We start from the raw sequence: 144,179 nt of genomic DNA on the forward strand, positions 1-144,179 counted from the left end.
CTAGACGATGCGGATATTTATAGCCGGTCGGCGCGGCTCTCGATCTTTAACGACGGGGCTCGTCGACCTTCCGCTCGGACGTTTATAGACGCCGGCTCGTCTCTCGATCTTTAACGTCGGAGCTCGACGGCGCGGATATTTATAGCCGGTCGGCGCGACTCTCGATCTTTAACGACGGGGCTCGTCGACCTTCCGCTCGGACGTTTATAGACGCCGGCTCATCTCTCGATCTTTAACGTCGGAGCTCGACGACGCGGATATTTATAGCCGGTCGGTGCGGCTCTACGGTTTAACGTCTGGGCTAGACGGCGCGGATATTTATAGCCGGTCGGCGCGACTCTCGATCTTTAACGATGGAGCTCGTCGGCGCGGATATTTATAGCCGGTCGGCGCGGCTCTCGATCTTTAACGACGGAGCTCGTCGGGCCTTTAAGCCTAATTTGGACAACGTTTACTTGGCCGAACGGCACAGGGTCTTCGGAATTGAGCCTGTAGTCCCTCCGAGCGGCTCGGGGCCTTCGTCGTCGGGCGCTAGGCTCGGATAATTACCTCCGCGAAGGCACGGGGCCTTGGATACTATACCTCCACCGGCTGGCTTCGTCGTCACGGCCTGGCTCGATAATTACCTCGACGGCGACGGGGCCTTCAGATACTATACTCCGGTGACTCGGGCTTCCCATCGAGCCTTTGGCTCGGATAACCCGGCCGAGCGGCACGGGGTTTTCCATCGAGCCTTTGGCTCGGCTAATCCACCGAGCGGCACGGGTTTTCCATCGAGCTCGGGGCTCGGTTAATATGATCCTGGCCGAGCGGCACAGGCTTCCGTCGAGCCTTTGGCTCGGTTTATTCACTCCCGGCGCGGGGTTTTCCTATCGAGCCTTGGGCTCGACTAACATACCCGCCCGAGCGGCACGGGGTTTTCCCATCGAGCTCGGGGCTCGGTTAATATGATCCTGGCCGAGCGGCACAGGCTTCCCGTCGAGCCTTTGGCTCGGTTTATTTACTCCCGGCCGAGCGGCACGGGGTTTTCCTATCGAGCCTTGGGCTCGACTAACATACTCCCGGCCGAGCGGCACGGGCTTCCCATCGAGCTCGGGGCTCGGTTAATATGATCCTGGCCGAGCGGCACAGGCTTCCCATCGAGCCTTTGGCTCGGTTTATTTACTCCCGGCCGAGCGGCACGGGGTTTTCCTATCGAGCCTCGGGCTCGACTAACATACTCCCGGCCGAGCGGCACGGGGTTTTCCTATCGAGCCTCGGGCTCGACTAACATACTCCCGGCCGAGCGGCACGGGCTTCCCATCGAGCTCGGGGCTCGGTTAATATGATCCTGGCCGAGCGGCACAGGCTTCCCATCGAGCCTTTGGCTCGGCTAATACACTCCCGGCCGAGCGGCACGAGAGTTTTTACTCAAGAAACTATAAATTTATGAGCAACAGAAATAATTGAAGAAATGACCTGCCGACCAGCAGGGGATCTGACCCAATTTCTTGACTCCCGAATACCCGTGGATTGAGAAGAATATATATACTTGTCGAAACTCATCAAGGCTTCCTCGTCGGACCGATATCGGGGCAGGCGTTGCTCCCACTTGAATTCCGGTCGGACCCCCATTTTGCCCCCATTTCGCCTGTTGCTCCGGTCGGTCCGCTCAGCTGTGCTATCCGCTCAGTTTGAGCCTTCTGTTTCTGTTGCTCCACGAGCTTAGCTGCTCTTGCCTCAATTAGAGCGTCGGGCCTCTCTTGGGAGAGCATCACGGTGTGAGGTCATCTAGCCTCGTCCATCTATTCCGCTCGGATACAGGCGCGTTCCCACAGACAGCGCCAATTTGATCCTGTCCGAACCAGGAGTCAACGGACACTGGGCACGTGGCGCTCCCTGCTGGATCCTCGAGTGCTCCGGCGAACCTGCAGCAAAACCGAGCTGGGAGGGGTGTCCCGGCGACGGCCCTCCGACGCTCAAGTCAGGCGAGGAATAACAAAAAGGTGGCCTTAGGATGAAGACTCGCATACCTCCGGTGAAGAAATGGAGACCTTATATAGACCTCTCGAAGAAGCCTGGGCGCGCCAATCAAAGCAATCACCTGCTTTCGACCATGCCCAGGTATGGGTCTGTCAGAAAGACGTCCATAAGGCCATACCGCTACTGTATCAACCTCTCCATGATGTGACGGCGAGATCCTCCATCGTGCACTCTTGTGTACGGCGTAATCATCAGACATGCCTTTATTGACATCTCATATCCTGAGCCAAACGAATAGGCCGCTCGGCTAACCTTCGTACCCTCTCGCCCTTATCCTGGCCGAACGGAGCACTCGCTCGGCCCTTCGGTCCCAGCCGGGCAGACGCCCCGCTCGGCCATTCGGTTCTCCCGCCTTGGCGTCGGAAACCCCAGTCATGTGCCCATGACTGGGTTATCTTTGATTCCGCTCGGACCTACTCAGCTGCTCGGCGCGGCCATTAACCGCTTAGTCAGCCCTCCATCCGTCCTCAAGCTGAGACCCTTCAGGAAGTGGATCCCCCATTCTTACCGCCGGATCACATGCAAATAGTATGATTCAAATTGCAATACAAGATTAACTCCACAAGTCATGGTGATATTTTATAGAATGCCTTACGAGCTATAAAGAATTCAACTAAGAAAGCAAAAAAAAATTATCACTCAACTTGTGGAGATCAAACAATGCAATTTTTTTGCTTATCCTTTCTTTCTTTCAAGTAAAAAAGAAGTTCTCCAATAAGTACTAACCACACAACACAAGAGCCCTTTGAAAGAAGGAAAAGAGAGTAGAATTAGGAACCAAAGTGATTGGTTGTCCCAAGAGAATGTTAAAAGCAAAAATGTTGGAACCCCAAGGTTGTTTTAGTGTGATCAACAAGTTAAGTTAGGTCCTGTGTGTTTCTAACCTTGTGTCTAAGTGTGCAGGAGCTTAGGAGCACAGGTAGGTGAGCAGAAGATGCAGCTAGCGAGAAGGACGGCAGTCCGAGGGACGAGGTGCTGCGGAAGAGTACACTGGCGGACGAGAAGGAAGCGTGCGGTGGTTCTGAGGGACGAAAGCCGGAGCGGAAGATTGCTCGGGGAGCAAGAGACGCAGCTAGCGAGAAGGACGGCACGCGGTGCGTCTGAGGGACGAAGACTGTGGATGAATACGCCGTCGGACGAGAAGGAAACACGCGGCAATTCCGAGGGATGAGAAGCCGAAAGGAAGCCCGCTCGAGAAGACCGGAACTTGGGTTCGAGTGAGCCTATTCCGGATAGCAGAGATCACCCAACCAAGCAGAGGACCCGGACGAAAGTCAACTGGAGTTGATTGAGCATCCGGGGTGCCCGGAACTATCCGGGGCGCTCGGACCAGTCCAGGGTGCCCGGACCAGCCCAAGGCGCTCGAAACCATTCCGAGAGCCCGGAAGTGAGTTTTTGACCGGATCGAGCTTTGACTCGATCTGAACGTTGGGGGATAAAATTTATCCCCCCCAGGGTGCCCGGAACCCTTCCAGGCGCCCCGACCAAGGCTATAAATATAGCCTTGGTCCAGAAGCTTTTAATCAGTTCAGAAATTGTAACAACACTTGTGTGCTTCCACTGCTTAGATTAGCTTCTTTCTTTCTATGCCTACACTACTGTAAATGAGGCTTCTCCGCCTGAAGGAGTTCTTAGTGCGACTATCTTTCTTGGATTAACAACCTCCCCGGTTGTAACCAAGTCAAATCTGGTGCCTCGTCTTTATGCTTAATTTTCTTTTTAATCTATTTTTCAAGTGTTAGCTTAATCGTTCGAGAAAGGGTTGTGTTTTATTCAGGGCTATTCAACCTCCCCTTCTAGTCGACCCAACGGTCCTAAAAGTGGTATCAGAGACGAGACGCCTCAGAAGGACTAACCGTCGTCTGAAGCAACAAAGAGATGGCCGAACCAAGCATCCACCCGTCGAAATTCGAAGGAGATTTTGCCACTTGGAAAAAGCATATGCAGGTATTCTTTACCACCGATATTGAATTAACTTTAATAATGAAACTTGACTTTGAAGCTCCAGAGAACAAGGAAATATATCAATGGACAAAAAAGGAGCAGACCGACTTCGTGGTGAACGGTAATGCAAAATACCATTTGCTAAGCGTTCTTCCGCCTCAAGAAGTCAACCGGATCCGAAATTATAACTCTGCAAAGGAACTTAGGGAGAAATTCCTCGAGCTGCACGAAGGAACGTCCGAAGTCAAACTCGTTAGACGAGATCTGCTTCGCAATCAGCTCACCAGCCTGCGATTGGGGAAGACGAGACAGTCGCACATCTGCACTCCAGAATAAAAGAAATCATCACCGGACTCACGAATCTCGGAGAAAAGGTAAGTAACCGAGATTCGCTCAGGTACGCATTAAATTCATTTCCGAGAAATTCAAAATGGGCATCACTAGTGGATACTTTCTACATTTCGAAGGACTTAGAAAAAATTTTATTAGAAGAATTTTTTTCAACATTTGAAGTGCATGAGTCAAGATGTGCAGGAATGAAGGAGCCCAAGAACAACGTCGCCCTCAAAGCTTCGAGAGACGAACCTGAGTCAGAATCTTCTCTCGATGACAAGGAAATGGTAATGATGGTAAGAAGATTCAAGAAACTTTGTAAATCTAGATCTACTAACCATCTGCAAGGGAAAAAGAAAAGGACAATCCGCTGCTACCATTGCGACGAAGAAGGGCATGTCAAGGACAACTGCCCCAAGCTGAAAAATAAAGACAAGGAAAAGGGTAAGAAGCCTATCCAAAAACGAAAGGCCTTGAAGGCGACGTGGGACGATACGTCGTCTGAATCGGAAGTCAAACCATTCTCCGGACTCGCACTGATGGCGAGTCATCAAGACGACGACTGCGATTCAAGCTCTTCCGAAATGAGCATCGAGAGCATCGATGAAGGGGGAGACACGTCGGAAGAAAGCAGCAGCTCAGGGGGAGAAACGGACAACGAGATCGACAAGGTAAGTCAGGTACGATCTCTTCCTCCCGATAAAATGTTTAAGTTCGTTAAACTTTTAACAAAAGATTGCTGCAAATTAGAAAGTGAAAATAAAAATTTAAAATTAATTCTAGCTAAGTCTTGTCCCTTAGAATAATTAGATAAATTAAAACTAGCAAATGAAAAATTGAAACTTGAAAATGATGATTTGAAAATTCAAGTAGATAACTTGAAAAACTATGCATGTTCATCTAAAACCAATTTTAGAAGATTTAATAATTTAAATTGGTACTTTAAATATCACCCGGGACAAATTAAGAACATTTCAAGAAAATATGTCCCTAAAATTTTTTTGGTTAATCCAGTAGGCTGAAACCTATATTGGGTTCAAAAGTCATGCTTAAATTAATTTTAAAATTAAATTTAGCGCTTTAAGTGAGAAAATTAAACAAAGAATTTCTTTATGAGGCTTTGTCAAGGAAGTGGTTGTTGCTCCAATAACCAAGAAGGCCTAGTGTCTCGCCACGACCTGCAAGCCAAAATATTGAAATAAATGTTTAATTAACTTACTAATAAAGTATTAATGCAGGGATTAATTAATGCTTTAAAAAGGTTATTCAAAATATTTTTTTCAATTTAGAAATTTACTTCCTTAATTTTTTTTTTAAATTGACTAAGTCATTTTTTTTGGAAAAATTTTCTTAAAAATTCTCAAATGATTAAGTTAGAAAAATTTCTTTCAAAAATAATCTTTACTTAGAAATTTTTTTTTGAGTGTTTTTCTTAAGTTAAAAGATTCTCTGAAATTAGAAATTTATGCTCAAATTACTTAGAAATTTTTTTAAAAAATTGCCTAAGTCAGATTTTTAAAACTTTACTTAGAATTATTTCTCAAAATAATTCTTGCAAAAACTTAGAATTGTTTTTAACTTAGAATTTATTTTAAATATTTTTTTTCAAATTTACTAAATTGTAACCCTTAGATTGTTTTTCTTAGAACCTCATTTTTTTGTGATCAAAGGGGGGAGAAGGGAAAGTATAAATCTAGGGGAAGGTAGATAGATTTAATTTTTTTTTCTTGTGTATATTTTTGCCCTTAAATTGTAAATTAAGTTAATTTACTTAATCTTATTTTATGTCTATTTTAACCCTAGCTTAATTTAGGTTAATCACACCAAAAAGGGGGAGATTGTTGGAACCCCAAGGTTGTTTTGGTGTGATCAGCAAGTTAAGTTAGGTCCTGTGTGTTTCTAACCTTGTGTCTAAGTGTGTAGGAGCTTAGGAGCACAGGTAGTCGAGCAGAAGATGCAGTTAGCAAGAAGGACGACAGTCCGAGGGACGAGGTGCCGCGGAAGAGTACACCGGCGGATGAGAAGGAAGCGTGCGGTGGTTCCGAGGGACGAAAGCCGGAGCGGATGATTGCTCGGGGAGCAAGAGACGCAGCTAGCGAGAAGGACGGTACGCGGTGCGTCCGAGGTGTTAGAGTGTATACTAAAAGCCTAGCTTTTGGTATAAACATTTATCTAGAAATAAGAATCACATTGGTCAAATGTCTACATTTATGATAGATGTAGTTGCTCAATTAATTTATATTGTAGATAACATGGTGTGTGGTGTCACACACAGAAGATCATGTTATCGGTTCCTTATAAATTATAAATAGTAGCTCACGACCAAGATGGAAAGGAACAAACCATTGGAAGGTCGTAATGTAATTAGGTATTAGTTTATCTTAACTATATAATTACACTAGTACACTTAGAGTGTATTGAGTAGGACCATTTGAGGTCGTTCCTTTTATACTGACTTTATGAAGGAACAAAGACCTCAGTTATTATGGAAGTGTGTGCTCTTAATCCTAATATAATAACAAGCACATATATTTGATATTTATTTCTTTAATTTATCAATGGGTGAGATTTGGTTTGATAAATCAATAAGCCCGATAAGTTGGGAAATGATATAACTTATAGTGTGTGTTGTCGATTATAGAAGGAAACTGTGTCCTAGTGATCTAGGTTGAGAATGTCCCCAAGAGGAGCTCATAAGGATTGTCATGTTAAACCCTGCAGGTGGACTTAATCTGACATGACGATGAAGTTGAGTGGTACTACTCTTGGACTTAGATATTAATTAAGCGAGTTGTCAGTAACTTACTTAATTAGTGGACATTTGTTATCTTAAACACAGGGAGACTAACACACTCATAATAAGAAGGAGCCCAAAATGTAATTTGGGATTGGTGCGGTAGTTCAATAATAGTTCTTTAGTGGAATGAATTATTATTGATGAAATTAAGTTTCGGGGCGAACACGGGATGCTTAATTTCATCGGGAGACCAAAACCAATTCCTCCTCTCGGTCCCTATCGTAGCCTCTAGTATATAGAGATTTATACCCACTGCATACCCACCTTCTTACCCATCCAATGGGGCCGACCAAGACCAAGTGGATGAGCCATGTAGGTGGCCGGCCAAAGCTTGGGTCCCAAGCTTAGGTGGCCGACCACTAGAATATTAAAAAGGATTTTTATTAAAATTATTTCTTATGTGGATATCATGATTTTAAAAGAGAGTTTAAAAATTAAAAATTTCCTTTTATAGTTTTCTACAAAAGATTAAGAGAAGAGATTAATCTCTTTCCTTATTTGTAGTTTAAAAGGATAGTAAAAACTTTCCTTATTTGTAAATCATCTACATGTTAAAAAGAGAGTTTAAAATTTGAAATCTTTCCTTATTTGTTGATTAAAGGAGGATTTTAAATTTTAAGAAAACTTTCCTTTTTAACCATGTTCATGATTTAAAAGAAAAGTTTAAAAATTAATAATTCTCTTTTATTAGTTTCTACAAAATATTGAGAAAAGATTTGATATCTTTCCTTATTTGTAGATTAAAAGAGATTTTAATTTTTAGAGATAACTTTCTTTTTATCCACATGTTTAAAAGAAAGATTTTAATTTATTAAATTTCCTTTTTATAAACCAATCATGAAGGGATTAAATTATTGGAGAAATTTTATAAATTTCTGGAGACAAATTAGGAAGTTTTAATTAATTAAAACTCTCCTTGTTTGTAGCTTTTATGTGGCCGGCCAAATAAAATTATTTTAATTAAATAATTTTTCCTTTTCAATGGAAAAAGAATTAAGAAATTTTTTATTAAATTTTTCTTATTTGCCAGGATCAAGGATTATAAAAGAGGGGGTAGAGGAGGCTTCAAAGCTAACGACTCTATTCTATTTTTCTCCCTCTTTTCCTTGGTGGTGTGGCCGGCCCTATTTCTCTCCTCTCCTCTTGTTGGCCGAAACTCATCTCTTGGTGGAGCTTTTGTTTGTGGCCGGATCAAGGAAGGAGAAGAAGGAGAGAAAACAAGCCTCGTCTCTAGCATCCCTTGGAGCATTGGTGGCGGCCGAAATTCTTCATCCTTGGAGGAGTTTATTGTGGCCGAAATCTAGAAGAAAGAAGGAAGGTGGAAAGGTGGTTCTCATCTCGGAAGATCGTTGCCCACACAACGTCCGAGGTTAGAAGAGGAATACGGTAGAAGATCAAGAGGTTTTTCTAAAAGGTATAACTAGTATTTTTTCTTTCCGCATCATACTAGTTATTTTTGGAAATAATACTAAATACAAGAGGCATACGATTCTAGAGTTTCGAATTTGTTTTCGATATAATGTTCTTTTGTTTTTCTTTTCCTTGTGATTTGATTGTTCTTTTCGGTTAACCTAAAGTTATTTTAGGAAATTAAATATTAGCTTCCCATAAAAGGTTTTGTCTAGTCGGTGGTGGTTGCTCCCATATCCAAGAAGGCCATGTGCCTCGCCACGTCAGTACTGGGAACCAATTATGGAAATTAATATTTAATGGAATTAATAACTTAAGGTGACTTGGGTTGAACGTGTTAAGTTCCGCAGAAGATCCAAGTCAAAACCTAAAAGAACAAATAGATTAAGTTTTGGATCAAACGTGTTAAGTTCCGCAGGCGATCCAAAATTTAATTTAAAAGAACACATGGTAGCTAGAAAAAGATTCAGACCTTTGTACAAAATTTTTGTACAGTGGAACCTCTAGGTTTTCCGAGTAGCAACCAACACGAGGGACGAAGATTGTGGATGAGTACGCCGGCAGACGAGAAGGAAACACGCGGCAATTCCGAGGGACGAGAAGCCGAAGGGAAGCCTGGACGAGAAGCCGGAGGGAAGCCCGCTCGAGAAGACCGGAACTTGGGTTTGTGTGAACCCTATTCTGAATAGCAGAGATCACCCAACCAAGCAGAGGACCCGGACGAAAGTCAATTGGAGTTGACTAAGCATCCGGTCCAGGCGCCCCGGACAGTTCCGGGCGCCCGGACCAGTCCGGGCCGCCCGGACCAGCCCAGGGCGCCCGGACCAGCCCGGGGCGCCCGGAAGTGAGGTTTTGACCGGATCATGCTTTAACTCGATCTGAACATTGGGGGATAAAATTTATCCCCCCAGGGCACCCGAAACCCTTCTAGGCGCCCCGCCCAAGGCTATAAATATAGCCTTGGTCCAGAAGTTCTTAATCAGTTCAGAAATTGTAACAACACTTGTGTGCTTCCACTGCTTAGATTAGCTTCTTTCTTTCTGTGCCTTCACTACTGTAAACGAAGTTTCTCCGCCTGAAGGAGTTCTTAGTGCGACCATCTTCCTTGGATTAACAACCTCCCCAGTTGTAACCAAGTCAAATCCGGTGCCTCGTCTTTATGCTTAATTTTCTGCTTAATCTATTTTTCAAGTGTTAGCTTAATCGTTCGAGAAAGGGTTGTGTTTTATTCAGGGCTATTCAACCTCCCTTCTAGCCGGCCCAACGGTCCTACAAAAATTGGTAGAGATTTGAGGCAACAATACAATACAAAACACAAGTGATCATGCCAAACACAAAAACCCAACTAATAATTATCAGAATTATATATAGATTTTAGGCAAATCTTTAGCTTTGATTGTTCCTAAGCAAGAATTCTTAAAGGAAACAAACAAACAAACAGGTGCTGGGGACTGATTAATTGGATGAAAGATTAAAAACCCAAGTATAAAGGCAATGAATGCTAGAAGTGATGCATCTGTTTTCCAATAAGTGAACATGTTCTAAAGTGGTAGCTTTTATGGATTTTGCTGTATCTGTTCTTCCCCGTTACTTCATTACCGCTAATTACATTTTCCTCGATCCATTAAAAAAAGAAAGGCAAGAAAGAAAATAGCAGAGGGATTAGATACAATAGCAAAACATATCGTGATTACAAAACCCCAAAAAAATAAAAATGGAGAAGAATTTAATTCACAGGGAGAATGAGGGGAGCTAAATGATGCATACTTCTAAGCTGAATCCTTTAAGAAATAAGCTAAAATAATCTCGAATTCCCAATAGATGGAAGTGACTGCACGCCCAATTTATGGAGGAGACAATGAACGGAAGAGGACCGCGCACAATGTGTCGAGGAGGCAACGGACGGAAGAGATCACGGGAAAATATGGAGGAGGCGAGCTCGACAGACGGGATGCGGAACTAGTAAAGGGGTGGCGGTGTGTGAGCAACAGGGGGCGAAGGAGGAGCGATGGTGCGACAGAAGTACGAGGTTAGGGACGGGGAGAGGAGCGGCGGAGACGCGATGTTAGGGCACGGGGAGAGGAGCGCCGGAAATGCGGCGTTAGGGCACGGGGAGAGGAGCGACGGAAGTGGCATTTTAGGGCACGGGGAGAGGAGTGCGGCACAGGAGTCGGGAGGAAGAGGAGGAAAAAAAACGACGATAGGGTGAAAGAAAATGAAAAAAATTGACGCAGTCGGGAGGATTCGAACACCACGTTTTTCAATTTTTCAACCGCGTTTTCATTTTTTTTTTCTTCTGAAAATGATATATAGATATTTTCTAATTTTCTAGAAAATGACATCTCATTTTCTAAAAAACAAAAATAAAAATTATCAACCAAATATATTTTCTATTTTCACAAAAAATAAAAACAAAAAATGATCAAACCAAACGCCTCTAAGTTTCCTTTTAATTTTTCTTTTTTTCCTTATTTTCCCTTTCTCTTCGTATTTCTACCCGAGCTTCCCCCTTTCCTGCCTTAGCTTCCTCCGCCGACTCTTCTTCCTCTTCTCCTCTGCCTTTCCTCCCCGTTGAGTATCGCGTCGCCGCCGACACCTACAGACCACGACCGGTCACCGCAGCCGACCTTCGTCTCTGCCCAAGCTGTTCTCGACGCCGAGTTCTCCTTCCACGAGCTTGCGCCGACCTCCCCTGCAGCTGATCCTTCTTCTTCTCCACCAGCAAACCCTCTGTTTTCTCCTCTGCCCTAGCGCCACTGCCGACCACCGCGGATCCACAATTGGTCATCGCCATCTTGAAGCCGACACTATCTTGATCGCGTGAGGCCAACTAGGCGTTGCCGCAATCGCCTCTCTGATCCATCGGTTTCACGCCTCTGCGTCGCCTGCTCCTCTCCTTGTCATCATCTACGGCCACCCAACTTTGCTCTGGCAGCCGACCATTGTTGGCCACCGTGGACCATCATCTAGTTCACCGCTGGCAGCCCCTCCCTATTCTGATCATCCACGGTGAGGTTTCACAGCTACGCCTATAATCTCTGCTGCAAGCTTTCTATCTCCATTGAAACTGAAATGAGTCGTCCATATCAGCTTGTTGCTGAATCTCGCTGTGAGAAGATAGTCGACCACTCCTGCTCACTATCATTGCTGTTGTGCACCACTACTAGGGATCCATCGTTGGAGAGGCAAGGGCCGAATAGGGTAAGCTTTGATTTTGGTTATCTGGATTGTATAAACCTAATTGTTGCTATAAGTGGAGTAAAGATCTGGATTAACCTTTAGACGTGGTTGATTGTTGGTAAGGGTGTTGGGTTTATATGGATGTGTATCAGATTTCTTTTAAGGTTAGAATCTATGTAGTTGGTTAATTAGTGATCATACTTCGACTAGGGGTTACACTAAATAGGGTTGGGAATCTTATTCAGCTATTTGGTATATATGTAATTAGCTAAATAGATTTATATTGACTGATGCAGGACTTTGATTTGAGACGAGCGTCTCGACGTAGGATTTCTAGATTCGATTTTCTATTGAGGCAGGTACTTCTGACTTATCTCTTGATATAGTCATTTTAGATATGCATAATAGTTTATTTCTAGCAGTAATAATTATGTTTGCATTTACTTTGATATGTCACTATTTGGTTCTTGTTATCTGTCTATATTCCTATTTCCGGGTGTTCGGAACCCAAACTTTATCGCCATCGACGTGGACTTTGATCGACGTGTTGGGGATAGATTTCTATCCCACTCCAGGCACCTGGAACGCTTCCAGGCGCCTCGTCCAAGGCTATAAATATAGCCTTGGTCCAGAAGCTAAAAAACAACAAGTAATTTAATATACAACACTTGTGTGTTGTTCCTATTTAGCTTAGCCTCTCATTTTCTGTGCTTGAATGATGTAAGAGGATTCTCCACCTGAAGGAGATATTTATTGCGCTTCAATTTCCTTGATTAACAACCTCCCTAGTTGTAACCAAGTAAAATCTGTGAGCCTTGTCTTTTTAGTTTATTTCTTTATTTTATTTATGCAAGTGTTACTTTAAGTCCGAGAAGAGTATTTTTGTTTTATTTGTGCTGGAATATTCAATCTCCCTTTTAGCCAGCCACCAACGGACCCCAACATGGTCAATCTTGATTGCTTGAACTTCTCACCTACTTACTTCCAAGTATTCGATCAACCCTGACTTAGATTCTCTCACCAACTTGGTTAACCGTGATCAAACAAACATCAAAATTATGTAAGCTGATTGCACGAATAATTTTTCTCTTTTTTATGTTTGACAATAAATTTAATTTAGACTAATTACTTAATCTAACTTTTCAGATTATGCCAAAATTAAAAGAATTTGGGTTTTTAACTTAAAGTCTTATTCTTCCCCTTTAACATACATCAAAAAGAAGTTTATCTATTTTTTCAACTCCTAAGGATCTCCTTTGGTATTACACCAACAATGATAAATAATTTTTTAGTCAAAAATATATCCCTTTCTATATTCATAAAATACCATTTATGGATTATATTACAAAATATCTCTTTTCTAAAATAAGTCATTTTGAAAGAACCTTCCAAAATTTTCAAAAGTATCTATTTCTAAGGTATTTCAAAACCTTTTTTAAATTCATTTACAAAGTTATTAAAAAAACTTCCAAGATATTCAAAAATATTTTTAATTTTTTATTTAAAAACTATTTGCACAAGTTATATATATTTTTATTGAAAAACTATTTGCAAAATATTTTTTGTTAAACATAGTTTTGAAGATGAAGGGGAGCTTTGGCGCAACGATAAATTTGTTGTTTTGTGACCAAAAGGTCACGGATTCGAATCTTAGAAACAACATTTTGCAAAAGTAGGGTAAGACTGCGTATAATGGATCCTTCACTGAAACCCCGTATGGCGGGAGCTTTGTGCACCAGACTACCTTTTTTTATAGTTTTGAAGATATTTACTAAAAATATTTCGAAACTTTTATTAAAGAAATTTTTAAAGAGATTTTTTAAAAACATCGATTTGAAAATATTCTTCCCTTTTTAAAACAAATAAAAGTTGAACATATCAAAACCTTTTGAAATATTTTGATAATAAAAATTCTAAAATCGAATTTCTAAATTTATATTAATATTTAGCTTTGAAAACCCATTTTTTTTTAAACTTAGTTTTTTTATATAACCTCCCTCTTAACTTGATACTCTCTTAGAACATCCTTGTTAACCACAAGAATATAATACCCGCGTGTTTAGGGATTAGGAGATTATGAGTTTTGACCTAAATATAATGCTATAAGTTTAGGTGTTCATCAATAAATTTTCATTTTCGAAGGTGTATAAATTTTTAAATTTTTTATATATTTACACTCAATCAATTATGAAATTTATTAATATGTGAATCACCATTTTGAAAATAATTTTACGAAAATAATCCTATAGATTTTGAAAACCTTTTCATAGTATTTCCAAATTAATTTCTCCTAGCAGCTTACTCGTTCTATTTGTCTTAGTATACATGATAACTTATATGTTCTTATGAGATAAACCTTTTAATTTTAATTGTGTAATTTAAATTTTTGATAATTTGTCTGAAGTGGTTTGATCTTGTGTTAGATTTAAATTTAACTTTTGACCCACCAAACAAGTATTTTTGGAATAAACTTCTAACATGTGATAAGTCAAAGATAACATCATTAATGTAACCACATGTCTTAGACAATTTTTTTTCAAAACATTTCATCCAAGTGACTTAATATTAAGATTGAGCCTCCTTTATCTTATATTTGTCATATCTACCCATTCTAATGTAAGCAACTAATAAGATTGATAGACCGCATGATATGATATATAACAAATAATTTAAAACATGTATGATCATGAAGAGTATCATAATGCATATAAATCAAATCACTATTGAAAAATTGATATATAATAATATATCAAATACGTGATTTGAAACATTTCATGTTAACTCTCGAATATGCCAACTCATTTTGACATATTTTGATTTTTATTAAATTTATTGTTTTCTCAAATGTGATTAATTTATTAGTTTCATAATTATAGGGTACTTGATTTAAAATGATTTATGTATTTTAAGTTTTTGACTTTAATTTAAGTTAAACATGTAACCTAAATCTAGATGGTTAGTTGTAGATAGATTATTAATAATTTTTACTAAGTTAATAATTTTATTTTTAAAAAAAATTATTTTATTTCATAAATTTCTTAATTGTGAATTTTCTAAATTTGTAAACTTTAAAAACTCATTTTTTCACTTTTTTTATTTTTTTTTTCAATTTTTAATATTTGAAAACTAAAAAAAAAAGGCAGCCCGATACACGAAGCTCCCACTATGCGGGGTCCCGGGGAAGGATCATTTGAAAATTGATTTTTATAATTTTTAAAATTCAAATTTAGATTTTTGAAAATTGAAATTTGTTTTTCCGAATTTTTGAAAAATATATTTTAAAATTTTTAGATTTTGAAAACTATTTTTCTGTATTTTGATTTTTTATTTTTATATTTTAAAGAAATTTTGATTAATTTTTATTCTTAATTAAATTCGGATTTATTAATTAAATTTGAATTATTAATCAGATTTAAATTAATTAATTAAAGGTTATTTTGATTAATTAAATTATTAATTAAATCTGAATTAATCCACGGTCTGAATGTGCGCTTCCAATCTCTTTGCGTCATCGTCACTGCAGCAGCCGTTGCGGATATCGTCATTGTCGCTAATGGAAGATTCTCAAGTCAATCGGGGGAATAGGCCGAGTTTATTCACTTCGCTCAGTTACCTCTAACTTTGCCAATTTTGTCCAACTCGGCCGAACCGTACCGGGTTTGTCCGAGTTTGCCTCCATTCGTTCTGGACGAACTTTATTGCTTTGAATTGTCGCAGTGATCTAAATCATAGAGAAGAGCAGGCGACAAATTTGGTGACCTACTGATGGCAACTAAAGATCCCGCTCCTTTTAACGTAAGGTTCTCCAGATTTCTTCAAGAATATGGTGAGAATCCTTCCTGAATTCTTTGATCATCCTGCCTTCCATGTTTAATCCGTCTATTTCTTAGCAAACCATTGGAATCCTCTCCGGTAGGGTCTAATCCTTCTCACTTTTCGCCATCCTTTAGTCTTATTTTTCCCTAGCATATCTCTTCATTGTTCTAGGCTTTACTAAACTAAATTAGTGCCAATATCATGTTCATAATTTACCTCAACCTCAAGTCCATTGGGAAAAACATTTTATAGATACTTCATATGAATATGAGTTTAGAGTTCAACAACTTGTTTTTAATTTTTTTCTTCGAAAATTTAATGCATGCAAATTATGATGTGTGTATGATCCACCAGCGGAACTCCATTTTAATACGATTGCATATTTTTAATTGAATATTTCACTGAACTTGTATGCACTAATAATTATGCTTAAAGTAAATACCTACTTACATTCAATCCCAAATGTTTTAGTATATTTGACTGAATGCTAACTGAGGCTGCAAGCTAACTTATTTATTTATTTATTTTTCAATTTTGAATATTTGAAAACTGATTTTTATTGCTTTGAATTGTCGCAGTGATCTAAATCATAGAGAAGAGCAGGCGACAAATCTGGTGACCTACTAATGGCGACTAAGGATCCCGCTCCTTTTAACGTGAGGTTCTCCAGATTTCTTCAAGAATTTGGTGAGAATCCTTCCTGAATTCTTTGATCATCCTGCCTTCCATGTTTAATCCATCTATTTCTTAGCAAACCATTGGAATCCTCTCCGGTAGGGTCTAATCCTTTTCACTTTTCGCCATCCTTCCGTCTTATTTTTCCCTAGCATATCTCTTCATTGTTCTAGGCTTTACTAAACTAAATTAGTGCCAATATCATGTTCATAATTTACCTCAACCTCAAGTCCATTGGGGAAAACATTTTATAGATAGTAGATACTTCATATGAATATGAGTTTAGAGTTCAGCAACTTGTTTTTAATTTTTTTCTTCCAAAATTTAATGCATGCAAATTATGATGTGTGTATGATCCACCAGCGGAACTCCATTTTAATACGATTGCATATTTTTAATTGAATATTTCACTGAACTTGTATGCACTAATAATTATGCTTAAAGTAAATACCTACCTTACATTCAATCCCAAATGTTTTAGTATATTTGACTGAATGCTAACTGAGGCTGCAAGTTAACTTATTGTTGGTTTGTAAATGGACTGTTTCATTAGCATTGTTTTTTTTTCATGTATTGTAATCTTATAATTCATTTGTTATACTAGTGAACATTAATGCGGGAAGATTAGTTGTCCTCATGTTCAACTTGTTTGTTAATTAAACATGTAATTTTTAAAGCTTTCATCTTTTTGTCTCTTTCTAACCAAAGTACTGAGCTTGTTTGCAAAACATTTGATTGATTCATGCCTTAGTTTTGATTTGCCTTTTCTATCTCAAAAATTGCCTAAGCATGTGACAAATGAAGGTGTTGTCATCTTCAAAGACCTCAATTTATCCTTCTAAAAAGGCCATGAGGAATTGAGGTCATCTCAAGCCTTTTTGAATTGACAGTTCCTATCCTTGGTCTTTGTTGGGATAAAAGAACCTTAACATTATGCTTGAAATTTAAGCAATCACTAAGTATGGATGACACTTGTAGGCTGGGATTTAATTCTTGGATCCATTGGTACTCTTTACTTGATTATGGTGCCCTACACGAAGGTTGAAGAGAGCTTCAATGTCCAGGTTTGACTTCATAACCCATCCTGCAACGGTCGAATTCATGGTTACATATGCTCCTTGTCATGACTTGCTTGAGGGAGAGAAGTAAGCTCCTATTTGGCTATTTCCTTGATCCAATAAACTCAAACTGTAGACTTCAATTCGTTTGTTACATTAGGTAGCTTCCAATGTTTCTAGTTGAATCCTATTTTCTTCTTGCAATATGATAGCAGAAGCCCATGGTATTTGCAAGGTGACCTCAGGTATTTATTGGTGCTTATAATGCTGAAATTTAGTCACAAGGCTGGTTGCTTATGTTTATCATTGTATAATCACATATGAAGAAACTGCATTTTCTAATCACTTTGTGTCTTATTAAAATAATTTTCAGAGAGGAGAGATCCTTGTTAATTATTTTACTTGTATAAAGAGTAACAAGTGGAGTAAAATTACGACGAGGGAAGTAGAGCATATGTACAAAGATGAATTAAACATTGACAGAACATCTCACTATTGACATTAATCAAAGATAAGAGATGACTTGGCTGGGCCATTGTGTGGACTACCACTTGCACTTCCAAATTTACCCTGGTGGCTTGTGGGTAGTGAATTCCAGGATTAATCAGATCATAAGACCTGGATACCTGGATTACCCAAAAAAATAAAAAAAGTAATGAGATGACACATGTTTTTGTTTTCTTTATGAAATATGGTTGTTCCTTTTGAATTTAATCACAGACAACTGCCATGGTGCATCTTGGTTGAGCAATTGTTCCATTCTATTCCTAGATCAACATAAGAGAGTGCTTAGAGAGGATGTTTGACTAGTCACACTTCTTACTTTGACTTGCAGTGCAAGTAGTGGATTTTTTTTATAGGGGAAGGTAGGGGCTAATCTAAAATAAATATTGAAAATGAGTTTGATGTTGCACAACAAACAAACAAACTTCTTACCGAGGGAACTCTCACATAAAGGGTACAAGTGGAAAATTATTATTAATTGAAACATGATCATTTTAGGGACTTCGAATTATAGACCCAACCCTAAAATAAACTATCTAAATTGGAGAAACCTGCTAGACCATAATTGGAAATACAATTATTCTATTATTATTTTCAAAAGAGAAACAAAAATTATTTTCCCCCAAAATATAATAATTGTAATTTACTAATCATTTTGATAGTTTACCAAAAGATAAAAATATATTTTATGCTTAAAATCTATTTCATTTCTAACAATGTGTGATTGACTCTTCCCCGCCCACCACTTATTGATCTTAGACACTTTACTTGTATTTCTTAACTGAACCTATAAGTGATTTTTACAACTTGTGCTCATTCAGTTTAGATCATACTGTATCAGTCAAAGTATCCTCAATCTTGGCGACACAATTGAGATATGTGTTTGGGTCTAGTCGACCATCAAACCTAGGGGCATCAAGTTTAACTCGATGGGTATATCTAGTATAAGTTCAATTCTAGATCTAGATTGGGGTTGGATGTCCTAAAAGTGATCTTTCTCATTGATGACTGGTTGATGGTTGAGCTACGTGTGATATGTGATCTATGAACTTAGGACTCATGCCCTTTACTAGCTTATTGATTATATTAGCTACATAAACTTTGAACCATTCTAGGTCTTCCACTCTAGATCGAAATGTCTTTAAGCTCATCTTTCACAAATTCACACCTAGTATCTATCTCTCTAATGGTGGGATTTTCGTCATAGCTAATGTGGAGGTTCGATAAGTAATAAGATTTATAAATTTAGCCAAAAATTTAAGGAAACAAGATAGAACTTAGAAATAGTGACGAAACAAGTAGGAAATTAGATAATAAAATGATTGAAAATAGTGACAAAACAAGCAAACAACGAGAGATAGAGATGATGATAAAAGTATATGGAGATAGATGATATGTGAGCCAATTAAATAATGCATAAAAGTTAAATAACTAACTAAATTTAAACAATGGTAATTTTCAAGTGAGAGCCTTGTTCCGGAGTTACGACAAAGTACATATACTAACCAAAATAGTAGTGAGCCAAGCGACCTGGAGTTTTGCTACAGTAATTTGTGAAGGCAAAATCAAATTGCTAGATGTTGATGCCACTGAAAGAAAAGGCGAAGTTGGCAAACCAAAGCAAATCATCGATCTGCAATGGACGTGGGGAGGAAAGTTCTAGAGGCAAATTTAGCTTAAGAATTAGAATTAGTAGTGAGAAAAAGAACCCACGAAAGTTGCAATTAGTACCATGCTTTCATTCTAATACCAATTCACACAACACGATGGATCAACAAGCCACAATCTTCACCTAGAGGAGTAAACTTGAGAAAAGTGGAAATAAGATGATTAAAATGTCGGACTTTGGACTTCACTCGATAGTAAATATGAAAATAAATATTCTAAATAAGGAAATATAATAATTTTAGCAAGGATTATAATTAATTCCCTATTTTATTTCTTAATAAAAATACAAATTACCTTTTTGTCTAAAGCGCAATCTAGATTCTCTTCAATTTATTTTCTTCAATTGTTGTCTTTTTTGATGCTAATTTATTTCCTTTTCTACATTAACAATAGAGTTGAAGAGGAAGTACTTTTCTATTTTGACTAATTATAGAGTGAAGGGCTAATAGAGAAGGTTAGGTTAGATCAAACAAACCCCGCGTAATACTCAAGTGTCTTGCGTCTCTAAATAGAATAATACGTTTTCAATATAATATCGTGTCATGCCAGCACCATTCAATTCTTATTAAATTAATAATGATAAATAATCTTATTTAGTATAAATTATAAATTTAATTAATCACTATTATTAATTATTTACTTAATAATTAATTAGATTGATAATAGATGTTATATTTATATTGGTTGCAATTAAAGTTTTAATTTTTAGCTATAGTTACTTATATCCTCTTTACTTCTTTTGTTTCGTAATGATTTATTTTATAATGATTTGCACTTATAATCAAATCAACTTTTGTAGGAAGAACGTTGGAATGAACAACTAGAACATGATGAGACCTTCCTTGTTCCTCTATAAACTTATGGTCTATTTGATAACATGTTGATCTATAGGGAGACAAATGATGATCACCTAAAGCACATTTGCCTTATCCTAAGGATTGTTAAGGTAGAAAAATTGATTGTCAGTTCGAAGAAGTGCTCCTTGCAGCCTTGAGTTCTCTTCCATTAGTTGATTATCCCTACAAAAGGAATTTGGATAGATCCAAAGAAGATTAGGATAATCAAGGGCTAGCCTGAACCATGTACCCTTTAATAGGCTCAAAACTTCAAGGTTTTACGCTCTTTTTATAGGCTCTTTGTTAAGAGTTTTAGTACTATCAGGACCCTCATAATAAATTTCCTTAAGAAAAGGGAGTTACTAAATCTGCCTTTCCAACCTTTAGGGAAATTAAGGAAAGGATGAAAAAGGTCATGTTTTTTAGACACCTCGTCAAACCATTAGACTTATTTTGCGATGCATCTAGTAGGCACAGAAGGAGCACAAAGTTAAGAAGGGCATCCAATTGCATTTTTTAGTGAAAACTTAGCAAGACCAAGCAACACTATTCGACCTATGTTAAAGAGTTTTATACTATTAGTCAGACCCTTAAACGCTGCATTATTAGCTACTGCCCCACGAGTTCATACTCCACTTTAACCATAAAGCACTAAGTTTCATTCAATCTTAGAAGTAGCTAAGTGTGAAACATGTTAAATCGTTTGAGTTCCTCCAAAAATACACCTTTCTCTTGAAACATTATTTTATTGTAGATAGTAAACTTGCCGATGCACTAAGTTGACTTACACACACCATAAACATAAAATAGTAGGATTCAACCTTATTAAAGATGAATACATTGATATCCTAATTTTGGGTCAATTTTGCTAATATTCAAGGCGTGAACCGTCATGATTTAATTGATTTTTTGATAAAAATGGCTACCTATTTAAGGGCACATAAGAGGACAAGTTTATGCATTCCTAGGACTTCAGTTAGAGATTTTTCTTATTTAGGAAACACACATAGATAACCTGTCTAGATACTTTGGAAGGGATAACACTAACACCCTTGTTTTAAATTGGTTTTACTAGCTTTACTATGATGAGATATTGTATAGATTGTACTACAACGTCTCATATGTCAAACGACAAATACAAGTAGAGAAAACACAAGTTTCCATCGTTACTTGTTCTTGATGAGTCCTAGAAAGTTATTAGAATGGACTTTGTCTTAGGTTTACTACAAACCAATCAAAGCTACAACTCTATTTTAGTAGTAGACTGTTTTTCAAAAATGGCTGATTTTAGTTCATGTAATATAACCAATAATGTATTCCAAATAGTGCCAAGTTATTTCGGGTAGTTGTTAGGTTTCATGGATTACATATCTATAGTTTTATATAAAGATGTGAAATTTTGTTAGTTATTTTTGAAAAATCATATGAAAATTATTTAAAACTCGGTTTAAATTTTCATTTGTTTTCCATCCGCAAACTAATAGACAAGCTAAGGTTATCAACTGCATTCTAGGCAACTTATTGAGATGTTAGGTGAGCAAAAAAGCATGCCATTTGGGATTTAGTTTGTTGTTTATCAAATTTACTTGCTATAATTCAATAAATTGATATCAATCATAATCCATTCAAATTGCGTTTGGGCAAAAAGCAAGGTTTATTGAGCACATTAGAGAGATTCATATCGATGTCAAGAGAAAATTACATTGAGTTTTAATGAACCTTATAAAATTCAAATCTAATGCACATCGTAAATTGAAAGAGTTGTTCTTGTCCTCATTTGCCTTAAACACTTTTCTAAAATTTCCTTCTAAAAGATTCATGTTCGCTTCTATATCCTTTCTAAATTATAAAGAAAATTGGGTATAATGTATATGTTATTATGTTGTTAGGCATCCTACTAATTTGAACATAGTTTAATTTTCCTATAGGTCATGTTTGCAAAGTGGCACACTCTCATTTGTGTCACAACCTCTTATCTAATCAAGAACATTGTACTTTATAGACTTCTAGACAATGACATCTCTAGACAAAAGCACTCATAGGTGCTTAATCGCTTAGTTTGTTGGGAAGGAAGGACTTTATATATTGAACATGCTTGAGGATCACCAAGTATGAGCTTGGCTTGCACTCAAGCTACTCGAAGAAATAGAACACAATCTACCCAATCCAGCTAATGAGGTACCTCCACTTCAAACCTATGTGTGGCACCTCCAAACTTGGTTTAGATAATTCCAACTCCTCACTTGACGGAATTGAGTTATTCTTGGTAAGAATACTAGTGTCAAGAAGGGAAAGAGTGACACTGAAAACAAAATAAAATTACAGAAATAAGTTGGAGAATAATCACCATTGACATATCTTAAATTGAAGGAACCAATTGAAGAATATTTAGAGGTTGACACATATTTAGTTTAATTTTAAATAACTATGTGGATTAATCTAAAAGAATCAAAACAAAAGTATAATTGAATGTCTAAGCAAATTTAAAAACTCATGAATGTGTTTTAATCCAAATTAGACCCAAGGGAAATGTTGATCCACTTTTTAATCTAAGTCAAGTTAAATTATTTGCTCTAACCTTTTTGAAGAGATTGAGCAATTTGGGAAAGCCCCTATCTTGTTAGGCTCCTCTATTGGTAGTGCTCCAACTTATAGGCTTCACCATTCAAGCAAACCCATTGAATTTGCCATCCAATGAGTAGCAGTGTTGTAAATGGCAGTAGGCGGGGCAGGGCAGTCAGTGGCCGCGTACTGCCTCTGTTGCCTAGGCATTGCCTCAGCCGCCTAGGCATCGCCTCGACCATTAAATTTTTTTTTTACTATTTTTTATACATAATATTATAGATAATTATTATTCTTTTTAATATTTATGTTTAATAAAATATATTAATTAAAAATTTAATCTAAATATTTAAAAATAATATATATATATATATATATATATATATATATATATATAATGGGATAATTTTATTAGGTTTTAATTAAGCCTATTTAAATTATTCCAATCATAGCTAAGAGTTGATTAAGATTATTAACCTAAAATTATTTAATTAAACCCTAAATTACAACTTACCCACATACTTGGTTTGAATTGGACGACGAGTCCAACACATCGACGTGTTCGGTCCATTCACCGGGCATGAGCAAAGCCTGTGGCCTGTCGTCGAGCTCGAGCAATGCTTCTAGGCCTATCTCTAGGCTCAGACGATGTGTCCAGGCTCACGCGATGCATACAAACGCGTTGTGGTGGTGCAGCGGCGGTGGCGGCGATGGCAGTTCTAGGTGCAGCGATGACGGAAAGAGGTGAGTTATCGCCTAAAGTACTACCTTAGCCTAAGGCAGTGTGGTTGATGCCCACCTCCCGCTTAGGCCGATGCCTAGGTGGCTATCTCGGCCGCTATTTAGAACACTGATGAGTAGAGACGAATATACAAACCTTTAAGAAAATAAAAACTCTTTAAGTTTAATTGTTATACTAAGGGTTATGTGGCATCAAAGTGCTCACATAAAGGCTTAGCCTTAGAAGATGAACATAATCTTAAGGACAAAGTATCGTACTTTTTGACTCTAAGGAGTGACAAAGAAATAGCCCCACATGACGAGCACTATGAAAATGTGGAAATTGAAAAACATAGGACTTAATGTAGTGCGTTGCATTCAAGGTTTAAAATTTTGAGTTATGCCCAAGTTTTGATTTATAACCGGAGCAATACAATTTCGATATCATATTGTTCCGTGTTGATAGTTTCGATACTTCTAAAATATAAATATTGATTGTTATAGATATGGAAGGATTAAGTAGGTTTAAACTAGATTTAATTTTGATTAATTTAAAATTAAATTAAATTAAATTTATATATACTAATTTAATTCATAATAGTGTATTTTATAAGGTTAAAAATTATATATATATCTATTTAGCTTGTGAATAGATGGAGGGAAAAAATTAACCATCTTTTAAGAGTTTTTTGTTTTTCTTATTTATCTTATGGGTGATGAAGGAGGGAAAAAAATAATTATCCTTAAAGAGGTAAAAAGATTTTTTGTCTCTTTGTTTGCCCTTTGAACAAATGAAGGAAAAAAAAAATTAATGTTCTGGGAGGAAAAAAATTAACGGAGGCAACAAAATTGAGAGATGCAAAGGAATAGAATAGGAAAAAAATCACTGTTTAAAACTAATAAAGAATGAAAATGAAAATAATTAAAATATTTTGTAGGGCTCGTAGCACCCTACGAGTTCATGAAGTCATCGCGAGGTCCATGGTTTCCTTCGCGACTTCGTGAGGCCATGTGAGGTCATGAAGGATCTCAACTACTTTTGGGATTTTGCGGAGGATACCTCGATGTTGTAAAGGGTCGCAATTGCCTCTATGACCTCGCGAGGCCATTGCGAGCCTCGTGAACTTATGCCGTGCCTGTAGGTTGGTGGGATGGTAAATTTCGCTTGTGTCAACAAGCATGACTCAAAATCGTATACCATGGTTTAAATTTCATACCATGCTTGACAAAATGGGTGAAATTTGTCATTCAACCCGTCGCTCAATAATGGAAACACAGGTCGTGGTAGGGTCACGAGGCATCACGATCCCACGATGATCTCCGTGGGATTGCGGAGCCTGCCTTGTTCCACGGAGATGGCCGCGGGGTTAGGGGGTGAAATGAATCGAGTTGGTTCGCGAGTTTTTTGAGCCGATTTGAAAAATATTCGATTTGTATTCGAAATTTTTGAATTCGAGCCAAACTCAAACATGCTCGATAATTTTTTTTAGCCGAATTCAAAGTTTCAAACCCATAATATTTTGTTCAATTGTTTACGAGCCACTTGCGAGCCGAACTCGAATCAAATTTTAATTATTTTTACATAATTTTAACTTAAATATATTCAAATTAAGGTTCGAATAATTTGAATCGAATTCGAACTCAAATATCAATATTTTCATATTATTCTGCTTGATTTGATTAGTTTGCACCCGTTGTGGGGCGCCACGACCCCGATTTTTTTTAATTTTTGTTTTCAATATTTAGGTTAAATTTTTTATTTTTTATTAATATAGTTTATATTAAAAAATATCAAAACCATATCATCATGACATGATACAGTATTGAAACTGTATCGTTCTAGTTATAAATTGAAATTTTGACATATGTCAAAATTTTAAACCATAATTGCATCCTTTTCACACCCATGTTTGATGACATATAGAAACACACTAATACCTTCCACACATGCAAAATAAAGGTGGTAAGTTGTGTAAAATCGTGATAGACTACAAGAGTTGCATGAATGCATTTTTCATATGGTCCTTTTATAGGATTCAAGCCACCCTTGAGCTATACCTAAGCCCCTACAATGTGGTATGGATAAATGAGAGCTTTTCACTTACATAAATATGTTTGGTTCATATAAAGATGGCTCCATATGAGGATAAAATATGAATGACGTTCTTCCTATGATTGTGGCCCATGTGATCCTTGGTAAATCCCTTCGTTACTCACTTTGAATTTAGAAAACACATACATTTTTAAGTACATGGCCAAAATATCCGAATATACCTTGCTAAGCCTAGTGAGCTTGAGTCTAGACCTAAGCCGACAGCCAAACCGACCAACCCTCAAAACAGCGCCTTCATTTTCTCACAGCCTCAATTTAAAGAAGGAAATGAGTTAGGACTCATGCTAGCATTACTAGCCCAAAACCTCACAGTTGACCCTAGAGATTAACCAATAGGCCTTCCCTCTAAAGCTAGATAGATATTAGATAAGTTCTAGGATATAACTAGTGAAGAATTACGCAACAAACTCCCATCTATGCAAATGATTGACCACACCATTGATATGGTCCCACATCACAATTGCCAAACCCACCACATTGTCGTGTGAATCCCCTAGAACATGTTGAATTGAATGAGCAAGATGAAGGACTCTTATAGAAAGGCTTTAAGGGACGGTTCCTATCGTATTGGTGTTGGGGGGGGGGGGTGACACTTTTCAATTTGTTCACTTTTGTCTGCAATTTGAGTTAGTATAATAGAAATAGATATATATAAATAACTCAAACACAATCACACCATAAACAATTTTCCGTGGTTTGGAACCCTTAGTTCCTACTCTATGGTTTATGATCCTGATTCGTTAGCTGGAACACTCTCGGAATCCTGCTACCTTTCTCTTTTTTGGAATCCTTCTGGAGATGGAGAAAAGTTACAACAATGACAAACAAATAGAATACAAGAACAATATAAATTTTTATTAGTCAACTGTATTTCTGAATTCAAACAAACCTCGAATTTGATTGCTAATGTATATGCTTGTAGAAGCTAATATGATCTGAACCAAATCAATTGACATTCCCATTTTTTTTATGTCATATAATATCAAGACAGAGGAACTACTAATTGATTAGGAAATTAAGAATAACTGAAAATTTTCTTTAAGCTACCTCTGTTCAAAGAGCTGTCATCTATCACAATCATTGCAAAGTAACCTGAAAATTTTTACTACACCTTAACAATGCTTTAGGAAAATGTCTTTGTTTTTAGGATGTAGGTCATTTTCAGATTGTGCTATAACAGATTGTTTTTTGGTATGCTCTCTCATAGATGGACTCCATGCCAACTGCATTGTTTTGGGAGATACTCTAATTTCCTAGAAGAACAAGAAGACAGTTGCACTTGCCTGGTCAAGTGCATAGGTGAAGTATAGGGCTCATTTAGATCAAACTGATAATGTCTTAGTTGAGACATAGTCACTTAAAACAACTGAAGATGCACTATGACAATTTGGTTGACATGCACATAATCTTTATTTCATGAGAAAACAAAAAAAATATAAACATTGATAGCTACTTCATTAGAGATAGTGCAATTTAATTATTTCATTTGTGAGCTTCATTGATCTGTTAGCAGATTTTCTAACAAAATCTTTTGGACGTTTTAGAATTGAATATTTCCATAGTAAGGTGTGTCTTTGTAATATTTTTAAATCAACTTGAGGGAAGTGTTTAGATCTAACTGCAAGTACCATATATTTTAGGTGTAAATTTTGATGTTGCAATAATGAATATATGTATAGATAGAGAGGGCTACTTCTTGGGTATCATTAGGATTTAAAATATCGTTACGATGCTAGGTGAAATGGTCATTTCGATAACTTACCAAAACTTGATACTTGGCACATACAATCTTTTGATGTGTCATTGTGTCAATCATATCAATGAGTATTATTTTATCACAATATTTTACACCTCTGGACATGCAACAATAAGGTGAAGGTGAGTTAATATAATGTTATTTTTTTTAGCTTGTCCCCATATATGAAACAAAATTTGAATTTAAGTATATAATTGTGTTTTTTTTCCTCATCTCTTTTCCACCTTTCTCCTTCAATTTGCTATTGGCACCATACATCAGAACGTTGGCACAATTCTGAAACAATATCATTTCATTCAAAAATCGAAACTCCGGCACAATTTGAGATTTTTCAATCTCGGATATCATACTCAATTGACTTCTTCATTGGCCAAATCTTTGTGTATACAGTTATATATCATTTTTAGAATTCTCAAATAATACTTCTGTTAATTATATGTTCTGATTTACATTTCTCTGTTGCTTGATCCGGATGGTGATGATCTTCTCCCTCTCTTTATTAGGCAATGCATGATTTTCTTCATCACCATCATCATATACTGAAGGTAGTGTGTCTATTTTCCCATTTTTTTGGTCATTTTTGTACATTTTGCATTTATGAAATATCTTTTCCATACTGGATTAAACTTTATGTACTGTTTTTGAAGTATGATCATTTGGAGTTCCCTGGTGCTGTACCACGTACTTTTATTGGTAAGTCCTGGAAACTCAAAAATAATTTGTTGTTGTCTCAATAGACAATCCTATATCATTTTTCTAATGTTACACTTTGAATAAAAGCTGTTACTTGTTTTAGATGTTCGTGCTGTTTAAGTTGAATTTCTATATCACAACTAAGTTGTTGATGGTCCAAATACCTTAGTAGGTTGTCTCATTGGGTTATGCCATTTAATGCTAGCCAACATTGTTTGTGTTCTTGTAGTTTAATAGAAGCAGCTGCTGCTGTTCCCTTTTAAATTTTAGGTTTACCAAATTCACTAGTTCTAGCTCTGTGTTCCGGACTTGCATGAAATTGTTCCATAACATTTTAAATGCTTATGCAGTTTCATGAATATACTGAAACATTCCAAATAATGCATATTTAAGTTGTTTCATGGAATACTGGACATTCCAAATGCATATGCCGTTTCATGGAATACCCCATGGGAAAATTATTAGGTTGCCATTTTCTTTGATTCTTCCTTTGTCAACTATATTGTTATAAATGTTTTGTCCGGACAACTTAGAGTTCCCAGAAATGTTTACAACCTAACAGGATAGGTTGTGCGTCATTTTGTACTTTTTGATCTATTTAGTGAATAGTAAATCCAATTATTTGCTTCGTTGCTATTGGTAGCGGTGTTCTTGTTCTTCTTTCCATAGGTTTATCTTTCTGGGCTTCTCTTTATTGACAGTGAATTGGTGCCTGATTTATCATCTATAAGACAACCTTATGAATAAAAATATGTGATTGTTCTGCTATCTGTCAGAATTTATTGTTTTATTAACAGAAAAATGAAGTTTTTTTAGACAAAAAATGACTTTTTTATACCATATTATTGTGGTCTGTCTAACTCTAAAATCTTCTAAAATTATTATAGATTTCAGTCTCCAGACTATTCTCTACTGAAACTCGAAATATTTGTTTGCGACTAGCTGAAACTCCTACTATTGCAGCTAACCAAGACCTATATGCTTTATGACTAGTGCATTCTGTTTCTTAATGATTGGCATGTGCAACTGATGGATAGCTTCTGCTGACATATTTCTAGCATTAATAATGTCAATATTATTTGTCTCTATCATTCAGGTGCCCTGATTGTGTCGGTTTTAGCATCACCAGTGGTGGTCCTGATGCATTCCATTCATCTGTCAAAAGCGTATGGTCTGTTAGCAGGTACTTAATCTCTTGAACATTCAAGTTCTGTAGCTTGTCCAATTTTCAGTCATTTTTTTGAAACTGTGAAGTTTGCTGCAAAAGATATTTGCAATTGGGCCGTGAAATATAGGTAGCTACCTTAACAGCACGGTCCAATACCTGTTGTCACACTTTTGGACCCAACTCCCTTTGTCCTTGTCCTTGAATAAGGGAAAAACAAAAGAAATTATAGTTATGAAAGTGTTTTTCTTTGTTTACCCAAAGTCAAGATTGGTTTATCGATTTTGTAGAAATTTTTTGGGCAATTTTATTTTCCAAAATTAGGCATAATGCAATTTCCTTCTATTGAATCAAAATAAATGATACACATGTCTTCTCTTATGAACTTGAGTGAAGTCATGGCCCAGATTGATGCTTGTTGGTGAGCAAAGAGGCAAGTGGGGTGCACAACAAACAACAAACATGGTACATGATGACCAACAAGCAAAGTATGGGGTTAGTGGGTTACTAAAGGGTGGATCTCAGAAGATCGGTGGGGTCAATTAGATGGAGGAGCTTAGGTGTGCAAAGGTTGGAGTTTAGCAATGGACGCAAATAGGGGCTCAACGGTGAAAACACAAGTGGAGGGAGCCTGATGGCGAGGGTGGAAACGGGTGGGCTGGTTCTTGAACATTGGTGGTGTAAATAAAAAAACGATGAGCAACTAGGGATCTGAGATGAGCAAGGAAGATTGGGTGAACTTATTATTTGATGTCTCCTCTTCTTTCTCTCTTTGAAGATAGGGTAAATGGAGATTAAGGAGTTCATTTCCTTTCCTTTCCCTTCCTTTCTTATCTTTTCATTTCTTTAACCCTCCTAACTCCCACTACAGAGTAAACACAGCATTACCATGATAAACACTTACTAGTAGACATTTATAAGTGATGGCTCCTTCTTGAAGTACTTAGTCTATCGGAAAGGACCCCAAATATATGTAGTGTTGAACTTTACTAGATTGCTCTCTACATGTTTGTTGAGATTCAATCTCATAAGCTAGAGCTATCTTCTTGAAAGGCACCTATTGATAGTACACTTCACACTTATGCTTTGCGTCAAAGAACTTGATATAGATTGCCTTATTTCTTATTCGACAAATTTAGAGATTTTCTTGGTGTAATAATGGATATCTCAGTAGATATTTTTATTGTTTTGAATAGTCTCTTAAGTGGTTAGGTAGTTGACAAAATCGTCAGGATTGATTCCCATATTTACAATTTTTTTAAAAAATTTTTATGGTTTAAAAGATTGTTATAAACTTATTATTATCTTTTACTTGGTATTATAAATGATATAAATTAGCTACGTAGTAGAATAATTAATTTTTTTATAAGGGGCTTATAACCACTTGAACAATCCTTTTTACAACTTTAATTTCTAGGTTCATGATTCTTGTTTTGGACACAAAAACTTGGTTGCCATAGTGAAGGTAAAATAATGCGCTATAGCTTGGGTATGAAAATATATTTCTTGTTAATGCTTATCTGAAGAAGGAATTAGGGGTCGAAGTTCAATTAGATATATAATTTTGAACTCTAGTTTCAAATAGTGATTGTTATTGGTTGGCATTGATATATATACCATTCAAGTCAACAACTGCCATTGATATTGATACCATGTTGTGAGGGTAAATGTTGTCGTGCTGCTTCTATCATAAATATTAATAAAACGAATTTGGTAGGTATTAATTTATGATAAATAGAATGAATTTATTTTAATATTATTTTAATGTTGATTGCCTATGCACCCCAACTACTGCCTAAGTATTATGCAATTGGCTGCCTACCACTTAAAACTACAATTTTAAAACCTTGGTCGGTGCTATTTTTAGCCTTTGCCTCTTTAGTTTGACCAACTTTGACAAGATTGTAATTGATAATTTTTTGAATGTGTGTGTGTACAACATGTCAATTAAGATTAATATAGGCAAGATTTGAGGATGCATATGTGGATGCTTTTTTGGAAAAAAATAGATGAAATGTGATTCCCATACTAAAAAGGAGTATTAAGGGAATAATTGCGATTTTAAAAAATCCTATAAAGATGGTATGTGGGCAATCAATTAGCCTCGTGTGTTCTCTATTTTTCTTTAAAAACTAGTGTTGTAAATAGCGGCAGGTGGTGGCGGGGCAGTCACTGACGGTCTTGGAAGCCTAGGCGGTTGAATATTTTTTACTATTTTTTATACATAATATTATAAATAGTTATGTAATATATGTAATTAAATGATGTGTATGCATAAATAAGCTTCATACAATATAATATAATTTATATAAATGGCATAAATAAATATATAAATGCAACTAACTAGATAACTAATAAAAATTCGTCACATATTAATACTAAAAAAGTAATATCATTACTTTTATCAAAAGCCCAACTTTAAAATTCAAAGTTTCAATCCAACGTGGAAACAAGCCAATAATGACTAGACTAAACATAACTAATCTTCTAAATCATCTACACATGCAACTATCAACTACATCCATAATCCTCTCATCATTGGACTCAAAATCAACATCTTCGTTCTCCTCCTTTGATGTTTCTAAGTCCTCTTTCAAATTTTTTAATGGGAATGTTCCTTGCACTCCTCCTTGGTTGTAGCACTTCATCCACTCTTGAGGCCTCCACCACCATTCTCCAAGTCCCGAACCCTGTTGACCTCATCTTCATCACCACCATCAACAAGCCAGTCTTGAACTTCACTAGCTTGAGAGGAGAGAAGTAAATCTCCACCCATTTCTCATTTACTGTTCTTCTTCATAAGATTGACGTTGAATTTGATATATCAAGATTATTCAATCTTGATATCTTGAGCCTATTCCTCTTTTTAATATGTATCTAAACAATTAGAAAATTATTAAAAACTAATAAAAATAAAGGATATATAACATAATTTATAAAGTACTATATACCCCTTCAAATTGACTCTACTTTCTTTCACACCTTGATGAACTATTTGTCAAATAGAGAAATCTCGTCATTTTTTTTTGTAAGTTTTGAGTGTCACTACCATAATTGGACCACTATCTAACTTTAAAAAGTAAAGAGAAAAATAAAAAAACCAAAAAATAGGTAAAAGAGACATGTATGTTAGTGAATAGAAATAAAAGTAAGAGATGTACCTGGATCAAAGTCATGGTACACATCCACCTTTTCATTTGCTGCAACCGCTATTTTTCTTCTAAAATTTCCGAATGTACTCCTATAATTCAACAATTCATTATTAGAAATAGTGGATTGCATGTCCTCGTCGGTGGAAAAGATTCTCTTAACACAATTCAAGAACTTATTCATAACTTTGGTGTCATTTTGTATGCTTGGATCTTTGAAGTAAAAAAATCGAATTCAACAAGTAAGCAACATAATGCAAAGAACTATCAAGTCTACCCTTGGACTTCTCATCAATAATCTTTAGAGGTCACATTTTCTTCTTTTTTGAAAGCCTTTCTAATCTCTTCTTTGGCTTGTTTAAGTGCACCTAATAAAAAGGCCCCATTGAGGTGTAAAACTTTCACTAAAGAGGTGAAAACATTCAAAGCCAAAGAAACACCATTCTAAAAAGAGATACTTGTTATCGTCGCCTCAGCCGCTTTCTCCTTCACACTACTTAATTTTGTTCTGCTCCACTCCTCGAATATAAACATAAATCTCAATTGATCTTTTTTGCTTTTGAGACTTTCTAAGGTAAAAAATGAAGTAGCAAATCTAGTCACCCCTTACCTTACAATATCCCTCTTCTTGGTATATTCCATCATAATAGCTAAAGTTCTATGATGTGCATAGATGAATATTGCTAAGGTTTTTACTTTCTCAAGCATTCCACTAAACTTGGGTAACTTTCCAATTGCTTCAAACATGAGGTTGATTGTATGAGTCGCACAAGAGGTCCAAAAAAAAATTTGATATTGTGTAACCTTCAACAACTCTGCCACCGCTATATTGTTTGTGGCATTGTCTGTCACTACTTGAATAACATGTTGAGGGCCAATTTCGTTGATGTATTGTTCTACAAGCTAAGCCTTGGTGTGTGCCTCCATGGATTCTTCAATAGAATCAAGGAATGAAGTGCCTAGTTTGTAATTAACACATAAATTCATAATGCTTCTTTTGCGATTCGTCCATGTATCGATCATAATTGGACATCCATTTTTCATCCACTCTTCTTCATGCTTTTTTATAGATAATTTGGTCCTCTCAATTTCTTGTGTCAAAAGTGGCTCTCTTAGAAGATATTGACTTGGAGGTTTGTAACTCTGGCTGAATTGGGCAACCGTCTCTATAAATTGTCTAAAACTTTGATTGTTTTGCATGAAATGGAATCCCTGCCTCATAAATCCATCTTGCTGGTACTCATGCACATCATTTGTAAACCTTAATTTCAATGCATTATTTATGATTTGTTGTCTTGCCTTTGTTGGATCAATCGAGATGCTTTGACGTCTTTTTAGAAGAATCTCCCTCCACTTAACAATCATCATCCTCTACATCAACAACTATATTTACTTCCACCCTCTCTTATTTTAGTTCTTCCACCCTTCCTCGCTTCTTATTCTTGCTATTTTCATGATAAGCTCTTACTTTTTTTTTTGTCTTCATCGGATGCTTTAGCACATGCTTCAGCTTATCCTACAATACCCACAATATGATACTTTATCTGATAAACTCCTCCCTTAATAAGCCTCTTATACAATTTGCATGTGATCTAATCTTTTTTTTCTTTGCAATACAACACCCCATAATCCCAAACAATATCACTAGATTCTCGTATTATTGCCATCTCTGGTTGTTTCTCATTTTCTGCCATTAATCTTTAATAATTAAATAAAAAATCAAAAACTGTAACAAGAACTTACTAGAAATATATAAAAGCTAACCTATTGTGCTAGTGGCGGCGGCGCGACGGTGGTGGGGGAGGGTTTAGTAGGAAGGAGGTGAGTTGTAGGTGACTTAGTCGGTTGGTGGAGTTATTTTTGTTTTGGAAGGGAGAAAAAGTGTATTTATATATCTAGGGTTTTTAAATTTTGTTGACTTTGACCCCCTCACCTACTATCTTGATCGCCTCTCCAGCTTCGCCTTGTTTTGACCGCCTAGAGCACCGCCTAATGCAAAGGCGGTGCGATTGATGCCCACCTCCCACCTAAGCGGCCGTTTCGGCTACCATTTAAAAAATTGTTAAAAAATAATATTAGTTATGTTTTGACATACAATTATCATATGGGTTATGTAAAATGCATATGTTGGAGCATGTTAGTCAACTTTTTGTTTAAAAAAATGGGTTCACATCTACTATACAACACATCAAATTTATGAGTTTAACTAATCAATATAAATACTATTTACATATAATTTTTAATATATAATATAAATTTTAAATATTCTTGAAATACAAATAGCACATTTAGAATTACAAGAATAAGTTTAAGTTGTGAGAATTTGAATTCACTATACATCTATATAAATATGGCATAAGCAATATCCATAGTTCATAAAATCTCCAATTTTGTAACAATTTAAAGTTGAAGACCCATCGTCATGACATGCAAATTCTCGAACTCAATGTCTCTGCAATAACTTCAAGTGATTAAGACTATTTTATTAAGTACAATAATAATAAAATAAATTTTGAATTTATATCTTGCTCTAGCTGCTATAAAATTTAATAAGCACCAAACATCTCATGAGAAAGAAATATGAATTTACCAATTAACACCTGAAATATAAAATCAATAGTGAGCATTTATAGCAATAAAATATTGATAAAAAAAGTCTTTTTAATTAATAGACACTAATATTTAAAAAAGAAAAAAAAAACCAAAACTATATTGGCATGACATAATATGCTATCAAAATTATATCATTGCGGTCCACCATCAAAACTTCATTACGGCTCCATATTTTAAACCTTGATGTCACCTTTTGGCTTCACTTTGTTATTGATTTGGAAAATCTTCCATGTTCGGTATATATATAATTATGAATATATGTTCACTGCTAACTGGTTGTTTAATAGTTATTACCTTGAAAATTCTCTTATATTGCCAGGTACACATCAACTGCTACTTAATATTTACTGTGTGGTATAATAATCTGATTCCTTTCTGTGCCTTTATATATATTCAAGATTTTTCTTGGCTATTCATTCTGATGAAGCTTCATGGTATAGCTGCTTTTAAAATGGTGATTTTTTTCTTTCATTTTTAGTTCGCTTCATGTTGGGCTTCATTGTTCTGTTAGCTCTGCGCCTTTTTCGAATACAGGTAGTACTGATCTTTTATACTCGAATCTACATTTCAAAGTTGGAGAGAATATTTTACTATCTACGTTTGATTCTTTTTGGATGATTGTTAACAATTTTTCTCATCAATTTCCATTTTAGAGTTGCACCAAGTGACATTGTAGTTAACTATTTTAGATAGGAGTTGAGCAACATAACCATTATATGAATTATAGGTTTTAATCTCCAATTTGGGTGTTGATTGTTCCATGCATCTTGTAAGAATTAGTTTTTTTTTTTTCAAAAATTTAGCATGCTAATCAGAATTTTCTGTAGAAAACTTGAATCCTTCTTCAATCTTTTCAATCATTTATATTTTGTTTGATTTAGGTTTTTACAATGGGTTACTAATTATAGTTCAAGATATGGCATACATTCATGAGATTATTAAGTAAAGACACTGCCTAATATAAATTTGTGAGGTTTTCCTACTTTATACTTTTCAAATTTCCAAAAAAGGTTGGATGTTTTTTCTTGGTTATTACTTGTGTGAGCTCATTGTTGGGAATAGAAGCCCTAAAAGCTATAGGGAAGTAGCGAATGCAGTAACATGGTGAAGGAGTTTTATAGTTAATTGTTCTCTGTGATTTAGGGATAGAAGGATAAATTTTTAATACTAGTTGGTGGCTAAATAAAGTTTCCACATGTTTCTCTTTAGAGGAAAGAAAAATAAGTTTGGGTAGAGAACAACTATAGCTTTTGCATATTTATACCAATGTATTGTGTGTCATTCCTTGACTACTATAGTTTCTTGTGAAAGGTTTTACTTGAGCTCCAGAAGGAATCTAAGTGTAACCAATGATTATTTATTGGAAAGTTTCTTTTCTATTAGACATTAGGATAATTACATATTTCTATTTAATGAAAGACATCTTTCTCCTTTTATGATGTTCACACAAAAGTTTGTTATTTTTTCAGTAAGTTCAATATGGCATTTCCACTCTTTTTACAGGTGAGGAAGAAATTTGGATATCATGTTGAGGGATTCTTTGCCGCATTAACAGCCATACAATTCCACTTGTTATTCTACTCTACACGCCCTCTTCCTAACATACTATCCTTTGGTTTAGGTGCTCACTATTTCCCTCTATATTCTAAAGCTTCTTTCAAAAATGTCTTGCTGAATTCTGTTGCTACTATGAAATAAGTATTCGTTGCACCTGCTCCCTAATTTTAGCTCCATAATTATTGGACATGAAAACACTTTTGAGATATGTGCTTAATTTTATTTGATTTTGCTTTGTATGACGATGAGAGGAAATCTCAGACATATGAAAGGAAATTGTTGGTCAACAACTTGCACTCTTACGTCTATCTGAAGCATAGATAATAAAATTGCATTAGTACTGTTAAGTTCTCCATGCAGTAAAAGATTTGCTTGTTTATCTTATATCTAAGAGAAAGTTCTCCTGTAATGTTAGGTGATAGATAGGCTTGGCTAAGAAAATATTGCTGATTTTTAGTTTGATCAATGCAATAGGTCATGTAGAGAATTACTTGGAATGCATACTTACTAAAAATTATGCTAAGCCTTTTTCTCGAGGAGCAAGGAATGAAACCCACCTAAGCATCAAAAATTGAATTTGAAGCTAAAATCTTGTGCAACAGAATCAAGCCCTTACCAATTTATTTTGCAAGTTTCAACATGTTCAATATTTTGGTACTTCTAATGCGATCACCAGTAACCACCACTTGTTGCAGCAGACTAACTGAATATCTTCTAACATTGATTGTTGCTGGTACAGTTAACTTGGCATATTCTTTCTGGTTTGAAGGAAACCCACGTGCTACACTCCAGTATCTGGTATTTTTCTCTGACCCCGTTTTCCCTGGATTTTTTTTTGATTTAATTGTTTCTGGCCTTTCTTCTTTATGTACATATAAAGATGGATAGGTCTAATCTGTTTAATGGAGGTTTCTAAACATTGCTTGTAGCTAGTTCTATCCTGATTCTCATCTCAATGCATGTGCAAAGAAAAATGTTTGATAATTATGTTTTGCCTAATCATATACTTTCGGATGCATCCGGAGTTAATTTTTCATATTGGGATCTTTTCAGCAGCATAAGGCTTATCATTTCTGTATTCATGGAATTCTCTGGAATCTGGAACTATTTCATCCACTTTGACTTTGTTAGCTGAGTTCCTTATTATTTCTATGTGCTTTCTCAGTGGGTGTCTTTTGTAAAAACTAAGGTTTTCCTATAATTTTGTTATGCGCCAAGTATTATCTGAAAGCATGCTTAGTAACTTGTAAGCTGAATTTCTCTCAGCACATATGCTTAGTAACTTTATTATGAGAAAAGATTGAGCTGATTACTATTAGTCTTCCTGATCTCTTTCAATTTAATCTCATTATTGTGATTCTTTTTTTACTGTCCACATTCAACCAAAAACCACAATGGTGTCTCATTCGGCTTTTGTTTTTTTCTTCATTGTTCTACTTTTGGTGAAACCTGGATAATATGATTTCAGCAATAAGCAGCTATTTCTAGAGCATTTGTTTTCGTAAACCTCGTCGAAAACTTTGTAATTGTTTTCTCATCTTTCAGACTTGTGCAACAGTAATATTTAGATGCGATACTGTTCTGCTCTTTGGGCCGATTGGAATTGAACTTTTGCTGGTATGTTTCTTGGTTTATACATATTTTCTTAATAAATACTAAAATCAAATTGAAGTGCTTACCTCTGTACCTTTTACATTTTAAGTATTCTCAGTCAATCATGTGATACAAATTGCTTGCTGTTTTACTTTGGATAGCTAGATATTATGGTATTACAGGGTTTTTAATGTTATATCTGCCAAAGAGTCTGAGACCTGTACTTTTAACAATTTCAATGTTAAGGCAAATAATGTATTAGTTAAATTGGACTATCTGACCATCAGTTACTATATGGTGTTTTACCTGGTTTGATTCTAGCTAGCTTAAAATTTGAAAGTAATTCATTTAGAGCTAATTTCTAGTTATGCAATAAGTTGAATTGATTTAATGTAGGAGGAACATTGGTTGCTTGGTTGTGTTAATAATCAATGTACCACTACGAGAACATTTGTGGAAGATGGTTATTTGTGTGATGTTATTGGATTTGTGCTCATATCTCTACTTCGATTTGTGAAGTTGGAGGTGAAAAGATGCTGTATTAGATAAAAATCATCTCTAAACTTATCAGCATGTACAATGATGTTGATATTAATTTTGATCCTTTTACGCATTTTTGTTTTTTTTTTCTTTTTATGATCTTCTTAGGGTGTTGTTAGTCATTTTTGAAAAAATATTGTATATATAAAATGCATACATCCTTTTACGCAGTTTCATGTTTCTTTGTTACATTTTTTGGTGGCAGAACAAATCCATCTCCATTTTCGAGGCAATTAAGTGTTGCATATTGACAGCCTTTTTAAGCATAGGCAAGTTGTATTTATGATGATAATTTTTATAAAGAATTCTATGTTAGGAAAAAATTATTTCTTTTCATTGTTTTTTGGTATGTTTCACCAGTTTCATTATATCCATTCAGGGGGCACTGTACTGCTTGATTCAATCATGTGGCAAAGAATTTTGTGGCCAGAGCTGGAGGTTTTTTGGTTTAATACTATCCTAAACCGAAGTTCAGAATGGGGTGTATCCTTACTATTGTTCAACAAGATGTGTATGTTAAAAACTGCACTATGCATGGTTCTTGAGCCTTTGTATTCTTTAATTCTGCACTAACAATGAGTAAGAAGCATAATTCTGTAAATCATAGAGTTAATACATGAATCTAGTATAGTGTTGATGATTATTCTTAAATTTATTACAAGTTATCATATCTAGCACAACATTAGTAATTCTGCACTAACAAAGTCTTCCTTTATAGTCTCTCTTCCTCTATTAATGTCCGTATTTGTCATGGTCTCACATCACCGATGATATTTATTAGATACCAAGTACGTGTTTATACCATTTTAAATGTATTTGTCAATTTTTTCCCTTAATGGTGTAATCTGGACTTTATATTTAGCACATCCACCTTAACATCTTCATTCATACGATTCTCATTTTATGCTCACATTAATTTCATAGCCTAACAGTTAGCTCCATATAACATAGTAGGTCTAACCACTATTTTGTGAAACTTCCCTTTAAACATTAGAGATACCTTACAAAATTACAAAGAACACTTGATGTTCTCCTCCATTTCAATAGTTCATTTCTATCAACCCTCCCCTCCATCCTTTTGCAAAACTTCAATACTTAAAACTCTTAGTCATAGATAATTCACCATCTCCTAACTTAAAAATTACTTGCTATGTCTAATACTAGTAAACTTATTCCATATATTCCTTTACTTCCAATATTTCTTGCTAATGTTCGAGCTTAGTATTGTATACTTAATGTGTCTCATCAATCAAAATAATATTAACTGCAAATAACATGCACGTAACATGTCTTAGATATATTTAATGAGTTATCCATAACTAGTGTAATCGGTATAAACTTAGAGCTGATTGGGTCACATTAGAAGCAGCAAGAGAAATATGTTAGCTATGTATCTCCTTTTTCTCTCTTAAATTTGAGATTGGACCTAGAATAATGCTTTCATTGCGTTCACATAGGTGGCATGGAGGTAATGCTATAGAGCAAGACACTTAAGGGAGGTGGTGACCAAGGTGGACATCAAGTTTGGGTCATCACCTCACAGAATGCATGGTGGGAGGTGGAGACGAATTTACAGGCAATGAAACCACCTCCATAGAAGTATCATGGGAATCTTTTTGGCAGGAGGAAGTGCATTAGGGTAGTAGATTCACTTGAGAGGATATTTTGGAAGAGGATGAGTGTATCAGAGTGGTTGTTGATGAGCAGAGTGATTGGGATAAAGGGATGGATAGTGTCATAGTGGAGCTGTTGAGGCGTTTGACGATTTTGAGGGAAAGACTAGTACTTAAGTTGAAGAGAGTGATGAGGCTTCTGACAAAACTGCTAACAACTATTGTGTTGTATGTTGGTTCCCTTGGTTGGAGTACAGGGGTTGAGCAACCTGTGGGATGGATTGTCAAAGACAAATGAGGGATGATGGGCAAACAGGTTGGATCCCTTAAAATGCTCTAGATGTCTACTGTACAAGTGATTCGAGTTGATATAGTGCCATGTAGGTGCCACATCATCTTTTTGATGGATGCTATTTTTTTAATACAAAACGCTAACATTGTGCTTGAATTGGTAAGTTTAAAAAGTTGCGTTGAATTTCAAAATAACCCTACAGTAGATTTCTTGAATTAACCTTTTAATCATAATTAAAGGATGTTTATATAGTGAATCATGGCAGTAAGTTGTATTGTCTCACCTATTTTTTTCTTTTCTTTTTTGTGAGTCTTATATATCATGACTAACTTGACTATGGATTTAAGGAATCAATACATCATCAAATTCATTCCTGTCAGGATATAAGTCCAGGAGTGCACTGTCTGTTTCTTATTTGATTTGGTGTAGTGTAATTCTTGTAATTTTTTTCATAGAGATTAGCATAAAAGAGAAGGAATTCAGAGACTAGTTGCAAACCACAAAAACTTGAGGTATTAATATAGTAGAAACTGATAATGCATAAGATCTTTCATTACATATGACAATATGGATTTTGCTTCCTTTGATATCGTTGATCTAGACTCAATCATTTCATTGGTATTTCACTTCAGCACTTCCTCGTTCTCTGCTTGTAGCATATCCTCTTTGTTTGGTGAGTTATATTTGATGCTACACATTCAGTTGTTTTTTTAATCTTTCTTTATTTGTTTTTCTTGGATTGTTGCCTATACTATTTATGCCTATATTTCATGTCACAATTTCTTTTGCCCATTTTTCATGTCTCATCAGTATTTTCTTAGACTTGGTTGTTGTTGTATCAGTATTACCTTAGGCTAAAAGTAACTGGTCTGTATATAGCCTACTTGTGTGAGCCTCAGATGAAGAAACACTTTGATGTATCAATCTTTCAGCTGGTATTTCTGGTTTGGAAAAAATATTCTGATACTTCTCAGTTATATGTTGTATAAGATGCAAACTAGTTCTTTCATTCATAAAATTGTAGGTCTATATTGTTTCTTTACAGACAATATCTCCTGTGTACATTTGCCACATCCTTTGTGTACATCTGTCACACCCCAACACAAGCCATGGCCTGAAGAGACACCATTTACCTATATATGAACAACATATACACCACATTAATAACATAACAAATAGCTTAGTCAACAACTGAACTGAAAGGACTTCATTCCTTAGTAAAAGTCTATTTCCCTTACTCTGTACACGCCCTCTTCTGTTAATTTATTTTCAGCGGCGAAACCAACCGTCTACTGCTTTCTTAACCTTGTCGTCCCAATCCATAATGGGTGCTGACCTGCATGGGAAACCATGCATGGGCCATCTATATTTTTTTTTCCTTTTTTTTTTTGAGATTTAGCTGGTTAGGTGTGTTGGGCTTCATAAAATGCAAGCTTAAGACATTAGAAATTATATCTGCGTATGCAAGCTTAAGACATTAGAAATTATATCTGCGTATGCAAGCTTAAGACATTATAAACGCCGCTATATCTGCGTATTCAAGCTTAAGACATTAGAAACACTGCTATATCTACGTATTTAAGCTTAAGACATTAGAAATGCCGCTATATCTATGTATGCAATTTAAATCCTAGCATTACAACAAAAACCCATGAATCTGAAGCCATAATTGATATTGTTGTCAATCTATCTGATTTCACAAGAAATAGTTGTTTTTCTTCAAGTATGTTGTATTTCATCTGTAGCTGCAATGCAATCAGAATGCTGATTAAAACTCTCAAATTTCTACTGGTATATGACACTCATAATTGGAAGATGCCTGGAGTGATATACCACTTGTTGTAGTTTTTTACTAAATTGAAGTTAATTCTTTGAAATAACTCCTGTTCTTACAATGTGAATATGCCTTAAGAAATGTGGTTCAAGTAATGTGATGAAGTTTGGAACAGTCTAGCTTCCTCAATGCTCTACTTGACCTCAAGTTGGGCATGTAGTTCATCATGCTTCATTTAATCATGTCTGAACATGTTCAATAGCATCAGATAATCAAAAACATTAACAAGAAAATAAAACATTAAAAGTCTGTTTGAGTTTCCTTCATGTTTGAAACAATTAAATTCTCTTGCAAGGTTAAGCAATCAGTGTGATTTGGTTGTTACAGGTAGGAATGCTGCTTGACCGGAGGATTTTGCCTTACATAATTCCTGTCTTCTCGTTTATTTTACTTTACTCAAAACTTCCACACAAGGTATGGCCAACCAAATTCTTGCTGGCATTCTTATAGTGACTTGGTATCTTATCCAGTCAAATTTGACAGGAGCTTCGTTTTATAATTGGTGCCATTCCCATATTCAATGTATCTGCAGCAATTACAGCAAGCAGAGTGTATGGCAAACTTACCTTCTAATTTTATTTGCAACGAAGTTGATTCTACAGTAGACAGTATCTGAAATTTTCATGGTTGCAAAATTTTATGTTACTTGTGTAATTTTTTGGAGATAAATAGAAGTATTATTCTTTATGATATAGGTTCTTACAGATATATATCAATTTAAATGGTTTTAGATTGCATGATTCACGTACTGTTCTTGCTTCTTGTTTTTCTCAGTTCCATAGATTTAGATTTCACTTTGTATTGGTCAATACATGCAATAGGTTATCATGTATTGAAACTGAAATTCAATGATCATGCATGAAAACTACAAGTTTTGCTAGTTCCACCCACCACAAACTTTCATTTTGATCTTTTGTAATGCATACTACAAACTTTGATTTCAGCATATACCAAGCTAATGAACTTAAATTAAACCCTATCAAACTCAATTTAAGTCATTTAAACCAAGGTTTAAAGTCTCATTTTAAATTGGGGATTTTGTCCTTGGATGGAATGAAACAATATCATGTCATTTTGCTCTTACTGACATATGGTGCAATGGCACCAATGATGAAGAGGAGGAAAAGGTGGAAATACATCTCTTGTTGGTGATGTTGGAGAGAGCTACATACAACATGGATAAAATCTTGATATCTCCAATCACCTTGCTTGACATCATTGATGATGAAAACCTCGTGGTACTTTAAACTATCCACCTCAGATTGCGATTGATTAAACCCTAAATCTTCTTGCATTCTCTCATCCTTGGTGGAAATAGGGTTTCAACTACCACAAGTCATGGGCGAAGGATTATGAGAAATCTTAAGGACTACGAATCGGGAACCAAGCTTGCATATCAAAGATAACAACCCTTTGCTCGCTATTATTTATTGTATACTTGTGTTGGTGTTGTTCCACGTCTTAGTGTAAGAGTGAAATAAAAGTCTTAGTTATGCATTTTGGCACAACATGAGATCAATCCCCGGTTTATACCCAAATTAAATTTTATGTAAATTGAATTACAAATTACTATCCAATTAAAATTAATTAAAAGCTTAGATCAAAGACAATAACTCAGCACTATAAATTGTAACCAATGTTGAAGAGGAATAAATTTTAGGAATAATTTGATATTGATGCATCTTCAATTAAAGGAAATAAATAAATTGGAGAATATTTTAAGATTAATGCGTCTTCAATTTAATTTTAGATAGGATTTTTATTATTAGGTAAATTTCTGAATTATTTTATAATTAGGGTTGTCACATTTTTAATATGATTAATTAGGATAATTGTATTCCTAATTATGGTTTAGTGTTTTCCTAATATAGGTTATTTCTTAGTTTTTTTTTAGGGTTTAGAGATGTGTTATAAAACAAGTCCAGAGGCATAATTATAATCTTTCAATCAATAATAATTTTTTATTTGCTTTTCTGTAAGTTTCTTTGTGTGAGGTTTGCTTGCTTGTTTGTTCATTGTGCCACATCAAGTGGTATCAAAGTCAAAATTTTATGGTTTAATTTGATACTTCTTTGTCCCTACTACTTTTGCGTCCATCGCTTGTATGCTAAACTTATCCACCTTTGTTATGACTCCTAATAAAACCAATAGCCAATGCTCCCTCACCTAATGACCTCGTCATCACCAAGGCCCTTTTAATGACTACAATGGGTCACTTTTCTGCGAGTGGTAGTCGTGCAAGGCAACGGAGCGGTTGGTAGTAGGCGACAACAGTGACGGTGTGCGACAGTGGCGGCGTGTGCAGTGGTTTTGTGAGGGAAGGTTAGGGTTTTGAATGAAAAACGAAGGAAAATAGGGGAGGAGGAGAAAAGGAGGTTTTGTATATTTAATGGCCATTTTGCAAAAAAGGTCTAATTCTTTCTAGAAATTGCAAATAAGCCCTTTGGAAGTATCAATAATATAACAAAACAACATGTGTTTATGCATTTTTAAGATTTCATTTATGACAATTTTTTGATTTTGGAAATCCATGCAGGTGTTACAGGTGGAGAGTTTATAAAAGATATAACCATCATCTTTGGTTTAGATTGATTTTAGTGTCCACCACAACAACCAGATGTTGCACAAATTGTGTTATATTATTGCACGTGTCAAACAACAGAGACAATTAGACAAAACACAAGTCTTTATAGGCCAGTACTATTTTCCTATGAGTCGTGGAGAGACATTAGTATGAACTTCGTCTTATTTTTACCCTACACCAACCAAAATCATGACCCTATTTAGTGATCGTAGACTATTTTCAAACATGACAGATTTTATTCTATATAATATTGCTAACAATGGCTTACAAATAGCCAATTTCGTGATGAAAATTGTTAGGCTACATAAGTTATTCATGTCTATAGTTTCGGATAGAAACATAAAATGATCATTGTTTTTGGAAAAGTTATTTGAAAATCCAAGTTAAATTTTTATTTGTTTTTAGTCTATACACTGCTGGACAGATTGAGGTTGTAAACAAGTAGGGAAATTACTAAGATATTTAGTCTGTAGAAAGCTAGGTATTTAAATTTAATATTGCCGCATACTAATAATTTGGTAAATTAATGTATGTATTTTAGACGATTTAAAATTCTGTATGGGTCAAAACTTATAAAACTACTAATTTGATTCTACCTACTATTTCACATTCATCTAAATCACTTGAGAGGATTTACTAAGGGTATTTGAGAGATTCATACCAATGTTAGGAGAAAAATCACATCGAGTAATGCGACTTACCAAATTAGCTGATGCCCATCTTAAATTTAATAAGTGCAATATAGGGGACTATGTTCTTATCTGCATTTACCTTGAATGCTCTTTTAGCAACTCCAAAATTTTCATTCTCGTTCTTCTAGTCCTTTTTAAACTGTGAGAAAGGTTAAGTCTAATGTATATTAGTTGCTTGCTAATATGAATATTGTGGGATCAAAATGCGCGGTTAGAGGGGTGAATAATACGTTTTCTTTTTGTTTCGTTTTCATAGATCTCGTGCTTGTCTGAAAGTGTTAATACACAAAAGAAATATAAAATAAAAAACACTGACAAATAAGCACAAACCCTTTTAAATGATTTAGCAGGTTTAAGTTCCTACTCTACAACCTATGATCCTTTGACGAGTCAACCTCAGTAACATTGTTATCTTTCTCCTTTTTGGATTCCTTTCAGAGACAGAAACTTCTTACAATAGTCATATTGTTACAACAAAACACAAGAATGAAATAGATACAAGCTATAACAATATAATGAAGTAAATGAAATGATTACAAAGAGAACTTGATCACTTGGGTTGCTTTGGATTGCTCTCTCTAAAGCCTTGAAATATAAGAACACTCGTCATGGTACCTCAAATAGATCTCCCAGACTCTTAGGTGAAATCTTCACAAAACCCCTTTTATAGGGTTTTTGTTCATGACTTGAATCTGCTAATCAGTCGACTAATAGCTTTCTTTTTCTCTCCTAGCTATTTTATTATTTTTTAATGAATCCAATCAACCTTTAACTTAAATACATAGTCAAATATATTTCCTACAATCCGAATCGAATTATCCCATTAAATATATAAAAATTATTTAAATTCTAAAAAATCTTAATAAAATTTTATATATTCCTAAAATCCTTCGTTGCGGCCGTTGTGTCGTGACGACCTCCGCAGGTCACGAAGTTGTGATTTTTTTTATTTTTTTCGTTTAGTTAATTTTTAATAAAAAATTAGTTTTTTTATCTTTTATTTATAAAATATGTATTTTTACAAATAAACTATTATTAATAATAGTTATAAAATATTAAAAATTATTTCAAATTTTTTAAATAATTTCAAAATTAAATATAAATTTAAAATAATCTAAAAATAAAAAAATATAATTTTTAAACATTTCAAATAATTTTTTTAAAATTAAAAATTTACACATACATTCAAAAAAATAATTTAAGATTTATTTTTAGCCTTTCAAATGATTTTATAATTTTAAATTTAGTTTTGAATTTTAAGAATTAGTTATTTTTTTAAATAATTTTTATAAAAATTTAATAGGTATTATCTTATGAGAAAATATTGAAATATAAATTCAACATCTTAAAAGATAAAGTATATTTAATAATCCAATACTAATAAAATTAATATATATTTATATTTAAAATAAAAAAAAATACCGAAACTATATTAGCAGGCACGATACGATACCAAAATCATATCGTTCTGATCCGGGACCGAAACCTCGACATAGGTCGAGATTTTAAACCTTGATTCTGACTTATCTCAATTTCTTCTTTACTTAGTATCCTCAACCTATTAGAACTTTCCAGGACTGTAGTGCCTAAAATCCGGTTCACGTGAATTTAATTAAATTGAGTTTTAATTTTTATTATAATGTATCATAAATATACTTATATACTTATACTTGGGGGGGGGTGGGAGTGTTAAGTAATTAACATGCCAAGTAATAAATTAGCAGCCCCAACCCAATTTGGTAGCAAACCCACATCCGAACCCCTAGCAACTTTTGAGGAGATTAAGGAAGAACATTATCGGATTGCTTAACGTCGTTTCCCCTACGTCTCGTTAAGTATCTTTTTAGACGTAAAGCACTAAGGCAAGATTTCAAACTTTATTTTTCTAGACTATATGGATCATACTACGCGTAATTTGATGCTATGATTATGGATTTATGATGTCGCATATTTTCTACTAATCTGGTAAGGTTTGACGAAGTTTTAACAACCCCTTTCTTCTTCTTTTGGTTCAAAATCTGTGTTGCTTGAAGGGGTTGAGGGCTGAGAGGGGGTGTTGATATGTCAAGGAAAAAGGTACAGGTGTCAAGGGGGGAAGGTTTTGTTGTTTTGATGGAAGTTTTATCGACTTTTGGGTTGTAATTTTGATGATGGAAAATTCAAAAATCTGTTGCTACCTCAAGGACACTGGAAGGGGTTTGCTATGTCGAGGAAAAAGGGGCTAGTGTCAATGTGTGGGGGGGGGGGGGGTTGCGATGTTTTGACAGAAGTTCTATCGACTAAAATTTGCTGTTGCCTTAGGGATGCTAGAAGGGGTTGAGAGACAGAGAGGGAGTGTTACCAGGTCGAGGAATAAGGGGCTGGAGTCAAGGGATGGAAGGAGGGTGGATGGCTGAGTCGGGGGGGGGTGTGAGGAAGGGTTTGATGAAAAGAGTTCAATCAATGGGGTTGGGGGGGGGGGGGGGGGGGGGGGGGGGGGGTTGGGAAGGTGTGTAAGAGCGTGTGGCAGTGGTCCCTAAAACAACATCCGTATTTGTAGTATTTTTGTTTAATATTCATGTCTAAGCACCTTTAATTCTTTTATCATAACTTTTAGTAAGGTTTTGAATGAATGAAAATTTAACCGTATATTTTAGCATGCAAAGTAAATTATCTTATTTTTTTATATTTGTTTACAATGACTATCAAAGCATGAAAAGTAAGCTATTTTGTTGGATGTGACAATGTGACCAGTAAAGGAGTCTGACTTAGAGGATACTGAAATTCTTTATAAATAAGAGGAACAGGGGTTGTGGGATCCGACTTAGAGGATATAGGTGATACCGATGAACACTACCAAACCTAGTACTAGGGTAAAAGTTTGACTAAATGAACAGAGGTTGAGGAGAAAGGAGCTACATTCAATGTTATGAACTCACTTGAATGTTTTGATGATGAAAGATAATGATTGATGTTAATATATTAAAGTTGATGTTCAATGGGACTAAATGTCAGCAAGGTTTAGATTTTTTTTTTTTTTAAGGTTCAAAGTATTTTCATAAAAATATATATGTATAAGCATGTGATTGTATGTTGATTTCTTGCTATAAAATATTTAACTGCTGAGTCTTTAGACTCACTATATCCATATAGTGTAGTTAATGAGGAGACGGATGAGTCTTGATGGATGAGCTAGCTCGTATCAGACAATGCACACTTGATGGCTATGTCATTTTCTTTTTAGTTTAAGTTAACCTTTGCGTTGGGATATTGAGTTTGTCACTTTTTCTTCTCCTAAGTCGATGATGTAATTGTTAGTCAGATATCTTAGAGTCTTTGTTTGTGGTGGTTGCACTTTCGAGTCTTAAGGTGTTAAGTCATATGGTTGATTCTAATTTACAGGCAAGACTTTGTTTTATTGCTTTCTAGTTGAACATTGCTTTTGAGATGCACGCCAATCAATTTGATTCATCCAACCTTATTTATTTATCATTGATTCAGCTTGGTAGAAGAAGGGTTTGTACGATTTGTTTTGAAAGATGTAAGGGGAAAAGTTTAGGGTCGTTTTAGTTGGTATCGGAGCATGGTCCTGATTAAGGGTTGTGCCCACTACCGGTTGCGAGAAGCTCAAGAAGTCAAGCCAAAAGTTCAAATAAATTTCTTTTTTATGTTTAAATGTTTACATTGAGGAATTTAAGAATCTAATTGATACGCCTTATATCTTAAAAATACATGTGGTTTATGTGCTTATTTTGGGCTGTGTATAGAGATGCCTCCTAGACAATACACAAGGAGGAACAGGGGGTATGGGGAGGAGAGGCTTAAGGAGGCCCATCCTCCTCTGCCTCTATCGCCACCGTCGTCTGACATTGAGGATTGAGTGCTATAGGAGATCGCTCAGTTGTTGGAACAACACGTTGAAACTGCTCGCAGAGTCAGGTCTGATGCGGTGTATGAGCGTTTTAGGAAAATGGATCCGAAGGATTTTATGGGAACAATTGACCCACTAGTTGCCAAGGGATGGATTTGATCTATAGAGGTGATATTTAAATTCATGGCCCATGGCGAAGTTGATAGAGTGAGGTGTGCTACTTATTCACTGAAGGAGGGGATGCATTATTATGGTGGGAAGGAGCAGAGCTATCCATTGATATGAATACTCTGTCGTGGGATGAGTTCAGGGAGGTGTTCTACGTCAAGTATTTCATTGCATATGTACGCTCTCGGATGATATGAGTGTTTATGAACTTGAGGCAGGGAGACTTATCGGTGGTTGAGTATGTGAGGAAATTTGATCGAGGGTGCCATTTCATGCCCCTAATCACTAAGGATGCGGTAGAGAAATTGAGGCACTTTATGGATGGATTACTACCTACTATTCACCGTGAGTCATGATGGTGGACCCTACGGAGTACTCTATTGCAATTTCTAGGGCCTTTCGAGCTAAGCAGGCTCTGAAGGACATTTACTTTTGAGATGTAGATGAAGAGGCCACCACCGATGCAAACTACAACAGGGGAAAAAAACCATTCAGATAGGCATAAAGGCCTCAGGAGCAGCAACTTCACAAGCATGCCGCCCCTAACACTGAAGAAAAACCCTTATGGAGTGCCAGTGTAGGCATTACGGTACATGTATGTGGGGATCAAACAAGTGTTCTAAATGCAAAGATTGCCGGACATATATCCAAAGATTGTCCACAGTTGAAGCAGCCGTTTCACGGTGAATATGTGTAATGCATGCTGAAGAGACAGACCCAGACACGACACTCATTACAGGTATACTTACTCGTCAACATTAATTTAGTAAAGATGAAAATTTTGCATTATTATTACTTGAATCTTTAAAATTTTGAACCTACTTTGAAATCATGAGGAAAATTGCGTGTGATCAATGACCTAGGTGCAGGAAAAATCTTCATAGTAGGGGTAGCCACTAAGACATTATTGGATTTAGGGACCTTTGTGAAACGTAGGGGCATTCAACAATTAAACTTGCTATATGATATACTGTGACCATCCCGTCAAGGGAAGCACTCTGGTCTTCCAGCATGACTAGAGAGCTTGAGCTTGACTTATACGGTCATCCAATTTATACCGATCTTATCGTATTACTACCACCAGAGTTTGATGTTATACTCGGAATGGATTGTTTGCCAGAGAATGGGGTATTGATTGACTACCAACAGAGGTCAGTGTTGATCAGACCAAAAGGAACAGAGTAGTTCCGATTCGAGGCATTGAGATGCTTGGCTTTGCCTAGAGTGATATAGGGCAAGGAAACTTATTCTTAAAGGTTGTTAGGCTTTCTTAGCCAATTTGATTCCAAACAGTCTGTCATTGGAGGAGGTAGAGGTGGTTAGGGAGTTTCTTAGTGTTTTCCCTAACGATGTTACTAGCATTCCGCCCTAGAGGGAGGTGGGGTTTTTTATTGACCTTACGCCAGGTATGGTGCCAAATCCTAAGGCACTGTATCAATTAACACCCCAAAGATGGAGTTGAAGGAACAAATTTAGGAGTTGTTAGAGGACTTCATTCGCTCTAGTTTCTTCTTGTGTGGGGCACCACTACTGTTTGTCAAGAAGGATGATGGTAGGCGGCTTTGTATTAATTATCAAGAGTTGAACAGAGTCACAGTGAAAAATAAGTACCCACTCCCAAGGATCGAAGACCTATTTGATCAATTACAGGGAGCCGCAGTATTCTCAAAAATAAATCTTTGATCAAGGTATTATTAGCTGAAGGTGAAAGAAGCAGATGTGCATAAGACAACTTCAGAACTTGGTATGAGCATTATGAGTTCCTAGTGATGCCAGTCGGGTTGATAAATACTTCGACGGTCTTCATGGATCTCATGAACCACATATTTTAGTAGCATCTCTATTAGTTTATCATTGTCTTCATAGATGACATACTGATCTATTCTAGAGATAGAGAGGATCACATATTTTAGGACAACATTGCAGATTCTGCAAGATCGGAAACCATTTGCAGAGTTGTGAGTTTTGGCTAGAGAGGGTAGCATTCCTGGGCCACATCATTTCGAGGGAAGGGGTAGAAGTTGATCCGTCGAAGGTAGAGGTCATGAAAGAATGGATAATGCCTAGGAATGCATCCGAGATTCGCAATTTCTTGGGCTTAGCTGGCTATTATCGAAAATTCATCAAGGGATTTTTGAGCATTGTAGTACCATTGACAGCGTTGATGAAAAAGAATTCTAGGTATTGTGGGGAGCAGACTGTCAGTGGAGCGTTGATGAATTAAAGCAAGCGCTTACAACCACACTAGTGTTAGCTATGCCCTCAGGGCAAGGGGACTTTGTGCTGTTTACCGACGCTTCAAAGCTTGGTTTGGGCACAGTTTTAATGTGCATGAGAGAGTTATTGCCTATCAGTCCAGACAGTTGAAGTTACATGAGAAGAACTACCCGACTCATGACCTAGAGTTAGCAGCAGTGGTTTTTGCCTTAAAAATCTAGAGACACTACTTGTATGGCAAGAAGAGCAAGATATTCACCAATCACAAGAGTCTTAAGTACTTCGAGCTGAACATAAGGCAAAGGCGTTGGTTAGAGCTTATAAAGGATTATGATTGCTAGATTAGCTATCACTCGAGAAAAGCTAATGTCGTTGTGGGTGCCTTAAGTCGAAAGACGATCTTTATAGCATAAATGGTAGTACAAAAAGCTCTACAAATAGAAGTTCAGAGGTTTGGACTGGAGATTTATGCCAGGGGCAACACTCCGTGATTATCCACTTTAACAAGCATTCTACTTTGAGAGACCGTATTCAAGATGAGCAGACCTCCGATGAATAACTGCAGAAGTGGAGGCAGCAAGACAAGGGATGTGCGCTTTACACGATTGAGGAAGGTATCGTCAAGTTCAGAGGTTGTCTTTGGGTACTAGGATCGAACACCTTGCGAGTCGATGTGATGGCTAAGACCCATTCCACCCTGTATTCCATTTATCCAGGGAGTACCAAGATGTACCGAGATCTACACCAGTTGTTTTAGTGGTCGGGTATGAAACGAGATATTATACATTTTGTATCTGAATGTCTAATGTGTCAGCAGGTTAAGGCAAAACATCAGAGGCCAGCGGGGATCCTTAAGCCACTCCCTATTCCCTAGTGAAAGTGGGAGAATATCATGATGGATTTCGTAGTTGGGTATCCACGGACAGAAAGAGGATTCAATGCCGTACGGGTGATAGTTGACCGTCTCACCAAGTCTGCATTTTTTTTGCCAGTATAGATGACTTTCTCCATGACGTAGTATGCAGAGTTATAGATTAGGGAAGTAGTCAGATTACATGACATTCCAGGCTCTATAGTGTCAAACAGAGACCCATAATTCACTTTGACATTCTGGAAGAGTCTCCATTTTGCCATGGAGCGAAGTTATTGTTCAGTACCCATAGACAGACGACCAGTCCGAAAGGGTGATATAGATTTTAGAGGGCCTCTTTGAGCATGCGTGATAGACTATCTTGGAAGTTGGGAGAAGAAGCTACCATTGGTGGAGTTTACCTACAATAACAACTTCAGTCGACGATAGGTATGGCTCCATACGAAGCCTTATACGGGAGGAAATGCAGATCTCCTATCCATTCAAACAAAGTGGGGGAAAGGACAGAGATGGGCCCGGAGATTGTACAACAGACAACAACATTAGTAGTTAGAATCCAAGATCGGATGAAGACCGCTCAAAGTAGGCAAAAGAGTTATGCATATAAAAGGAGAAGAGACCTTAAGTTTGCAGTTGGTGACCACGTCTTCATGAAGATAACACCCATGAAGGGTGTTATGCGATTTGGAAGGAAAGGCAAGCTCAGCTTGAGGTTCATTGGGTCATTCGAGGTCCTAGATAGAGTGGGGGTATTGGCATATAGAGTGACTTTACTGCCGAATCTTATAGGGGTGCACAATGTGTTTCACGTGTTGATGTTGAGGAAGTATATGTCGAACCCTTTACATGCACTAAATTATGAGTCTTTGCAGCTTACACCAAACTTGTCCTACAAGGAGAAGCGCACACAAATTTTAGGTAGGCAGGAGAGGAAGTAGTGGAACAGGACGATTAAGATGGTCAAGGTCAAATGATTGAATCACTTCGACAAGGAGGCCACTTGGGAAACTGAGTCTGACATGAGGAGTCATTACCCGGAGTGTTCGATAAGTTTTTTTTATTTTTTATTTTGAGGACGAAATTCATTTAAGAAGGGGGGTTATTGTAGTCCCTAAAATCCGATTCACGTGAATTTGATTAAATAGAGTTTTAATTTTTATTTTAATGTATCATAAATATACTTATACTAGGGGGGGGGGGGTTGTTTAACTAATTAACATGCTAAGTAATAAATTAATGGACCCGACCCAATTTGGTAGCAAACCCATTATCCTTATCCTTTTAAATATATTCCTTTAAGAGAGAAATTAAGGTTTCCGTCAATTCTTATTGCCGAACTCTTAGCAATCTTTAAGGAGATTGAGGAAGAACATTGTCAGATCGCTTAATGTCGTTTTCCCTACATCTCGCTAAGTATCTTTTCAGATGCAGAGCACTAAGGCAAGATTTCAAATTTTATTTTTCTGCACTATATGGATCATACTACGCTAAATTTGATGCTATGATTATGGATTTCCGATGTCGCATATTTTCTACTAATATAGATAGGTTTGACGAAGCTTTAACGACCCGAGGTGCTGATATATTGAGGAAAAAGAGGTTGGTGTCAAGGGGGGGAGGTTGCGTTGTTTTGACAGAAGTTCTATCAACTTTTGGGCTAGAATTTTGATACTGGAAAGTTTGACAATCTGCTGTTGCCTTGGGGACACTGGAAGGGGCTGAGGGCTGAGAGGGGTTTTTGCTATTTCGAGGAAAAAAGGGGTGGTGTCAAGGGGGGAGGGTTGCGATGTTTTGATGGAAGTTCTATCGACTTTTGGCTGAAATTTTGATGTTGAAAATTTTGAAAATCTGTTGCTACCTTGGGGATGCTGGAAGGGGTTGAGGGGCGGAGAGGGAGTGCTGCTAAGTTGAGGAATAAGGGGTTGGAGTCAAGGGTAGGAAGGAGGGTGGATGACTGCATCGGAGGGGGGGATGTGCGAAGAAGGGTTCGATGAAGAGGGTTCGGTCAACCAGGGGGTGTAGGGGCTGGGAAGGTGCGTGAGGGCGTGTGACAGTGGTCCCTAAAACAACATCCGTATTTGTAGTATTTTTGTTTAATATTCATGTCTAAGCACCTTTAATTTTTTTATCATAACTTTTAATAAAGTTTTGAATGTATGAAAATTTAACTGTATGTTTTAGCATGTAAAGTAAATTATCTTATTTTTTTACAATGATTGTCAAAGCATGAAAAATAAGCTATTTTGTTGAATGTGACAAGTAAAGGAGTCTGGTTTAGAGGATATTGAAATTTTTTATAAATCAGAGGAACAGGGGTTGTGAGATTCGACTTAGAGGATACAGGTGATACCAATGAACACTACCAAACTTACTACTAGGGTAAAAGTTTGGCCAAACGAACAGAGGTTGAGGAAAAAAGAGCTACATTCAATGCTATGAACTCACTTAAATGTTTTGATGATGAAAGATAATGTTTGATGTTAACATATTAAAGTTGATGGTTTAACACGGTTTAGATTTTTTTTTTAAGGTTCAAGGTATTTTCATAAAAATATATATGTATAAGCATGTGAATGTTTGTTGATTTCTTGCTATAAAATGTTTGAACTTGCTAAGTCTTTCGATTCACTAGATTTGTATGGTGTAGGTAATGATGAGACGGAGGGGTCTTAATGGATGAGCTAGCTCGTATCTGGCAATGCACACCTGATGGCTATGTCATTTTCTTTTTACTTTAAGTAAATCTTTGCGTTGGGATATTAAGTTTGTCTTTTTTTCCTCTCCTAAGTCAATGTTGTAATTGTTAGTCAGATATCTTAGAGTCTTTGTTTGGGGTGGTTGCACTTTCGAGTTTTAAGGTGTTAAGTCATATGGTTGATTCTAATTTGCAGATAGGACTTTGTTTTACCTTTTTCTAGTTGAACATTGCTTTTGAGATGCGCGCGACAATCGATTTGATTCATCCAACCTTATTTAGTTATCATTGATTCGGCTTGGTATGAGAAGGGTTTGTACAATTTGTTTTAAAAGCTGTAAGGGGAAAAGTTTAGGTTCGTTTCAAGGTAAAAGTTGCAAGGGGAAAAGTTTAGGTTCGTTTCAAGGACATTGCGTAGTTTGAGGTCACCTTTGACTTACTAGGACTTTCACTCATAGAGTCCACTCTAGGATTTTCAACCATGCCTAGCATCCAATTACCCTTAATCTATGAGAACTTCATTCCTTGCCAAACATTCAATCCTCCAAGGCTTCTTGGACTTTATCTCTTAGCTTTATTTCATGTTAAGCATTAAGTCCTTCATCAATTACTTGGACTTCTGTCATTGTTAAGTATCCAATCATTCTTAATCTGCTTGGATTTCTCACCTGTTGGTCCCTTTGCGACCGGCTAAAGAGGGTGAATAGCCTGCACAATAAAAATAAAGAAAATCCCTTCTCGAACTTTATAGCTTTATTAGTCTAACACTTGCATAAAAAATAAGAGACTGAAAAAGAAGAGCCACAAAATGGTTACTTGGTTTGCAATAAGGGGATTGTTAATCCAAGGAAGTTGAAGTTAACTAAACAATCTCCTTCAGGCGGAGAAGCCTCTTATAGCAGTTGAAGCACTCAATTATAGAACAAAACTAAAGAAGAATTAATTACAAGTGTTGTTTCGACCTTTTGGGACCAGGGCTATATTTATAGCCCTAGTCGGGGCGCTTGGAAAGGGTCCAGGCGCCTGGAGGGGGATAAACTTTTATCCCCGTCGCAACGGAATGCGCCACGTCGCGTTTGAATAGTTTCTGGTCCGAGCGTCTAGACCAGTTCCGGGCGCTAGAACCGTGTTGAACCCGCATCCGCGACGATGCCAAAACAAGGCGTCCTTGGGCTGTCCGGGCACCCAGACCAAAAAAGTCAACATTTTGTTGACTTTTTGATCCCGATCTTCCACTCTGGTTCCACTCACATTTGTCCAGGTCTTCGCTCCGGTTTCACTCGTTTGGGTGATTTCGGTCAGGAATAGGGCTCACCTCAACTCATTTTCTTGCATTCTCGAGCAACCTTCCGCTCCGACTTCTCGTCCCTTAGAAATGTCGCGCTCCGCCTCATTTGCCCGTGTACTCTTCCGCAGTACCTCGTACCTCGGACTCACCGAGCTTGTTGGATCTCTCTCGTGCCGTCCTTCTCGCTAACTGCTCCTTTCGCTCGACTTCCTGTACTCTTAAGTTCCTGCACACTTAGACACAGAGGTTAAATACCAATAGGACCTAATCTGACTTGGTTGATCACATTAAAACTACCTTAGGGTACTAACAATCTACCCCTTTTTGATGTGAACAATTCAAGTTAAGTTAGGAAAAAATTACAAACAAGTAACCGTTATAAATATTTGCTAGTACAAAAATTACAAAAAAAATTGTACTATCCTCCCTCTAGACTTAATCTTCACTGCTTCCCCTTTGATCACTTTAAAAATGGGGTACTTTAAAATGCTACTTGGAAAGTCTAAACTAAAGAGTCTAAGGAACATTCCAGAAAAAGATTGGATCTATAAAGTTTAAAAAACTTTGAAAAAATTTGCTTAAAAAAATTGAATAGAAAGAAATGACTCTCGAGATAATTTCTAAATTCAAAAGTATGAAAAAAAAACATAGAGTAATAATGCGATTTTTTTTTTTGAAAAATTTTCTTTAACAGAGAATATGATATACTTTCAAAAAAAAAAAAAAAATTTCACATTCATAAAAATTTGAAAATTTTCCTACATATAAATGATGAAGTTATCTTTCTCGAAAAAATTATCTTCTACTTAATTTCTAACAAAAATTTTGACAAATAATTGAAAGCATTAGTTAACAATTAAATGCTTCACAGTTAGTAATTAAACATTTATTTCAGTAATTGGCTTCCAAGTTGTCGTGAAACACTAGGCCTTCTTAGTTATTGGAACAACTACTTCTAGACAAAGTCTTTTAATGAAAGTAAATATTTACTTTTCTCTATGAGAGCCCAAAAAAAACAATTAATCTAAATATGATTTTGGAACCCAAAATAGATTCTTTTCTAAAGGATTAATAAAAAAATTCTTAGGAATATATTTCTGTGATATTTTTCTAATTTGACCACCTTATAGTATTTAAAATGCCAATTTAAAACATTATATCTTCTAACATTTTGAATATGTGAGCATGCACAATCTTTCAAATATTCTATTTCTATTTTTAATTTTTAATTTTTAATTTTTATTTTGTCGAGATCTTCTGATTAACAAGATATTGTGAAGGATCAAAAAGAATTTAGATATCTTTACAATGATATGATATTGTCCATTTGGAGATATCTTTTTCTTAGGCCTTATACCAATGGAGATATCTTTTTCTTATAAACTCATGATCTTTTCCATGTGTTTTCAACGTGAGATTATGTTTGGAATCTTACAACCTCAACAATCCCCCCTTCAAATAAAAGACCACTTAATTCTCCTCAAGTATCGGGTCACTTTTGACCTACTCAGGGCCTTCCCTCAAGTATCGGGTCACTCTTGACTTGCTCAGGGCCTCCCCTTAAGTATCAAGTCACTCTTGAACTGCTCAAGGCCTCCGTTACTTCATTCAAGGTTTCACCCACATGATTCGATCTTGGATCATGACTCTGGCTCGTGCTTCTTCCGGCGGTTAGTATGGTGAAGAGCGACCTCGCTCTGATACCAATTGAAGGATCGAAAAGAATTTAGATATTTCCACAATGATATGATATTGTCCACTTTAGGCCTAAGCCCTCATGGTTTTGCTCTTCGGCTCTACCCAAAAGGTTTCATATCAATGGAGATATCTTTTTCTTATAAACCCATGATCTTTCCTATGTGTTTTCAATGTGGGAATATTTTTGCAACCTTGCAACCCCAACATATAGCTAAAGTTAATTTTAACTCTTTATTTTCTTTTTCTAACTTATAATAATTTTTCGATAATATTTTTACGAACTAAAATAACTTGTCAGAAGGAAGAGATCGTACCTAACTTACCTTGTCGATATCATAATCAGAAGGAAGATACCTTTTGTTGGTCCCTTGGCGACTGGCTAAAGGGGGTGAATAGCCTGCATAATAAAAACAAACAAAATTCTTTCTCGAACTTTACAACTTTATTACTCTAACACTTACATAAAAAAATAAAAGACTGAAAAAATGAGGTGCAAAATGGTTACTTGGTTTGCAATCAGGGGATTGTTAATCCAAGGAAGTTGAAATTCACTAAACAATCTCCTTCTGGTGGAGAAGCCTCTTAGAACAGTTGAAACATTCAATTACAGAACAAAACTAAAGAGGAATCAATTACAAGTATTGTTCTGACCTTCTGGGACAGGGCTGTATTTATAGCCCTGGTCGGGGCGTCTGGAGGGGATAAATTTTTATCCCTGTCGCAATGGGACGCCCCACGTCGCGTTTAGATAGTTTTTATGGTCCATGTGCCTAAACCAGTTTCGGGCGCCTAGACCAGTTCCGAGCGCCCAGACCTTGCTGAACTCACATTCGTGATGATGCCGAAACAAGGCGCCCCCGGGTTGTCCCGAGGTCAAGGCGCCCGGACTGAAAAGTCAACATTTTGTTGACGTTTCGGTCCCTGTCTTCCGCTTGGGTTCCGCTCGCATTTGTTCGGGCCTTCCACTCTGGTTCCACTTGTTTTGGTGATTTCAGCCATCTGGAATAGGACTCACCCAAACTCATTTTCCTCGAGTAACCTTCCGCTTCGAATTCTCGTCCCTCGGAAATACCGCGCGCCTTCTCATCCACTCGTGTACTCTTTCGCAGCACCTAGTATCTCGGGCGCACCGAGCCTGTCACCTCCAATCACCCACGACCTGTTAGGACTTACCACTCAGGTGCCTAATATCCAATTTAGGCGGTCCTCAAGCTATTAGTACTTCCATCACTAATATCAGTTGGGCTTCACCTACCATATTTTTAGTCAATCTTTTTTCACTTGGACTTCTCCATGATTAAGTATCCCGTCAATTTTAACCTTCCTGACATATAGCTTAACTATTATTGAACAAACATTACAGACGATCTAAACACGGTCAATTTGACCGTTGGTCAATTTGACCGTTGGTCAATTGCACCAACAAACATTAGTCTAACTTTCAATATTGACTACATAATATCATATATTTCAGGACATTTAAGCCAACTTTCAATGTTGAGAACTTATTATGGTTTAAGGTACTATGTCGGTCGACATGGACAAAATTTATCATTCTGCTCACCGATGGGCATCAACATAGTTTCGAAACTTGGAGTTGTGACCTCGTGGAGGCTTCACAAGATCACAGAGGAAGTCACAACTGGAATGCCCCTACATCTACTATTGAATAGGTAATTTTTTTTACACCTTAAAATATCTGTATGTCTCGAAAGGAAAGCTCTCAAAACTCATGCATCATTTCCAAAATTTATTAAAGTGATCCATTAAGTTTTCAAAACAGTGTGCCACTAGCAATTGTCAAACACTTATCATAAAGGTTTAAAATTTATTCTCCTAAAAGAGAACAAACCAATTAGCTAATGCGGAAGAGTGAACTAGAAGGTCTTTGGTTTGTACTGCCATCGTCTCGAGCCTGTTCACCGGTCAAAGTCGCCTATCCCCTTTTTATCTCGACACCAACAACAATCGATATTATGAGTCTAAAGACCTAGCACATTCAAACCATGATATGCAATAATTAACCCTTGTAACCATGTGTTCTAAAGGTAGACATATGTTAAACAATTCTAAATTTAACCTCTCACGTAACATAGTTATAAATATGGTTTTATCATTCTGTCTAGTTTCGTAACAATTTGCATGACATAAACATAAACACATTGTTAAGTAACATATATCCGGTCTTTTATACTAAAATAAATCATGCTAACCTCAAACCTAAACTCAAACATTTGTATAACATAAACATGAATATGGATTTTCATATAGAACATATGTTAAAACAGTTTTAACCTTAACTACTTGCATAAACATAAGTATGATATTTTTTTCATAAAAGAAATATATGTTAAATAATTTTAGCCTGAACTATTTGCATAACATAAATATAAACATGGTTTTATCATGTTAAATATCAACATAGAGTAATCTCTTACTTCAGTTTCATGAACCTCCAAAATATCTTAAATTAACATTCAATTTTTAACCTTCGTTATCTTTTACTTTTACTTGTAAGTTTCGTAAATTACATGAATATAGATCATCAAGTGTAGCTATTTTATACCTTAACCCAGATCGTTTGGCCAAACGTTTATCCTAGTATTAGGTTGGTAAGGTTCATCAGACCCCCTTTGATCACAGCAAAAACGGGGTGATAATTCAAAAAATATTTTAGAAAATTTTTTAACTTTAGATAAAATTTCTATTTAATAAAAATGATATCTCAGAAAATTGAATTTTTCAAAATAATTTCTAAGTAAGAATGAGGTTTTTGAAAAAATTTTCTAAGTCAAATAAATTTTTGAATTTTTTTTTTAAATAAAATTTCAAGTCAAATGAATTTTTGAATTTTCCAAGGAAAAATTAATTTTTAAAAATAATTCTTAGTAAAAATAACTGAGATTTAAAGAAAATTCTAAAAAAAATCTATGACTTTTTCACAATAATTTCTAAGTCAAAATCGATTTTTTAGAATTTTTCAAAAATGTTTGAAAAACTTTCAAAGCATTATCTAATTCTTATTTAATGTTTTTTCAGAAAGTTAATTAAACATTTTCTTTCAATATTTTAGCTTCCAGGTCGTGGCGAGGCACTAGGCCTTCTTGGTTATTGGAGCAACAACCACTTCCTTAGACAAAGTTTCCATAAAGAATTTTAATGTTTAATTTTCTCATTGTAAGCTTTTAACTAAAAGAGAAATTTAAACTAGCAAAGATTTTGGAACCCAATAAAGGTTCCTTCCTACAGGGTTGGTCAAAAACTTAGGGGGTACATGATTTTTGGGCACTTTTCTAAGTTGACCCTGGTGTTTTCTAATGTACCAATTTATTTTTCCATAAATTCTTAATTTTGATTTAGGAAATTTATTTAAGCATGCATCATGATATTTCAATTTCTCAATTTCAACTTTTAATTTTTCATTTTCTAACTTTAAATTATCATACTTTTCTATTGGGCATGCTTTTGCAAGGATCAATTTCAATTCAGTATTTTTTTTTTCTAATTGATCTAATTCTTTGGATAGAGACTTGATAAATTTAAAAGACTGAGTCGGGGTTAGATTGCGTACCTTACTTACCTGATCTGGTGACGCTCCCCCTTCACTGCTGCTTTCTTCTTCTGATGTTCCTCCTCCTTCATCGATGCTCATCTCTGAGCTAGACGTTTCTTCTAGCTGATGGTTGGCCATCAGTGCTATTCCCGAGAATTCTTCGACTTCTGATTCGGAGGACGACGAATCATCTCACGTGGCCTTCAGGTTGTGTTTGGGTCGAGCTAGATTCTTGCTCCTTTCCTTATCCTTCTGTTTGCTTTTCAATTTTGGGCAGTCCTCCTTGATGTGCCCTTCTTCGTTGTAGTTGTAGCAACGAATCGTCCTTTTCTTTTGTTGATGCCTCTGCGATCTAAACTTATTAGTATTAAAAAATTTATTGAAGCGTCTTACCAGTAGTGCCGCTTCAGATTCGTCGACCGAGGCTTCTGAGTCAGAACCGTTTATTTTTGCCTTTAAGGCAATGTTCTGACTGGTCTTCTCCACTCCATTGGGCTCTGCAACTCGAGATTCGTGAAGTTCAAAAGTAGAAAACAATTGTTCTAAAGTACTTACCTCGAAGTCCTTAGAGATGTAGTACGCATCTACTAAGGAGGCCCAATTGGGAGTTCTCGGGAAAGCGTTGAGCGCGTACCAGATCGAGTCCCGGTTCGTTACTTTTTCTCCAAGGTTGTTGAGTTGAGTTATCAGCTTTTTGATCCTCGCTTGGAGTTGCGCTACCTTCTCGCCTTGGTTTATCCGGAGGTTCGTCAACTGGGTCCGGAGAATGTCGCGCCTCGCTAGCTTTGCTTCGAAGGTACCTTCGTGAAGCTCCAGGAATTTTTCCCAGGGACCTTTCGCGGAGTCGTAGCTTCCGATCCGATTTACCTCCTGAGCCGGCAGAACGCTGAGTAGGTGGAACTCAGCCTTTCCATTGGCGACGAAATCTGCTTGCTCCTTTTTCGTCCAGGTGTTTTCCTCCTTATCTTTCGGAACTGCATAGCCATATTTCATTATTAAAAGAATGTCAAATTCAGTTTTAAAAAATACCTCCATTTTGCGCTTCCATGTGGCGAAGTCTCCGTCGAACTTTGGGGGATGGATGTTCACTCCGGTCATCGTCTTGATCGTAGTGCTTCAGTTGGCGGTTAGTCCTTTTGAGGCGATCAGGCTCTGATACCACTTGTAGGTGCAAGAGGGGGGTAAATTGCTGAAAACAAAAATAAACTATACCCTCCTCGTGCTTTCAACTCAATTAGTGCAATAGTAAATAAAGCAGTAAAGTAATAAAGCAGTAAACAGAAAAGAAACAGGAATTTAACCTGGTTACAACCAAGAAGGTTGTTAATCCAGGGCAATGAGAAGCGTACTAAAAAGAATCTCCTTTACTGAAGGCAGAGAAACCTTTTACACTTTGGAAGCTTAGAACTATTGCTAGGAATGACTACACAATTGATTGCTTGAGTTGTTATTGAATTCCTAGCTCCAGGGGCCTTTAAATAACCTCTGGAAATCTGATCTCGAGGGTCTAAGGCGCCTCCAATAGAGGTCCAAGGCGCCTCTAATGGGTGAGCGGATAAAACTTTATCCGCGGCGCAAACGGTCAGTTTTGACCTGTTGAAGGCGCCTTCAACAAGGCTGAAGGCGCCTCCAAGCCTGATGGAGGCGCCTCCAAGCTGACAGCTTGAATTCCAGCTTGCTTCTTTGCTTCGCTTTGACTTCCGACGCTCCGATCTTTTGGGTGATTGCGGCCAACCGGAATAGGGCTCACCCGAACTCAATTCCCGGCCTTCTCCTCGAGCAGGCTTCCGTCCGGCTTCTCGTCCCTCGAACGCCGCACACGTTCTTCTCGCTCCACCGGAGTACTCTTCCGCAGCTTTCTCGTCCTTCGGACGCACCGAGCCCGTCGGCTCCCTTCCCGTGCCGTCCTTGTCGCTAGCTGCGTCTTCCGCTTAACTTCTTGCGCTCCTAAACTCCTGCACACTTAGACACAGGGATCAAATACAAAGCAGGACCTAACCAACTTGGTTGATCACATCAAAACTAGTACGGAGTCCAACAGTTAAATCGATGTTAATTAAAAGGCGAGAACCTGACCCTTTTCCCATTCCATTAATCACTCTGAGTTCATAATTAAATTGATTACTAACCTGGTTAGCTCAACAGTTATTCAATTAAGATGATTATCTAATTACATCAAATAAATTAGTCAGCTAGTTATTCAAACGGATCAAAGTAACAATCAATTAATTTCACTACTATTGTTCATGGATTTAAATCATATTTTAATGAATCCTAATCACTTATTGACCAATCTATGTTTAAATCGAATGCAACTTGCCTTATAGTTAATTTAATCAATCAAGTATTATTAAATTAATCCATCATACATGGATTAATTAACTAAAATCAACAAATTAAATCCTATTTAACTTATAAATTACAGAACACTAGATAATTAATCACTCCTTGAATTAATTAATCACCGATCGATTAATTCATTTATACTTTAATTAATCTACTTAAATCAACTAATCGATCAAATTATTAATGAATTAATTAGCATATTAATTAATCTATCAATTAACTCATTATTCAATCTATTGATTAATTAGTTTAATCTATTAACAAACTAATTTGATAATTAATCAACCAATAGCATTCTTAATTAGCTCTTAATTAACTTCATCGAATATTCTACCAATCATTCAATCTTTTCATGAATTAATCCCATTAATTAATCGTTAATTAAATCAATTTTCCTAACTTAATCAACAATTGCTTGATTGTTTAAATATCAATTAAAATCCTAATTAAACCAAAAAAACAATGCGTCGACCATCAAACATACGTAATATGATCCATATAGTGCAATATACAAATGTTAGAAAACTTGCGACATATATCAAAATATTAAACTACGATCCTTGTGGTGCAATAAATATCAAAACCCATAAAAACCTTGCGTACATATTAATTATTTACTTAACCACATCCATGCACACATGACATTTTATCATAAGATCCATAACATGTACAAACAAATTCCGAACCCTATAGTAATTGTTTACAAGTTCATAAACACACATGGCATATTATCATAAAATCTATCACATATATATTCATAAATTCCGAACTAAGTAACATACTCAGTTACTAAGAACATGATTGAATTCATAGCATACTAACCCATACAAACGGAAATTTACTAACATGCTAAGTTATCAAAGAAAACATGGCTGATTTCATAGCATACTAAAACATATAACTGATACTAACATACACACTAAATTACCATAACATGGTTGAGTTTATAGTATCCAAAAATATAGAATTAAAACTAACATAACATACTATTATCTTAAGTATGGTTGAGTTTATAGCATAAAAAAACATAGAACCGAAACTAACATAACATAGATAGCCTTTGATTCCTTGCTACTGAACTTCTCTTCTCCTCCCCTTAGGGCTTGCACCGGCAGGATTCAAGGCTAGGGTGGCGGAAATTCTAGCTTTCTCCTCCCAAATCCACCAAGTCTACACCCAATAATTGAATGGTTCAACAATAAATATTAGATCATATAAATTTATATGCATATTCAGATTTTATGTAATATTTGAATGGTTCAACGACAAATATTAGATCATATAAATTTATATACCTTTTCGGATTTTATTTAATATTTGAATGGTTCAACAATAAATCTTAGATCATATAAATTTATATATACATATTCGGATTTCATATACCTCAAACAAATTTTATTCATAATTCGGATATGTATAAAATTTATACAAATAAGGAATTGAATGCTTAGTCATCAAATATTTATATAAATTTTATACACCTTCGGATTTAGGGAGTTATATAAATTTTATACACCTATCACTAATTATTAAATTTTATAAATTTTATACACATTCGGAATTTATTCTAAAATTTCCTAAACATAGGTGGCTTGAGATTGAAATCACATAATCCTTAATTATTGTTAATAAACCTACATTATTCAAATTAGATGTTGTAACTTACTTCAATCATGCATGGAGTTAGCGGGGATTGGTTTCGAACACTACAACAACCTCACAATGTCATTGCTTTAATGGACTTGTTTTATTTTTTATATTTTCTTTTTCCTATTTTCATTTTTCATTTTTATTTTTATATGCCTTTCCCTCTTTTTGTCATTATTTTCCACCCTCCATTGTTGTTAGTTTTTTTTTCATATTTTTTCTACATCATTAATTTTTTTCTCCTCATTAGTTCATAAGGCTAAAAAAATCTTTTAAACTCTTTAAAGAGGTCTTTAAGATAGAGGAAACAAAATACTAGAAAAATAAAAAAAAAAATATAATATAATTTATAACCTTATAAAATTTTAGTGAATTTCAACTAATTTTAAATTAGCTTTTACTCGATAAGTATTAAACATTTCATGAGATAATATTAAAATTAAACTTAACATTTTAACATCTTAAATATAACTCAATAATAGGCATTTATAATAATTAAATATTAATAAAAATATTTTTAAATTAATATACTTATATTTTAAAAATATTGAAACCATAACAGCATGATACGACATGATATCAAAATCATATCATTGTGGTCATAAATCAAAATTTTAGCACGACTTTAAACTATTGAACTTTCCAAATTTAGAAATCTTTGAGGCTTTCTCTTTGTTTTTATACGTTACATTTCCATAGTGCATGCTCTTGTGCTCCCATTTATGACATTTCCTATTATTAGTTTTAGTATATCATAGATATGGCGAAACGCTCCTATCTTTAGATGGAAGCTCTAATAATTATCTACTATGTTGGGAAGGACTTTTGTAGATGATCGACGACTTACCTCTTAACTTCTTGAAGCAATAGAGCAACAGTCACTAATGTAGTTAGAGAGGCTCCTCCACTTTGCGCCTATGTGTAGTGCCGAACTTGATTTGGGTTGCACACCCAATAATGTTGACTACCTTCTTAGTGGGGAAGAATAATGTTGAAAATAAAATAAAATAGAATGTTCTAGAGTGTTCCAAGCTACATCTCCATCATTCTAGAATTTTCAACAACACCATTCTTGAAATGGAGGGGAGCATCGGATGTTTTATGTGACCGTAAAGTACTTCTTAAACTTTAAGGTAAGTTCTATAAAACCGCAGTTAGATCTGCTATGTTATATGGAGCTGAATGTTGGGGTATGACTCGAGTACATGAGCAGAAGATGAGAGTTGCAGAGATGAGGATGTTAAGGTGGATGTGTGGACATACGAAGATGGACAAAATAAGAAATGAGAGCATTAGAGAGAAAGTCGGAGTTGCATCTATTGAGGACAAACTCCGAGAGACACGTTTAAGATGGTACGGACATATACTTAGACGACCAATAAATGCTCCAGGCGATGTAAAACTATGATAAACATGCATATCAAACGAGGAAGAGGAAGACCAAAAAAGACTTAGTTAGCAATAATAAAACAAGATAAAATTTATTTAAATATAGATGATGATATAATAGGAGATAGAGCTCAATGGCGTAAAAGGATTCATACAGTCGACCCCACCTAGTGGGAAAAGGCTTGGTTGTTGTTGTTGTTGTACCCTAAGATTTTTTCTCTAATCTTGCAGAATATTCTAGGTCTCTTTTTATAATTATCCTGGAAACAACCTCTTGCAAAAAGCAGGGTAAGACTGCATACAATGGATCCTTCCCCGAGACCCCGCATGGTTGGAGCTTTGTGCACCGGGCTGCCTTTTTTTTATAGAATATTCTAGATAAGTGTAGTAATAGAGTATCAAGAATTCTCCATTGGAGGTTGTCCACACAGATTCTCCATTGATTAAGTAGTTGCTTTAGATATGGGACCTTGTCCTGTTGGCAGCTGAGACACTAGAGGCTGCTAGATGCTGAAGATTGGTTTACTCGGGATGATGGAGTTGCTCATGCTTATGATTTCTTTAGGCACCCTAGCCCTAAGAAACCATACGTCTAGATAGTGTGGAAGACATATATTCAGTCGAGCCATGGAGTCACATTTTGGATGTTGGCACAGCGACATCTTCCCACTAGAGATAGACGGGAATACTTGGAGGATCGGCAGTGCACCTTAGAGTCTCAAGAGCATCTTTTCTTTGGGTGCCCCCGATTGCAGAACTTTGGAGGAGGATTAGAGAATGACTTCATATGTGACAGGAGATGTCTATGTATAAGAGGGTGATGCGAGTCTTTGCGAGATACTACCGAGGGAGTAGGGTGTCAACAAAGGCGTGTCACCTGGCCTTGTATTCGATGATTCATTATGTTTGGTGAGAAAGGAATAGTAGTTTCTTTGGAGAGTGACAGTTAGATATTGGGAAGATTTTCAGGAGTGTACAAACTATGTAGCGGGATTTGGGAGTATACTTTGATCTAACGTTGAGTTAGACATAAGTTCTTCACAGGGACTAGTGGTTTGATTAGGGTGAGTGTCTAATGGCTTTCCATTAGCTATATGGGACAGTTGATGTTGGTGATTGGGCTTGCCTAATCCAATTTGTATCCCTTTTTCTTTGGATTTAATATATTTTTATTTATTTATAAAAAGAATGTTCTAAAGACTTAATCCCTACCGTAGGATTTCTTAGATCTTAAACATTCATTCTTCAGTTGAGTTCTCTAAATCGGCAAACCCTCTTTGTTTGTTGATCATCTAAGTTTGTACCCAAGTATCTACATATTTTAAAGCATGAAGCAATACCTTTTCCTCCCAAGCTTTTCTGAGTCCTTTGCTGGTTTGAGTTAGGCTTACTTAGTGTAATGCAAAGAAGAATGTCTAAGTGTGGTTCTGTGCTAGCATCTAAAGAATTCAGCGCATGACAGCAAGCTCACTACTTTTAACTTTTGAGTTAGAAAATGGAGAACATGGTCAACATAACTTGCTTGTCTTTCCCTAATATGGGCAAATGAATATGCCTTTGATTAAATATCATCATGTGTTAGCTTTTTAGTATACAACCAACAGTTATATTATCATCAAACCTTCCATGCTTCAGTTCAAAAAGAAAAACTATGTTCCTTTCTTTGGTTCTAAATGCTTAAGGAATGTTGGCACACCCACATATGCTGTTGTGAAGATGTTCATCATTGTTCTTTTCTTTTTCATAATATGTCAGGTATATCAATAGGAAGAAGGATGGCTGGAGGTGGCTATACATAATATTATTTGGATCTTTACTCATCAGGTTGAATTTCACTGTTAAATATAGTGAATTTGGATCATCTTTTTTATGCTGCAGTGTCGTTACTTGTTAGAAAATAGTAGATGCTTTCTTTAATCTTATAATGTGATTGTTTTAGTCTAGGATGTTCTTTCATGATGTTCCTTGCATCCTATAACAACTACCCTGGTGCTTATGCTTTGAAGGCTCTGCATCAATCAGGTAATAGTGTTAGCAATCTGTGTTCCTTGTTATCTCTTTTTGATGACACATCTAATTGTTATCAGTTTCTGAGTTGTTTATTTAAAATTCTAGATGCTTTTTTATACTATTTTCTAGCTATGAAAGATTGTGTTTATGTTGGATGCATGGTATCACGAGTATTAGGTGGATTGTCATCCTTTTCAATTTAGAAAATTCATTGCATTTGATTGAATAATAGTCTAAGTTGTTACATAATCAATGCTAAAAGAATGTAATGAGAACAAAGAGTCAATAGATATTTGTTTAGTTAGTTTGTCAAATATAATTTTGTGAATAATACGTAAGCATGTCTTTAAAGACAATCTTATCCAACTCATGAGTAAATGGTGTCAAAATAGAACTAGGTTCATTAAACAAAATTGCAATTGAAATATAGGCAATTGATTGACATTTAATCAAGTTGGGTTGATTGTGCAAAACTCGATAGATTTTACAATCTTTTTGTTGAAACTAGTTTGACTTCTTGTCGCTTTAATTCTAGCTTAAATAGTTGAGCCTTTCCATTGCTTGAGATTTGTTAAGAGCTTAGGTTGAATAATCAACCTTACCATTGTTGGTGATTCACCTTTAGTAAGCTCAAGTGTTTCATTTATATTGCCCTCGCGGATTTGGTGCAATGGTAAAACACTTAGGGAAACAAATAAGAGGACAAAGTTCGAATTCCAATAGGGATGGATATTCTAGAGGTCGACCTCCAAGTGTGCATAAGTTGTGCATTGGATTTATCCGATAGGCAAACTAGAGGGAAGTCTATCTATCTCCAAAATTAGTCGGGTAGTTTGAACACCTAGATCATGGTGTGCAAAATCACAATCCAGATTGTAGGATCGTACGATCCTGCGATCCGGTTACACTAAATCGATCCGGATTGATTGGATCGAAATTTTGCAGTAGAATCGACAATGGATTGTTCAAATCATACAACATCATATGGAATTAGTTGATCTTATATTACAAAAGATCCGGATGCGACACCGAAACCAACAACAGAGGAGGTGACTCATGATTGTGAGATCGTGCTCGAGGAGGGGGCGTTGGTAGTTGTTCTCCAACTGCTCGATGGGGAAGATAGGGCAGCAACAACTGAGGAGACGCGTGACGGCGCGAGCATGCTTAAGGAGGCAGCATCAGTTGTGAGGAGACGCCGACGGTGGTTGTTCTTCTACTGCTCTATGGGGAAGAGGGGAGCAATGCCCTCGGGTGCAACAGGGGGGCAAGTGCCTTAAACAGGCGAGGGGATAAGAGGGGAGGGGAGGAGAAGGGAAGAGAGAGGAGAGTAGAGTAGAGTAGGGGCACAACGAAGTTAGGTTTTTAATTAAATTTTATTTAATTATTTCGATCAATTTCTAACTTAAATGGGATAATTCAGAGAGGATTTCTCAAAGCCTAATCGAATTATCCTTTAAATATATAAATTTATTTTAAAATTATAAAATTATAAAAAAATATTGATTGTATATATTTTTAACCTATTATTATTATTAATTTGATTTAATTTATTTAAAACAAATTTTAATCAAATATTAAATTCATTGTCTTTATTAATCAATTTGATCATCCTATCAAATACTAAATTAAATTTTAAAAGTTTTTAATAGGATCATACAATTCTGATCGATCCGATTCTAATCCCAAATTGAATCTACATAGGATCGTGATCCTACAAACATTTGATCTAGATTATTAAAAAAAAAGTGTTCCATCTATATATATATATATATATATATATATATATATATATTTTGCAATGTGAAGCCAAAGAGGTTACAACTTAAATGAGAAAATGAGAGAAAATACACCTTTCTTGGTCATCAATATCCTCCATTCTATAAATTAGAATTGGATATAATTGAGGTCGTAATAAAACCCTATCATACAGAATACTAATTGTTAGATAATAGATTTTATACTAATAAATATGATTTTTTATTTTTTATATATATGATTGGAATTCATTGATTCCATTTTAATAAATTTTATTTATTACTTATTAGTAATAACAAACATTGGTATTACTAACTTGATAATAATAAGATCTATTCATAGCATCATATTTGGAGACTTGTAAGTTTTAATTGTATGAAATCTGGTTAACATACGTGTATTTATTGTTGGTGCTTTATGGTGCAATAGAGGGGGAGGGGATGAATAACATGCATGCAAATTAAAAATTAACATTCTCTTGCTGTGATCTCAGTAAAGACACAAAACTCAGTAACAATGGAAATAATATAAAAACACACAAGCATATATCACAATGATTTAACGTGGTTCGGTAGTAGGATCCTACTCCACGTCCTATGATCCTTTAGTTGGATCACTCATGGAATCCTATTCTTCGATAAAATACTAAAGGTGGAGAAACCTTTACAAGATTCTTATAGCTTGAGAGTCATACAATAGAGTTCTATGGATTTAGAAAGGAAGCTCAATGAGAACAATAGTAAACATTATAATAATCTCTCTGTTTTACTTCTATTCATGGCCTGTGGTCTTCTTTATCAAGCCTCCTTCATATAGTGAAATCTTATGCTCTGTTTACTTGGGAGGATGGATTTAAAAACTAAGGATAGTTTTTCATAAGAAAAGTTTTCCACTGTTTACTTCGTGAGGAAGGGTTGATTTCTCTTCATTTCCGCTGTTTACTTGTTATTAAATAATGGACGGATGAATTCCTAAATTCATCCGCAGATCATTTTTATGCCATTTTTTCATCCGCCTAAAATCGTGCGGAACGACTTTCTCTTCCCCCCTTCCTCACGAAGCGGCATCGCGACTACATAGTGGCACCAAATAAGGTCATTATGAGGTTCTTCATCTTGAGATTCTTGAGGCTCTCTCGCACTTGCCACCGTTACCGTAGTGTCATCGTCATCTCGGGGAGATGGCTTTAAAGCGCTCAAAAGCTACAAAATCTACAAGAGCAAACAATTCGTGACGAAGCGAGTCTCGTCGTTATCTGAGTGTCTGCTGCTAGGGAATCACCACCTGTGTCGGCGTACGAAGAACGCAACAGCAACAACGGTGAGCACGTTGAGAGAGAGGAGTGGGAGAAGAACTACGACGGTCGCAACGACTCTGGAGCGATGTTGAGAACAAGGCGCAGAGAGTGAACCAGGGACGGTGGGTGGGAGGTAGTGGAGGGGAGTAGGAGGTGAAGAAAGGGGTGGTGGGAATTGGGTAGGTTGGCAAGCCGGAAGAGGGCTCAGCCAGAGAGATGGGAAAGAAAGGGACGTGAGGTGCCCTCCGGCTGCTAGAGGCGACTGGAGTTGACATCGCCGACGGTGGTGGGAAGAGCAAAGAAAGGTAAGAGGCTAAGTTTGAGCAGAGGGTCTATCCACCTCTAGCACCATGCTAGTGTTGGTGTCAATGAAGCCGAGAAGCTTGTACAACCACTTGTCTCACGTCTTTGCCTTTTTCTTTTCTTTCTCTCTTTCCCTCTTTCTTTCTGCAGGCTTTCCACGAGATCCCTTTCTCTCCCCTTCTTTCTCTTTTCTTTTCTCTTCCTTCACTCGAAGGATTTTTTTTCCCACAGCGATTCCATTCCGTCAATCCGTACCTCAAAGGAAACATAGCATTAACGTCATGGTGTTGAGTCGATTGTTGCATCACCATTAGCTAATTGATACAATCGTTTCTTGTTGCACACACTTGATTCCTGCATGACTACTTCATCTAGGGATTATCATTTGACTACTTATCAACCATCAATTGACTGGTACATTTGTTTCTCATGGCTTATGAAACGAGTGCTTCATCCTTGTCATCAGTCGATTGGTACAATTGTTTCTCACTCCACATGATGATTCCTGCGCCAATTGCATTATCCAAGGTCATCAGATATTGTTCGATTGGTACGATTATTTCTTACAACTCGTGACTAACAACTCACAACTTTTTGTTGCAAATTCTTTGGATAACACTTACATTCATCACAAATCATTAGTCCAATCAACAACTTATAGACAATTAATTGATTGCGCCAATAGAAATAAACATTACCTTAACGCGACTAGTAATTTAACTCCATTTCATCTAATGGCCATGTGTGCCGAAATTGAGTTCTACACATGCTCGAGTACAAGTTTATTCAATCCTCAGCTCACAAGCAACTGCCTTTTACCACAAGACCTTCTCCCGTCAAGCTTCTCATCTCTCAGATGTATGAGCCCTTCGATTCCCTTTCCGTGTTATCCTTCTTACTTCGCTTATATAGTCTAGTAATTCTGAAACATCCTAGAACCCCTTTTTCATACCTTTCACCAAACATCTAATATCCGCATTTAAGAGATTTGAATTAAATAACGCAACTCCAAATATTATGCATTACGAATTGATACAACATGATACCAAAAATAAATTTATGTTTGAACATCATAATAGTAAATAATTCTTTAAGAGGGCAAAAAGTGCAACCAACTAGTGAAAGGAACTTAAACTGACTATCAATCACATAACTTGACACTGACATTAGGACCCAACATCCTAATGCATGTAGAAACTTAGACAAATAAAAGAGGCTCTCGGGTGTGCATTGCTAGGTACAAGAAAGCTCATCCGTCAAGTCCTTCTATCTCCTCATTACCTGCACCATATGGATCTAATAAGTCTAAAGATAACAAATTCAGCCATTTATAGAAATAATATCCATTCGTATTTAAGAGAAATATTCTTTTTTTTTTTATATAATTTACCATGTAAGAAATAGAAAATAATGACATTAGTTTCATGAATTTCCTTATAAATTACAAAAATTCAGTTCACATACTTCAACCTTTGATCGTTTGACAAAACTTTTATCTAGTACTAGGTTAGTAAGGTTCACCGGACCCTTCTTAAGTCAGATTTCCAAACCGCTTGCTTCAGTAAGGTTCACCGGAACTTTCTTAAGCCGGATTCTCAAACCACTTTTATTTTGGTAAGGTTAACCATTCTTAAGCCGGATTCCTAAACCTCTTTTGTTTTAGTAAGATTCATCGGACCCTTCTTAAACCGGATTCCTCTACCTTTCACATTGTCACATACAAATCACATTATTAAAAATAAGACATTATTAAATTTCATGTATAGGAAGACATTTCTAAGTAAATAAAATAATTTGCTTGCATACTAAAACAAATGGTCAACTTGCGTGCTTCAACATCCTACTAACAATTATGATAATATGCTAAAATAAACAATCAATTTGCGTGCATCAACATTCTACTAGCAATTATGATAATAGAGTTCGACGTGTCAATAGTTGGGAGGTAAATAAAAATAAAAATGCCGAGAAAAGGATCCTGCCCCCATGCCCTCCCATCCACCCTTTTCCGGTCACTATACCTCACCTCGCAAGCCCCCTCTCCGAACCCCTTCCTTCTTCACCCAACTAGCCTAGAAAGAAAAACCAAAATCCCCGCTGCTGGTCCTTATTCCCTCTCTCGAACAACCCCTACAAGACAGTAACAACTTCGAGCCCCTCTAGCATCCAGATTTTTTGACCAAAATCGGTAAAACTGCATCAAATCTTCACAACCAATTCCAAAATTAAATAGAACACATCAAAATATCATACTATGATCCATATGGTGCAGTAAATTTACCTCTTCCGTGTTGGCCCTGAGACGGGTTGGAGGGGGCGCTGGGGGTGAGCGTATTCGCCTTTTGCCACAATATGGTGCAGTAAATGAAAAAACAACGAAAGGGAACCTTGCCTTGGTGTTTTGCGTATGGAAGATAACCAACGAGACATAGAGAAAACACGACCTTAAGCGTTCCTACGAGGTTCTTCCTCTATCTCCTCCAAAGTTGCTAGGGTTTGGATGGGGTGTGGGGAGGCTGACCGCTTAAAGGGTGAGGAAAGAGGGAAAAAAAATATATGGCATGTATTTAAAAGGGTAAGCCGGGTTGGGTTGCTAGCAAATCGGACCCGAGTTTGTTAACCAATTACCATATTAATTACTTAAACCCATAACTTGATCTATTTAAGTGAATCGGTTTTTTTTATTTACACCACAATTCCCCCTAAATGAATTTCGTCCTCAATTTTTTTTTACTTACAAAACAACTCCGAGTAACGACTCTTCATGTCCGACTCGATCTCCCATGTAGCCTCCTCATCAGAGTGATTCAACCATTTTATTTTGACCATCTTTATCGTCCTCTTCCGCAGCTTCCTCTCATGTTTGTCTAAAATCTGCACCAGCTTCTCCTCGTAGGCCAGATCTAGTGTAAGCTGCAACGACTCATAGTTCAGGACATGTGAAGGATTTAGCATGCACTTCCTCAGTGTTGATACATGGAATACATTGTGCACCCCTGCAATATTAGGCGGTAAGACCACTCTGTATGTCAATGTTCCCACCCTGTCTAGGATCTTAAAAGGTCCAATAAATCTGGGACAAGCTTGCCTCTCATCCCAAATCGCATAACACCCTACATGGGTGCTATTTGTATGAAAACATGGTCACTAACTATGAACTCGAGATCTCTTCTTCTCTTGTCATCATAACTCTTCTGTTGACTCTGTGCAATCTTCATCCGGTCTTGGATTCTGATTACTAAATCTGCAGTATGCTGAACAATCTCGGGCCCCATCTCAGCTCTGTCTCCAACTTCATCCCAATGAATAGGTGATCTGCATTTCCTTCCATAAAGTGTCTCATAAGGAGTCATTTCTATAGACGAATGATAACTGTTGTTATAGGTGAACTCTGCCAAATGGAGGTTTTGTTCTCAACTTCTCGGGAAGTTAATCACACAAGCTCGCAGTAAGTCCTCTAAGATCTGTATCACTCATTTTGACTGACTATCTGTTTGAGGATGAAAAGCTGTACTAAACAATAACTTGATCCCCATAGCAACATGTAGATTTTTCTTGAAGGATGAAGTAAATCTTAGGTTTCTGTCCGATCCTATAGAAATTGGGATTCCGTGCAGTTTAACTATCTCTCGAATGTACAGCTCTGCGTACTGCGTCATTGTAAAAATCATCTTTACTAGTAGAAAGTGTGCTAATTTACTGAGACGATCAATGATTACCTAAATAGCATTGAAACCCTTTACTGCCATCGGTAAACCCACAACCAAATTTATTGTAATGTTCTCCCATTTCTACTCGGGAATAGGAAGTGGTCTAAGCATTGCTGGTATCTGGTGTTCCACCTTCACCTATTGACAAGTCAGGCATTCTAATACAAAACGTGTGGTATCTGGTTTTATACCTGGCCACCAATATAGTAGCTGCAAGTCCTTATATATCTTTGTACTCCCTGGATGTATAGAATAAGGAGAGTTATGCACCTTGGTCAACATTTCAACTCTAAGAGAATTGACACTCGAAACCCAAAGTCGGCCTCTGCATCTGACGATTCCATCCTCAATTGAATATAACCTTCAGCCCTTAGACTTATCCCTCTATCTCTACTTCTGTAACTGCTCATCTGTTGACTATCCTTCATAGATGTGGTCCCTCAAGGTAGACGGTAAGAGTGGATAAGTTAGGAGCCTCGCCCTTAGCATACATCTCAAGATCAAACCTCCTAATCATAATTTGAAGAGGTCCCTGCACTAATAATTGGGCCATGACTATTGTCTTCTTACTCAAAGCGTCTGCAACTACATTAATTTTCCTGGGGTGGTAGTTAATATCACAATCGTAGTCCTTCACAAGCTCTAGCTATCATCTCTATCTCATTTTCATCTCCTTCTAGGTGAAGATATACTTAAGACTCTTGTGATCGATATAGATTTTGTACTTTTCACCATATAAGTAATGTCTCTAAATCTTCTGGGCAAAAACAACTGCTGCTAGCTCAAAGTCATGAGTCAGATAATTCTTCTCATGCACCTTTAATTACCTAGATGCATATGCAATAACTCGATCATACTGCATCAATACTGCGCCCAAACCCAGCTTCGATGCATCATTGTACAACACATTCTCCCTACCCTAATGACATAGCTAAAACTAGTGATGTGGTAAGTGCTCGCTTTAATTGCTCCAACAGATCCCCATATAGACTTGGCATTCTTCTTTTTCAGAGCTATTAAGGGCATTACATTGAAGGAAAAACCCTTGATGAATTTGCGAAATAGCCAACTAAGCCTAAGAAACTGTGTATCTTAGTTGCATTTTTTGGCATTGACTATTCCTTGACGGCCTCGACCTTAGTCGGATCAACATCTACTCCTTCCCTCGAAATGATGTGACCTAAGAATGCCACCTTCTCCATCCAGAATTCGCACTTGCTGAACCTTGTAAACAATGTTCGATCCTGCAGTATTTGTAGCGCTGTCCTCAAGTACTGCCTGTGCTTCTCTCTACTCTTCGAGTAGATCAGGATATCATCTATGAATACAATAATAAACTGATCAAGATACGACTGAAATACGCGATTAATGAGATCTATATAGATCGATGGGGCATTTGTCAATCCGAATGACATTACCAAAAACTCATAATGCTCGTAATGAGTCCTAAAAGCTGTCTAATGCACATCTGCTTCGTTTAGCCTCAACTGATGATATCCCAATCGAAGATCGATCTTCGAGCATACTGAAGCTCCGTGTAACTGATCAAATAAATCCTCGATCCTTGGCAATGGCTATTTGTTCTTTACTGTCACCCTGTTCTATTCTCAATAATCGATACAGAGTCTCAGGTTTCCATCTTTCTTTTTTACAAAAAGCACTTGTGCACCCCATGGGGAGAAACTAGGGCGAATAAATCCCTTATCTAGCAGCTCTTGAAGTTGATCTTTCAGTTCTTTTATTTTTGCAGGTGCTAGGCGATACGGTGCCTTAGAGATCGGGCACTATACCAGACATCAACTCAATGGAAAATTTCACTTCTCTCAAGTGGAATGTCGGAAATATTATCAAGAAATGCACCAGGAAAGACTCTGACCACATCCACTTCTTCAATTGACTAGCTAGCCTATCAGGAACTGAAATCCCTGGCAGCCTTTACGCAAAAGCTCCCTTGTACAAATACAAGAGATCATGTGCAACATCCATCTATTCCAGATTGCTTCAAAGATAAACGATTCCCCGCTGGGTGGTCGGATAGATATTGACCTCTGCCGAAAATCAATCAAAGCTCCATAACCAATCCATGTTCAAAATAATATCGAACTCCGGCATTGGCAACACAATGAAGTCTGCTTGTACAATATTCTTCTACAATTGGAGCTCCATATTTTTCACTAAATCAGTAGATAACATTACTTCTCCCAAGGACATTGTAACTCTAAATCCCAATTCCATACTCTCAGGTAAGATTCCCAACCGCGTCACAAGGGATTCAGATATAAACGAGTGTGTAGCTCCAGAATCTAGCAAGGCATAAGTGGCTATGTCCACTATAAATATCCTACCTGTGATATCAATACCATCATATTCCGCACAAAAGTTTCTATCCTACTTCATCAAATTCTTGAAAAATACTCCCTTCAAATTTTGAGCCTAATTTAGGACAAACAGATCAATAAAATGTAATCCTAAGCAATCATAAGTTTGAAATCTTACTCCCTAAACATTCTAAGTTTTGAAATATGCAACCTAACCACCCATCAATTCAAGTTTACCTCAACGATAATCCTAGAATTTGAACTTAGCATTCCAAATAATATGACAATATAAAATGTTGAATTTAACTAAAATACCTGTGAAAAGCGTAGTGCCCAGCTCTGCGTGCTCGGTATGCATTGCAAAAACTCAATCAGTCATGGGTTGCCTTAGCTTCGGGCACTCAGTGTTGGACCCCATGGTTACTTTGATGTGATCAACCAAGTTAGGTTGTGTCTAAGTGTGCAGGAGCTTAGGAGCGCAGGAAGTCGAGCGGAAGACGCAGCAAGCGAGAAGGACGGCACGGGAAGGGAGCTGACGGGCTCGGTGCGTCCGAAGCACGAGAGAGCTGTGGAAGAGTACATCGGTGGGCGAGAAGAACGTGCGCGATGTTCGAGGGATGAGAAGTCGGGACGAAAGCCTGCTCGAGGAGAAGACCGGAAGTTGAGTTCGGGTGAGCCCTATTCCGGATGGCCGAGATCACCCAAGCAAGCGGAGCCGGAGCAGAAGACCCTGACTGAGGCGAGCTGAACTGGAGCAGAGGGCCCGAATCGAAAAAGTCAACATGGTTGACTTTGAGGTCTGGCCACCTGGATAAATTCCGAGCGCTGGAACCCTTCCGGGCGCCCGGAAGTTGACTTTTATCTAGATCACCGTCAAACCGCGATTTGTGCAAAAGGGATAAAATCTTATCCCCTTCTAGGCGCCTGGAATCCTTCCAGGCGCCCCGACCAAGGCTATAAATATAGTCTTAGTCCAGAAGCTTTAATCATCTCTTGATTCAACTCTTGTATCAACTTCCTAGCAACATTTGAGCTTCTAGTGTGTAAAAGGCTTCTCCGCCTTCAGAGAAGGAGATTCGTAGTGCGCTTTTTCAACCGCCTTGGATTAACAACCTTCTTGGTTGTAATCAAGTTAAATTCTTGTGACTCTTCTCTTACTTTTATTTCTGTTAGTTTATTTTTTTTAATTGTTGTTATTTTTGAGTTGAAAGAATAAGGAGGGTAATTTTTATTTGCAGACAATTCACCCCTCCTCTCTTGTCGGCCCCGCTGCGCCAACATTCAGTAGCTTTGTGCCCGACTTCCCCACATTTGAAGCACTTACTCGATCCCCATAGACACTTGCTAAAGTGATGATGGTTGAATTCTTTGTACAAAGGTTTGTCACTTGATTTCGGGGCATTTGACTTTGGAGGTTTTAGTTTCCTTGAGGTCTTTGCGGCCCTGCAAACGACTTCTTGTTATGCTACTGGGATGCTGCCTCTTTCTCTTCATCTCAAAATTGATATCCTTTAGGGCCTGCGTTGCTCGGAAGGCCCTGGTAATAGTAGGTACTCTATCAAGTTCGCCATCAGAACATCGCGGCAAATAGTAGGCCGTAAATTGTCCAAGAAGTGTCTCATCTTTTCCTCCGCATCATTAGCAATTAGAGGCACAAAGTGACATCGCTTGTCAAACTTCCGGACGTACTCTGTAACAGATAAGTCTCCCTGTCGGAGGCTCATGAACTCCCTCTTCACAATCGACCGCACATCTGCTGGAAGTACTTCTCGTAGAATGTTTTCTCGAACCCCTCCCAAGTTAGGGTGTTCAGGTCGACTGACTTCTCTGCTCCTTCCCACCACAAAGAGGCATCCTCCTTAAGCAAATAGGTAGTACAACGCACCCTATCTTCATCTGTCGTATCCATAAACTTGAATATTACCTCCAAAGATCTAATCCATCCCTCCGCCATGAACGGATCCGTAGTGCCAGATAAATCCTTGGAGTTCATCCTCCTGAATCACTCATAAATTGCTTTTGGTCGAACTCTACGAGCAGTTTCGGTGTGCTGCTTTAATATTTTCTCCATACCTTCTAGCATGCGAGTACTAGCGTCCGTATGTGGAGGCAGAGGTGGTGGCGCCTCCTATCTCCCCTCCAGCGGGGGCTAGGGAGGTGGTGCCTCCTCATGCCTCCCCTCCTCATACTCTCTATTCCTACTTACGTACCGCTTAGGTGGCATCACTGAAAAAAAAAACAAACTCATAATCCGCAGTTATAATTTAACGGTCATATCACCTAAATTCTTTCGTTTACTGAACCTTAACTTACATACTTTGAGGCTTGACTTCTTGAGCTTCTCGTAACCAACAGTGGCACAACCCTTAATCAGGAACTTTGCTTTGATACCAAATGAAACATCCTAGAATCCTTTTTTCATACCTTTCATCAAACATGTAGTACCCACATTTTAGCGATTCGAATTAAACAACCCAACTCCAAAGATTATGCATTACATACTAGTACAACATGATACCAAAAATAAATTTATGTTTGAACATCATAATAGTAAATAATTCTTCAAGAGAGCAGAAAGTGCAACTAACTAGTGAAAGGAACTTAAACCGACTATCAATCACATAACTCGACACTGACATCAAGGTTTAAAATTTCGACCCGTGCCGAAGTTTCGGTCTCAGACCGGAACGATACGGTTTCGGTATCGTATCGTACTGTGTCAATACAGTTTCGGTATTTTTTTATTTATCTATAGTAATTATAAGATAAATATGTTTATAGTGTATATAAAAATAAGTTGTATATTGATTTATTATAAGTTCTCAATTATTGAATAATTTAATATTGCTAGAAAAAATAATTAAAAATAGTTTTATTTAAATAGAATTGATATATCAATAATTTAAATTAAAATGGAAGTATCTATTATAATAATAATAATAATAATAATAATAATAATAATAAGTATATAAATTAATACAAGATATTACTTTACATTAATAATAATTATATAAATTAACTATTTATTCATTTAATTAATTATTAATTAAATAATATATATTTTAAATAGTAAAAAAATATCAAGTAATTTTTTTTTTAAAAATATCAGAATATAAATATAATTTATTAGAATTTTTAAAAAAATTAGAATTTTTTAGAATTTTAGGATTTTTTTAAATATAAATGAAATTTAAAATAATAAAAATATATTAGAATATAAATAAGAATTATTATATTTTTTAAAATTTTTAAATGAAATTTAAAACATTATTTTTTTCAGAATATTAATTAATAAAATTTATTAAATTTATTTTAATTTTAAATATATATTTTTATATATTTTATTAGGATAATTTAATTAGAGTTTATAAAAGTCTCTTCGAAATACACACATCCTCCTTAGGAATTGTTTAATTTAAATAAAATAAATAATTATTAAAAAAAAGGGAAAAAACCCGTGATCTCGCCGCGAGATCGTCACGATCATTGCGGACGATCCCGCGGGGGCATCTGGTGGCGCCAGAAGCGTTGTCAGACGCCTCTGGCTGCGCCGAAAGCGTCCGGTGACGCCGGCAGGGTCGTCGGAAGCTTTCGGCGACGCCTTTGATGCCGAAGGCGTCGCGAGACGCCACCGGAGGCGTCCCGCGTCTCCTCCGACGTCGACGGACGTATCCCGCGTCTCCTCCGGCGCTGCCGAGACGGGGACGCCTCTCGTGCCGGTTTCGGCCGCTCGGCGAAACGGTAAAAATCGTCCGTGCCGGGCGGCACGAAACGACATTTCATACACTGACTGACATTAGGACCTAACATCCTAATATAGGTAGAAACTTAGACAAATAAAAGAGGCTCTCGGGTGTGCATTGCCAAGTACAAGAAAACTCATCCGTCAAGTCCTTCCGTCTCCTTATTTCCTGCACCATATGGATCTAGTGAATCTAAAGGCACAACAAATTCAACCATTTATAGAAATAACATCTGTTCACATTTAAAAGAAATAGTCTTTTCTTTTTTTTGTATAATTTACCATGTAAGAAACGGAAAGCAATGACATTAGTTTCATGAATTTTCTCATAAATTACAAGAATTCAGTTCATCAGATGTAGTTACTTTATACTTCAACCTCTAATCGTTTGGCCAAACTTTTATCCTAGTACTAGGTTGGTAAGGTTCACCGGATCCTTCTTAAGCCGGATTCCTAAACCCCTTTACTTCAGTAAGGTTCACCAGACCTTTCTTAAGCCGGATTCCCAAACCTCTTTTGTTTTGTTAAGGTTCACCGGACCCTTAAGTCAGATTCCCAAATCTCTTTTGTTTTGGTAAGATTCACCGACCCTTCTTAAGTTGGATTCCTCTACCCGTCACATTGTCACATACTAATCACATTATTAAAAACAAGACATTATTATTTTTTATGATAGAAAAATATTTCTAAATAAATAAAATGATTTGCTTGCATGCTAAAACAAACGGTCAACTTGGGTGCATCAACATCCTACTAACAATTATGATAATATGCTAAAACAAACCTTCAACTTGCGTGCATCAACATTCTACTAGCAATTATGATAATAGAGTTCGAGGTGCTAATAGATGGGAGGTAAATAAAAATAAAAATGCCGAGAAAATGATCCTGCCCCTACCCTCCCATCTACCCTTCTCCGGTCACTATACCTCACCTCGCAACCCCCCTTTCCGGCCCCCTTCTTTCTTCACCCGAACAACCCAGAAAGAAAAACCCAAATTCTCGCCACCGGTCCTTCCATCACCCGAATAGTCCCTACAAGATAGCAGCAACTTCGAGCCCCTTTAGCATCCAAATTTTTCAACCAAAATCGGTAAAACTTTGTCAAATCTTCACAATCAATTCCAAAATTAAATGCAACACACATCAAAATATCATATGCATATGGTGCAGTAAAAGCAAAAACAACGAAAGGGAACTTTGCCTTGGTGTTTTGTGTACGAAAGATAACTAGCGAGACATAGGGAAAACACGACCTTAAGCGTTTTGACAAGGTTCTTCCTTTATCTCCTCCAAAGTTTCTAGGGTTCGGATGGGGGGTGTGGTAGGCTGACGGCTTCAAGGATTAGGGGAGAGGGAAAAAAATATAAGGCATGCATTTAAAAGGGTAAGTCGGGTCGGGTTGTTAGCAATTTGGGCCAAATTCGTTAACCTATTAACATATTAATTACTTAAACCCATAACTCTTGATTTATCTAAGTGAACCGATTTTTTTTTTTTACACTACAAATTCTTTTGCTAAGCTTCTCTCCCTCGAATGCACCGAACTCTCTAGCTCTTTTCCCGTGTCATTTTTCTTGCTTCACTTACATAGTGCATCTGCAGTTCTTCCGCTAAGCTTCATGTTCCTCATATGTGCTAAGCCCTTTGACTCCTTTTCCATGCTGTCCTTCTTGCTCTACTTGCATAATCTACTTTCCAAGCATAACTAATTCCGATGCTCTTAGTCTTGCGATCCCTCAAGTATCTCATGACCTTTCTTTGATCTTCCACCAACCTTAAGCCATCGAATACTCCATGTGTGTATACTTAAGTCCTGTACACTTAGATACACAAATAAAAAACAACGCAAGACCTAACTTAAACCCCTTGCCCAAATATCAAAGCTCGTGGTCGCATAGGAACTAAAAGTTCCATCATTTATAGCCTTAGTTGTTTAACTAATTTTATCTAAATCTATGCACCAAACTAGGTATGTTTTGGACTTGGCCATAGTTTTATTGATTGGTAACAATTTTTATGAGTTAAACATCTCATTTCTCAATACTGTTATTGATCTTCATGGATAAATGTCACTATAGCACCATGATGATATGATTTCCAATTAGACTAGGACAAGGAACTAACGGGACAAGAAGATTTACTTCCTGCGACTCATCCTTCAATTCTATTTGCCGAGTATAAGGGAGAGATGAAATGTTATTAAAGAGAGGTTAGAGCAAGAGGGAAAACACCAACTTAAACACCAATAATAAGAAAAAGGAGTGCAAATTGAGTTTTTTTATGTGGGTTGACACAATCCTCTACAGTGTTTGTTATTATCAGTTTTGCCTTTTAGTTTGGTCTGACCAAGACTACATCAGATCATTTAGTATCTCACTTTGCCTCTCAGCCTTGAGCATATATTCTTCTTATTTCATGTTGATGATATTATCATTGCTAGTGATGACATTGCTAGAATTATAAGATTGAAAGCATACCTTTATTAACACTTACAAACTAAGAATTTAAGCAATCTAAAGCATTTCATATCACAAAGAGAGTAAGCACATGATATAATTGGGAAAGTTATATTGCTAGGGGTTAGACCTATTAACATTTCCACGGATATTAATGCCAAACTAACAAACTAATTATTGCACAGGATGAATTACCATCTAATCCAAGTATCAAAGGTTGGATGGTAGATTAAACTATCTCACTGTCACTTTACCTTTACATCTCATTTTTAGTGTGATTAGTCAAATATTTGAGACTTCATTGTCCAGATGACAATTCTAAAGATTATTTTGTATCTCAAGGAAGTCCTAGAAAAGGATCGTCTATATCGTATTCATTGTCAACTTCAGGTTATAGGATATTCACATGTAGACTGAGCAAATTCTCCTATAGATCAGTGATGCATATGAGGCTATTATGCTCTTCTGAGACTAGATCAAGTGTAGAGGTAGAATACTAGGCTATGTTCTAGTCACTTGTGAGATTATCTAGATTAAGCAATTGATGATATAATTGAGTAGTGGTTAAATTGACCCAATAAAATTATATTGTGATAAATTGCATATCATTCACATTGCCTTCAAAAGTGAAATCTAAAGAGATTATTACCTCATTTTATAGTTCTATTGATAAATTGGCAAATTTGTTCGCTTGGCAACTATAAGATCCCCTAATTTCTATAACAAGTTTAGAACTTTTTCAGTATGTTTAAATCAGTTTGAGAGGAGGGATTGTTCAGGATACAATATGCATATAGGTATAAGATAAAAGTGACAATCTATGATCATTGGAACAACATAAAATTTCCCCATTTTCTATGTGGGTAATGTCAAATGAAGGTACAAAAGCAATTCTACATGTACATGTGAACATTAAGAAAGAACTTACTGCTTGATTATAAGATGCACACATTTGATATTTTCCTTTGGGTGGTGCATATTAACTAAAGTCTGTTTTCACAGACATATCTGATGAAACGAAAGAAAAGTTTGTTCACATTGATGCCTTCACAGCCATGAATGGTGTTTCTCGCTTTTTGGAAAATGAATATCCATGGAGGTATGTTATTCAGCCATTTCAGTTTTCACATTATTCTTTATTTAAGAAATTTATTTATTTTCCTTTTGGGTTCCTTCTTGTATCATAGGGCATTTGCGAATTAGAAAAGAAAATAAATTTGAACATTCATTTTCTTTCCTTTTTCCTTCTGAAATTGTCCCAACAGATTGTCTATAGAAATTAACATAATTAAACAACGTTTTTTAACTACCTATTGTGGCAAGCCAAGAAATGTACAATAAATGTATAGGTATATAAAATTTGAACTTCTACACTTGCATTAAATTCAACACTTGTTCAACTCATTGTTTTGTAATTTAATGAGTTTATTTCTGTTATGAGGTTTACATTACTAAGAAATTGCTTTGTCTACATTTTTTATGTTGATCAAGTTTGTAAATAGTGCCTTTTGATTTTCTATCACAAATGAAACAACTTTTCCATAACCAATGGCTCATTTTTTTTAAGAGAAGAAATAAGGTTGGGTAAAAACAAAAAGGCTCCTTTTATTTTAAATCCTCAAAAGAGCGCCCCCTATTTTGGTTCAAAGAGCCCATCACCTCTAATGCATCCATCACACCCTTATTTATCTCGGGGTTTTATTGAATATAAACAAATTTTGATTGATTAAGGCAATTGATTATCCTAATTATGATGAAAATGTATGTCGATGTTCACATGTCAAACTTTTAACTACTCATAGGAATAATTAAGAAAGTTTTTATCTTATTTATCCGAGATGATCTACTCCTTTGCAGGAGTGATACAACGTCAGTCGTCACACTGCCCACCTACTTATAGGAGTTTGGATCCACAAGACTTCATCTTAATAGATTGAAGTAATGTATTTGGTGTTGATGAGATGACACGCAGGCGACTGCTTTCTATCATGGGCTTTCAGGAGGTTCCATGCCTTTTAGATGTCTCGAGATTCCATTGGCTGCTACGCGTCTTTGGATCTCATATTATAACCTCCTTGATTCTCTGGTTTGACGGATGAATGCTTGGCTGCAGAAAACACTATTATAAGCTGGCAAGGCGCAACTTATTACATTAGTGCTTCAGGGAGTGGAGTGCGTCTAGTTATCTATTCTGCTAATACCCTGGGTATCATTGATCACATTTACAGCATTTGCAGGTCTTTCATGTGGACTTTTAAACACTCACTAGTGTCATGGGCAGATATGTGTAGACCCGATGAAGGTGGCTTGGGGTTTCAAGACTTGCATGCATGGAATTTAGCCATCTTGGCTAAAGTACTATGGCGGATACAAGCTAAAGAGGATGCACGTTGGATAAAGTGGATCCACCATACTTACTTGAGGCGTGCAGTTGTATAGACTTGGAAAGCAATCCACACAGATTCCCCTCTAATCAAGTGTGTGTTGCAAATATGGAATCTTATATTATCGGTTGCTGGATTACCGGAGGCTGCTAGACAGAGGCTCGCAGATTGGTTTGCTAGGGATGGCGTTGTGGTTCAAGCATATGACTTTTTTAGGCATCCTAGTCGTAAGAAGCTATAGGTCCAAACAGTGTGGAAGACCTATGTATAGCCAAGTCGCGCAGTTGTCCTCTAGATGTTGGAATAGAGGCGTCTTTCCATTAGAGACCAAAAGAAGTATATGGAGGATCAACAGTACACATTCTGTAGATATGTGCTAGAGACACAAGAGCATGTATTCTTTGAATGCCTCTCTATAGCAAAGTAATGGAGGCGGATCATAGACTGACTTCACATGTGACAAGAGATGTCCGTATACTAGTAGATGATGCAAGTTTTGGAGAGTATTGCCGTGGGAGTAGGATGTTGATACAGGTCTGTCATCTTGTTTTGTCTTCTATGATACATTATGTATGCAGAGCTAGAAATAATAGTTTCTTTGGTGAGGGACAATAGATAGAAAATTTTAAGGAGTGTGCATATTCATGTATATCGGTCTTTGGGAGTATACTCGGATTTGACACTATGTCGGACATAAGTAGCTCCTAAAGGCCCATTCTTGTACTCCTGATTTGTGCTATATTATTTTACTAATCAAAAAAAAGTTTTTACCTTAAATTAGCAAAAGTGAACAATTTCATCCTTGCTTAATTAAGGTGTGAATATTATCTTGAAACTTGTCTAGTTTTAAAAGAGAAACCGAATGTTTTTTAGTTCAAATTAGTAAGGATGAATGAAAATGTAAACTTAGATAAATGAGGATAAAAGGAGGTTTAGTGGATATATAAATATGATAGGGCACTCCTTTGATAATAACCAAAATGGGGGCACCATTTGATGATTTTAAAATAGGGCCCTTTTGGGTTTTTTTCCACTAAAGGTTTGGTATGTTTTACCTTCAATCTTACAAGTTATAACTTGTAGAAATATGTTGGTTTCGTAATCTTATAGTTCTATTCTATGAGGTAAACAGATTAATGTTAACCCTTTAAGATGTCGATAACATGTCTTTTCTGTGTTGTTTCATAACATATTTTCATCAATCAAGTTTTTGGGCTTCAGTTTGGAAAATATTTATATCTTTACTCTATAGTGGAGTTAGCAGTCTCAAATGTGATAAACTACTCATTTTGTGTAAATACTAGGTCTGAAATTTTATGCCTAGGATGCTTCAGGGCCAATTTTTGAACTAAAGAATTTTTAATTTTTTGAAATGAAAAATAAATATTTATGTTTAGCACAAAAAATAAGCATCAAAGAATTTTTAGAATTTTTTTTCTCTAATTCTTCCAATTTTGAAGAACTAATAATTATTTTTAAAATAATTCTTTGTTTAAAAAACTAGACACGAGTTTGGCATGATAAAATTATCTTTTGATCTTTTGATTATTTTTTTATTTTATAATTAGTGTTGTGTAATACGAACTAATTATAAGTACACAATTATATTACAAAAAGTTGTACTTGTATTAAGAAAATAATAATTATCCTAATAACTTTAGTTATTTGAACTCTTCCATTTGATTGTTGTACTTATTTTAAGAGAAAATACTAATTATTCTAGTAACTTTAGTTATTTTAACTCTTCCATTTGAATCATGATTTAAAATCTTAACCTGTGTTGAGGTTTCAGTCTCGAACTAGAACGATGCGAATTCCATACTGTATCGTACAGAGTCGATATGGTTTTAGTATTTTTTAAATATTAAATATATAAATTAAAAAATAAAAATCTAAATATTAAAATATTAAAAATACAAAAATATGAGATTTTATATGATAAATAAATGAACGGCAATTTACCAATTAGCGCACATAAAGTTTTAAATTTACTAAAAGGCGTATGTTACTTTACTATTTATCAAAGGGCGCACCTTTTCAAGTGCAATTCCAGTTTTACCCTCTTGACAATATGACTTTTTCTACTGTTTTCTTTTCTCTACCATTTTTCTCTCTCTTCTCTTTTTTACAGGCATGCAAAACATATGAATAACATTACATAAGATTTAGTTAATTTTTTAATAACATTTTAATACATTTGAAGAAGCCAAAATAAACAATGGATAACATATTTGAACTCCTTGCAATCTCGGAAATCCACTGGAACTGAAATGAGTGTAATCGAACTCTCTAGGTCGGTTTCGATCAAAATCCACTGATAGACCTAGAGAGCTCTGATTGTACCCATTTCAGTTTCTATGAATTTTTGATGTTTCAAGGAGTTCAAATATGGTATCCATTAGTTATTTCAGCTTTTTAGAGTTGTTAACATGTAACAAGGAAAATTCATCAAAAAGACCCACATTAGGCCTGATATAGAATCATATCAGGCACAACGTGGGCCTAATATGAAATCATATTAGGCCCAACGTGGGCCTGATTGATATGGAATGAGGCCCACGTTGGGCCTGATATGATTCCATATCAGGCCCAACATGACTTTTTTGATAGTTCTTCCATTTTATATGTTAACATCTATGAAAAGCCGAAATAAATAATAGATACCATATTTGAACTCCTTGCAACCTTAGAAATCCATAAGAACTGAAATGGGTGCAATCGGAGCTCTCTAGGTCCATTAGTGGATTTCGGTCAAAACCACTGATGGATCTAGAGAGCTCCGATTGCATCCATTTTAGTTCCTATGGATTTCTTAGGTTGTAAGGAGTTCAAATATGATATTCATTATTTATTTCGTCTTTTCAGAGTTGTTAACATGTAACAAGGAAGAATCGTCAAAAAGACCCACGTTGATATCATTCTATATCAAGCCCACGTCGGGCTGATATGATTTCATATCAGGCCTAAGGTGGGCTTTTTGACGATTCTTCCATTTTATATGTTAACATCTATGAAAAGCCGAAATAAATAATGGATAGCATATTTGAACTCCTTGCAACATCAGAAATCCATAGAAATTGAAATAGGTGCAATCAGAGCTCTCTAGGTCCATCAGAGGGTTTTGGTCAAAACCCACTGATAGACCTAGAGCTCTGATTGTACTTATTTCAGTTCCAATGGATTTCTGAGGTTGCAAGGAGTTCAAATATACTATCCATTATTTATTTTAACTTTTCAGAGATTTTAAAATGTAATAAACAAGAATTGTTAAAAATATTCATATTAGGCTTGATATGGAAATGATATCAGGTCCATATTCATATCAGGACCATGTTGGGCAATATAGTTTTCTATTGCCATGCATGAAAAAAAAAAAAGATAAATAGAACGTACATGCTTGCTGACAATTGCTCCAAGTTGACTTCCTCGAGGACGACTATGGAAATATTGCTTAGACTCCTCTCTAGAAACCTTTTCAACAGTTCCTTCAATTTTCACCCACAAATATCATAAACAACTTGTGAAATGAATCCAACCAGATGAAGTGTCTCCTTTTCAATAAATTTTTTTTTCCTGCAAAACATTATATTTTCAAGCTACATATAGATAATACTTGAATTTATAGTTGACTAAGGAAAGTATGTTTATGCTCTAATTTTGTAGTAACTAAATACCAACTTCAAAAAGCAAGAATCACATCAACGAAAGTAATGACTAAAAAAATCCCTTCTCCACAGCAATATAGTGGTGTCTATCTTATGTAATTACAGTTTAAAGTCACGTGGGTCTGATATAATTTTATATCAGGTCCAATGTGGGCTTGATATGAATTAGTTTCTATTTTAGCTGGTTTTTTTAATAATATTTCAACATTTGGAGACGCCGAAATATGTAATGGACAGTATCGTTGGACTCATTGCAACCTTAGAAATCCATAGAAACTGAAATGAGTACAATCGGAGCTCTCTAGGTCCATCAATGTGTTTTGACTGAAATTCACTGATGGACTTAGAGAGCTCCGATTGCACCCATTTCAGTTCCTATGGATTTCTAAGGTTGCAAGGAGTTCAAATATGATATCCATTATTTATTTAGGCTTTTCATAGTTGTTAAAATGTAAAATGGAAGAATCGTCAAAAAAGCTCATGTTGGGCCCGATATGGAATAATATCAGGCCCAACGTGGGTCTGATATCATTCCATATCAATCAGGCCCACTTTGGGTCTGATATGATTTTATATCAGGCCCACGTTTGGTTTGATATGATTACATATCTGGCCTAACGTGAGCTTTTTTGACGATTCTTCCTTGTTATATGTTAACAACTCTGAAAAGTTGAAATAACTAATGGATATCATATTTGAACTCCTTGAAACCTCAAAAATCCATAGGAATTGAAATGAGTGCAATCAGAGATCTCTAGGTCCATTAGTGGATTTTGACCGAAATCCACTCATGACCTAGAGACCTCCGATTACAGTCATTTAAGTTCCAATGGATTTCTGAGATTGCAAGGAGTTTAAATATGCTATCAATTATTTATTTTGGTTTCTTCAAATGTATTAAAATGTTATTAAAAATTTGACTAAATTTATGTAATGTTATTCATATATTATGCATGCCTATAAAAAATAGGAGAGAGAAAAATGGTAGAGAAGAAAAATGGTAGAAAAAGTCAGATTGTCAGGAGGGTAAAACAGGAATTGCATTTGAAAAGGTGCTCCCTTTGGTAAATAGTAAAGTAACATACGTCTTTTAGTAAATTTAAAACTTTAGGTGCATTGTTTGGTAAATTGCCGATAAATAAAATAATCTATTATATATTTTAAAATTAAAATTATATATATATATATATATATATATATATATATTAAATTAATGGAATAGTTTTATTAGAGTTTGATTAAGCCTGTTTATATTATCGAGTTTATTAAGATTATTAACAATTAAATTTTGCATCGTCCTTATGCGTTGTTGTGTCCCCACCCACTTGTGGTAGCCAATGTGATCCGAAGAGGTCTTGCGGGCTTGTCGCAGTGTCCCCAAGTGCCCATGGAGTCCGACATGACCCACAGTGGTTGTGTAGGCTTGCGGTGGTGTTTTTGCGAGACCACGGAGTTTGCGAAGTTCACCATGGTCTTGTGGCATCCTAGTGTGCTCACGGAGTTTGTGGAGTTCACCGTAGGCTCGCGGTGGGTTTGTCGTGACCTCGCAGGCCCGCAACGCTTCCGCGATCCCGCGGCGGCTCGTGATGCTTCCGCGACCCGCGGGGATGCACGATGTTGGCCACGGTTCCAGTGCAAGGAAGGCGGCCGGGCAGAACAATAAATTTCTCTCATTTCGTCCAACACAGAATGAATTTTAAATCATGCATTTGATTGTTGTACTTGTGTTAAGAGAAAATACTAATTATAAAATAACTCTTCCATTTGATTTTTTTATTTATTCAGTTGTCATTATCTATAGCAAAAGAAAAAAAATGCATAGTTAATGAAAATAAAGATTAAATTATATCAAATATATTTTTTTATCCACAAACGTGATGATGCAACACATTGTTTTGTCTCCATCCAAATAATTCCATGTTTTTCAACTTGTTTTTAAATTTGATTTTATCTACCAAACTTGTTTTTAAATTTTTATGATAAAAAAATTGAAATACAATTTTTTTTTCAATTAATATGAATTTTTTTAAAAAAAATCTTCCCCTAAGTAGAGGCTTAGTTGGTAAAGACTCGTTTTAACTAATTACAGCTACGAGATTATTCTTTCGTTACATTGTCTTTTAAAGTTGCTTAACAATTGATAAAAATGTCAGTCTATGTATTGTCGCTCTTCAAATTGTTTTTGTTTGAATTTCTTAAGGTTATCATTCTTTGCATTAGATACTCTAAAGAGGAAGGAATTTCTTTGGATGAATATGGCGGCAGAAATTTCACCTACTTGTTGAAGTGAGTTCTAACTAGTTCTTTTAGTTTTCATAATTTTTCTGTGCCGTATTATTGGATTTTTTGTCCACTCTATTTTGTTTGATCATTATTTATTTTCCCCTACAGGTCTAAAAGAATATGAATACAATAGAAAAGACTTGTGGTAGTTTCTATGTCCTTTTCATCAGTGTATTGTTGGTGGAAATTAGTTTTTTACCTATATGTTATCAACCAACATAAATATTACCACTAGGTCCCCGTACTATTGCTACTCATGTTTAAGTTCACAGTATAATCTCTCAAGTTGGTTCAAATTGATAAATGTCGCTTAGGTTCCTTTTCATCTATATCACTTTGTAATCTCTTGGAAACTGTCACCCATTCTCACAAACATTAGAATCATACTGAGTGTTCAGTTTGAGGCAGAGTAAAAAAAGATACACGAAAACATATGGAGATTGTCATCGGTTCCAAAATCTCTCTTGTCAACCATAGTTGAACCTTCAACTCTTAGAACATGAATACAATTTTTGTGTCTTCATCCTTCTGAAGCTGTATTTGTCAGTTTGTCTTTTTCATTGTGCTGTTATTTAGTGTCTACTTAGGGTGTATATATAAAATTTTTTAGTGTCTGATAATATGTTTCACTTATAGAGTGTATACATATAATTGTTGTCTTACAATTAATATGCAACAGGTGATTAACCACTTCAGATAATAATAAAGCATATTTATTTATTTATTTATTTTTATTCCTTCAGCGAGCATTTTCACATTGATGGATACAAGTGCTTGTTTAGTGTAAGTGGATTTTCCAAAGTTCATTTTCGGGTCGGCTTTCCACCATTTCTCTTGGTAAGGATTTCAGTATTTCATTGCTTTTGTGAGAATATACCTTGTTTGCCAACTAAGCATGTACTCGTATTCCCAATGATACCTTTAGAGTTTATCTGTTTTAAATTGATGACTCAATTGCAGTTAAAGGAGCCCAAAATATTTGTTCATGGAAACATGAGAGATCAGGAAATCCATCTATTTAATTGGCCAGGTTGCTCCTGATTCCACCTTGCTAACATCAACAAGAACAGGCAAAATACTGCTCCTCTGTTTTGCCAATAGGATTTTCACTTTGTTGAATTGAGATTATTAAGCCAATTGAGTTTAAGTTATGAGCCATAGAGTCATTGTAGTGGTAAAACTATTTTGATCGTCTACTAAGATGGCCATAATTGTTGGGTGTTTCATGTTTGAATACAAAATGAAACTATCCGACAAGAGGTAACGCATAACTATTTAATTGTGGATCATTTGTAGCTGATGTACTCTTGTTATTGATTAATATATATTTCTTTTTGAAGGAATGCCTATCAATTTCTCAGGCAATATTCTATGGTTTAGAGCAGTTTTCATAAAACATAAATAACCTGGCCAATAACAAATGAATATAAAACGATAAACAAATAACCTAACTGTAATTACTTAAGATGAATAATGATCTGTTTGGAGCTACATATTAGTTATTAATGAAAATTGTAAAATCACAAATTCTTAACAACTAACAATATGTGTGAAAGTAGTATGTGAATAAGTAATTGATGACTAATGTAATAGGCGGGTAAAGGGTATGTGAGATGAGAAAAATTAAAACGAATGTTGCAGCATGTAATGTAGGATAGTGAAAGATGAGTTGAGGCAATCGAAATAATAATATCAAATGAACCACCTGTAAGTATCTTACAGATTTAATACAAGAACCTTTGTAATTTATGCAGCTAGGGTACGTTCCTCTTTGAAGCACGTATGCAATCTCTTCAGCACTAGCAACCAACAGGTGTTTTACTTTCCTCTTTGCCGCTACTTGGCACAATTACAACCTCTTCACTAACTAGCAGCCTACATGCGTCTTGGTTTCCTCAAATAAGCTTGAGTGCTATCTCCTCCTCTTCACTCACTAGCATCCTACATGTGTTTTGGTTTCCTCAAGTAAGGATGAGTGCTACCTCTCCACTCATTGGCATCCTTCATGTGTTTTCGTTTCCTCAAGGATGAGTGCTATCTCTTCACTCACTATCACTACAAGTGTTGTATTGTGTCCGACAACAAATATGTCATTATTGTGTATACTAGTGTTGGTATCTTCGTTATTAAGATATCATTATGAAATGGTGCAATGACTTCTAGGGATGGGGGAAAAATTGATTTTTTTTATTTGGTTCATAAAATACATTAAATTTTTTCCCACTGCTGCCTTTTAGTTTGTAAGAATATTATAAATTTTTTTACTTGACATGCCTGATCCAACAGGCTTCCCTCGTTCGCCTAGGCTTAGCCCATTTGAATATCTTATTTGGCCCATCTAATTTACTTTGGTGGGTTCCCTTGGCATTGGTTTGGATAGTGTTATTGTTGATTGCAAAAGAAACATATCACACTATGGGTCCGGCTTCCTTTGACTTGTCCCTTGACTTGGATGCCACAAGAGTTGTTTTCTTTGTTAATTTAGGATATTTATTCTTATAATATCATTTCTTTATACACTCAAAATAAATAATATGATTTTTATATTTATTGTACGAAATTGATATACCTTCCGTGCTAATAGGGGTAGCATGAGCTTCCTCATAGGCTCCGGAAGTTGAGGGTTCCTTTCATTTTAATGTCAATTGTCTATCATTCTCCTCAACCCTTGAGATAGAGGTTTTTTCAACGTCATCCTTAAATGTTAAACATTTCTCAAACTCCGAGTCCTCTTCTGTTGATGAGCCTCCCTCCTTGAACTCATCCTCATTTTGTGTCGGTGAGGATGTATTTTCATGAAGCTTTATAAGCTTCGTCCTTAATTTCTTGGCATCCGTTATTTACCTAATTGCAAACACATTGTTAGGCTCCAAATTAATCAAAATTTTGATTGCCTTATCTTCAACCTTGGATCTCGTGACTTGCTCCGTGGTCCATTTGCCCTTGTCGAGAGGTCTTCCTCTTTTGTCTTTTGGAGTATCAAATTTCTCCAGTAGGGTAACAATTTTTTTTTATTCATTTGGTAGAACATCTTCGTTCTTTCCGTCGATTCATCGAATCCGCCCAATCTGAAAGACAGAGAGAGGTATAAGGATGTCATATCCAAATCCACGTCGGGGATCCGTTGCAAAATTGAGCTCCCTCTAACATTACTCTTTCGATGGTCAATCCGATGAGTTGTTGGTATTGGAGGGCTCAAAATCGCACCTTCTTCTTGGGTTTTTTGGAAGTTAATCAAATCGCAAACCAACCTGACTCTAATATCACTTGTTGAGATCATTGATGTTGTTAGGGGATGTCAATAGCAATTTGTGATTTTGTGTTTGTTCTCGATCATTGTGCTCGTCTAGAATATGTTAATACGCAGCGGAAAGTATAGAACCAAAATACAAGGTAAATACATGCATAACATTTTAATGTTGTTCGGAAGCCCTTGTTTCCACTCCACAACCTTCCGTCCTAGTGAAATCACCACTAGCTCTTTCCTTACCAGATACTTTCCGGAGGTGGAGAAATCTTGTATAACAATCATTGTTTACAAAGCAACACAAAAACAAAACAATGATAGAAGAACAATGTAAATGAAATGCTTTACAACAAAGAATCTTCCCTTTGATCATTGTTGGTTGCTTTAGAATGCCTATTGTGGTTTGAAAATGTAACAACACTATCCTCTAAACCTCCCCCCTCCACACACACAAAAAATAATTTCAATCTTCCTCAAAACTCTCTTTTATAGGTTTGTTGTCTGGCTAATTTTTTTGTTGGCTAACCATAAATGTACAGTTATGTTGTCAAGTAATAAAAAAATTGATCTGCAAGGACTGTTAATTAAACACTAGTCAAGCTTGTAAAACAAGTTATCTAAACGATTGTAATTGTGTGAAACCTTGAGAATAAGAGATTAAGAGAGAGAGAGAGGGAGAAAGAGAGATCTATTGAGAGTAAGTTATCGGTAAGAGAGAAATTGGTTTGAGAAAACAATTCTAGAATTTTGATTTCATTATGATGCTAGTTGATGATTTATGAATTGTTCATCTCCTTACCTCCATGTTTATATTCTTGTAGGAATTCTAATTAAATTACCGGTACAGACCTGTGAAGGCTACACTGGAGTATTTACCCCGTTGAGTGTTAATGCTATGAAGTAAAGAGGTAACATAGAAAGTCCGGTTAAAGGGATATCCCTGCCACGTGAGATCCCTAGGCATACAATCTAGATTACACAAGTCGTTTCCTAACATTAAATTGGAGAAATCCATTAAACTCCTTGTAGAGAATTGATCTCTATTTCAAGCTGATACTCTAGAAAGTCTAGTTAAAGGAATACCCTCTATCACTAAGGGCCTCAGATCATACGATCTAAAGCATCTCTCTCTATATATATATATAGAGAGAGAGATATAGATATTATGCATTCAATTTAAATTAATATGAAAAGAAATATTAATTTAATTAATAATAATTAACGAAATAAACATAAACGAATATATATGTTTTAAGATTTGTTTTAGAATTTAAAATGAATTTTAGTTATATTTAAAGATATAAATCGGGTAGAAGGAAAACCTTGTGAAATACTCATTTAAGTTGTGAGTTGGTTGAAATATACTTAGGTTTCTTTTAATCAAAAACTTTGATTAAAAATCGCTGATGCCACTTCTCCCCTTCCCACGCACATGTGATTCCACCCTTTATGTGTCCGATCGTGGGCGCCACATCCCTCTCCTTCGTCACCATCGTTGGTCGTCGTGTCGTTCATTCTCTGCCAAAGCCGAAACATGGAGGGCACATCGTAGCCACCTCGCGACGACGAAGCTGCTGTTGTCCACGATGAGCGCATGGCCACAACCGCGTTTCCTCTCAGCTAGTGCACGTGACCCAACGTGTTGGGCGTCCTTTACCATCGCCGAAACGTCAGCCACCCTCCTTCCTTTCTCCCTTGCTGTCAATGGCGGATCCAGCTAAGGTGATCTACCCGGGCTAATCGTGGGCAGTGGGCTACTAGCGACGGCGTCAATGTCGTCCCCCGGGCTGCTTCTATTTTTCTCTCCCTTTTTCATTTCTCCTGCATTAAATCACAATAAAGCTACAGTAAATCAGCTATTGCCACCCGGGCTACAGTTCGGGTGGTCTTGAACCTGGCTCCGCCCTTGCTTGTTGTGCGTAACTACTGCATATAGTAGTCGGCCGCCCCCTTTGCAAATTGTCGACGTAGATTGTGCCACCACCAACCATTGCCACTGTGAGCCACCTGCTTGGATCAGTCAACCCCCAACCTCGACGTCTCCGCCAACCATCTGCGGATAAAGCTCACCATCGAAGAGGGAGCCAAAAACTAAGGGTAATTAAGTTGATTAATTATTGAGTAGTCAATAATTGATAGATTAATTATCCAATTGATTAATTAATAATAAGTTAATTACAAGATTTTTTTTAAAGATTTATTGATTAATCAGTGATCAGTATGATTGATAATTAATTTGATAAATTAATTAAATTATTAAATGGATAATTGAGTTAATATCAATTAAGAGTTAATCGAGTTATTGATTTACTTAATTAACTTGATAGTTAATGGAATTGGTGACTGAAGAGATTTAAAGGAGTAATATATGAATAAATCAATAGATTGGTAAGTCGATTTAACTTTATTATTAGGATTAAACTATTTCTTAATTTTGTTTTATATCCTATACTTGTAAGATTCGAGCTAGAGATAAACTTTGGCCTTGAGGATGGTTAGAATGATCAACAATAGAGGTGGTTAGTTCCTTCTTTGACCTTTTTAGATTTTTGACCTTAGTGTATGATTCTATTATTTGCATTGATTGCGTAGTAATTATTTTTACCTTAATATCTACTCTATGTTATTTCTTGAGCTTGACCTTTTATTGTTTGATTTTATATTTTGAGCTATTTTGATATCTATATAGTCTTATTTGTTATTCATTCTTGGTTTGATAATATATGTATGATATTACCAGACCATAGTATAGTTATAAGTTTATGTTCATGCATTTATATCATAGTATAGTTATATATTTAGGCTCGTGCCTACAAGTTAGTGATATCATACGTAGTATCGTTGTATACTTATGTAAGTGCATATATGTAAGTGAGACTATACTTACCTATACATGATAGATATCACTCCCTAGCCAAGGGATAGAGCATCTCACTAGGCTATCTTTTCGGATTGACATCTTGGACTACTTGATTCCGACCTTGTTGTTTATGGTATTTATGATGATACCATGGAGTCAGATGAAATATTATGACTAGATGTCTAGTATTCTCTTGATTGAGATTGTTATTATTTTACTTGCTGCTGTTATACTTATATACATGTTGTTATACTTGTTACTTATTGCATCTCTATGCATTTGGACTACCCACTAGACTGGATAGTGGTAGAGCATTTCTCCCACAGCCCGTAGTTAAATAGTTACTCGTCCTATCTGCCTACTAGAGTAGATAGTGGTAGTGTGAGTTCGCTCACATATAGTGACATTTATATGCTCTAACTACCTACTAGAACAAATAGTAGTAGCGTAATTTCATCCACAATCAGTGTTGGTGTAATATCCCTAGGTCAAGGTTGATCAAGTTGACTAAGCTTAAGTTGCTCAAACTTGAATCTTGATGTTTGAGTTTCAATGTTTGACAATATATGGAGATTGAAGAAGTAATCGTTCGATTGGGGAGATTGCTGGTGCAATTCCCCTCTGGTCATGGTTTGACCAGTTTGATGTGAAGAAGAGTCAAGTAGGTCAAAGTTGACCGGATACTTGACTGGGAAAGTCCTAACTGAAGGTTAGGCAGTTGGAAAAATCCTAGCGAGTGAAGTTAGGTGAAAGTCCCGATGAGTGAAGCCGAGCAGTGAGAAAATCCTGGTGAGTGAAGCCAAGTGAAAATCCTAGTGAGTGAAGCTAGGTGAAAGTCCTGGTGAGTGAAGCCAGGCAGATGGAAAGTCCTAGTGAGTGAAGCTAAGCAGATGGAAAGACATCGTGAGTGAAGCCAGGCACATGGAAATCCAGGTGGGTCAAGGTTGACCGGACACCTGGTGTTGGGAAGTCCAAGTAGGTCAAAGGAGTGATCGGATACTTGGCACAAGGAAATCCAGATGTGTCAAAGATAACCAGACATCTGGTGGAAGAAAGTCTAAGTGGGCCATAGAGGACTGGACACTTGGCACAAGACAGTAAGTCCAAGTGGGTCAAGGTTGACCGGACACTTGGCACGAGGAGAAAAGTCCAAGTGGATCAAAGGATTGACCGGACACTTGATGAAGAAGTCCCAGCAGATCAAGGTTGATCAGATGCAAGGCATGAGGAGTTGCAATAGGTCACGGTTGACCAGATGTTGGGTTTGGGAACCTTGGACTTGAGTTAAGCAAGTCAAAGGGAGGTCAATAGATCAACCGATCAATTGAACCGTAGTTCAATCGATTAGCCGATCTATTGGAGGTGTGCTGTGAGTGAAGGCCGGACCAATCGATCGGTCGATCGATTGGGAAGCAATGTCACGAGTACAGAAAGGGTCCCCAATCAATCAGTCAATCGATTGGGCACCGCCAATTGATCGGGCGATCAATTGGGGATGGAAATCTCACGCGATGCGATGCGAGGAATGCTAAATCGATCGGGCGATCGATTCATGCCTTTTCCAGTAGAGCATAGAGGGGCTCTGAATCGATCAACCGATCGATTCAAGCCTATCCAACCGATTGGGATATGATCGTTGTGAAGGAAGCGCAAGTAAAAAGCCACGGTGAGCTTTCTTCCTTAGCACCTCTCCACTTCCTCTTCTCATGACTCTCTCAAGTGATCTCATCAGTTCTTGAAGCATCTTGGAGAAAAGTGTTGCTGTACTTCCAATGTCAAGAGGCGTTCCACACAAGAAGAAGATGCTAGCTAGGGTTTTCATTTGTGTAAATCCTGTAAGAGATTCTTTGTATTCACTTCTTCTTTTCTTCTTGTTGTACTGAGAGTTTGTACAAGGCTTCTCCGCCTTCAGTAGTTACCTAGAAGAGTATTTTTCATAGTGGAGAGTGCGTCATGTGTGGATCCTTAGATTAGTCACCTCTTCTTGAGGTGGATACTAAGTAAATCTACGTGTTAGCGTTGTGAGTCTTGTTTCAAGTTCTTTCCTTTGCATATCAACAACACCGAAGCAAGCAAACGAAGCGTGACGAGTTATTCACCTCCTTCTAGCTACAAATCGACCCTAAGAGTCAGTAGCAAAGGAGCTAGATAGTTACCTCATCCTATTTGCTCACTAGACTAGATAATGGTAGCATGAGTTTGCCTGCAGATAGTGACCCCGACTGCCCATTAGACCAAATAGTAGTAACATAAGCTTGCACACGGTTAGGACTTGTTATATGCTTGTTATGTACTTATTTTATGCAGTTGGTTTTTGGATGTTCTGTATATACTCCCAATTTATTGCTATACTATCGGGTTATATTATTGTTTATGCTTTTGTTAGCAGATGGTCATATTGGTGATCTTACTTTTGTAGTAGGTATTATTATCTAAGACCGCTCCCTTTGATCTCCTTATATGTAGTATCATGCACTCTCTATCTTAAACCCATTGAGTATTATGTATTCACTATCCCTTGCTTTTCTTTGACTTCTAGGTTAGCAGATAGAGGGAAGGTTGTGCGACTACCCTTGTGTCACTTGGAGATCAGTGCTTGCCGGTCTCGCTTGACTTTGAGTTATTGGATTTTGTTTTTCTACTGTTTTGGTTTAGTTTCTTTTTATATCCTCTCTTTGAGGTTTTGGTAGAATAGTAATAATCTTTACCTTATTTAGTTTAGTATATTCATATGTACATGCATACATATACTCATTAGCATTTAGTAATGTGGTGATTTTTATATTGCATTGATTACTGTGTTGGTTATAATTGGTTTGGTACCAATTATTTCTTGTATTGTCATTAGGGGATACCGTCTAATTTTTCGGGCAAGTAGACTTTTGGGGCATGATAATTTTATTGGTATCAGAGTATGGTTTGATTTTGATTATGGGTTTTGTATTTCTAGGATTTCCATCTCGTTTTGACATATGGTTTTTTGAGTTTGGGATGTCAGGCATCGAAAGACATCTCTGAGCTATAGAAGAGTAAGGTATATCTCTAGTGGTTAACTTACCTTTTAGATTCACTACTTTGTTTAGTTTACTATTAGACAAGTTGAATATCATAGGAATTAAGGTATGGTTGGTTAGACTCTCTCTAGTTTAGATGGATTATGTAGCAGTCTCTATACCTATCTGTTAATACTCACTGACTTGGTTTTAGCATGATGACACTTAGTGAGTTAGCCCTATTCACAATTGTGGTGAGGGTCGACCATGGAAGCGACCAGTTGACATATTAGAATATGAACCTGATGCAGAGAATGTAAATTCTTCTATGGTGCCAACTAATACTGAGTTAAGAAGCAGGGGTTGGACCTATCAACAACCTATTGGAGATCAACGAGCACAGTCTCAGGAAATACCAACAACAATACCACCCTTACCACTACTAATTGAGTAATGGATAAGGTGTGTATACTCATACTATCTTAGTCAATAGAGTATTGATGTATCATATTTCATGGGAACTTTAATCATGGACCGCTCATATCCGGTTGCGTAACCTAGAAGGTGCATTTGGATATGTGACCTACACTAATGCGAAAAACATAGAGTTAGTTGCTTATCATTTACGAGACCAGGGAACCACATGGAGGAAGATGCAGAAGACAATCTTTGGAGAACAAAGCATCGTTTGGTGATGATTTCGAGATGCTCTAGAGAGATAGTACTTCTCTATCTTTTTTTCTGTAGCTTGTCATCAGAAATTCCAGAACCTTAAGTAGAGTAACTATTGGATTTCAAGACGATGGTCAGTCGACTCGCCTAACATTGTCTCCACCAAATAGCTCAAGACCTTAACCACATGTTCATTCACCTAAGGTCTTGAAGTTTATATTCAGATCAAATGTTTGATCCTTCGGAGAACATTTATAGGCAAGATTATGAGAGTTTTAGTGATACCTTCATAGTAGGTACTGATATCTAGTCAAGAAGTTAAGGGTTACCCCTTGGACCTTGGTTGTCATCCCCTCACTATAGATATACAAGTACTTGAAATGATGGAAATTGATATCCTTGTTGGCATGTACTAGTTGGTCACTTATTGTGCTGCAGTCTATTGATGAGCAAGAATAGTAACCATGCAATCCTCGAACCAACCATCTTTGAAATTCGTCAAGACTAACGGCGAAGGAATATTTGGTTTCGACACTGTAAGCCAAGCAATTGCTATCTCATGATGTATGAGGTATATTCTATCATTGATAAGATTTAATGAGGATAGTACATCACTTAGTTCGAACATTTGTATAGTTCGAAAATACCCAGATATGTTTCTAGACGAACTCCTTAGCTTGCCACCTACAAGGCAAGTGGAGTTCATGATTGAAATACTTCTATGATGGCTCCAATATCAACAACATCATGTCACAAGGTGCCAAAGGAACTAGATGAATTGAAGCTGCAAGAGTTGTTAGATAGAGGATTTATTCTCTCCAGCGTCTCTTTTTGGGGAGCTTCCGTCTTCTTTGTTAAGAAGAAGGATGAATCACTATTATTTTCTAGCAAGTTCAAATAACTTAATACAGAAACCATCTAGAGGATTTATTTGATCAACTCAAGAATATATATGTATACTTTAAGGTCGCATTAAGATTTGGTTGTCATTAGCTTAGAGTAAAAGTTGCAAACGTATAGAAGATGACATTCTACATATGGTACAAACATTACTAGTTCTTGGTGATGCCATTTGAGCTTATCAATACTCCAGTCACTTTCATAGATTTGATGAATCTTATGTCCTTAAGAGTATTTGGATCGACTCGTCATCGTTCATAGATGACATCTTGAAATATTCAAGATCGAAGGAGGAGCATATTCAAGGCATTAAGGAGGCAACACTGATATACGAAGATTAGCAAATGTGCATTTTAGTTATACTTCGTGGTACTTCTCAGACATGTGGTTATGTGCAAAGGCATTTTCGTGGATCCTCTAAAGGTAGAAGCTATTACTAATTGGGAAGTTAGAGCAATTACTAGTGTTTATGGTTGCTTAGTCACCTTTTGTTGCACAAATCAAGGAAGCACAAGTTGGTGATCAACATCTCAAATTTCGAAATGGTTAATGGAATTTAGGACTGTAGATAGATATTTAGAGATGAAGATGATACTCTTCGATTTCGAGGTAGACGAGGTGCTCCTGGGGCACATTCAAATAAAGAAGACCTACTCTGTATCGATCACAATCTTGCGGTTCATTAGGGAAGTACTTGTATGTATCAAGACCTAAAATGCTCTTCTAGGTAAACAATGTGAAGAAGGATATTGAGGACTTTGTATCTCGACACTTGGTGTGTCAACAAGGGAAGACATAACACCAGAGTGAAGTAGCAGAAGTGTAGTGAACCCACAACCCACAGAGAGCGTAAGAGATCAACAAGCTTACTTCGGAAGATTTTGTACCTAAGTGGAAAAGGGGAAACATAGTATGATGGACTTTGGATGATGCATGATTCGATTTGGGTGATCGTTGATCGATTAACCAAGTTCACCCATTTCCTACAGACTCGCTAGACTAACTCTTTGGAACACTTGGTAGAGTTTCCAATGAGCCTTGTGTACCAAACTTTTTTTTTAGTACATTGTTTCACTCTTAAATAGATGAACAAATAGGGTGCACCATTCAAAATATTAGACACTGAGTCACTCTTTAGTTGACAACCATTTACATCTAGTAGATTTTGGTCATCATAATAATTAGGTAGATAACAATCAAAGAGTAATGGAAGTATGACGGGCTCATAACCCACATATTAGTGATCGTTTACTTTAGGAGTAGATTATCATGTATTTTCATAAGTGAATCTTGCTCCTTGATGTTTAGGGACTTTTTTAGAAACTAGAATGGATTAGTATATGAACATACTGCCTAGTTGTTATCGCATAATTTTAGCTGAAGCATGCAACAACTTTTATATTTTAATATGGAAGTGAGGATTTTGCTATACTCATATTGCGAAGTATATACTAGTGTTATTACACATTAAGTAGGAAATATGAAGATCAAATTTTTATTAGTGGAGAATGTAATATACTATATATATATATATATATATATATATATATATATATATATATATATATATATATATATATATATAAAAAAGAAAAGAGTGATCAAATTAATAAATTATGCACTCAATTTAAATTAATATAAAAAATATTAATTTAATTAATAATAATTAAGAAAATAAACATAAAAGAATATATAGGATTTTTTTAGAATTTAAAATAAATTTTAATTATTTTTAAGGGGATAAATTGGGTAGAAGGAAAGCATGTTTAAGAATACTCATTTAAGTTGAAAGTTGATTGAAATAAACTTAATTTTTTTTATAAAAAACCTAAGTTTGATTTAAAATCGTCGGCGCCACTTCTCCCCCTCCCACATGCACGTGATTCCATCATGAGAATGACTGTGTCACCCTCTGCACTCGGCCACGGGCGCCACATCCCTCTTCTCCGTCCCCATCATCGGTCGTCGTGTTGTTCTTTCACTGCCATAGCCAAAACGTGGAGGGAACATTGTAGTCGCCTAGTAGCGGTGAAGTCGCTATTCTCCACCATGAGCGCACGAGCAACAATCGTGTTTCCTCTCAGTTGGCGCACATGACCCGCCATGTCGATCATCCTTTACATCACCCAAACGCTAGTCGTCCTCCTTTTCTCCCTTATTGTGCGCAACTGCTGTAGATAGTAGCCGGTCGGCCACCCCCTTTGCAAATCACTAATATAGCTTGTGCCACCGTCGGCCACTACTACCGCGAGCCACCTGCTCTAATCTGTCGACCCCCAGCCTCGGCGTCTCCGTTGGCCATCTGCCATAGAAAGCTCATCGCCGGAGAGGGAGCCTAAAACCAAGGGTAACCTTAATTATTTACGTTGATCAATTATTGAGTAGTTAATAATTGATAGATTAATTATCCAATTGATTAATTAATAATAAGTTTAATTACTGGATTTCTTAGATTTATTGATTAATCAGGGATCAATATGATTGTAGCAAAAGATAATTACGTCAATCTCAGATGCCCATCACATCTCATCCCTAGGTTATGTGAATATAGGTAAATCATGGGATCAGTTTATAGTCAATTGCCAAGTGGTTAGAGGGTGAGAGAGATTTTTTCCCCGAGAACAAACGTTGGTTAAGAATTGACCCCTTGCCCCATTATAGTAAAGTTATCATCCTCTAACCAACTGGGCACCCTTATGGGGGCAGTGATCAGTATGATTGATAATTAATTTGATAAATTAATCGAACTATTAAATGGTAATTGAGTTAATATCAGTTAAGAGTTAATCAAGTTTTTGATTTACTTATTTAACTTGATAGTTAATGGAATTGGTGATTAACTAAGAGAGATTTAAAGGATTAATATATGAATAAATTGATAGGTTGGTTAATTGATTTGACTTTATTATTAGGATTAAACTAGTTCTTAGTTTTGCTTCATATCCTATACTTGTAGGATTCAAGCTCGAGATAGACTTTGGACTTGAAAACGGTTAGAATGACCTACAATAGAGGTGGGTAGCTCCTCCTTTGACCTCTTTATATTTTTGATCTTAGTACATAATTATGTTATTTGTATTGATTGTGCAGTAGTTATTTTACCTTAATATCTACTCTATGTAACTTTTTAAGCTTGCCCTTTTATTGCTTATCTTATATTTTGATATCTATGCAGTTTCATTTGTTATTCATGCTTGGGTTGATAATATATATATGATATTACCATACCATGGTATAGTTATAGGATTATGCTCATGCATTTATATCATAGTATAGTTATATATTTAGGCTCGTGCCTATAGGTTAGCGATATCATACGTAGTATAGTTGTATACTTATGTGAGTGAGACTATACCTGTTGGTTGCTATCCGGAATATCGTACTGGTTCTCCTGTACAAAAATTTTGTACAAGCCCCGAACCATTCCTAACAACCTATTGTGTTCTTTGGAAATTAAATTTGGAATCGCAAACAGAACTTAACATTATTGATTCCAAATTCAACTTATCCGTTCTTAGAGGTTTAGACTTGGATCGCAAATGATTCTTAACATTATTAATCCAAATCCACTCATGTTACAAAGTTGATTAAATATTTATTTCAGAAATCGACTTCCAGGTTAAACATGGCGAGACACTAGGTCTTCTTAGGTATGAGATCATCCACCACTTCCTAGTCAAATCCTTTCAACGAAATTCAATATTTAATCTCCTTATAGTAACCCTAGGTTTAACCACTAAGAACAATCTAATCACAAGATCGAAAAAAAATAAAAGAAACACAAAATCGAATTATAAATTCGAAACCTAGAATTGTTAGCCTCTTGTGTTTGGTATTGCAAAATCCATACAAAGAAAACTAGTATGATGCGGAATATGACAACTAGTTATACCTTTCTTTGTAGCTAGAGACCTCTTGATCTTCTGTCGTATTTCTCTTCTTATCTCGGACGTCGTGTGGGCGACGATCTACCAAGATGAGAATCCACCCAAGCCTCCTTCTCCTTGCAAGTTTCGGCCACCAACTATTCTTCAAGGGAAGCTTTCTTTCTCTTATTCTTCTCCACAAGCAACCGGTCACCAAGATGAAACAAGACCTCCAAGTGTCGCCAGCCTCAACAAAAGGAGAAGAGAGAAAGAAGAGAGAAGGGGGTCGGCCACCAAGGAATTAGAAGAGAGAAATAATAGATGTGTGTTATTGAAGGGGCAACCCCTCCCTCTCTTTTATAATCCTTGGTCATGACAAATAAGGAAAGTTTTGAACATAATTAAAACTTCCTTATTTTCTTTGCCAATGACTAATAAGGAAAATTTAATTAAAATTTCCTCTTAATCCATCTTATGGTCGACCCCTACATGTCCTCCAAATAAGGAAAGTTTAAACGCAAAATTAAAACTTCCTTATTTGTTTCTGGAAATTTTTAAAATAAAAATTTCTTTTTTTAAATTCAATTCATGGTTGGTTATAAAAAGAAACTTTTATAAATTAAAATCTCTCTTTTAAAACATATGGATGGTTACAAAAAAGAAAAGTTTTCTCCAAAATTAAAATCTTCCTTTTCAACTACAAATAAGGAAAGATATCAAATCTTTCTTTTAATCTTTTGTAGAAAGCTATAAGAGGAAAGATTTAAATTTTAAACTCTCTTTTAAAACTATGGCTTCCACATAAGGAAAGATTTTAAAAAATTAAAATTCCCTTTTAATTTATTGTGGCCGGCCACCTAAGCTTGGGCTCCAAGCTAGGGCCAGCCACCACTTGAACCATCTAGCCTTGGTTTAGCTGGCCCTAGCTTGGGCTCCAAGCTTGGCTTGGCCGGCCAGCTTAAGGTGGGTAAGAAGTTGGGTTTGGGTGTATATAAGACTATAAATAAGAGGCTACGACAGGGACCGAGAGAAGGAATTGATTTTGGTCTCCCGATGAACTTGAGCTTCTCGTGTTCACACCGAACGCCCAACTCGAGTTCATCAATAATAACTCATACCACTAAAGAGTTATTATTGAACTACCGCACCAATCCCATATTACTATATGGGCTCCTTCTTATCATGAGTGTGTTAATCTCCCTGTGTTTAAGATATCGAATGCCCACTAATTAAATGAGTTACTGACAACTCACTTAATTAGTATCTAACTTCAAGAGTAGTATCACTCAATCTTATTGTCATGTCGAACTAAGTCCACCTGCAGGGTTTACATGACAATCCTTATGAGCTCCTCTTGGGGGCATCATCAACCTAGATTGCTAGGACACAGTTTCCTTCTATAATTAACAACACACACTATAAATAATATTATTTCCCAACTTATCGGACCTATTGATCTATCGAACTAAATCTCACCCACTGATAAATTAAAGAAATAAATACTAAATATATGTGCTTGTTATTATATCGGGATTAAGAGCACACACTTCCATAATAACAGAGGTCTTGTTCTTTTATTCAGTCAGTATAAAAAGAAACTACCTCAAATGGTCCTGCTCAATACACTCAGAGTGTACTAGTGTAATTTTATAGTCAAGATAAACTAATACCAAAATACACTACGACTATTCCAATGGTTTGTTCCTATCCATTTTAGTCGTGAGCTACTATTTATAACTTATAAGGAACTGATAACATGATCTTTTGTGCGTGACACCACACATCATGTTATCTACAATATAAATTAATTGAACAACTACACTTAGCATATAAATGTAGGCATTTGACCAATGTGATTCTTTATTTCAAAATAAATGTTTACAAAAAGCTAGACTTTTAGTATACACTCTAACAATCTCCCACTTATACTAAAAGACTATGATGTCATATATGTTGCCATACATCTGATTCTCATCCCCTCAACATGCCGATCAAAAGCTTTTGCCAGAAGGGCCTTAGTGAAAGGATCTGCCAGGTTATCTACTGATGCAATCTTGGCGACAACAACTTCTCCTCGCTTTACGATGTCTCGTATCAGGTGGTACTTGCGCTCAATGTGTTTACTCGCCTTATGGGCTCGTGGTTCCTTCGAGTTTGCTACTGCACCACTATTATCGCAATAAATTGTGATAATTTTGGGTAAACCAGGAATCACATCTAAGTCCATCAAGAAGTTCCTGAGCCATACAACTTCTTTGGCTGCCTCGGAGGCTGCCACATACTCAGCTTCCATGGTTGAGTCTAAAACGCATTTATGCTTAACACTCCTCTATGCAATGGCTCCACCTCCTAAAGTAAACACATAACCTGATGTAGACTTATCATTGTCCCTATCTGATTGGAAGTCAGAATTTGTGTAACCCACAGGGAGCAGATCATCTACTTGGTATACCAGCATATAGTCTCTAGTCCTTCTCAGGTACTTTAATATATGTTTTACGACATTCCAATGTTCATGCCCTGGATTACTTTGATATCTGCTAACCATATCCACGGTAAAACAGATATCCGGTCTCGTGCACAACATAGCATACATTAGACTTCCTACAGCTGAAGCATAAGGAATTGCCTTCATCTTTTCTATCTCTTCTAGGTATTTTACACTCACTTCCTCTTACTTTTCTTTAACTTTTAGGTTAGTAGGTAGAGGGCAGGTTGTGTCAACTACCCTGGTGTTGCTTAGAGATCAGTGCTTATCGGTCTCGCTCGACTTCGAGTTATTGGATTTTGTTTTTCTACTATTTTAATTCGGTTGCTTTTTATATCATCTCTTTGAGTTTTTGTTAGAATAGTAATAATCTTTATATTGTTTAGTTTACTATATTCACATGTACATATATACATACACCCATTAGCATTTAGTAACTTGGTGATTTTTATAATGCATTGATTACTGTGTTAGTTTTATTGGTTTGGTACCAATTATTTCTTGTATTATCACTAGGGGATACCATTCAATTTGTCAGATAAGTAGACTCTCGAGGTGTGACACCAATCCTTCACATACATTCAATCAAATAACAAATACAATTAATCATTCATTACACGCGCATTTAATCAAACATGTACAAGGCACAAACATATCATAAAATAAGAAATAAGTAAATTCATAGTTCATACATCAACATCACATCATAATTACTCCCTACACTCTAAAATCTAAAGATTTACTCCATAGCAATAGAAATACAATCCAAACATATGAAATAAAGTAATCTACAACTCAAACTTAGAAGAAAGGAGAAGAGAAATCTTAGAGAGATATTGTCGATGTCTCCAGTTGAAATCCTTGCTCTAATGATGGTCGGATTGGTGAAATCTGCATCAAATGGTGGATGGATCATTGAAATCTCCTCAAATGTGGACCTTGTGGGTTCCCTTCAAGGGAAAAAACCCTCCCCCTTCGAGCATGTGCCAACGTCACACGGCCATGCCTATGAAGTATGGTCATGGCGTGAAAGTCACTGAGAAGAAGGCACGACCAAACTGTTGAAGTCTACTCCTGGAAGAGGAATGACCGTGTCTTTTGACAAGGCCTCACCATAGTATTCACTGTGGGAAAGACACGACTAAACCATGAGGTTGGCTGGGAGTAAGGCATGACCATGTCTTGGCTTCTTTCTTTCCAAGCTCACTCCAACGTCCAATAAGCTTTGTTTTTTGCTCCAAAAAATGTCCTATCAATCAAAATACAAAAAAAATATATATCTTCGAACAAAAAGAGTAAAAATATTGATATCATAATGAAATAGGATGTGATAATGTAGATCATGCTCATGAAATACAAGTAAATATATGACAAACAACACCTAGAAACATGTATAATCTATGTACATCACACCCCCAAACTTGAACCTCATGCATAATCTACCCACATCACACTCTCATACTTGAACCTTTGTTTGCCCTCAAGTAAAAACCTGCAATCTATATTCATGTAGTGAAATGGTGCATCATAATCCCTAGTGAATCAGCCTAATCATATCATGTAGTTTCATTAATGAGCATGATACAAAAATTGTTTGAGTATGACCTAAGTATAAGTTTTCCATACTCAGTGGAATAAGTGACCTAACTTTTCCAAGTATCAATTTTCAAGCCTAGTCAAGTTATCATCTAATGTGTTCCTTATGCCTCCAATGATAGGAACTTACTTGCCACTCATATGATTCATCCTTCTTAAAGTCTACATAAGGTCTCAAAGGATTGCTTGGAATCAAGAGAAATGTAACAAATATTTTTTCAGTAATCCAGCTTGGTCTCAAAGGGATAACTTGTTAGTTTCCACTCATGATAACTATTTTTTATCACTTATTATTATTATTTCTTTTTTCGCTAAGTGCTTGCAAAGTACAATACTTAAACAAACCTTTTTTTTATAGGGATTTTGATTTTTTTAAATGAGTTGACATAGTCTAAGTTTATCTAGTAATCAAAATGTAGTTGAGTGGTCCCCTTAGAAGCATAAGTACTAGTGTGATTTTATGTATCATGAATATTTTTAAAATTATCTACCATCAAAATTAAACATAGTGTGAAAAGATCCTTAAACTAGGTCAACACTCAAACTCTCATAGTAAAAATATTGCTCACTTCATGCTACTATAGATAGGAAAAAATATATCAATAAGCATACTAGCATCATAAATCGCAACAACATGAAAATCTAGAACAAGTGTGCTAGCATTTTTGCAATAAGGACAAACCGACAATGATATAATGACTGATGCAACTAAATTTGCCACAAATGAAACATAACCAAATCAAAACAAACTAAAATAAGCATATGAACATATGTACAATCCTCCAGACTTGGACACTTCATTATTCTAATGAAAATAAAATCAATAAGGTGTAGGAGGATGAGAACCAGGAGGAAATCTAGGTAAACGGAGCATGTTGTCAAGATGCTCATGGTACTAATAAAGGCTAGTAACCTTCTTCCTCTTCAAATTCATAGAATGCCAAAATTCCTCCTCTCTCACCCACTCTCGATACTGATATCCAACAAAATCAGAAATAGTGTGATGGAACTCCCCTGTCCTTCTAAAATGATCCCGTACCTTTTGAAACTATTCTTGAGACAAAGCAACATGCCCCTCCAACAGATGTTGGTGGGTAGCATGCTCCTCATGAAGGGCATCCAAAGAGGTGCGGAAGTTAGAAAAATCATATCTAAAATGACCCAAATCTCTATAAGTAAAAGAGAGTTCCGGTCGATCCTCGAGAGTGGAAACACATTTGGATGCAAAGTCCCTAATGATTCAATTGATGGGATCTCAAATTGAAGTACGTTCGTGGTTATGTAGGAGAAGAGGGAATCCAATTTCCTAATAAAACCATACACGTTCTCCTCCCGACTAATCATCTTTATCGCGAAACAAGTGTTAATATCAATCTTAAAGTTACCATGTAAAATATCTAAACCAAATAGTTCACATCCTAAGTTTATAGCGATGTATGTAATCGATCCGTCAAACATAATGGTACCTGAAGATGTTTGACCAGATCTCGCTAGGTTAAAATGGAACCCTGAATCAAATTCAACCTCATTCAACATGGCCCAAAAGAAATAAAGCTCCATTTTTTGCACCACACCGTCACTCTCACCATGACCAAAAATGGTCTTGCTCATAACGCAATGAAGGTAGCAAAAAAACTGGGTTATGTAGAGATGAGGTCTTGGACAAAGAAGGGTTATAGGGTTCATCCAAGTATGTAATTTCATTCCAAAATATGCTACTATTAAAAGAATCATCAAACCTGCAAGACCCCTCAATGGACAAACCAAAATAATTATTGAAGTCATAAAGAGACCACTCATAATTATGATTCATTAGGTGAAAACTAATTTTCCTTGAATCGTCACTATCAGAAGTAAAATATGTCTCTATTTAGCTTAGGAATTCTAGAGTAATTCTAGGGTAGGTTGGATAACTGAGACTCATTAAATTATTCCACCCTATGTTACTAATCATGCAATCCCTAATTCCTAAGATTTCCATAGTGTAATAATCTAGATACTAAGTACACACTAGTTTATGAGTTACAAGAGCATCAAATCTAGATTTTTATTCATCATTGTGAAAAGTAATTTCATAAGAATTTTTGTTACCCTCATCGCATGCCTGATGCTTTCCCTTGTTGATGGTTTTATCCTTTGCCTTTTCCATAATCATCTGCCCCGCTAGATCCTCCACTCTTGCAAAATCACTGCAACATTTTGGATGGTATAAATTCACAAGTCAAAGAGGGGTAATTGGTTGGAAGAAGAGGAGATAATTGAGAAAGTAAATTGAGATGTGGAGAGTTGTTGGTTGCTTGAGGTGGAAGAGAAAGAAAAGAAAAAGAATATCCTTTCTTGAGATCTTGGGGAAAGAAGGAAGATCTTAGATCCAATTCAGATCAAGAAGTTCCTAAAAAAACTTGAAGAAAGGAGTTTGGAGATGGAAGATTTTCTTGGAGAAATTTGAGAAGAAGAAAGAAGGAAGCTTGATCTTGCCTTGGAAGAGGGAGATCTAAGGTTGGGATGGGAAGTTGAAGAAGGAAGGAGAAAATTTTGAGGCAACATGGTCATGTGTTATGAAACATGGCCGAGTTCTAGGGCTTTTAACCTAAGTAATCACACCGCACGGTCGTGTCTTTCGACATGCCCTTAGCATGAAATAGGTTGTTTGAGAGGCACGACCGTGAAACTCTTTGTATGCGAGGTACGACCATGTCAAATGACATGGTCCTACCGTGAAACTCTCTATGAGTCACTTTTTTTATGACATGGTCATGTTAAAAATAACACGATTGTGCTTTGGCTACTTTCTGTCTTGCTTTAGGATTAGCACGATCATGTCTTTTGACATGGATATGCCATGATTCTTTCTGTGCTGAGGCCGAAGTTCCTTCAAAAAGTAGCATGGCCTTGTCTGAGAGTCACGACCAAACTGTGGCATAAGTTGGACTCCTCTGAGAGACATGACTGTGCCTGTGAGGCACGATCATGTCTTGGCTTCTATCTCTCCAAGCTTGCTCCAACGTCCAATAAGCTCTATTTTTGCTCTAAAAAGCATCTTATGAAAAAAATAGATCTCTGAACCAAAAGAGTAAAAGTGTTGATATTATAATAAAATAGGGTGTGATAATGTAGATCATGCTCATGAAGTATAAGTAAATGTGTGACAAACAACGCTTAGAAACATGCATAATTTAAATCATTCTTCTTTGTTTATTTGGAAGTACATCTCTGTTACTTCCTTCCATTCATCGAATCCTCCCAATCTGAAAGACAAAGGTACAAGGATACCATATCCAAATCCATCTCAGGGATTCATTGCAAAATCAAGCTCCCTCTGACATAGCTCCTTTGATGATCAATCGATGGCTTGTTGGTATTGGAGAGCTCAAAATCTCACCTTCTTCTTCCTCTAGTTGTTGGGTTTTTTTGGAACTTAATCAAATCACAAACCAATCTAGCTTTGATACCACTTGTTGGGATCATTAATGTCGCTTGGGGATGTGAATAGCAATTTGTAATTTTGTGTTCATTCTTGATCGTCATGCTCATCTATAATGTGTTAATACATAGTGGAAAGAATAGAACCAAAATACAAGGTAAATACATGCATAACACACCAATTTAATGTGGTTCGGAACACCCTATTTCCAATCCATAACCTTCTGTCCTAGTGAAATCACCACTAGCTCTTTCCTTGCCGAATACTTTTCGGAGGTGGAGAAATCTCATACAACAACCATTATTTACAAAGCAACACAAAAACAAAACAAAGATAGAAGAACAATGTAAATGAAATGCTTTACAACAAAGAATCTTTACTTTTGATCATTGTTGGTTACTTTAGAATGTGTATTGTGGTTTGGAAATGCATCAACACTATCCTCTAAAACCCCCAAGAATTGACACTTTCAATCTTCCTTGAAACCCTCTTTTATAGGTTTGTTGTCGGGCTGATTTTTGTCTATCAATCGACTACAATTTCACATCAATTTACTGATCCACTGTATATTCGAACATTACTCTGAATTGTCAACTCAATGACTCCACTAACCTCAGTATCAATAAATTAATCAACCCTATCAGCAGATTATTACCCAATTAGTTGAATCTCACAGTCAAGGTCTAAACTTCTATTCATTTGAACATAACATCAGTCGATTGTTTTACTTCATGAATCGATTATTAATGATGAGTTGAGTTGAATAGTCAAGTTCCAAACTCTACAATAACATCAGTTTATTGCTTGTTTAAAACAGTCGATTAATAACCCTTGATATGCACCCTTCTCGGTGGAACTCGATTGGTCAGTCGATTCCCATCCTTGACAGTAACATCAGTTGACTTCTAACCCTGGTAGTCAATTGATCACGTCTGAAATCTCCATAAACCCTCTCAAACCTTCAATTCGGGTTTTAATCGTTATTGGTCGATTGCTACTACCTAACAGTCAACTGATAACTTTGCTTCAACCTTTCCAAGACTAAATCTTGTCTTGCCTGGTATACAGTTGATCCCAATCTACTAGGACTTTTTTTGCCCAACATTGGATCAACCTTAACCTCCTGAGATTTTCAATTTCTTAGCATCCAAGTGTCCTTGACCTATTAGGACTTTTTCAATGCCAAGCATATGATTTTCCTTGACATGTTTGCACTTTCACACTTACTTAACATTTGGTCCTTCATGACCTATTATGACTTTCAGTCACATGCCGAAATTTACTAAAATTTGTTAATCATGAACTAGTCTCTTTTATTTTACTACACAAACTTCTTTTACAATCAAGCTAATGCATTTAAAATATAGAAATAACAATGCATGTATATTTTTTACATTGCTTAATAACTACTACATTACAGGGTTAGCTTAAGGCATATGCTTAGGGCCCCAAATTTATTGGGGCCCAATATTTTTAATATTTTAATTGTAGTTTTGTTTAATTTTTTTTAAGAGAATAGTCATCTCAATTTTTAATAAAAAAATATTAGTGTTGTCCACTTTTATTCAATTATTGGTACCGAATAATTTATAATATTAAATTATTTCATAGATGTTTTGCAATTATTATTTTTAATTATATATATGCTATAAGTCCTAATTAATTTTTCTTTTCAATATCTCTCAAAATTCCTAGCCGTCGATGATCAAATAAAGACCTAATTAAATTTGAATATGTTATAGCTTTGGAGGTATACTTGTCCGACAGAATGGACGGTACCTTTTAGTGAAATATATGATACAACATGATATGAGTCCATAACAAGGACCTAAAAGCATAATGAAAGATATAAAACATAGCCACAACACAAATATAGGGATTTACACAATCCACTCACAACATGAAAACTAAAAGTGATTGTGTGTCAGCACGACTTAACACCACAAATATCACAACCGAATACAAATACACAACACGACTAAAATCCACAAACAAAACCAAATGCAAATACAAATACAAATACAAAGCAACAAGACATACTATGGAAAATACGATCTCAAGTGTGATGTGGGATTGACAGCTAGGACCTCGAAGCAACACGACATATCCTCTACCTGCTAAACTAAAAATAAAAGGAAAAGCAAGAAATAATGAGTACAAAATACTGAGCGGGTATAAGACAGATAGTGCATGATCAAATATAGTATAAGGAGATTAAAGGAAATACAATCTCAGGGAGCATAGTTACTATATAAGTAAGAGAAGCAGTTTAATTACCTACTAACCCAAAAGCATAACCAATAATATAATACCCACTAACTTGCTCATTCAGGTATAACCAATAAATTGTGAGTACATACAGTTCATCCCAACCTACACGAATAAATACATGACAGACATATAACAAGCATATAACAAACACTGACTGCAGGAGAAACTCTCTATCACGGATGGTCCCGTGGGCAGCTAGAGTAAGTAAATAGTCACTATCCGTGGAAGAAATACTCTACCATGGATGGTTCCATGAGAAAACATGATGAGATAGCTATCTAGCTCCTCAACTACTAACTGCGGGAAAAACGCTCTACCATAGATGGTCCCATGGGTAGTTAGGGTAGGTAGTCATTGTCTATGGGAGAAATACTTTACCACGGATGGTCCCGTGTGTAGATAGGATGTATAAGTGTGCAAATAAAAAATGATAAGTAAGCAATGACTATCACATTCAAAAGTGAACTCTGCTAGCTACACTATGGTAAGGTCTCACTAACATATAACAAGTATAACAACAACAAGCAAAACAGTCAACCAATCTCATCAAGAGAATATTAGTCATCTAGTCATAACATCTCAACTAACCTCATGGTATCAGTTAGGATGTATACTAAAAGTCTAGCCTTTTGTATGAACATTTATTTTGAAATGAGAATCACATTGGTCAAATTTCTACATTTAGTTAAATGCAGTTGTCCATTTAATTTATATTGTAGATAATATGGTGTGTAGTGTCACACAGAAGATCATGTTATCAGTTCCTTATAAATTATAAATAGTAGCTCACAACCAAGATGGATTGTGACAAACTATTGGAATGGTTGTAGTGTAATTTGATATTAATTTATCTTGACTATAAAATTACACTAGTACACTATGTGTGTATTGAGCATGACCATTTGAGGTTGTTTCTTTTTATACTGACTGCATAAAAGAACAGAACTTTTGTTATTATGGGTGTGCGTACTCTTAATCCTGATATAATAACAAGCATATATACTTAGTATTTATTTCTTTAATTTATCAATGGGTGAGTTGTAGTGTAATTTGGTATTAGTTTATCTTGACTATAAAATTACACTAGTACACTATGTGTGTATTAAGCAGGACCATTTGAGGTTGTTTCTTTTTATACTGACTGCATAAAAGAACAGAACCTCTGTTATTATGAATGTGTGTACTCTTAATCCCGATATAATAACAAGCACATATACTTAGTATTTATTTCTTTAATTTATCAATGAGTGAGATTTATTCGTTAAATCAATAAGTCCGATAAGTTGGGAAATAATATTCTTTATATGGTGTGTTGTTGATTATAAAAGAAAACTATATCCTAGTTATCTAGGTTGATGATGTCTCATTGAGGAGCTCAGAAGGATTATCATATAAACCCTGCAGGTGGACTTAGTCTGACATGATAATGAAGTTGAGTGGTACTACTCTTGGAGCTAGATATTAATTAAGTGAGTTATCAGTAACACATTTAATTAATGGACATTCGATATCTTAAACACAGGGAGATTAATGCACTCATGATAAAAAGGAGCCCATAATGTAATATGGGATTGGTGCGGTAGTTCAATAATGACTCTTTAGTGGTATGAGTTATTATTGATGAACTTGAGTTGGGTGTTCGGGTCGAACACAAGAAGCTCAGGTCCATCAGGAGGTCAAAACCAATTTCTCCTCTAGGTCCCTGTTGTAGCCTCTTATTAAAAGCCTTTTTATCCACCCAAAGCCCAGCTTCTTACCCAAGCTAGGGGTCGGCCACATCCTTGCTTGGTGCCCAAGCAAGGGGCCGGCCAAGCCCATCTTAGTGTCCAAGATGTGGCCGACCAAGCCTTGCTTGGTGACCAAGCAAGGGGTCGGCCACTAAAGAAATAAAAAAAGAGATTTTAATTTTTTAAAAATCTTTCCTTTTATAGCAGTCTACAAAGGATTAAAAGAGATATTTTAATTTTAAAATCTTTTCTTTTTTGAAGTCATCCACATGGTTTTAAAAGAGAGTTTTAAATTTTAAAATCTTTCCTTTTTTGTAGACATCTACAATGTTTAAAAGAAAGAGATTTTAATTTTTTAAACTTCCCTTTTGTAGCCATCACAATAGGAAATTTAAAAGAGAGAGATTTTAATTATTATTAAAATTTCCTTTTATGCCATAACCAAGGATTATAAAAGAGAGGTAGAGGGTGCCTTATGGAAATAACACATCTCCATATTTCTCTTGTTCCCTTAGGGTCGAAACCTAAGCTTTCCCTCTTCTCTTTTCCTTGGTGGCCGACCCTTCTCTCTTTCTCTTCTCCCTTTGTTTTCTTCTCTTAAGGCCGGCGGCACATCAAGCTCCATCTTCTTGTGGTTGGTTTGCTTGGAGGGGAAGAAGAAGAGAATGAAGTTTCATATTTTGGCATTCCTTGAGTGGCAAAACTTGTAGGCAAAGAAGAAGGTTCAGGTGGATTTCATCTTGGTAGATCGTCGCTCACACGACATCCAAGAGGAGAAGAGGAATACAACATAAGATCAAGAGTTCTTTAGCTGCAAAGAAAGGTATAACTAATTATTTGCTTCCATTGTATAATTAGTTTGTGTTCTTTGTATGGATCCTGAAATACCAACACAAGAGGCTATCGATTTTGTGTTTCTATTGTGGTCTCTATAGTTAAACCTAAGGTTACTGTAAGAAGTTTAAATATTCAATTTCTTTGAAAGGCTTTGTTTAGGAAGTGGTGGATGATCCCATACCCAAGAAGGTCGAGTGCCTCGCCATGTTTAACCTGGAAGCCAATCTTTGAAATAGATATTTAATCAACTTCTATAATATGATTTAACTTCTGAAGAGCACATGGGTTGAACTTGGAGTAAAAATGTTAAGTTCTGTTTTCAATCCAAGTTTAACTTCTGAAGAACAACTTGGATTAAAAATGTTAAGTTTCGTTTGCAATCCAAGTTTAATTTCTGTAGAACACATGGGCTGTTAGGAAAAGTTCTGTTCTTGTACAAATTTATAAACAAGGGAAACATAATGGAATTCCAAGTAGCACCCAACAATTGATATTAGAGCTAGTTTTCTGCCTCTGTGTGTTTGATTTTCAGTTAAATTATGCACTTTTCATACATAAATTTAGGCAGGATAATAGTAGGATGTGCAAATTGATTAACTCTGTGGTTGCAGGCATCCTAGTTCCAACTATTATGGCCCTATTGTGTTTGTGTGTGATTGGACCCTCGGGCATGTTGAGAGAATTTTATGTGTGTGCATGATTGTAATTATTAAATATAGCAAGAGCTGTATTAGTTTTAGGATTTTATATTCTGTTCGATCTAGATTATATGTACATTCCCTTGTGGAATATAGGATCGATAAATGTAAAATTTTAATTTTGTCGCGGATCGTATCCTTGCGAGACGTGGTGCTATTTGAGGACCAGAGGTGGAGCAGAAAAGGAAGCAAGATAGACGCGACGACATGACCCGTTAGCGGCGGCTAGGGTTAGTGGCACATGGAGGACAGCTATGGATGAGGCCATGATAGTTAGAAAATTATTTTTCATATTTATTGTCTTTTATGCTATTTATATGTGTTGTGTGTGTGTGTGTGTATGTTAAAATTCCTCGCTTTAATTAACTAAGTGGAAGAGAAATTATTTAAATTCCATGGTCTCCATTACTGGTTTGTAAGTGATGCATTCAAATATGCGCGTTGGCTTTGAGTACCTTCCTCCACATCGGATGAGTTTCTTTGTGGATTATTAGATCAAACTTCCTTTATGGATGATTATAAGAAATTATTTAGGTTTGTGTGATCTTCTCCACTTGAAGGGGCACAATCCTATTTAATGGACTAAGTATCAAGTAAAGGTATACACTTAGACACATTTAATAGTATCCTCCCCATCGGAGTCACTGCTATTATTTGTGTGACTGAAGAAAAATTAACTATTAATTTTATTTGTCATAAAGTTAGGTTGACAAGATAATAAAATTAATGGGTAAAACCTCCTCTTACAAATGTTTGAATTTGTATACGTCCACACTACCGTGGCATACAAAATTCACGGTGCTTTGAGGTGTTGGTGAATTTAAATGATATTGTTTGAGGAATCAATATTATTTTAAATTCCAAAGTATTGACCAAATATTTTGTGATTCTTAGGATTTCAAATGGCTTTCAATCCTCTTGCTTATATATTGAAAGAGAACAAACTTACTGATCCCAATTACATTGATTGGAAACAAAACTTGGGATGCCCTCGCAAAAGGGAGAACAATAAAGGTGTATCTTATTCATTAGTTGTTGAAACATGTTTAGCGGTGTTATCTACCGGTACCTAGTGTGTAGATACGAGAGCCACTGATCATGTCTGCAATTCATTGCAGGGGTTCAAGAAAACTTGACAACTATATGAAGGGGAAATCACCGTCTACATGGGCAATGCTACAAAAGCGGTGGTTGTTGCAGTGGGAGATGCTTATTTATCCTTTAATAGGAATAAAACATTGATTTTGAGAAATTATCTTTATGTACTAAGTTTTAAAAAGAACTTGATTTCAATTTCCAAACTATTTATGGATGGATATTCTGTTTCTTTTGATGACAAAGTAGTTGTTAAGAAAAATACGGTAGCTATCTGTTCTAGTACATTGGTTAACAATTTGTATACTCTAAATCCAATAACTCTCACGATGCAACAAATGAAAATTAATAGCACATCTTCCAATTCAAATAAGAGAAAGCAGCCTTCGGAAATGAATCAAACATATCTTTGGCATCTAAGGCTAGGTCATATTAACTTGAGTAGGATTCAAAGGTTAATAGCCGATGGACTTTTGGGTTCATTGGTGGTGGAAAACTTTCCAACCTACGAGTCTTGCTTGGAAGGAAAAATGATCAAGAGACCTTTTAAGGCTAAGGGGTATAGAGCCAAAGATGTGTTGGAATTGGTTCATTCTGATTTGTGTGGACCTATGACTATCCAGGCAAGAGGTGGTTTCGAAGATTTTGTCTCTTTTATAGACGACTATTCGAGATACGGGTACATTTACTTGATGCGCGGTAAGTCTGAGTGCTTTCATAAGTTCAAAGAATACAAGGCTGGTGTGGAGAAATGTCATAGTAAAAGTATCAAGATACTACGGTCTGATCGTGGTGGCGAGTAACTCTTAGGAGAGTTTAGGAGTTATTTATCAGAGGTCGAGATTCAATCCCAACTGTCTGTACCTGGTACACCCCAATAGAATGGTGTGGTAGAATGAATGAATAGAGCTCTTATGAAAATGGTTAGATCAATGATGAGTTATTCAGAATTACCAAATTCATTTTGGGGGTATGCTCTGGAAATAGCAGTGTACATTTTAAACTTGATACCTTCTAAGTCAGTACCCTCTACTCCCACAGAATTATGGAATGGGCATAAGCCTAGTCTGAAGCATATTCGGATTTGGGGTAGTCCAACACATGTGCTGAAGGGATACACTAATAAGTTGGAATCACGTACAGAAGTTCGCTTGTTTGTGGGTTATCCTAAAGGAACGAAAGGTGGTTTATTTTATAGTCCTAAAGATCATAAGGTCATTGTTAGCACCAATTCTCGATTTTTGGAAGAGGACTATGTAATGAACTACAAGCCCATGAGTAAAATTATTCTTGAAGAAATAAGAGAAGACACACCTACTTTAGTACCAACGGTACAAGATGAGATACCACAAGAAATTGCAACACGTGTCACAAATGATGCACAATTATAAGTAGTGTCACATCGTAGTGGGAGGGTTGTTCAACAACCTGATAGATTCATGTTTTTGGGAGAGTCTTCGGACTTGATCTCTGGTGAACATGAATATGATCCCTGGACATATGATGAAGCACTCCATGATAAAGATGCAGCATCGGTCTATCTATGGACTGAAGCAAGCTTCGAGATCTTGGAACATCCAGTTTAATCTTATGGATTTATTAAGTGTCCGGATGAGTCTTGTTTATACAAGAAGAGTGACGAAAACGTAGTGGTATTTCTTGTACTATACGTAGATGACATTTTGTTCTTTGACAACAATGTCAAAGTGTTATCAAACATAAGAGTATGGTTGTCCAAGCAGTTTGATATGAAGGATTTGGGAGAATGTGGACATATTCTTGGGATTAAAGTAATAAGGGATCACAAGAAAAGAATGTTGTGCTTATCCCAAGCTTCATACATCGATATTATCCTACCTCGTTTTAGCATGCAAAACTCCAAGAAAGGTTTTCTACCTTTTCGGCATGAAGTACCTTTATCTAAAGAGATGTGTCCTAAAACATCAAAGGAGATAGAGGACATGAATGCAGTTCCTTATGCTTCGGCTGTAGAAAGCCTAATGTATGCAATGTTATATACGAGACAGGATATCTATTTTACTGTGGGCATGGTTAGCAGATATCAAAGTAATCCAAGACAGGGACATTGGACTGTCGTAAAGCATATATTAAAGTACCTGAGAAGGACTAGAGATTATATGCTGGTTTATCATGTAGATGATTTGCTCCCTGTGGGTTACACGGATTCCAACTTCCAATCAGATAGGGGCAATAGTAAGTCGACCTCGGGGTATGTGTTTACTTTGGGATGTGGAGGCATAGCATGGAGGAGTGTTAAGTAGAAATGCGTTTTGGACTCTACTATGAAAGCTGAGTGTGTGACAGCCTCTGAGGTAGTTAAAGAAGTTGTATGACTCATAAACTTCTTGATGGACTTAGATGTGATTCTTGGTTTTCCCAAAATTATCATAATTTATTGTGATAAAAGTGGTGCAGTAGCAAACTCGAAGGAACCACGAGCCCATAAGGCAAGTAAACCCATTGAGCGCAAGTACCACCTAATACGAGACATCGTAAAATGAGGAGAAGTTGTTGTCGCCAAGATTACATCAGCAGATAACTTAGATCCTTTCACATAGGCCCTTTAGGATAGAGCTTTTGATGGGCATGATGAGGGGATGAGAATCAGATGTATGGCAACATATATGGCAACATAGTCTTTTAGTATAAGTGGGAGATTGTTAGGATGTATACTAAAAGTCTAGCATTTTGTATGAACATTTATTTTGAAATGAGAATCACATTGGTCAAATATCTGCATTTAGTTAAATGCAGTTGTCCATTTAATTTATATTGTAGATAACATGGTGTGTGGTGTCACACAGAAGATCATGTTATCAGTTCCTTATAAATTATAAATAGTAGCTTACAACCAAGATGGATTGGGGCAAACTATTGGAATGGTTGTAGTGTAATTTGGTATTAATTTATCTTGACTATAAAATTACACTAGTACACTATGTGTGTATTGAGCAGGATCATTTGAGGTTGTTTCTTTTTATACTGACTGCATAAAAGAACAGAACCTCTGTTATTATGGATGTGCGTACTCTTAATCCTGATATAATAACAAGCACATATACTTAGTATTTATTTCTTTAATTTATCAATGGGTGAGTTGTAGTGTAATTTGGTATTAGTTTATCTTGACTATAAAATTACACTAGTACACTATGTGTGTATTAAGCAGGACCATTTGAGGATGTTTCTTTTTATACTGACTGCATAAAAGAACAGAACCTCTGTTATTATGGATGTGCGTATTCTTAATCCCGATATAATAACAAGCACATATACTTAGTATTTATTTCTTTAATTTATCAATGGGTGAGATTTATTCGTTAAATCAATAAGCCCGATAAGTTGGGAAATAATATTATTTATATGGTGTGTTGTTGATTATAGAAGAAAACTGTATCCTAGTTATCTAGGTTAATAATGTCCCCTTGAGGAGCTCATAAGGATTATTATATAAACCCTGCAGGTGGACTTAGTCCGACATGATAATGAAGTTGAGTGGTACTACTCTTGGAGCTAGATATTAATTAAGTGAGTTATCAGTAACACATTTAATTAATAGACATTCAATATCTTAAACACAAGGAGATTAATGCACTCATGATAAAAAGGAGCTCATAATGTAATATGGGATTGGTGCGATAGTTCAATAATGACTCTTTAGTGGTATGAGTTATTATTGATGAACTTGAGTTGGGTGTTCGGGTCGAACACAAGAAGCTCAGGTCCATCAGGAGGCCAAAATCAATTCCTCCTCTAGGTCCCTGTAGTAGCCTCTTATTAAAAGCCTTTTTATCCACCCAAAGCCCAGCTTCTTACCCAAGCTAGGGGTCGGCCACATCCTTGCTTGGTGCCCAAGCAAGGGGCCGGCCAAGCCCATCTTGGTGTCCAAGATGTGGCTGGCCAAGCCTTGGTTGGTGACCAAGCAAGGGGTCGACCACTAAAGAAATAAAAAAAGAGATTTTAATTTTTTAAAATCTTTCCTTTTATAGCAATCTACAAAGGATTAAAAGAGATATTTTAATTTTAAAATCTTTTCTTTTTTGAAGTCATCCACATGGTTTTAAAAGAGAGTTTTAAATTTTAAAATCTTTCCATTTTTGTAGACATCTACAATGTTTAAAAGAAAGAGATTTTAATTTTTTAAACTTCCCTTTTGTAGCCATCACAATAGGAAATTTAAAAGAGAGAGATTTTAATTATTATTAAAATTTCCTTTTATTCCATGACCAAGGATTATAAAAGAGAGGTAGAGGGTGCCTTATGGAAATAGCACATCTCTATATTTCTCTTGTTCCCTTAGGGCCGAAACCTAAGCTTTCCCTCTTCTCTTTTCCTTGGTGGCCGACCCTTCTCTCTTTCTCTTCTCCCTTTGTTTTCTTCTCTTAAGGCCAGCAGCACATCAAGCTCTATCTTCTTATGGCCGGTTTACTTGGAGGGGAAGAAGAAGCGAAGGAAGTTTCATATTTTGACATTCCTTGGGTGACAAAACTTGTAGGCAAAGAAGAAGAGTCGGGTGGATTTCATCTTGGTTGATCGTCGCTTACACGACATCCAAGAGGAGGAGAGGAATACAACAGAAGATCAAGAGTTCTTTAGCTGCAAAGAAAGGTATAACTAATTATTTATTTCCACTGCATAATTAGTTTGTGTTTTTTGTATGGATCCAGAAATACCAACACAAGAGGCTATCGATTTTGTGTTTCTATTGTGGTCTCTATAGTTAAACCTAAGGTTACTGTAAGAAGTTTAAATATTCAATTTCTTTGAAAGGCTTTGTTTAGGAAGTGGTGGATGATCTCATACCCAAGAAGGTCGAATGCCTCGCCATGTTTAACTTGGAAGTCAATCTTTGAAATAGATATTTAATCAACTTCTATAATATGATTTAACTTCTGAAGACACATGGGTTGAACTTGGAGTAAAAATGTTAAGTTCCGTTTGCAATCGAAGTTTAACTTCCATAGAACACATGGGCTGCTAGAAAAAAGTTCTGTTCTTGTACAAATTTATAAACAAGGGAAACTGTAACGACCTGCCTCCTACTAACTAGGCTGTGAGGCCGATCGTTACATTATGCTGTGCTAACTATTCCATGACCATCATTAAATCTAAGTGCGGAAGCTGTACTAATTAAAATTTTGCTAAACTATTATCATTTCTTGGTTCTACATGTGCTAAGGGGTGTAATCTAAACTATTCATGACATATATTACATCCCCCAATGGTCAAGGAACTTAACTAAGAGTTTCTTGCTGATATCAGGCCTCCCAATCGATCCACGGATCGATTGGAATGGCCGGATCGATCCATTGATCGATCCAGGTGGCTACTATATACGGAACTTAGGTTGGATCGATCCAGTGATCGATTCAGTACGCTACTGTGCTCCGGGCAATATTCTGGATCGATCGGCTGATCGATCCAGACTGGCCAATCGATCCAGTGATCGATCCCAGGGCTTTCTGTTCGCGACAGAAGGCATCCGGATCGATCAGCTGATCGATCCAGGAGCTTACTGTTCGCGGTGCGAACTTCTCGATCGATCGGTTGATCGATTGAGAAGCCCCAATCGATCGGCCGATCGATTGGGGTTTCTGATTTCACACCAGAAGCCTGATTTCAGCACTGTTTCGTGTCAAAATCACTCATATCAATTCCAAACTAAATGAAATGCCTCCTAACATCAATTATCTAGCATTCTACACATGTCATGGTGTATAATCCACTAATTCATAACATTTAAGCAAACTGAACGGCAGAAATTAAAATAACAAAGTTCTAATAGTTAAACTTGCTAAAATCCCTAAGATCTTTGTTCCAAATTCCATCCACACACATCTTCATCACTGCATTGACCTCCAGCCTCCACTAGTCCATCTTCCCTTTACCTTTATTTGCAGTATAAGGAAAATAGTATCTGTAAGCTTGAGAGCTTAGTAAGAAACCATCTATCTCACAAAAACATGCATACGATGCTATTTATGCTTTGAAAACATGCTATTTGAAAAGAACATACTGAATATGCTAAACATAGCATGGCATACAACACATGGAAATCGAAACTGATCATGGCAATAAATGCTAATCATAATCTATCATGTTGTATCAATTGAAACTAAACTGATACAAAAGCTGAGCTAAGCTAATACTAAACTGATACTAAAGCTGTACTGATTCACATAACTATTTTGTGATGTTTGAAAACTATATTCATAAGTAGATTAAAATAATAATCAAGCTGCTGTTTGGGCCCGGCAACTGTACTTGCTATGCGCGCATCCCTGACTAGACCCGGGTTTGCAAGTCCCGAATTTAGTAGGGTTTACTAGGTTATTTAAACCTAGGGACGACTATGGGAGCCCAACCCAATGGATATCTAATCCAGTACAGTGCCACTGAGAAAGTAAAATACTGAACATAAGCTAATAATTCTTGTCTTGCTTTTACTAGGTTGTCTAAACCCAGAACTAGGTTGTCTGAACCTAGAGGCGACTGTGGGAGCCCACCCATTGGACGTCTAGTCCATAAAAGCTGTAGCAAGACTATATAAGCTGTAAAAATACTTCTATGACATTCGTCTAAGCTAATAAAATGCCTAATTTGCATTTTGACTGTGCTAAACATTCTACCGAGCACTTGGTGTACGTTAGTGCACACCCTATGTGCTAAAATTTGCATAAGACCAAACTAATGCATAAAAATCATACGAATAGCTACTTATACTGCAGGTGAGGGGTTTCTTACCTCTTGCGCTAGTTTCCTTACGAATCTAATCGCTAGTTTTCCGGTGGAGACAATCTTCTCGACGATCCTCTCGCGTCTACGGGTTCCTCTCGCGGAGAGAAGCGTCCTCGTGTCGGAGTCGTCGCCGGAAGGTGTCCTTGAAGCCCTAGGAAAGGAACCCTAGGTTTCCTTCTTGTGGTTGGCGCCGAGAGAAGGAGAGGGGAAGGGGGCGGCGTGGCTAGGGTGAGGAGAGGAGAAGTTGCGTTAAAAAAATAACTCTTCACTTAATTCCTCCCTTTTTATATTAAGTGGGTAATTTCGCCCAACTCTAATATAAATTTAATTGATTCCCTTTCCTTTCAGCACGGCCCTGCTGGGTTCACTTGGTTACTAAGGTTCACCATAAGTCGTAGAACCCAATAGGTTTCGGGTTCAATTCCCCCGTAGGCTATTTTCGTTTTCTATTTATTTTTGCTACTTCCGCTACTCTAAAAATTCTGTAAAAATATCCTAAAATTCTAGAAAAATACTAGGATATTTCTAATAATTATTTTGAGAATTTTCGGGCATTATAAATTGAATCAATCTGAAGTGGTCAATAAGTTATAATTGATCTAATCCATAATCAACCTCAATCAAAATAATCCACATTAACACTCCCCACATAAATAATTTATTAGTAAATCCAAATCTGTAACTCAATTACATATCAATTAATCTACAACTAAATTAATCATCTTTTAGATTAATCAACTCCAAGCTTAATTACTCATAACAACCAATCCATAAATTTCAATTAACCCTTATTTAACTAATCCACTTCATCTCTTCAATTTTATGAACAAACTATAAGTACCCCGAGTTAGTTTTGATATGTTCAATCGAGTTAAGTTATGTCCTGCAATTTTGATATCTTGTGTCTAAGTATATAGAAACTTAGTAACATAAGTCGAGCGGAAAACGTAGCTAGTGAGAAGGATGACATAGGAAATAAGTCAACAGACTCGGTTCATTCAAAGGATGAGGCGCCGCGGAAGAGTATACCAGCGGATGAGAAAGAATGCTGCAACACGTATGAGGGACAAGAAGCCAAGGAGAAAGCCTGCTTGAGGAGAAAATCAGAGTTGGGTTTGAGTGTGCCCAACTTCAGATGATCGAAGCATCACCTAAGAGATTGGAGATGTTCACTCTTGAATGAATAGTGATGAAGGCGCCTCCAAATATATTAGAGGCACCCTCGTGCCTCAAGAAAGAGGCACCCAGTTGTCAGAGTGAAGGTGCCTTCAAGGAGCATGGAGGCGCCCTCGTGCCTCAAGAAGGAGGCACCCCCGCTAGAAGAAGGAGGTGCCCTCACATATCTCTTGGAGGTGCCCTGAAGCTTCGATAAAGGCGCCTCTAATGAACAGCAGTCGTTGAGTGATCGTTGCTTCATTTATAAAACATTATCCATACTGCAAGCACCCTGTATGTCTTTGGAGGTGCCTCAGCTCAACGGTAACTTTTTCTAAGAGGCGATAAAAAGCCTCCTAGAGTTAGGAATTCAATAACAATCACTGTATCCATCTTTCTAGTAATTTCTAAGATTTTAAAGTATGTAAGAGGCTTCTCCACCTACAATGAACGAGATTTTTATTGACCTTTCAACCGCTTTAAATTAGCAACCTCCCTGGTTGTAAACCAATAAAATTCCTGAGTTTCTTTATTTTATGTTGTTTATTTTAATTATTTAATTAATGTGATTATCCTTGCTAAGAAAAAGTAAGAGATTTGGCTAACTTTCTTTTTAGGCTATTCACCCCCCTCTATTCAGACCAACACAGGACCAACAATTGGTATCAGAGCAAGGTGCGCTTTAGAAGGACTAACCGTCAACTGAAGCAACACGGAGATGGTCGTATCTAGCATCTATCTGCCAATGTTTGAGGAGAAATTCATGTTTTAAAAGTTTCGTATGGAGGTATTCTTTAAATAAATTTCAATACTTTCTTAATAATGAAATATGATTTTGAAGTACCAAAGGACAAAACCAAAGAAGAACTCAAAGAACACCTTTGAACCAAAAAATAGCACGACCACTTTATGGCAAATGGAAAGGCCGAGTTTCACCTTCTTAGCATGCTGCCTATTCAAGAACTTGAAAGAATCGATAACTACAATTGTGCTAAAGAACTTTGGGAAAAGTTCTTGGAACTCCACGAAAAACTGAGACAAGCAGAATCAAACTCCTCAATGGACATCATTTCGTCTTCATAAGAGTCCGAGACCGAGGAGATTGTAGGAAAAATACTAATGGCTAAATACCTACCTGAAGACAACGAAGCCACTTTGGAACTGAGCAACGATGATGGGGGAGCATCAAATGATGAATTTGACACGGTAAGTGAGGTACATAATTTACCTTCAGAACAAATGTATGATGCTATCAAGATGCTAAGTAGATCTTTATGTAAACTAAGAACCAAGTATATTGAATTGAAAAAGGTCAACATTTAGTTGAAAATGAAATAGAAAATGCATGTTTAAAAGAAGAATTCGATGATATGAAAAAGGAAAATTAAAAAATCAACTAGAAAGATTCAAAAATGACTTAGCAGGCGAGTTTCAAATTTTAGGAATTATCATAGACTTAATTGGTATTTAAAAAACCATAAAGGTCAAATTAAAAAAGTTGTCTAGAAAATATATTCCTAGAAATTACTTGATAAATCCAGTAGGTAGGAACTTATTTTGGATTTCTAAATCATGCTTATAATGATTAAAATTAATTTTTATGCATGTTTTAAATTGAATTTTCTTTAATTTTTAATATTATTTAAAATTAATTTTAGGTTCCTAAATCATGCTTCCTTTTCATGTTTGATGTTAAATTTTTTTCTATGAAAAAGTTAATTTATTATCAACTAATAGAAATATTTTTGAAATTTTTTAAAATTTATATTATTTTTTATGAATTTGTTAACAAAAATCAGACTTTTAAAATTAAAAATTATTTCAAAAATTTATTTTTAAAAAACTTAATTCTTCTGTGATAATAAATTAAGTTTTTTTTTCTTGAATAAAAATTTTAGAGATTTTTTGATAATTATATAATTTTTTTAAAATCATTTATCAAAAAATATAATTTTAAATTTTAATTTTTTTCTAGAGATAAATTTTAAAAAAGCTAATTTTTCGACTAAGGAATGTTACATTTTAAATGTTGAGGAAAATTAGTTAGATTTTTAGATTGAAGGCAGCGTCATTCCATGACATCAAAGCAAGAAGAAGCTTCTACATCCGAGTCAAATGAAGAAGAAGATGGTGTCACCTCCACAAATCAAGCAAAATCAAATGGAGGATCATGTGTCATCCCTACAAGCAAAGAAAGTATAACTATTTCAATTTTAAATAATAAAAGTCATATTATTTGCTTTGAGTATAAGGAACATGGGCACTATAAGAGTAAGTGCCTCAAATTGGCCAAGAAGAAAAGTCAAGTGACATAAAAGGCTAAGGAGAAGGCCAAGGAGGTCGGCCTCATGACAAAGAAGAGTAAGGAACACATTGTGTATTTCTTGTGCAATCAAAGAGGACATTACAGGAGTCAATGTCCTAAGGGGAAGAAACTGACCAAAGTCAAAGGAGGAAGCTCAATTCAAGAGGGAGCTCTCAAGAGCAAACCCAAGATATCATTTATTGAGTTTATCCCTTTAAGTCATGATAAAAAAGCATGCTAAGTCTAGTTTATATCATTTTAATGCTATTTATCATGAAAATAGGAAGCATGATAGAATTAAGGAAAAACATGCAGCTTATCATGCTAAGACTACCACACCTAAGGTTAGAAAGGTAGATAACAAATTAGGCAATAACTCTAAGGACTTTAGATATAAGCCTAAAAATAAAAATTCTCAAGAGAAAAATAAAAAATCTAAATCTAAGGATTTAAGGATTAAAAATCAAGCCTTGAGGTCAAGACTTGATAAATTAGAGTGGTCCCTAAAGAAAATGAAAAATATCCTTAATGGGTCAAATGAGCATTACTTAAGTCTAGGAACACAAAAGTCATCAAATGACCATAGAGGTTTGGGATATAAACCTAAGGCTAAGAAGGATGTGGCTTCATACCATAGGATTCCATGTAGTTATGGAACCAACCCTAGGTCTAAGGGTCAAGTCAAAGATACAAGGAAAGCTATCCCTAGAAGTATTTTTACCAAGACCAATGTGACTAAAAGTTCTAAGAAGTCAAAGAAAGTCACCAAGAACGTCACAAGGGAAGCTATCCCTATAGGTGACCTAAGTGAGTCAAGTGTGACTAAGGCTTCTAAGAAGCCTAGGAATGTCACTAGGAAGGTATCTAGGGAAGTCATCCCTAGTGAATACCTAGAGCATCCAAGGAGCAACAATAGGTTTTGGGTTCCTAGGAGCATATTCTCTACACACTAGATGAGTTTAGAGAGTGTCAACTCTAAATGGGTAAGGGTGGTTAACTCAACCTTGATAAAGTTGACACTTGGAGGCATTTTTAAGGTTTTTGTTAACCTTTGAAAATGAAAAGGATTAATTGTTTACTCTTTGGAAGAGTAAAATGTGCCAAAATTAGAGGAATTGGATTTAATTTAAATTGGCACAAATGAGGAAAATCAAAAGAAATACCATGTTGGGAGTTTGATATTTTCTTATGAAAATAGGGGCAACCTAGGATAATTTCTTTTAGTTAAGCTAAGGATTAAGGATACTTAGATAAATTATCTAGGTATATTTTATTTATGCAAATTTACCATGATTGTTTTCCCATCATATGCCGAGCAGGAATCCTATGATCCGCTTTTAGCGGACCAGGCCATGGTCCATTGTAGTGATTGGAGGGATTCAATGGTCCCCACCTACTAAATAGGTGGGGACCATTAAATCCCTCCAATCACTGCCCCTGGTCCAGGAGCGGACCAAGGCGGACGGGACCAGATGATCCCGTCTGTCATATGCTATGACATCATATTTTGCATTCATTTTTATTATGAAAAATATAAAAATATCATGTTATGTCATACATACATCATGTAGCTAAAGCATATTTTCTTTTAAAAATTACTTATTTTGATGTATGCCATAAGATCATCATGCATTGTTTTTCTTATAATTAAGGACAATCACATCTACTAACAAGTGACATCTTAGGTGGATGATCAAATTCTTAAAATACATAGATAGATATGCATGATACCTAGTTTAGGGTAAAATCAAAATCTACATCTCACAAAGACCATAAGGTGACTTGTATGTATTTTAGTACACATTAGATACAAGTGAGATGTTAGGATGGTGAACAAAACTCAAGATGTTGATTTAGTGCATCTAGTTGAGTTTTAGTTGCATCAAAACACATAGTTATGTGTACTCCAATAATTGGGGAAGCTAATGTACAAGTCATGTGCATTGAACCCAAAGAATATGATTGGAAATTAGTTTTGAAAATAATTTCAAAATACTTTTGAAAAACCTTGGTGAAGGCTATCTTTTGATAGTAATCACTATTATATAGTTAGATACAAACTTAGAAGAAACATTAAAGTTTTTACAAGTTTCCAATTTTGTATCAATATTTGAAAATAAGATATATTTTCTTAGAAAACTATTTTTCCATGATAGTATAGTATATACCTTAAATAATGTCTACAAGAATTTTCATGATTTTTTAAATTTTGTAGAATTTTTAGGGTATTTTTAAATTTTAGCTGAAAGTTGATTTCATAAATTTAGAAACCCAATTGATTAGCCGATCGATTGGGAAGCCTCAATCGATCAGCCGATCAATTGAGATGAGTACCTTCGCGAACAGAGCCTCACTGAATCGATCGGCCAATCGATTCATACATGTCTGGATCAATCAGTGGATCGATTCAAAGGTATTTTCCGCGAATAGAAGCTTGCGGAATCGATCATTGGATCGATTGAAACAACTTCAATCAATTGAGTCCCAACCTCAATTGATTGAAAAGGCTGATTTTGGCTAGAGAAGTCTGATTTCATCACTTTAAGTCATTTTTAGTCTCATTAACCATTTCTAACACCTTGGAATATATTTATATACATTTAAGGGTGATATTCTTGTTGAAATAAGAATGGTTTGGTTAAAAGTAGATTAAGTTGAAGTATAGGTTGAGGTTTTTATTCAAATATTGATCCTTGAACCTCAAACCTTCAAGTTTTGGGGTTTTTAAAGGTTTAGGGATTCCAAGTCATTGTTGGTGCAATAACAGAAGTTTGGAGCATGTCTTTAGGGGTAGCTACCCTTTAAGGACATGAAAATTATTTTTCAAAATCATGGAAGGTGGTTTACCTTCTTTAGAGAAAATGCTCTAGAATGAGCATTGTGAAATGGTTTAATGCTCAAGGGTGAGCATGTGATACAATGAAGGGTATGAGACCTTCATTGTAGTGTTGTGACCAACATGTGAGGTTGTGAACAACATATGAGTAACTCTTCCAGGGGAGAGTTTTTGATGTGTACCAAAGGGAGAGAATATAAGGTTTAAATTAGGCCTTCATTACCTAAAGAGAGAGTTTGCCCTCTAGGAAAGAGAGAGAATGAAGGAAACCCTCATTCATGCTTAGGCATGAAGGGAAGTTGAGGCTATGAGATTAGCCTAACTTAAAGGTATTGTCAAACATCAAAAAGGGAGAGATTATTTGTGCAATATCCCCTGGGTCAAGGTTGACCAGGTTGACTATGCTTGAGTTGGCTCAAGCTTGAGTCTTGATGTTTAGTTTCGATGTTTGACAATATATGGAGATTGCAGGAGCAATCGTCCGATTGGGGATATTGTTGGTGCAATTCTCCTCTGGTCAATGTTTGACCAATTTGATGTGAAGAAGAGTCAAGTAGGTCAAAGTTGACCGGATACTTGACTGGGAAAGTCCTAATTGGAGGTTAGGGGATGAAAAATTCTGGTGAGTGAAGCCAGGTGAAAGACCTAGTGAGTATAGCTAGGCAGTTGGGAAATCCTGATGAGTGAAGTCAGGTGAAAGACCTAGTGAGTAAAGCTAGGTGAAAGTCCTAGTGAGTGAAACCAGGCATATGAAAAGTCCTGGTGAGTGAAGCCAGGCAGATGGAAAGTCTTAGTGAGTGAAGCTAGGTAGATGGAAAGACCTGGCGAGTGAAACCAGACACATAAAAATCCAGATGGGTCAAGGTTGATCGGACACCTGGTGTTGGGAAGTCCAAGTAGGTCAAAGGAGTGACAGGATACTTGGCACAAGAAAATCCAGATGGGTCAAAGGTGATCGGACATCTGGTGGAAGGAAGTCCAAGTGGGTCATGGAGGGCTGGATACTTGGCATGAGACAGTAAGTCGAAGTGGGTCAAGGTTGACCGGTCACTTGGCACGAGAAGAAAAGTCCAAGTGGGTTAAAGGATTAACCATATACTTGGTGAAGAAGTCCCAACAAGTCAAGGTTGACCAGATGCTAGGCATGAGGAGTTGAAACAGGTCACAGTTGACTGGATATTGGATTTGGGAACTCTTGAGGTTGAGTTAAGCAAGTCAAGGGTGGTCAATCGATCAGCAGATCGATTGAACCAAAGCCCAATCGATCAACCGATCAATTGGGAGAGTGCTACAATAAACTGTAGCTCAATCGATCGGTTGATCGATTGGGAGTGTTTATCATGAGCATAGAATGCTTTCCAATCGATCAGCTGATCGATTGGGCAACGCCAATCGATCGGTCGATCGATTGGGGCTGGAAATCACGCGCAATGTGAGAAAGGATGAATCAATTGGGCAATTGATTCAGGCCTTTTCCAGCGAGAGCATAGAGGCACTCTAAATTGATTGTCCGATCGATTCAAGCCTCCCCAATTAATTGAGCAATCGATTAGGATATGACCGTTGCGAAAGAAGTGCACAGTTAAAGCCGCGATGAGCCTTCTTCATTCGCGATTTCTCCACTTCCTCTTCTTACGACTCTCAGGTGATCTCGCTAGTTTTTGAAGCTTCTTGGAGTAAAGTGTTGCTACACTTCCAAGGTCAAGAGGCGTTCCACACAAGAAGAAGAAGCTAGCTAGGGTTTCATTTGTGGAAATCGTGTAAGATTTCCTTTGTAATCGCGTTTCTTCTTTTCTTCTTGTTGTATTGAGAGTTTGTACAAGGCTTCTCTGCCTTCGGTAGTTATCGAGAAGGTGTGTTTTTTATAGTGAAGAGTGTGTCCTGTGTGGATCCTTGGATTAGTCACCTCTTCTTGAGGTGGATACCAAGTAAATCCTTGTGTTAGCATTGTAAGTGTTGCTTCCACTTCTTTCCGTAGCAAATCATCATCATGAAGCAACCAAACGAAGCGCAATGAGCTATTCACCTCCCTTCTAACTGCAAATCAACCCTAATAGGCTACAGGGAGATGGCTTGCATGGTGCTCTCAGTCGGTAGTGGGAGAAGTGGCTGAGATGGTAGGGAAGCTACTGTTGGAACTACTCGCATGAGCAATGGAGCAGATGGTCGGTTGTGGTAGCCGAGAAGCTGGTCGCAACTGTGGGCTGCCAATGGTGGTTACGGGACAGCACTGACGAAGGGCAATGCATGGGGTTTCGCCGGTACAAGAGGAAAAGAGGGGCGTCACACAAGGAAGGTCGATAGCTCTCACTCGTGGTTGAAGAAAGGTTGGCGACGACACTCACACCCTGATAGGTGACGTTCTATAATCGGGCGCTGGTGGCTTAGACAGAGCAGTAGGGATAGTAGAGGAGGTGGAGCCATCTTAGATTACTCAGGAGTTGAAAACGACGTTCGGCCTGAACCTACAATGACTGCTACAGCAATAAGCAGGAGCGTTGTTGGGTCTCAGGGTCAAGGTGACATAGCGATCGGGTGGTCGGCGCGAATACGCGAGGGAGAAGGGAGAGGGCGGCGGATCAAGGGAATAGGGTAGGGAATCGAGAAAATAGATTTAGGTTTTAACAATATATAAGTTTAATTAAATTAATCAACTCCCAACTAAATGGATATTCCAAACAGGCTTTCTCTGCCTAATAGATTCATCCCCGTAACATATCATACGAACTCCGTTTAAATCCTAAAAAAAAATTAAAAAATCTTAGATTTTTTAATTAATGCTTATTAATTTATTATTATTTATTTACCAGATCTTACAGTTATGAAGTAGTTCTCCTAATTCTAGGATGTAGGGAATAACCCTTTTATTATGTGAACATCTTTTTGATTAATCTATAGGCTTGCATGTTTCTTGTTTGATGAAATGTGTATTTATGGTTTGGATCTACCGTAGCATGATATCGATGCCAAAAGTACAACATTAGTATCCCATAATGGTTTGGGGATGAATCGAAAGGAGAACCCTAACCTCCAATCCGTAGAAAATCAAGATGTGGAGAGTCAGATATGAAAGTACAACCCGATATGCCATGAGGAGCTCTAGGTCGTTCTAGAGCTTAATGGTTCAAACCTAAGTTATTATCACGTAGTAGGAAAAGTGATTAATTAGAGGTTGTAGGATCTACTGATAGGGTCCCCTCTAGGTTACGATCACTAGTAACGATCTTATTGAAAGTAGACAATGATTAAGGTTGACACGTCATTGTAGAAGAAAAAGTTCACATCGGATACCATAGGATGGTCTGCCTGTTGGGTCACTCCGGAGCTAGGGGTGAATAGCTTGCTCGCTTCGTCGATGATGATTTTTGTAGTGGAAATACTCCAAGTAGACTCTCAATGCTAACACAAAGTATTTACTTGGTATCCACCTCAAGAAGAGGTGACTAATCCAAGGATTCACACACAACACTCTCTCCACTATGAAAAATACTTCTTCTCAAAACACTCCGGAGGTGGAGAAACCTCGTACAAGACTCTCAATACAATAAGAAGAAGAGAGAACCACATACAAATGAAATCTTACAAGATCTACAACAATGATGATCTCTTCTGGTTTGGAAACGCCTCTTAATGCATGGAAATGCAACAACACTTTGCTTCAAGAACCTTTAAGAACTGGTGATAAGAATTGGAGAAGAAAATGGAGAAGTCTCTACTTCGTTTGAACCACAGTGTTGCCTTTATATCTACACTTCTAAGGCTCCCAATCGATTGGGCATCCTCCCAATCGATTGCCACATTAGATCCGCGTGATCCCAGCCGTCCAAACCTCGCATCCTATGTAACGGTCATATCTCAATCGATTAACCAATCGATTGGAGAGACTTTGATCAATCGACTGATTGATTCAGAGCGCCTCTGTGCTCTCGCAGATTTTCCCAGAATCGGTTAACTAATCGATTCCAGCTGCCTCGCACCTTTGCAAGAAAGTCTTCCCCAATCAATCGACTGATCGATTGGAGTGTCCCAATAGATCGCCCAATCAATTGGGAGACCTTCTATGCTCATGCGATTTCCTCTCAATTGTTCACCTGATCGATTGAGCTCCTTACATTAAAAAGCACGGCACAATCGATCCACTGATCGATTGGGCTCCAAACTTGTTCAAACTCAAGTCTAGGGTTTCCATGTCCAAAATCCGATCAATCATGACCTGTTGAAACTCTTCATGCATAGCATCTGATCAACCTTGACCGGCTAAGACTTTGTCACCAAGTATCCAATCAATCCTTTTACCTACTTGGACTTTTTTTCTCGTGCCAAGTGTCCGAACAACCTTGACCCACTTGGACTTACCGCTTCATGCCAAGTGTTTGGTCCTCCATGACCCACTTAGACTTCCAAACACTAGATCTCCAGTCAATCTTGACCCATCTAGATTTCCACATGAAGGACTTCACTCACCAGGACTTCCCTTCTGCCTAGCTTCACTCACTAGGGCTTTTCACCTGGTTTTACTCACCAAGATTTTCTTTCTGCCTAGCTTTACTCACTAGGTCTTTCACTTGACTTCACTCACTAGGATTTTCCTCACCAAGTTTCTGGTCAACACTGACCCACTTGGATTTCCATCTTCTTCCAACCTTCCAATTGGACTTACCCTTGTCTAACCTCCAGTTATAACTTCCTAGTCAAGTATCCGGTCAACTTAACCTACTTGACTCTTCTTCACATTAAACTGGTCAACCTTGACCAATCTCCCTAAACGGATAATTATACATGCAATCTTCAAATATTGTCAAATATCAAAACTCAAACATCTAGACTCAAGCTTAAGCCAACTCAAGTTTAGTCAACCTGGTCAACCTTGACATAGGGAAAATTGCACCAACAATCTCTTCCTTTTTTGATGTTTGACAATATGTTTAAGTTAGGTTAATCTCATAGCCTCAACTTCTTCTTCATGCCAAAGCATGAATGAGGGTTTCCTTCATTCTCACCCTTACCATAAGGGTTTCACAATCTCCCCTGTGAATATGGAGAATTTTCTAACTTAAATCTTATATTTTCCTCCTTTGGCACACATAAAAAACTCTTCTCCTTAAGAGTTATCTCATGTTGTTCACAACCTTACTTATTATTCACAACATCACAATGAAAGTCTCATACATTTCATTATGCCAATGCTCACCCTGGAGCATACTTCCATCGTACAATGCCCATCCTAGAGCATTTACAATAATAAAGGTTTACAACCTTCCAATGTTTTATTAAAAATAAATTCATATTTTTAAGGAGTAGCTCCCCCTCAAAACATGTTCTACCCTTCTGTCATTGCACCAACAATGACTTGGAATGCCTAAACCTTTAAGAAATCCAAATTTCAAGTTTTGAGGTTTAAGAATCAATATTGAATGTAAACCTCATCCTAAACTCCGACTTAGTCTTCCTTAACCATTTCATTCTTGTTTTCATCAAGAAAACTATCCTTAATTATTCTTAAATGAGTTTCTTAGGGTTAAGAATGGTTAACACGATTAAAGGCGACTTAATTGATTGAAATCAGACATTTTATCCAAAATTAACTTTTTCAATCGATTAAAGTTGGGATTCAATCGATTGAAGTGTGATCAATTTGGCAAGGCTCTATTTACTAAAAAGCACCTGAATCATTCAACTGATCGATCCATCCAGGGTTCAATTGATCGGTTGATCGATTCTGCGAGCTTTTGTTTGTGGAAAATCCAATTCAATCAATCACCTGATCGATTAAAAATCCCCAATTAATAGATTGGTCGATCGGGTTTCTGATTTCTTGAAATCAAATTTCAACCGAAATTCATAAATTCTTAAATAATTCTATAAAATTCTAAAAATTCATGTAGACATTATTTATGTCATATTCTATTAGGAAAAAATAGTTTTTCTATGAAAATACATTCCATTTTTAAAGATTGACACAAACTTGAAAACTCTTGAAAAATTTTAATGTTTTGCTCTAATTTGTGTCTAACTATACAATGATAACTCCTATCAAAAGATAGTCTTCACCAAGATTTTTCAAAAGATTTTTAAAATGATTTTCAAAACTAATTTCCAACTATATTCTTGAGCTAAATGTATATGACTTATACAGTAGCTTTTCCAATGATTAGATAACGCATAAACTATGTGCTTTGATAAATTTAAAACTAAAAACATGCACTAAATCAATACCTGGAGTTTTGTTCATCCTCCTAGCATCTCACTTGTATTTAATGTGCATTAAAACATATACAAGTCAGCTTATGGTCCTTGTGAGATGTAGATTTAGTTTTACCCTAAACTAAGAAATCATACATTTCTATCTAAGCATTTTAAAAGTTATCATCCACCTAGGATGATAGTTGTTAATTAATGTCATTGTTCTTAATTTACAAGGAATTAAAATAATACATGATGATTTATGACATATATCAAAATGAAGAATTTTTAAAAGAAAACATACTATAGTTACATGATGTATGTATGACATGACATGATATTTTTGTTTTTCATAACAATTACGAATGCAAGTTTATGAAGCCATGGCATATGATGGGCAAACAATCACAACAATTTAGTATAAATAATATAGCTAGATTATCTATCTAAGTATCTCTATTCTTAAACCAATTGCTAAACTTAAATAATAGACCTGAGTTGCCCCTTTCTTCCCAAGAAAATGCCAAAATCCTAATTTGACATTTCTTTTATCTTTAACCGAAGTGTGCCAATTTAATTAGGTTCAAATCATCAAATTTTGGCACATTTTACTCTTCCAACATGAGCAACCAATTAGACCTTCTCATTTTCAAGGAGTACAACTACCTTGAAAATATTCTCTAAGTGTCAACTTCTTCAAGGTTAGGTTAACTATCCTTTCAATTAAAGTAGACACTCTCTAGACCCATCTAGGGTATAGAAAACACATTCCTAGGAATCTAAAATCGATTGATGCTCCTTGGGTGTTGTAGGTATTCACTAGGGATAACTTTCTTTGATACCTTCCTAATGACCTTCCTAGGCTTCTTAGAAGCCTTGGTCATGCTAGACTATTTTAGGGATAACTTCCCTTATGATCTTCTTAGTGACTTTCTTAGACTTCTTAGAAGCCTTAATCACATTGGTCTTTTTAAGGCTAATGTAAGGGATGACCTTCCTTGTAACCTTGACTTAATCCCTAGACCTAGGGTTAGTTCCATAACTATATAGAACTCTATAGTATGAAGGCTCATTCTTCTTGGCTATAGGTTTGTATCCCAAATCTCTATGGCCATTGAATGACTCTTCCTTATCTATTCCTAGGTTTTGTCCATTTTGTCCCTTAAAGATATTTTCCATTCTTTTTAGGGTCTTTTTTAATTCATCAAGCTTTGATCTCAAGGCTTGGTTTTTCATTCTTAAATCCTTGGATGTGGATTTTTCTAGATTTCCTTTGGCATTTCTATTTCTAGGCCTATATCTAAGATCCTCAGAATTATTGCCTAAATTATTATCTACCTTCCTAACATTAAGTGAGGTAGTCTTAGCATGATATGCTATATAATTTTCTTTAACTCTATCATGCTTCCTATTTTCATGATAAATAGCATTAAAATGATATAAATTTAAGATAGCAAGCTTTTTATCATGAATTAAATAAGTACCATTACCTAATGGTACCTTAGTGTTATATTTGGAGGTTCCCCCATGACTTGAGCTTCCTCCTTTGTTCTTAGTCGAATTCTTTCCCTTTTGGCATTAGCTCCAATAATGCCTTTTTTTATTGCAAGAGAAGCACACAATGTGTTCTTTGCCTTTTCGTACCACGGGACCGACCTCCTTTAGCTTCTCCTTATCCTTTGGTGCTACTTGACCCTTCTTCTTAGTCAACTTAGGGTACTGGCTTTTGTAGTGTCCTCTTTCCCTACACTCAAAACATATAATGTGATTTTTATTATTAAAATTTGAAATATTTATACCTTGACATGTAGGGATGACACGTAATCCTCCATTTAATTTTGCTTGACTTGTGGAGGTGGCATCATCTTCCTCTCCATTGGACTCTGACGTAGAAGCCTCTTCTTACTCCAGTGTCAATGAATGATGCTCCCCCTCAATCCTAGAGGTGGAGGCCTCTTCATCTTCATCCTCATGCATATGAAACAAGGAGCACACTCCTTTGTCTTTGCATTCGTACTCTCTTGAGGATGACTCTTCTTCACTTTCTTCCTCTTTAGATGTTGAGCAACTCTAACCTCCGAATCTCCTTCTTCTTCTTCTTGATCCAATGAGTTTTCCTCTTTGGATTTTTCTTGATTTGGAGCAGCGGAGGGTTCTTCATGGATTCTCGGCAACTTGCTCCAAAGCTCTTTGGCGTCTTGATAATCTTCAATTTTACATATGATGTTGCTCAGCAGTAAATTGACCAATAATTTGGTCACTTTGTTGTTAGCTTCGCTTCTTAGCATTTGCTCTTTGTTCCAATTGCTTTTCTCAAGAATTTTACCTTTTGAATCCTTGGGAGCTTCGAAGCCTTTCATTAGAGTAAACCATTGCTCTATCTCTTCATAAAGAAGTTTTCGATTCTTGATTTCCAAGAATCGAACCTTATAGATGTGAATGGTGGAGGCATCCTTGTATCGAATCTGAGTCCATCTCAAAAATCCATCTTGAAATTTAGTTCCTCTTTTATGATAGCCTTTAGCTTGTTGAAATTAGGGCTTCAATTTCTTCTTCTTCCTCTAACACGTTGCCCTTTCCGACGATGAGTCTGGTGAAGAGAGGTCTCACTTTGATACCATTTGTTGGGTCACTTTGGAGCTAGGGGGTGAATAGTTCGCTCACTTCGTCGATGATTAGTTTTACAGCGAAAATACTCGAAGCAAGTTCTCAATGTTAACACAAAGGACTTACTTGGTATCCACCTCAAGAAGAGGTAACTAATCCAAGGATTCACAGACGACACTTTCTCCATTATGAAAAATACTCTTTCTCGGAATAATTCGGAGGTGAGAAACCTCATACAAGACTCTTAATATAACAAGAAGAAGAGAGAAGTACATACAAATGAAATCTTA

General features: G+C 36.4%; 1 protein-coding gene across 4 annotated transcripts; it reads left to right on the plus strand.

The window, feature by feature from the left end:
- Window positions 1-10,980: 10,980 nt before the first annotated feature.
- Window positions 10,981-94,723, plus strand: LOC121974897 (dol-P-Man:Man(7)GlcNAc(2)-PP-Dol alpha-1,6-mannosyltransferase-like). 4 transcript variants are annotated; one of them, XR_006110146.1, is made up of 24 exons: window positions 10,981-11,515; window positions 11,597-11,707; window positions 11,983-12,041; window positions 16,081-16,189; window positions 17,156-17,241; window positions 27,898-27,939; window positions 28,042-28,087; window positions 29,184-29,270; window positions 35,493-35,548; window positions 36,518-36,635; window positions 37,311-37,369; window positions 38,117-38,188; window positions 38,910-38,973; window positions 39,084-39,187; window positions 41,211-41,282; window positions 42,771-42,857; window positions 42,927-42,994; window positions 69,197-69,265; window positions 69,381-69,463; window positions 86,041-86,137; window positions 86,896-87,244; window positions 87,320-87,956; window positions 93,308-93,373; window positions 94,114-94,184. XR_006110146.1 is itself a non-coding variant. In XM_042526176.1 (23 exons), the coding sequence occupies exons 4-23, from the start codon at window positions 16,129-16,131 to the stop codon at window positions 94,409-94,411; spliced, it is 1,512 nt and encodes a 503-aa protein (XP_042382110.1). In that variant the 5' UTR covers window positions 10,981-11,515; window positions 11,597-11,707; window positions 11,983-12,045; window positions 16,081-16,128; the 3' UTR covers window positions 94,412-94,723. The 4 variants fall into 4 exon arrangements, 2 of the variants coding, with proteins under 2 accessions (XP_042382110.1, XP_042382108.1); XR_006110145.1 differs by having other exon boundaries at window positions 86,896-87,956; XM_042526176.1 differs by lacking the exons at window positions 86,896-87,244; window positions 87,320-87,956 and adding an exon at window positions 94,331-94,723 and having other exon boundaries at window positions 11,983-12,045; window positions 94,114-94,207.
- Window positions 94,724-144,179: the final 49,456 nt, after the last annotated feature.

Source organism: Zingiber officinale, chromosome 4B, assembly GCF_018446385.1.
Source record: "Zingiber officinale cultivar Zhangliang chromosome 4B, Zo_v1.1, whole genome shotgun sequence".
In the NCBI taxonomy this organism is placed as follows: Eukaryota; Viridiplantae; Streptophyta; class Magnoliopsida; order Zingiberales; family Zingiberaceae; genus Zingiber; species Zingiber officinale.

What these genes read in the sequence shown, in the direction of transcription:
- LOC121974897 (XM_042526176.1), top strand. Translation starts at nt 16,129, where the DNA reads ATGGCGACTAAGGATCCCGCTCCTTTTAACGTGAGGTTCTCCAGATTT. An exon ending in TTGGAATTGAACTTTTGCTG is followed by an intron (nt 38,189 to 38,909) that starts GTATGTTTCTTG and finishes TTTTGGTGGCAG; the next exon opens with AACAAATCCATCTCCATTTT. An exon ending in ACCGAAGTTCAGAATGGGGT is followed by an intron (nt 39,188 to 41,210) that starts GTATCCTTACTA and finishes TCGTTGATCTAG; the next exon opens with ACTCAATCATTTCATTGGTA.